The sequence below is a fragment of the Cylas formicarius genome, unplaced genomic scaffold (genome assembly GCF_029955315.1).
Source record: "Cylas formicarius isolate icCylForm1 unplaced genomic scaffold, icCylForm1.1 PGA_scaffold_1__22_contigs__length_36826433, whole genome shotgun sequence".
Taxonomy (NCBI): domain Eukaryota; kingdom Metazoa; phylum Arthropoda; class Insecta; order Coleoptera; family Brentidae; genus Cylas; species Cylas formicarius.
The window spans coordinates 22,238,305-22,382,483 of record NW_026844264.1 but is presented as its reverse complement, the minus strand read 5'-3'; the positions used below and the strand labels follow the sequence as shown (position 1 = coordinate 22,382,483).

Here is a 144,179-nt window from a genome sequence, read left to right as displayed (position 1 = left end):
CTCTGGATTACCATAAAGTTGGGAAAATTCTGTTAAACATATAGAAAAAGCAGAACAATCGTATATCCATATTGCAAATAATATTGAACAAATAATAATTAGAACAGGCGATGATAGCGGTAGTGATACTGATTTATTATGATATTAATTTTAAGTAATTTAAGTAGGCGATAAAAATAATTTGCAATTTAATTTTAGATTTAAAAATAAATACATACATAAATAAATATTGTTTAGTGTCGTTCCTAACAAAACCCCAAATAATTAAATTCTAAGAAAACTACGGACGTGTTCGGCCATATTTCATTCTTACAGCTTGCACGGGTCTTTTCTTAATTCGTATCAGTTAGTCACTTTCTTATATCTATGAACAGACTTTACCCAAAATTTTTGAATATTTGAATCGAAGCCATCAAAGCATGGACGAAATGACTGACTTCTCCATAATGGAACAAACATCAAACTTTAAACTTTAAAAGTCTCCAAACAGCATAACCGAAAGGGTCGGGGAGTCTAAAATACATATTTCCGAAGAAATCCGAGACAAGGAAAACATACTTATGTGTGTGTACGGTAATGGGAAAGAAACCCTCGACAGCTTAACGTACACGTTACACCCACACTTTGGCGCAACTTTTTGGGTCATTTCGCACCCTAATGAAGCGCGCGCCCGGTTTTGAGTTACTTTGTCAACACGACATTTGTTTTAGGCGCCTATTAGTCTCTGCAGGTTTCCCTCTTTGTCACCCACTTGACACTTATCGACTCGGTGAATGATGGTATCGCTACATGACAGTTATTTGCTGCACTTTGTACCGGAACCACTTTACCGGACTCGACACGTGAAGTTCGCGATAGATGACCGACGTCGATGCCGAAAGCTGCACGGAATTTGTTTGATTTGGGATAATACAGAGTGAATCGAAAATATGGCTTAACGCGTGCAAAAATATTGGGTCTTTTACTATTTACAATACTTCTTGATTCCTCTTGTTGTTGAATCGAACTTGCTGACATTTCACCAATCATCCTATTGAATTCTTCAGAGCTTAATTGATGGCAACTGATGATGAGTTTATTTGTCTCAGTTTTATGGCTCTTTCATGTTCTTTGAGCCTAGTTGATATTTTTCCTCCGGTCTCTCCAATGGTAAGTGGTAAATTTGGTTTTGACGCTACATTTATTGAGAAATTTTGATATGTAATCAGTGATGTTTTGCATGTAACGAAGTGTGGGGTTCCTTTCGCACTCATTGTCTTTGGAAGGTTGTGGTGAAGTGTATTTTGTGATAGAACGCTTAATATCCTTAAAGTGGAAATTATTAGAGAGAAGAACAGATGCCAGGTGTTTTAATTCTGGGTTCAGTGACTCGGCCTGAGATAATTTTGATAGTTGATCTTTGGGCCGGATGGTGATGCGACAATCCATTATGGTATCGGTCTGTACACGTAGGTTTTCTGTAGGCAAACAGAATGACTCAATGATTTCCTATTCATAAGAATAACTAAGAATGGGAGATTATTATTAATTTCTAATTCAATACGCGATGACTGGTGATAATCGAGAACCTATAGCTTTTCCCGACGTGTGTTCAAAAATTTGACAGTTATATTCCAAATAAGCATTTTACAGTTGAGATCAGAAAGTTTGGTTCCAGATTCTCGGATTTTAATATATATGAAATGATGTTGAGAGTTTTAGTCATAGGGAATTTAGTAAAGTTGGATTCTACGTATAAACTAATCAGAATATCCTGTGGATCGAATGTAAAACTTTTTAATTGTTCAGTTACATGAAAGGAATTAAGTACGAAACCATCTGTTTTCTCTGTAAATGGTTTTAATATAGAACTGCATATTTTGCTGGGGGATATGTTGGATAACCAATGGTGCTGACAATAGGTTAAAGGGGTATACCTGGTTTTTGAGTCCGTGGAGACGATGAATTTTAGAGTCTTTTTCACAGAGTCTGATAGAGAAGAAGTCTTATCTGTAAAAATATCTTGAATCTTTTCCTGACTGATATTCACTTGTGTTCATGACCACCTTTCCTTTTAGGATTACGATGTTGGGATTAGATTGTAGAGATTTTAGAGCAACGCGTTCAGGCTTTACAATATTAGATTTAGGAGATTTTGATTTTTGAAGTTTTTTTATCTTATTACCTCCTATATCGAGAATAATCAGGAGGTAATATGGAGAATACTTTTAAAAGCGTCCTGATTGGGTCTTCGATTCAGTGCCGAAATCGTTTCGCATTTATCGACTTAAAGAGCAACGTACTTAAATCAGCAACTCGAGGAAACCTATGAGAGATGCTTTTCTTTCAATACTTGGAGCAAATGGATAGATAAATCCGTTTCGATTTTGGCCCTGCTAATTTTGCGTTTTTCGAATCAGATTTAAGGCACATTACGTGTTCGACGAGTTTGTTTTGTTTAATTACTTCTCACGTGACCGCACTTAACGAATTGGAATCCCACAGACTTATATTATTTTAAGTAAAAACAATGAACGCAGCAAGCTGTAAAAGCTTGATAAACTCCATAATTCTGGTTAGTAGTCATAATGAGATTTTTAATTGCAATTTTGATTCGTGGTATTTGTTCTATTAAATAAAGCTAAAAAATGAATGAAACGGAGATGGTTTTATAGTAAAAACATACGGAAATGTACAGGAAACCCGTCTTTAATTCGTCTTCTCCAGTTGACAAATTAGGTGCGTTTTTCTGTATATCTTAGGAGTAGGACTGCATTCTAATTTCAGTACTGAAAAGGAAGCCACAAAATACAAACTGAATTAAAAAAAAAAATCATTTCAAAGAAGCCAATAAATAAAAAATTGCATAATACAAATACTTACAAAAATACATATAAATTTATCTATATTAACGCGAAAAAAGCATATCAGTAGACCAAAAAGTCTAACCCACATGGAAACTCAATAAAAAATGCTTTCGTGACCAAAGCGTTGTGAATAGAAGTGATACTTGTGTGATTAGATCCTCATCTAAAGAACTCACCAGCGGTGTCGCACAGGGAAGCACACTGGGACCTTTATTATTTATAATATTTATTAATGTTATATCTGATTGTTTACGAGACAATTATGTTTCCTTATATGCAGATGATACTTCTGTGGCAGTGTCATCCAGGAGTCTAGAAGATCTCACGTTCTTGGCTACTAGGGCAGTAAGTGGTATGACCTGATATTGTGAGCGTAATGCCATTTGTTTGAACGGGACAAAGACTGAGATGATGTTGCTTTCGCTTATTGATTTGAACAAGAGCTTATTGGTTAGAATGCAGGATAAATCGATTAACCAGACTAACGTTGTTAAGTATTTGGGTTTGTTCATAGACAGTAAGACTACGTATTAAATAAAATGGCCATGAATACTATTGTTATTCGGCGACTGCGGTCGAGTGTGGATCTTCAGCTTTTGCTTTTGTATTATTTCGGATATGTTCCACCTTGCTTATCTTACGCTATTATGTGCTGGGGAAACTCTTCCAGAGCTAGTGAATTTTTTGTCCAACAAAAACGTATTGTTCGAACAATGTTGGGGAAGTCTCGTCACTCTTGTAGAACCCTGTTCCCAAAATTAAATATTTTAACGTTTCCCTCTCTCTTTATATTAAATGGCATAATTTGCATAAAGAGTAATCTATCTATCTAATTATTGCATGACCAGAATTGATGGAGATTACAATTTTAGAGCTAATCTTAATTTGCAGGTGCCAAGTCATAAGTCAGCCAAAGTAGCTAACAGCCCTATGATTTTACCAATAAAACTATGTAATAAGTTGCGTTTGTCCGTCAGACAGATATTGCCAGTTCATTTATTTAAGCAAAAATTAAAGCTCATTTTGAATAAGAACGTTTTTTATTCTATCTAAGAATACTTCGATTGTAGTAATGCCGATCTCTCAGTGTGATAGACTTGGTGTGTTTGTATCTGTTTTTAAAGTCTGTATTTTAGTGTTCTAATGCTGTTTTTTACTTGTTGACATCATCCGATACTTTTGATAAAAGTCAATGGAAATAAACATTATTATTATTATTAAAGTTTAGGGTAATTTTGATGCCAATTTGGCTACTCCAGTGGCCTACTTTTGACATTTTGAGATATTTATTAGTAAACCTAAGCAGTGAAATTTTTTTTTTTGAATTTTATTGTGCATGTAGTAACATAAATAATTATTAGTGTGCCCAGAATTTTTCAATTTGAGGAGCTAACGGAAATTTGACCTTTTTCGGTGAATGTATTCGTAATGTTTTGCAAAAACAAACACGTTACTAAAGTGTCGTTCATAAAAGAGCATAATATACTATTTGTTAACAAATTGTTTTTATATCTATTTTTGTGCTCACTTGAATTTCTGTCTGGGTGCACATTAAAAATCAATTATTGCAGTTTGGTGGCACTGGAAGAGAGCTTTGTTAATATTAATATCAATGCACGACGAGCGACACTATTTTTGAAAAATGTCGTGCATTTCTTATTAGTGTTTTGTTTGTTCTAAGTTATTTTGTTACCTTGCACGTAGGTAATGAATATTTCTTGTCGTATGATTACTGCAATATTTTTGCCAAAAATTCATTACAGTTTTACCATTCATATTAGAAATAAAATGTTATCTTTGGTAACAAATTTTAATTTTAATTTAATTTTAATTTTTAATTTGATCACGGTTGTTCAGACACGAGTGGAGCGAGTGTTTAATAAAGGAGTTGAATAACTATACTACCAATATTTTTTGAATAAATTTTTAAAAAGAGCACGAATACATTTCCTGAATGACTCATGATGTGACCGTGACAACTGATAAAGGTTAAAAAACATCATTGTATAAAATCTTCCGACAACAACTAATCGCTCTTAAACCAGGAAAAGTCCGAAGTGGCTCGCGACCATGGTTAACAAAACGGTTTTCCAGTGAGACTTTGCGCACTCTTGACCAGTGCATGATGAGTGCATAACATTAAAGTAGTAATCACGTTATGATTACTATTCGTTTCGCATGTGCCAAAACTATTTTTCACTTGATTAAATAATTGATATATATTTTATACCCCCAATGGTATGAGAAAATTATTTAACATACCCAACAAAATTTTAATGCCGCCCCGGAAACAAGTGATATTTATTCATGATTTCGTTGGATAATCCTCAACGGACCGTTGACAATTTGGGGTAACACACAGAATCAAATAAATTAGGGACCGACTTAGGGAAAGTCAAATTCAATCATCTTGAAAATATGTAAGATACACAAAAGGGAAAATCTTTTTATCAAATTATGTAGGAAATATCGACTTGTTTTCTGATCAGAAATCTTTTAATTGAGTTTATTTATTATAATTGATGTTGTTTAAAAATGCGAATCTCCAATCTATTAATTTAATTTTTATTTTATTAATTTAGGAAGGTAATTTCCCTAACTGACGACATCAAGTTTTTGCAAAGATGAGGAATAATAAAAATTACAAACCTGTAGATGCCAGGGATCTATTTTTCCCACTTTTATACGTTTAGTGTATTTTTTATTGTAAAAGCAAAATGTTCACTAAGATTGAAAAGAAGAGCATAGCCTCAAGTGAGCCCAAAATTGTTGCTGCCGAATCATTCATGAGAAACTAATGTGAACTAATGATCCGGCTTATCATATTCACTCGAATAAACGGGATAAAGACATTTATCTAGAAAGAACTAATTGTGTGGGAGTAACGCTTGGGAAAAGATGCCAATTAGTGTCCAAAACATGAAAGTCTAGTAATATGGTAGGGGAAACAAATTTTTAAACGTATTTAGAGGGGAACGGTAATATGACACCTCGTTCAGATCAACTTATTCTAATTTGGTGTATCTTTGGTCAATTTTGTTTTTTATCATTGAGATCTGATTAGTAAAAAAAAACAAAAATCGGATTCATGTAAATGGCTGTAGTATTATAAAAGCAACCTCAAAATACTCATCCGTTTGCGGGTGAAAAGCCTTTTTGATTTTTTTGCACTGATGTGGATTTCCAAGAACTGCTTTTTACATTTAATTATTACTACATTTATGCGTACATAAGTTTTGTGCTAACAACTGAATGTTTCTGAACAACAAAAATAGTGTATTATACTATAAGTTTATAATAAGGTCTTACATATATTTATAAAAGCTGGGTCATAGTTTAAAAAACCAAAATGGGGTTTCAGGAAAAAATTGTGACAACCAGTAGGACAAATATCAAGCAGAATCGTTTAACCTATTAACTCTTGCACCATTGCAGATGCAGTCTATTGTGCAAAATTGATTCTTTTCTTTTTTTATTCTTTAGGCAATCACGTTTATAATTCATGTAATCGATTCAGTGAAAATTTTGGATATGATATCCATTAACGTTTATGAAAATGCAAAATAATTCTTATTGCTAGTGCAAAATGCAAAAACCCTAAATCATAAACGCACACACATCCGCGGAACAAAAAATCTGGCATTGGTTAACGGTAATCTGTAAACATGAGTGACGTGGGCGCAGGGGTTTGAAGAGAATAATAAATGATAGTTTGATGTGCTAAATGACGCAAGGGTGAGACAATGACGGTATCTCGGAAGAATGATGACGAATATTCAGTATAAACGCACAACGCCGTTTGGAGACGAATCATTTTTTAAAGGCTGTACGCCGACCATCAATTTTCACTCACAGTTTAATTATTTGCTTATTTGATGGACACCAAGCACACGAAATTTTTGAACCATATAATCTAAAGATTTGTGCGTTGCAATAATGCTACAAGTTAAACTCTTCGTTTTGTCTTGAATCATGCACAAGTACACTCATTGAGAAAAAAAACAGCAATAATAATAATAATGCTCTTTATTTCCAATAATCAACAAGTCAATGATAAACAAAAACAAATCCATTTAGAAAAAGTCGAGGTTCAATTCAGTGTATCACTGACCTGTTTTTTCAACTAACCTGAAAACTAAATGCCTAAGAAATTCACAGGGCAGATGTGACAATTAATTAATTAATCTTTCAGGGAGGAAGAATGACCGTTAGACGATATCGTTTATTTGAAAGATTTTTATCTATATTAAATAGCGAACACTCTTTTTCAAAAAGATACAGAAAATGTAGCCTATTACTTTTTGATAAAGATATTATATTTAATTTACTTGGTAATTCATTAAGATATTTGTTTATTATAACAAAATGACGGTTTGTGAAGCTCAATCTTGTGAAATGGTGGAGTGAAGGTCCCCTTATACCTAATATTGATAGTGTGCACATCACTTTTAAATTTTAATTTTTCGTATAAGTAAGGAGGAGATTTATTCACCAAAATCTAAAAAAACAAGCAGACAGAGGGCATATATCTTTAATTTTGCATGTTCAGCTATCCCAACATTTGGAAAGTTTGACTTATACGCTCAAATTTTCTTACACCGAATGTCAGCCGGAAACAGCACTTTTGTAATTTATGAATACTAAAAATATCAGATAACATCACACATATCTCTTTGTTTTTGCAGCTTCTGCGTTTCTTCTTCAAAATAAATATTTTAATACAAATATCTCTTTATGCACCTCCAAGACCATCCCACCAACATAATATTTCTTATGATATTTACATAATTTACATAATGTTTACATTTTTTTTTTAATATTCGGTTTTATGATTTAATTGTTGATATTAAAATAATTATTTTTTTCTACTCCCGTCTGTAAAATTCCTAATTACTTTTACACAGATCCGAGCCACTTCGGACATTTCCGGGATTTTACCGCACGGGTTTGGGAGCAATCGGATGTTTTCGCAGATATTTCCCACGTCTTGAATTTTGACATTTCTCAATTCTGACAATCATGTCAGTGAATGTATTCGTGTTGTTTTGCAAAAATGTAAACAAAAACTAACGGTCGTATGCAGCACGTTTGGTAAACTTTTTAAGTCACTCGTTTATTAAACACTCGCTCCGCTGCATTCCGCTCGTGAGTCAGATGCCGTTTACCACACTTGATGCATAATATTATGGGCGGTGGTCAATAATTAGCTTGTCCGGTGTGAGAGATTTTTAAATATTTTGGTCAGACAGTTTAAACCATTTAAAACAAAAATACGAAAAGCAAAATCCTAAAATTTTTACCCCCTTTCAATATCAGTCCGATAGACACAACGTTATTTTGAACCGTTCCTTTTTTTGGCTGTAAAATATTTTATAAACATGCAAAAGTTTGTAATTTTATAAAGAGCTTATCAGGACCGCAATAAAAGGAATTTACCCATTACGTTATGTTAAATAACATTAACTTTAACTTATTTTTTGTAAAGAAATTTTAGCGCTTAAATGATATTTGCGGCTCGCAACGACCTGCCGCAAAAATGCAAAAATTATGAAAAATTGGATCCTCAGTAAATTTGCTGTTCTAAGTACTATTCTAGTATTTCTTATCCGATCCGTTATTAAAACAAAAAACATTTTAAAAAACAAACACCAGCAAAAAGTGGCTTGAAAAAAACATTATTTTATAGATCATATTTGACTCATACAATACATTGGGCTAAAGTCTGTTCATAGATATAAGAAAGTGACTAACTGAAGCGAACTAAGGAAAGACCCGGGCAAGCTGTAAGAATGAAATATGGCCGAACAGGTCCGTCCTTTGCTTAGAATTTAATTATTTTGGGTTTTTTTAGGAAAGATACTAAACAATAGTTATTTATTGATGTTTGATTTTTATTACCTACTTAAATTACTTAAAATTATTCACATAATATAATCAGTATCACTGTCGCTGTCATCGCCTGTTCTAATTATTATTTGTTCTATATTATTTGCATTATGGATATACGAATGTTCTGTTTTTTCTATATGTTTAACAGAATTTGCCCAACTTTTCGGAGGGATGTTAAAAACTTCGGTTTCTATAAGTTTGAGGACATTGGAGTTAACACAGGGAAAAACATTGTTACGACGAATGGCAGATTTCAGTTGGTGCCAAACATGTTCAATGGGATTAAATATACAGTGGTAAGGTGGAAGCCTTAAAACTGTATGCCCTGGATTTTTTTCATAATTATCACAGACGTATTCCTTTTGTAGGTTCAAGCTTTGTAGAACCCCAATTAATGCCTTTATTATACATGTAGTTTTGGATTGTTGCTTTTGTGTCACATGAGGAAGGGGTTTTAGTCATCAACACAGTCTACTGTGATAACTTGCATTGTCCATTACAATGACGCTATTTGGAGGAATGTTTGGAACTAGTTTGTTTTTAAAATCTAAAACTCATGTGTTGAATATACTTTCATAAGGTAGTTCTGCCACATTTAACACCGATTTCATCTTTTTCAAGCCTCCTAATTAAGATATCTAATGTAGGCACGCTTTGTTTCTCGTATAACTGGTAAATTTTACGCCGTATTATATCTTGATCACTTTCATCTACACTCGAGAAAATGTCAGCATCGCTTCTTTTTTTCCTCGCTGAAATGGGATTATTCACAATTGTCCATACAGCTGATGTTGGAATTTTCGTTAATGTGGCCGTTTCTCCTAAATATGCTTGCTTCCTGGCACCACGTTCAATGAGAGTCAAATAAACATTGTTTATAACTTCCTTAGTCTCAATAGAATAGTGTTTTCTACATTTGGGGGGAGCATCTCCTGAGATACACTAGACTCACACATATTTTGCATAATTCGCACACAATTGAACACACGCTGTATTACACACATTACATTAAGAATTATTACTAATAAAGTTCAACTAAGTAGTACACCAAACCAAAGAATATTAAACACAGGTAGGTATAAAATTATGTTCTATTACGGACCACAAGTTTACCGGAATTCAAATTGCGAAATTTTAGGTAATAATCTTGTTGCATTGTATGTTAATGACCACCCTTGGATAATCCGATTCAAAAGCAATTAGTCACTTTTTTATATCTGAACAGACCATACCACTTTTAACAAGATTTGAAGCGAACTATCACCACCGAAGCGAATTCGGTGCCCAAGCAGCCAACAAAACGCGATGAATACAGAAGCGCGGGCACATCTCACCGTTAAATTGGTTTTTTAAAACTTTAAACTAAATACACAGAGTGTTCGAGGAGCGAGGAAAATAATTCGTGCCCCGTATACTTTTTCTGTAGACAAATAACGCCAACAAGTCATCTCGTGGCAAGAAGGCCGATGCATTATTAAGAAGTGTTTAATAGGCATTTACGCCCCTTTGTGCGATGCGTCTCTATCAAAGCGACTTCGCTGACTCATTTTCTTCTCCGTATGTCAACCAGGAATGCGGCCCAATCAACGTCTACGGAAGAATGTTCAAAGAACGAGTCGCTGATGGGCCATCAGGGATGAAAAATTGTTATTATTAATCGCGCCGAAGCGAAGGTGAGCCGTCCGTCGCACCGGACAACTTAGATTTGCGTCGTAATCATCATCGCCTTAATTACACGGTCGCGCGTTTTTAATTGCATTTAATTGGGACACGTGAAACGTCACGCAATACAAAAAAAAACTGTTAATGAAATCTAATTGAAACCAAAATTCACCACGTCTCCTTTGGGGCGCTTTAAAATATAAACAAAAATATTGTAATGTTAATACCGCCACACCAAGACAATCATAAAGATTATGATATGGAATCATTTCTAATTACAGCAAGTTTTATAAAATATGGCACCTGGGCCAATTAAAGCCACATTCAGCTTTAGCTGGTTGTATTCTATAGTAACTGTATAAAAAGCTTTAATAATTTATATATATATATATATATATATATATATATATATATATATATATATATATATATATATATATATATATATATATATATATATATATATATATATATATATATATATATATATATATATATATATATAATATTTTTGCTCCGTGTTCTAAAGGAAGTCATGTCATACGTTTTTCTTCATTACGTTAAGATTTTGTACCGTTGACTGCTTATAATAATTATTACGTCAATTATTAATTTTGAACTTTTAATACTTTTTGCAAAACTTCTGGATTCCTCCTGCGTCAGTTTTTGCTGAGTCGAACTTGCTAACGCCAGTCGCCAGTCATCAAATAAACTCGTCAACAGTTGCTCAACACAATAACGAAACCGGACATAAAATTTTATTCGATAAAACCAAAATTGTCCGGTCTTTGCCTGTCACCAATATAAGAAACAGTGTTTATGCCAATCATTTAGTTCCGCGCCCCTCAAAACAATATATAAGCAGGTACACAGTAAAAAGGGAACCAGTTTCAATCAAACTTTGAAGGAGCCAACAGGATGATGGGCGAAACGTTAGCAAGTTCGGCTTAACAAAAACCGACACAGGAGGTACGACCGTTAGTTTTTTGGTACATTTTCCCAAAACAACATGAATACATTCACTGATATGACCGTTAGAATTGACAAACGTCAAAATTCAAGGAGTGGGAAATATCTCCGAAAACATCCGATTGCTCCCAAACCCGTGCGGTAAAATCCCGGAAATGTCCGAAGTGGCTCGGATCTGTGGGAAACGAAACTGATGTGGTAAAATGACGCTTCCCGGATGCTAGATCGGTGTGTAATTAGGCGCTTTACGGACGGGAGTAGAAAAAAGTATTACAGTAGCCTGTGGAAGTTTTTTTGAAGTTTAATGCTTTACATGCTCTCGAGAGAATACGATCGTCGTTACGTAAATCAATTTCAAACTACAAATGATGGGTCAGTGTTATCATAGTTAGCATTTGACATACAATACTACACCGGCATTGTCAGCTTTAAAAACTTTGCTTTCCAGAAAAATTTCTCTTTATTGAAATATAATTAAAAGTCCTACTAATGTTTAGTTATTAGACCATAAAATTTAAATTGTAAATATATGATATGGAGTGTGTAGCAGATTCTTATTGAATAATTTAAGAAAGTGTAAAGTTCTAATTTCATTTCTTCCTAGTTAATCATTATTTATCTCCAAAAGGTTTATTTGTCATTGATTTGAACAATATTAGCCATTCTTTTTGTATTGTACTAAAAATTTCAAAAATTGTATTGACCATTGTGGCAAGTAAATTAAGAAAAAAATTAAAAATATTATGTGGAATCCGTATGGGTTGTATTGCTCAAGTAGCTTATGTCTATATAAAAATCAAAATAAATTATAACTAAAAGTTCAGATTTTCAAGAAATGATATATTTTTAGATGACAATTGTTTCGACAACATCGTGCCTTTATCAAATTTAATATTTACAAAGTACCTGCCAATATACATACCGAAAAATGACCATTAAACCTTAATTAATGTTGTTGTGAGAATTTAAGTTCGATAAAGGAGATGTATGTAAATCTAATTGACTGTTAAGCAATACATTGGAATGTCTCATTTTGTTAATCTCTATGGCTTCCATTAAATTTAATTTTCTATTTTTTGTGGCTGTATGTAAAATATCAACATTGTCGTCAAAAATGTGTTTTTCTGTGTCTAACTGTGTAGCATAATTAGAATCTAGACTATTGTTTTTAAACGCTCTTTTATTGTTGTATTGTTTTTTAAAAATTTTCCTATTGTGTTGTTAGTTCTGAAAGCTATTTTTATACCACATTTTGACAGATGTTTTGAAACTTTTTCACTAAATTCTCCTATGTATGTAATTGTTTTAAATTGTTCGTGTTCTGTATTAGGTTTCGGATAAATAGAGTTTACTGGATTTTGTCTGGATTTTTCTTGTTTTTTGTTTATAATTTTATGTATAATGGACGGATTGTAGACGTTGTTCAGTGCAATTTGTTTAATGATATTAAGTGCTTTGTTGTAATTTTCTGTTGACAGTGGCGTATTAAGAAGTTTGTGTATAAAAGAGTGAAATGCAGCCATTTTGGGTGTATAAGGGTGATTTGAGCTGTTATGTATGACTGTGTCCGTGAGTGAAGGTTTATGATAAATTGATAAATCTAATTTGTTTTGCGCTTTCCTAATAGTTAAGTTAAAAAATTAATAGAGTTATCCTGTTCTATCTCGATAGAGAATATTATAAGATTATGTAATGAGTTAATGTAATTTAAAAGAGAATTCATTTGTCTGTCCGTTCCAACAAAGCAAGCAAAGACATCATCCAAGTATCTATACAAAACAATCTATACGAAACAATTGTCATGTAAAAATAAATATTTTCGTGAAAATCTGAACTTTTAATTCTCATTTATTTTGATAAACCGATTTTCACCAAGTAAAAGCCACTTCAGTTCAATTTATGTTTATATAGTATTATATAGTAGTAGTTATGTTCTTAAAAATGACTAATGCAACTATTTATTAACCGACACGAAAATAAGAAATGATGATTCTGTCTTGTCCATTGAGATTTATAAAAACTACCCTCCGTAGTTGCTAATTTTTGCGCATTCGCCTTTTATCAACAATTTCCTGTGGTAAGCACAATTATAAGCTTTGGGAAACAAATACACTTTTTCCAGCTCTAATTTACCAATTTTAATGAATAAATTATTTAATTGTGAACTCAACTGACCGACGTATTTTAACATACTTTCAAAATGCAAAAGAAAGTTTAAGGTAGATTGGCACAGATAGTGAAATTATTTAGAACCACTATTGAGAGACTAACGATACGTCCATGTATATTCGAAAACACTATATAAAAAGTAGCGGAATTCTTTTAGCGATTGTAATTTTTTTACATTATCTCAGTACTTTATTTTTTGCCCGATCGTGACTACCTAGATGCAATGTTAAAAGTGAGTCGAAAAAAAAAACCAAAATTATCTTAGAAATAGTATTAGTATTGAAAAGAATAAAGCAAATATTTCGCGTTAGTTCAAGAACCACAAATTGTGTAAAACATAAAATGGTTATCCATATTATTTACACATCTACACAAAAACAAATTACTAGTTTATTGATACCTCCGGTGTATGAAAATCTGGAATGTGGGTCTACACCATCCATAATACTTAATCACCGTTTTAAATTTAAAATGTGTTATGAAAACGTTATTGGCAAATACCCAGGCAAACCAGTCAGCAGTTTTCTGCCAGGAGAATCAAACTTCTGTTAAAAAAGTTATGATTACTTAAACGCAGCGCAGAAAACCGCAAGCTGTTGATCCTACCCTCCACCACGTTTAACTTACTTTTAAATCCAATTTAAAGGCGCGTACACACACATGTTATACAATTCCACCAAATGAAGCGCCTAGACTTTTTTACGAAATCATTCGATTGGACACCGTGAATGGCGTATCGACTTTGGCGGCTCATGTATACCTGCCGCAAATAATAGTTTTTGAACATCTCCCGATGAATGAAGGAACGCCAGTGTAAAATCACTGTACACGTTCTTTATGATAATGGAACCCCAACATTTCATTATATAGTGGATAATGTTGGCTTTATTGTCCACGGATTGTACACTTGATCCAAAGACGTGAATAATAAAGTTAAACAGGTAAAACTATTATCACATTGTGCCGATATATAAAAGCAAGGTGCTGTTTATATTCAGTTTTATTACAATACCACGGATTTATATATATTAGTGTGAAAATTACGTCTTTGTGTCATTGTTACAGTTGAACAGCATTTAACGTTTTTGAATGGCGCCACGCGCCTTTTATCCATGGATTTGTATTTTGAGTACAACAAATATTTAAATGTGTATAGTCTGTCTCAATATTCATCGTGTTGGCTTTCGATGGACCCTCCGCAATAAAACTTTAATGATGTTACTGGGTAAAGCCATTTTTAACAAAAAATTTGTTCTTACTTGAGTGAGACGGCAGGAGTTGGCCGTCTATTTCTTTCTTTCTGATATAATTTTTGAGTGTTGACCATTTGTGGCAGTGTTGAATAATCGTTTTTACTGTGCATTTCGAAAAAGTTATTTTTCGAGAATATAGCAAAATGGGGTGTGAAAAATGTGTATGAAAGTTAGAGGACTTATTAAAGAAGATTGCTTTCGAAAAATCGTCACCGGGCGGCGCAAGTTCGTAGCGCGTAGCGCGTAGCGCGAAGCAGCTTTTTATTATAAAAGGAAATAACTTCGCTGTTTCGTGTGGTAAAAGGACGCATGGTGTTTCTATCGTGCTCCTGCGGATCGCTATGGGACTTTAGCAAAATCGATGTAATTTAATTGTGTAAACGACACACCCTGTGTATGACACAACCATTGTTCGAAGTAGAGGTTATAGCCCTGGATTTTCAACGCGTCCTGGTTGAAGAATTTTTTGAAAATAGTAAATGGTTTTCCAGAAAATAACTATTTTCTGAAACCATGCAGTGCGCCGTAATAATCAATGACGTCGTCGCGTCTTGACAGGCCCCGAAATAACGATTTCAATTTGGATTTTTTCGAATATCCCGAGCAGCGTATGTGACGAAAACCGCAAATACAAAAATTGTAGCACTAGATGCGGAATGTGACACCGTTTGAACCAATTTTCTACGATGTTTGATTTGCGGCTAATAATTTACTCTTTAAAAGAACAAATAAATAAATATTATTGCACTGGATCTTCTGTGTCTGCCGGTTAAAGAATTTTGCCAATCGGATTGACGATTATGAAGGAATACATATTTTTCTGGAAGCTAAAATTACCAAAAAAAAAAAAATTTCAAACATTTTTAAAAAATACTTAGTAAAATTTGATTGCGCCCAATTTCTAGAGTTTAAATGTGGACTCGGACTTTTATTTCTCTGCTAAATTTGAAGTTGATATCGGCAAGTATAGGACAGTTAACACATTTCTCATTTAGCACGGAATAACGGGAACACCCTGTACAATAGCGCAAAATCAAAATACAAAAGTTTTTGCTGTCTATGCAGACTATATCGCAATATAAATGAAAGTGAGATCTGAATCATAGTCTTTCAGTTATAATCAATTTTCAATAATAGAGGGACCCATTTTTCAGTTTTTTTGCATTTGTGGCGCACCCTGCATATTTTTGCAAAATTGTCATGAATAAAAGTTTATGGAGCCGTACCTTCTGCTTCTTCTGGTTGAAGAAGCTGTATATATGTGCCAAATATGAAGTCGATTGCTTCAAATGTCGGACACTTATCGTGTTTCATAGGAAGGTCCAAAAAACAGTCGAAAATCGCGAAAAAAAGATGGATACTAGCGTCGGATCAGGGGCCACAAGCTTATGTGCCTCGTGAAGTGTTAAAAAGGAGGCAAATTTCCATTTTGTAGCTCCAACGGTTCGAAAGTAATCCAGGAAAAACCAAAAGACGAGAACGGAAAACGGAGAACGGACAGACAAAAAAAATTTTTTTTTTTCGACGGTTATCATTTCTGTACCAACGGCGATTCCATAGGACCGTTACCGCGATATAAAATTTTTATACGAGTCCAGATACTTTCGAAAAATTGAATTTCATCGATTTTCGAAAGTAACAAGAAATTTTTAAAGAAACCTGTCTACTTTCAAAAACGCCGTCGGTAAGGGATATTAATAATGGTGGAGAATTGAAGAAAAGGAATGAATGTATTGATTTTCAAACTCACCTTATAGACAATAGTGATAAGGACCTAATAAGAAGGAAAATAGATTTTTTTGATCAAAGCGAAGTCGTTCCTACCTTGGATAAACTGAAAAAGAAGCTGGAAGAAGGTGAAATGAATATAAATATAAGCCGTGTCACCCTCAATAGAGTTGTTTGTAAGATGGGATTTAAGTACCACAAAATAAACAAAAGGAAAGTAGTAACGGAATCACACAGATTGGAGATGTAATTGCCTCCAAGAAATTAAAAGATACAGATTAGATAACAGTTGTGTGTTTAGTAGAATTGGATATACCATCACCCTATTACCATCAAATCTCGTACTCGAAAATTCTTTCTGCCCATTAAAAATGCAATTAAAATGACCTTGGTCTATGCGAAATATTAATTATCATCTGAAATTTTAGTCCATGTTAAACATCTACTTTAATGATTTTAATGGCTCTGTGGGTTGCGAACATTTTAAGTAAGTTTGATAGTTAACAACAAAATTTCTATTAATGTAAAATAATTTAAAATGAATAATTTCTTTAGTAATAAACTTATGTAAATAAATAAATAAATATATAAATAAATGAAAAACTTTCATCTAAAATACCCATTTATGTACTGGTCAAGCGAGCGCAGTGTCACTTTACGACGTCAGCTCATTATACACTTTAGCGAGCCACTTCGGTTGTTTTCGCCAATAGTATTTTGACTTTTATCAGTCCCGGTGGCCATATCACGTGTCAAGTTATGCTCGGGCGTTTATCACATTTCTTGTATAAAATACCATTTTTATGACTGTTATGGAGTGTCTAGAAACACATTTCAATCTCCTGATCTGAGAATGACAAATTGAACATGGTTTTTGAAATGTAAATTTATTTATATTTATAATAAAATAGAAATTGGGCAAATTTTGAGATTAGCGTGTAAAAATTTTCGCACACTTTTATGGAAGATTAAAGTAATCAAAATTACATCTTTATTTGTATTTTCTACAGACGTAGAAAAAGTGTGGTGTGCAACATATTTGCAATTGTTTTTTTTGCACACTTTGATCTAACTAAAATTTTTACACACCATTTCAAAGTCCTGACGAATATAAAATGAGTCTTCGTATACCGAAATCTATGTCCAATTTTTTTTAGTTGTATTATGGTCCTCCGAAAACAGTCCAAAATTTTACCTTGAAGCTACAGTTAAAAATTTTCTTGAACCAGCTCGGCGGTAAAACGTATCCGCTATTTAAGGAATTCGTTCCTAAAAGGTAGCAATTTTAAGCTCTTACAATAATACATATGGTTTACTGAGAAAAGCAGTTTTATGAACGTTCTCCCACGCTCCGTTTATTTTGCTTTTACACCTTGTTCAGGTACCTACCGGGTTTCGAGAACGCGCGGGGAAACAGAAAGACCCTTTAGGGCTTAACATATACTTACTCCGAAAAAGAGGGATCGTGAACATCTTGTTTCTTACCTGAGCAAATACAAAATGCAAAACCTAACTCTCTTATATGGTACGATAATCAGTAGTTAGTAAAAACAAGTCTTACATCCCCTTCACGAAACGACCCGGAGGGTTATCGCTTTCCGCTCAGGATCATTTTTTGAATATATTATTCGAGTAAAACTCGGGGCTCTTTAGATGTTTGTTAATGTTTTGGAGCAGAAATTTTATTTGTTTCGGATTTTGTGGGCCTCGTCTAAAAATTAAATTAAGCTGCAAAAAACGTGGGTGGTTTTTTCTTTACATACATGTCGTATCTTCTTACATATTTTTTTATTTATTGTAGGCTACTTGTGGATAGAATGTTGATTCGGTTTCAAATCAATGAAAATGTATGGACCGTATTATTGATGACGTATGGATAACACAGAAAAATTCACTTTATACAAAGCCTGAATGTATTTAAAAGTAATTTAAGCAAATATATTAAAATAATATTAATGTTTAGGTTCAAGGTAGTCGGGTTCATTTACTCAAGAAAATGATTATTATGCTATGTGGAAGTAACTAGGTATAAAATAAAACAATTATTTTATGCTCTTAATTCCAAATTCATATAACTGAGACGAAAGTCTTGGTGGTTAATTTTGGATAGTTCGATTGATAAACAATAAGAAAATGTCCTGTCCGCTCTAAAGATTCGACAAGTTGAGTTTTGATTAATTTATCATGTTGGATGGATCGATAACAGGATTCTTTACGGTTCAAGTTGAACCCCAACTGTTTAATAATACTTTAACATAAATCACCTTTTACTAATAGGTTTACTTTAATTTTCTAAGAAACAAAATTCGTTTTTTAGTTTCTTAATAATTAGTTCAATGTCGGATTGCCGAAAGCGGGTTTCAATTTAGCGTGATATTCAAAACTTAGAATGGTACTGCAATTATCAATTATGTTATACAGGGTGTTTTCTAATTGGATGTCAATAATTACGGGAGCGATTTTTTGGGGTTCATTTTAAATAAATTTAATATCTTGATTTTTTTCAATTTGATGTACTGTTTTCGTTTAAAAAATTAAAAACCTGTTCTCTGTATGGTCGTAACAATTTCGTTAATATGATAGCATGCAGAGAAATTAGGTTTCGTTTTTAAGTGAAAACCGTGTGATGCTAAAAAAAATTGAGAGGTCAAATCTGTTCATAAATCAAAGAAAGCGCCATTGTGTTTTTAAGGAAATCAGTGTGGTACCTATGAAAAAATAATCTTTGGATTAATTAGGTCGCCATTGCAGTGAATCGAAAACATTCTTTTGTGAAAAATAAAATATCTCTCCAAAATAAAATATCTAGTTTTTAGTTACCAACTAGTGTCCTTCAGAAAAAAAAGATATTAGAAGACTTTTCTTTTTACTTTTACGATTTTAATGAAATAACATAGCAAGGTAAATAATAAACGATTCTTATATTTAAAAAACGCTACCTTCTATTAATAATTTTTAACAAAATTGTCTGTTAATGGATTAATAACAACCTTTTTGAAAAAAATTAAAACATAAAAGTTGTTGCATCAGCTCTTTTTCTCATATTGCAGCCCATTCTTTGAAGTACACAATTAAAAAATACCCTGTATTAATAATAATGACATTTGCCTTTATGTATGAGCAGATTTGATCTCTTTTTTTTTTTTAGTCCGTCGCACAGTTTTCACATAAAAATAATTTCTCTGCATGCTCTCATATTAACGATATCGTCATGACCATGCAGGGAAGAGGTTTTTATTAAAAAAAAAAGTGGTACACTAAATAGGTATTACATGTGATATATGTGTGCCAAATCTCATTAAAATATAAAGTGGTATTACAGATATTAAAACAATATGTTTTAGTTTTAAGAACTTTAAAACCATGTATCTCAAAAGTTAAGACGTTTAGGATATATGTTCATGTGAAGTTTTCTTTTTAAAATGGATCCAAAAATCGTCCCATTAATTTTCGAAATTCATTTAGAAAACACCCTGTATATAAGCTTTCCCATGGTGTCTGTTGACTACTACCACTACCGTCTGATTAGCGTCTGTAGTCTTTGATGATGTGGGCTGTCAATATCTTAAAACGCACAGCTCCTTATTGAGATTATCATATCGTATTGTATTCTACTGGGGTCAAGTTAACACTTAATAACATAGACATAGTAATTTATGACAAAGCATAGTCCGCGATGACATAAACCCTTAAATAAATAAAAATAAAAGCATTAAAAACCTCTACAAAAATTTCTGAATTATAGGTTGTTAGGACACAATTTAGGGAAATGAAATCTTGCATGCATTTATACATTTATATAATGTCTCTTTCTCTATGACTTCCGCTTGTGACTTCAAGAACAGAGTAACAGCTGACAGAGTAATAACTGAATAACGAAGCTATTAATTTTTAGGTTTTTAGTTTCAGTTTGACTAACTCTGTCTAATGAAAAACCACCTAAAAATGTTATAATATGAACATTTTGTTTCGTGCAGATCTCAACAACTTTTACTTTTTTAGATTGAATTTAGTCTATGCCATTATTGGCACCTGAACCTAAGTTTTTCTATGATCTTTTGATGATCTGTAATTCAGATAAACTTAGTTTATTTTAAAAGTTGATGTTAAAAATGCTAAAATTATATGTCGATGATTTCGAAATTCCGCGCCGTTCAGTTTTTTGAGAAGAGGACAAATAATTTGACTGTCTTTTACATGTAGCGAATGTAGCAGCATGGAAATAATAACTACATTGCTACACCTTTTACTCAAAATTGTGAAAACCACTGAACATTTAAACTTGTAGCTTTTAATTCACACTTAAGTTTTGAGGCCTTATATTACATATTTTTAAATTGTCCTTTAGACTTGGTAATGGCAAGAAGGCAATGTCCTTCTGAGTAATTCCTTGTCCTGCCTTAGTCCTGGCATGTTTCCCTACCATTGCCGGGATTCCTTTTCCATTTCTTGATGGCTGATTTTGCAATGGGTTTAGCCACCCCACAAAATGATTCTGGGTCAATTCACCTTGAAGGAATTTCGCGGCTCCTTTGTCGACGTTTATATTTTTAGCAGTCTAATCAGCTAAATAAAAGCGAAACTATTGTACAGCGTCAACATTATGTGCTTTTGGGTAAAGTTAAATCGTTTCTGATAAAATTTATTTCCTTATAAGGAAATGATTGCCACCCTGTACAAAATAAATTCGATTTTAATTCTGTTTAAAGGTCACTTTTTATAGTATGAAACAGAAAATGGCTGAAAACAACATTTAAATGCTTAGTCTGCTGCAGTATAGCTTATCGCCGGAAACGCGGCAACCGGCGCGCAAACAGAACGTTTCAGGAATTCCCGCTTCATTTTCCACTGGCGGATATTTTTAAAAAACGAAAGACCCGCACGTAGAATTCGTTGGTCGAACGGCGTGGCTTTTTTTTCACAAATAGTTAGAGGGTGCTTGTTTTTACGTTTCGCTTTCGTACCTCCAATTCGCAAACCAACTTATAAGAGCGGTAGCTCGTAATCTCTGCGTTTATTTTTGTGTGAAATTGAAGCTCGGCTAATAATCCGTGCACGGAGGACCCTCGCCGACTAACCACGGGGGAGGGGGCGGTCCAAAACCTTACCTGAGGGGCGTTTTCCGGTGGCCCGGTTCACACGGGTCTTTCTGAGGAGAGTTGAGGAGTTTCAACCTTCGTCCGTACTGTCAAGAACGCGGGGGATATAATCACATTTTTTTATGTCGGTACGTATTAATTTCATACACTTTTATTTTGGCATTTTAAATATTCGTCGACCCACGATCGCCGATCGCCATCTACCAATGAACATTTTTTTAAAATGCTATTCGTTATTTGTGTACGCTTTATACATCCGAACAATGGCGAAGAGTTATAATGTACATATCGCAGGCATAAAGCAGCAGAAAAGAAGGAAATCATGGATATATAAATTCGTTTGTAGAGCGCCTAGGCTGATAACGCTTATAACTAATGGGGAACCGCTGACTAGGAAACTACCATCGATAGACCCACAATTTTTATTGTTGCGTCGGAGCTTCACTCAGGTACAGCATTCCAGCATCTACTAGATTACGTACCACTGATGAAGGTTAATAAACTTGAAAACCGTTTGGCACTGGCATTAACACTTGTTTTGTTGTTCTAAATGGGACAGATTCAATTTAATGCAAAATGTGGGCAATTAATGATAATAAAAACATTTATTGATGCACTATTTCTAAACAAATTATCGTCTAAAATATAACAAACACTTCTTTATTAAGATTTTTTAAACGTTTTAGTATATTTTTTAATAGTAATTTGTACTCTATTGTGGCAGGGGATAGGCTCTTCTTCCGTTATAATTCTGCACTGAAGATGGCAAAACCTACTCGCCTTTTGAATTTGAAGGGTACATTTTTTGACGTAAATAAAACAAACAATAGATCTGAAGGTACAGGATTCGAATCTCTTGTGGTTTTAAGAGTAAAACCCCAACATGGCATTAAGAAGTTAGATGGAATATTTGCCACACCGGCAAAGAATCCCGTTATTCCTATTTACAATTCTTCTGAATTCCTTCTGCCTCGGTTTTTGTTATATTGAACTTCCTGACGTTTCGCCAATCATCCTGTTGGTTTCTTCAGAGCATAACTGAAATTGATCCGCATTCTACTCTGTACCTGCGGAGCTAAAGATGGGACACGAACGTTGCCTTGAATGACAAAATGGCAAATTCTTGAAGAACCCAGAAGATGTTTTATCAAAACCTATCCCGCAGTGACGTTCCTGCAGCTAGAAGTAATTCCTATTGTCGAGTTCAGAAGAAGAAGATATAAATATCGGACTGGTTGGTTTGAGACATATATATTTTGTTGTACCTGTCTGTTTAAATAAAAATTTCAGAAGAATTTTGTTTGATTTTGTTGTTATTTTAACTGGTTAAGCTTAAAATCGATTTGCTCTGTACCCTTCACATATTATAGATTTGAGAAATTATAAAAATTGAATTCTAATTGTAGCGCTACAGACTTCTCGTGGACCTCGCCGCAAATCCCTAAGCCATATAGCTTGCTAACGTTTCAGTCAAGCTCTGAAGAACTCAACTGGATGATTGACGAAACGTTAGCAAGTTCGACTCAACAAAAACCGATGCAGGAGGAATCCAGAAGTTTTATAAGAAGTATTACAGTAACCTGTGGAAGTTTCTTTGAAAAACCAAAAAGCTACTTTGGCAAAATTTCTTCCGACGAAGATATTTGTAGAAAGTCTTTTTGTCAATTTATCAACTTGTTCTTTTTATGACAAAGTTTAATCTAATTTGACATCTAGAAATGCTATTCAAAGTGCACAGAAAATGCCACATGCTACTGCTATACCATTTACAAATCTTCTGCGTTGATTGTTTATGAATAGTTTCGAGAATCATCGTGTTGACTTCTTCGGAGCTTCACTCAAGCCTAATTTATTGCAATTTTCATACAATAGTTGTTGCAGATAGTTTATTAGGATAATAAATATAAAAAAATTATACATGATTATTATTATAGCATGGTCATTAAGAAATTAAGTAATCTAAGATCAGGTAAATAAAAACTTATATAGAAGTTGGAATAATAGGAAAATAGATAAAATGTAATAAATATTATTGTTTAAAAAAATCTACTATTAACAATTCAAGTTCATTTGTACATTTCAGTCATGGGTCGGAGTAGTCAGCTGTAGCAGGTAGCTATAGCTGTTGAAGTTCAGAGAAATAATATGTACATTGTTTTATAACATTCTTTCTTCTATTTCTATTATATGTTTTTAGTACCTCCGGTCTTGTTACAAACAATACGTACCAATTTTATGTGGTTTAATTGACACTAATATGATGGAATTCGAAGTACCGGTTTGAAGCTATTTCGTCGATAACAAATCTTATGCAAAGAGGTTTATTCAAATTTGCAATCTCCAGTAGCTACTTTTTACTTTCTGAAATTGCTTTTTATTTAAAGTAAGTCAACGGATGTCATTTTGTTTCCTATTTCTTTGAATGGCTATAAAATAGGGAGAAGTAGTCTTCAGCTTTCATGTCTTTATAGCAATCTTCAGTCCCTTTTGATTGAACTGCTAGTAACCCACCACTGATAAATCAATTTTTGCTACCAATGTGAGTAATTATCAATCTTTTAAATTTTCCCGAAGGTGCTTTTATTTCCACGTTTTACCCAAGTATCATTCAGATAATAAATATTCCTGTTTTCCATTCGGAACTTAGCATTTAGATTCTCTCAATATCTTCGTCGCAAGCAGATAATTTCATTTCTATTAAAATTGAATTTCCGTTTCGAGTTTTTTCGTAGTTAAAATTCATTTCCTTCAAAATTTTCCACAATTTGATGGCGAGCTATGAATTCAGGTCAACCACCTGTGCATCGACTTACCACTCTCGGGACCCTTGATAATCATTATAGGTACAATATTACGCCTATGGCGCCAAGTTTTGCAGTTCAATAATAATTTACAACTCTCACATTAAGAAACAGAGCATAAGCGCCGTGTCACAACCGTAACATTTTCCATTTCGCTTCTTTCCTTATCTCGGATCCACTTTGTCGCTCTTTAGGTTATGAGTTCGAAAATATTTTTTATTATCTGTATGAAAAGTTCTGAAACAATAAGGTACGAGGTATTGGCTTTATTAGGACAAACAAAACAAACAAAATAAATATTTAGGATAAAATGTTTTTGCTATATGAGAAAATTGATTCTTTCGATAAGTATCGCATTAAAATAAAGCCACGAGAAAGTATTGCTTAAAGGCTCGGTGAGCGGATATCTCTCCGATCTTGTCGTGACCCTGACTTCACTTCTGACAACTTATTTTCCTTAGATATATCTATGCTGATGATGTACGCCAGACTATATGTTTTTTAATTTGTTTATTTCATTTATGCTAATAAACCGAGACGAAGAGGTGTTATTTATACATCTCCGCGACGGTGTTGCCTTCCAGATCGCTATGATTAAATGTGGTGACTATTAGATTTTACGGTTGAGCTCGAAATTGTTACCAAAATAGTTGGTGTCACCAATTGGTTATCGATGTTAATGAATAGTTCATAGGCGATTTAATAAGCCATTCGCTACAGCATGGTAAATAATTTTAATTCTTTAACTGATTTGTGAATGTGAAAAAAACTGTTAAAGAATATTTAAATTTTTGTGAAAAAAACTACCTTTACAAAAATATATGAAATGAAAATTTTTAACTTTGGCCAGGTTTGTGTGCGGCCATCTTAGTCCGCCTTCCATTGCGACCAATCGACCTATTGCTGTTCTATCAAGTCGAACCCCATATGAAGTTGGTTTTTGTGGGACGATATGTCCCTAGTTATGAGCATCCATATGATACGCCATTTCTGCATCTTTCAACCAGATTTTGCACTCGTTGTCGCCTGATAGGTGGAATTTGTATATTTGGTGTTCTAGCTTCGTCTACCTTCCGTGCATTGCGTTTTTTGTCATTTACAAAGCCTCTTGGAATGTACTGCCTGGCTATCCATAAGCATATTGTGAGTTGTGTGAGTTGACTTTCCACAATCATTTTTGCACGGAACTCAATGGCATGTACTTTTGTTTGGAATATGCTGGGATATGTACTTAAATAAAACTAACAGTTTAATGGTTATCAATAGAAAAATCGTTTTTTTTTTAATATGGGGCACTCTTTTGAATCATTCAAAACAAACTAAGAATACCTTTCCAGAGGCATCCTTGATATTGAAATTAAAGCTTAGATTCCATTCTATTCAAAAACTAACGAAAATTGCACAGAAAATTTTATTTAAAAAATCGGCAAGGTTAAGCCATAAAATCCCACGTCCAGATAACGTCACATCCGGAGACCGCCGATCAAATGGCGGAAATAGTCTTGGAGCTTTACTGACGTGATAAAAAATACAATAAAGTTCGTCACAATGCACCTTCTAGGCACCTATCGGTTTTTTATGACCCGTGAATTTTTAGAGCCCAATATTTCGTACAAATCTGTGGCGTTTTATATGTCGTCACTTCAGTTGAAAGGAAAAGCGAAATAAAACAGGGTCATTCGCGCTATTAAAAACTTAAAAAGTTTCTACTAAGGAAAGATATATCAGATATACTTTTAATCACGACACTTCTATAAGAATGTTGTACACCCTGCATTATTGAAATATAATGCAGAAAACGAAACTTTTTTATTGCACCTTAAACCAGTGTAATTTTGTCAAAGATTTTCCCTAGTTTACAGAATAACGTTACAGAATACGGTAGACTTTATAAAATTCTCTTCTGTAACTTTTGCAGCAAGAGTTTTTGTATCGGAAAACTATTACGATATTTTGTTGTTTAATATTTATTATTATTTTATTGTTATTTACATGAATGAACAAGTGTACATTATTACTTTTGCCACGATCCTTTTATTTAAGGTTCGTTCTAGATTTATCCCAAATCAACCTCAAGTGCTTTGCTTCATCTTGAAATCAGAACTAAATATTGGCATTAAATGTCTTTCTTATGAAGATTTTGGGAAAGGATGGGACATCTACTGAAACTGATGATCAGCATAGTGCTCATTAAATTCAATTTTGTGCTGGGCCATGGTAAGTAGTGGAGCAATCTATCATACGACAAAATGATGATGTTTTTTAGAATGCTTTAAAAGAATCTCAACAATTATTATAATAACTTTTATCTCAACTGACCATTGCCGGTTTTAATTAAGACTCAAATAAGACTAAGAATATTTTCCTGAAATTCTCAAATAAAGGGACTGCTCATTGCCATTCAAACCAGATGAAAATTGCCCGTATTTAGCGAAAATTGATTTTGAACAATTCACCATCGCCTTTTTTTTTTAATATTAATGTTACACTGCTCTATATTAATTTTTGTGTTAATTTAAATCATGTTTGTATATTCGTTTTCAGTTTTTCTTTTGTTATTGTTTTTTATAGAATCGAACAAAATGTTTGCGTATATTTTTCAAAACCCATCAATTTAATTCATTTGAAATCACACTCACAACGAGAAAAAAAAAGTGAGTTTAATAAATTTCCATTCCCAGTTTGATATCTGTAAAAATACAATAGAATTATTTAGAGGGTATGCATATAGAATTTCAAATTTTGGTTAATCTCGATGTTGATGTTATCGCATTAAACGCGCTGTGTGGCAAAACATTCATGGTGGCTGTTTTCGTAGACACATGATCACCTATTTGTTAGATGATGAATTTGGGGGTTAGGAATAATTTCTATTTATTTCATTTGTGCAGAAGAACGACCGTTTTATAAATTCATTTACTCAAATTCAGTAAGTATTTTCAAACAAAAGATATTTTGAGTGTATCTCCAATGACAGTGAAGTTTTTTCATTGATAATTTAGATTTGGGAGGTTTATTCTTAAGAACTATAAACCCAAACTCCGGTACCTACCTACCTACCACACGTGAATCTAAAAGTGGCATCAAATGCTAAAGTGTACTCTTATGTTCGCCGGTTTGTTAATTGCAAGAGAGTTAAGATTATTAGAAAACGTACCCTTGTGATATCGGATAGATTTTTGTGTAAAATGCGCCAGTGCGTTCGCCGAAAAGGGAACACGATTTTACGCAAGGATAAGAAAATATAAAGCGGCCCATCCTGTTGTGAATAAATATACCTGAGCGAAATGTGAACTTTTGCTAGTCAATCCTTAAAACGTCCAAAAATGTTGAAGCTGTTACAGTAACAAATAATTATTATTTTTTTCATTGGGTATTAAACCCATCAAAATTAGCTTTGATAATTCTTTTTTTCAGAAAGAAACCAATTTTTCTCGTGAAATACGTTGCTACAATCAATTGAGCAAATTTTAGAAAAACTGCAGAGTATATTTTGTACTTCATTACTTCATTCGATCCATTAATATTTCTCGGCAATATGGCCAAAAATACCGTCCTTCATCTTAAACATCCCACAACTAAATGCCTATAACATTAGTCATTCAGCAAAAAATTAAAAAAGGTGTTCAGATAAGGATGACTGACGAGAGTTATCTCAGAAAATAAGTAGTAGATAGATGGACCTAATAAAAGAAATTGATAAAACGGCCAAAGGAAAGTAATAGAAACAATTTCAATAATAACAATTTAAGACATTGCCTCATTAAGATGTAGTTTCAAGAACGAAAAAACAAAGCCAACCATTTTTTCATTAATAAGAGTGGACGAAGTTAAGTTTTCAACAACAGCCACATGCAAAAATGGGTTTATGAAATTAAAAAAATAATGATTTTTTTTTTTTATATTTTTAACAGTTTTGTTTAGCGTTACTGTTTATGAGGTGTTATAACGGTAGTGAGTTTAGTGGCTATAAAGTGTGAGTTTCATTTTGACATTCAGAGGCATTCAGTAAAGAAGGCAACAAAAGGTGCTTAGATTAAATAATTAAAAAAATAAACTACATAAAAATGCTGCAAATATTCGTCCCATTTCATAAACTCCCTTTTGTACGCCGCTGGTCGTAATGATTGCAACCAAGTTTAGACGGTATATGCTATTATCTGGTTATAATTCTTAAAAAATGCTGCCTTAATAAATAATAATCGATTCACACCCAATATAAAGAAAAGTTTTTTTTTTAAATCAACATACACACATAGACCTGTTAAAATTGGGCAACTTATTGGACGTCCCATATTATTTGCGTTCGGTTTACTTTTTTTTTCAAGTTTACTGTACCCCTCCTTATTGTGTTTGATGAACATCAAATTAGCATATTCCCTTGAAACCTGCATTTATTTAATTTTTTAAAAAAAATCAAAGGTTTCTCGTTTCAACTAAGAATGTCTTGAAATGAATTCAACTAAACAATAGGAAAGAACAAAAAAAAATGATCATTGCAGCCTGCAAAAAAGACGACCTATCGCAAATTTAAAGATTACAATATAATTAATAATATTATTATTAATAAAGTAGATCGAGCAATGTGAATAAATGTAATGTCCAAAAGAGTCTCCGTATATTTGTCATTCCTAAAAAAGCTAAACGCTAATAGTTCCGACCAATTCCGAAAACTAAAACCTAAAACCTAAAAACCTAAAACTTTTCTTCAAGATAATCTGCACAAGAATATACAACAGATGTGAGAGAGACATAAGCCCCACAGAGTTCAGTTTCAGGCAGGGTTTTTGTACAAGAGAAGCACTTTATAGCTTAACTGTCCCACTTCAGAAATGCAAAAACCAGCAAAAAGATGTCTTCCAGAATTAATAAGATTGGTCCAAGAACGTTCGATAGATGAGAATGATCTTAAAATCATAAAGAACCTCTATATGAATCAAATAGCATCCGCGAGAGTAGGACAGGAATTTACACCATAATTCCCAATCGAAAAAGGTATACGACACGGCTGTGTTCTGTCCCCTCTCCTTTTTAATCTTTACTCTGAAACGATTTTCGATAGAGAGATAAGATAAAGAGACATTGAAGATGGAATCAAAGTCAACGGACAGACTCTTAATAACCTTCGCTATACTGATGATATAGTCATAATAGCCGACAGCCAAGAAACGCTACAACAACTAATAGATAGAATAAACACTGAAGGAGAACGACTGGGACTGAAGATCAATATAGGCAAGACGAAAGTAATGGTAGTTAGCAGAACACGAAACATGCAATTAAAGGTAAGAGTAAAAAACAACATCCAAAAGGTCACCAAGTTCAGATATCTCGGTAGTTGGATAACCGAAGATCTAGGTCCAGATCACACAACAAATGTTGAAGTATTAAATCGAATGGGCAGGAAGGAGAATTGTTGCCAATAACGAAAAGAAGAAAAACTGCCTATCTAGGTCATATATTTCGAAATTCTAAGTACCCGTTCTTAAAACTTATAATGGAAGGAAAACGAGGCATCGGAAGCAAAAAACACTCATGGCTAAAATACATAATGGATTGGACAAATCTCGATGCGCACGCACTTTTCAGAGCCACACAAGATCGAGAGGAGTGTGCCAAAATTGTCGCCAACATCCACTAATTGGATAAGGTACCTAAAGAAGATTCTGTCTAGGAGGCGTCCCTGTTCTAACGGCCAGAGTACTGCATTCAGACCTTCCGATCCATTATGCCCTCACATCTTCGTTCCGTCGTCTAGAACACCCCCGTACTCTCGAGGAAATACATTACCTCTTCCATGGGAGTTTGGATAGTTCTTCGGACTCAACGAAAAGAGGTTCTAGGGCTCTTAATCGGCTGCCCTCTAGTAGTGTGCAGGTTGTTAAGAGATGAATTAGTGTTTCCAGTTCGGGTAAATTCTTCAGTGCGAACTGCATCCCGAGCCATCTATTCAGTTTACTCTTCAAAACACTGTCTGCTATTCCAACGTTGCCCTCAATACAGCTGAATTATATTTTGCGGGTTTGGTCGATATTGCTCCGCAGTCAAGTAAAGTTCACCGAACGCTATATCGTATTTACAACATTTTATGGCCTTGAATTTGGAATGAGTTTAAGACCCGCATGTTGTAAAATATTTTCCTAGGAAAGCAATACAAACTCTTATGTAGATGATTGATTTGTAATGGATGTTTTCCCAGTTTGCTTGGTTGGTTGATTTGTGGGGGTTGGCAAAATCGTTAAAATTAATGTCCGAGATGACTGGAACACCGTATGGGGCTCCCCAAAAAGTTTCCCAATGTTGTTTTAACAATTAAAACTTTACATGACTGTAGCCAAGAGACTTTGCATGCGTTCGTACGAAAAATTGGTTTTTATTAGAAAACCATCAATAGGAGACAAGTTTTGACGTGTTAAAAACGTCCCCATCATATATTTAGTGAGACCTGGTTTTATTGCCACAATACCGTCAAGAAAGGAAATCCTTAAGATGGAAACGTTTGATAAGAAGTATTGTAGGTTTGTTCATCATTAGTCTAAGGTTATGAGTAGAGAGGTACAGCGCACCTCGTACAACAACTTCGTCGGCCCTTGGTAAGTGGTCAATAATAATTAGACTTTCGTTTTTTTTAAGAAAACCTAATGCCTGTGGTCAATCGTCATGATCTGCTTTTTAACCTTTCGTCAAAAACTAGTATCGGACTCCAGGAACCACCGCCAAGCGATATTCTTTTGATTTCGATTCACTTCTGTTAAATTAAGAAATAATGTAAACATGGCCTTCTATAATTGCATCCAGAAATAACAAACAAAGAAATACTGTGCTGGCGAAAACTAAACTAAAGAATATGATATTTTATCTACAGTATAATGTGGAAGTTGGCCATCACTGCAATTTTAATCCGATAGTACTGGGGCAATAGAATTAATTAGATGGAAAAAATGTATAGAACATGTTATCGAAGAGGAAAATGTTAACAAAAGTCGACTAGTGTGAGAAATAATTATTAATATGGGGGACCAGTCCGGTGACGATAGTGATTATTTTGATGTAGAATAACTTTTTTTTAATAAATATTCTAACATTGTTTAATAGCTAAATTTACTTCTTCATTTATATTTATAATCAACATTTTAAAGTAAGAATGGATTTTTCACTGCATGGACTAATAATAATCGAGGAATTTCACAGATGAAACTCTACACAAATCCATCAGCTTTCAGCATTTGTATGCACGAAGCACCGAAGTACGGTTTGGGAACGTCATTGTGGAATTGCGAATCGATTAATTGAGGGTTACAAGGAGAAGCCCAAGCGAGATAGCCTTGCGGTTAGACCTTCACAAAAATTTACCAAAGTTAAGTACCGGATTATATCATAAAAACGGTATATCGTTTGGAGAACTCTCGCTCACCCTCACGGAGAAAAGGGACTGTACAGCCGATCGACTATCGCTGCAAATATAGATATGCTTGTCCGAGTAGCCTCTGTTGAGGCTCTCGTGAGCACACAACAGTATCGCGTAAAGAGGCAGAGATATATATGGTCTAGAAGAGCTGCCATATATATCATGCGTGTATGAAATAAGTTCGTGGGCACCTTCGTAAAGTTGCAAAAAGCAATATTTTTGCAGTCGATGTTAGCAAACATCTCTGGCTATATACGTCGATGACGATGAGGGCAGGGAGGTTGACTTTATGTAAAATTCACACCAGCAAGTGTCTACGCATTTTACGAATGACCTGTCTGGTATCTTTTTATAATGACAGCTGGGGCCAATTACGGAATTCATCGTATATTTTCATAAATCGTAAAATTTTGCCAAGTTTCCGTCAAACGTGAGAACTTGACTTTATATTTTAGAGCGTCGTAGTATACAACACATATCTACAAAATAATTTTCCAGGTGAATAGCTTATTCGGTGTGTGGCTCATAGAGCAGCGTGTAGTAGCAGCGGCGGTCGCAATATTCGAAACTCGCAACGTCGCTTACCTCCGGCGGACAGTTTAAGCTTCCGGAACGTGAGCGCGTTTATCGGAATCGCGGACACCGGATGTGGCGCCCAGAGCAACGCCCGGAACAAGACGACACACGTCATTTCCGACGTGTCAGACTTAGAATGCGAACCACCACCGCCACAGCGTCCATTAAACGTTTTCAAATAAATCGCTTTCTAATGTTGAAATTCGATTTTCAAGTCTGGCTGGACAGGCGAACACCCTACCAAAATTATCGTTACTCCATAACACGTCCGTTTGTTGATAAATATTTATATACATTAATAACAACCAGAAGAGGGTCAATAGAGATTTTTTTGAGAAAAAGTAGCGCCAGATTTATATTCAATGGAATAAAATATGAAATACTACCTTCAGGGGCGGTGGTATGTACCTTCTATTAGATACGTTATTCCTATAAAATGTCCGTTGTAAGGGAAAGTTGAGCCTTTATAAACCCATCCTAGCTCAAAAAAGGACATTTGCCACATTTTTCTTTTTTCTTTATTTAACGAATAAAACTTATTGATTAAATTGATATTGGTGTTTGTAGTTCTTTGTTTAATTTCTTTATAATTATTTAGATGTTTCCTTTTTTATATCATGGTTTTGAATTTCGATTTTACAACACATTTATTAAGGGTATAGCTCTAAGAGCTAGGTCTTGAAATAACCGTCATTGTGACTCTTCAATTACAAGCAGAACCCAAATTTGTGTTTCTTTCTCTGATTATGAGAAATTCTTTTGGCAGGCTATCTTGGCATGTCAGTCTCATCTTTCACAATACACAATGTGTGTACAACTGGATAATGAATAATCAACAGATTCTGGAATATTTGGTACTTTTTTGTACCCATGTGGTTTTCAACGGTTTTCTTGCTATAAGTCTCTTTTCTATTGTCAATTCTGTCCTGTATAATTTGTATATTACTTATATTGCAAGAAATACACCTACGTGTATTATGCTTTCTCACCAGTTTTTGACTTTAGCATTTCGTTTTCCCTCATTCTTGGTGTCTACAGCACATTTAGTATGTGCGTCTAAATCAATTATAGTTATTTGTACCATGAATAGGTGTCCTGACCAATATAGATCATACAGTAATTGAGAACAGACGAGACATCCATTCGCAATTTGGGTGCTAGACTTAAATCATTGTTGCAAAACCACGAATACAGATTTTAGAAATGCATATTCCCCATCTCTAATTTCATACGACATTGAAATGGGTCTACTAACTTTTCCGCCCTTTGCATTGTTTGATCATTTATTCATACTTGGGCATTATATTGATTGAAAATTAATTCATTCTCTTCATCCATACTTAAGTTAAATATATGGTAATATAAGAAACACGCGATACCAGCAGTATTACTTGTCAAAATATAGCTTCAGTTTGTGTGATATGTTTCGCCTAAAGGGCACGACTCATAAAAATGCCAAATAGAGACCTTAAATCTTATTATTCATATAGAAAACCACAACCACACACATGAACAACTATGCATAGTTGATGCCATTTTATGAAAAATTAGATTAAATATATTACCTATGTTTTTGCAGTTAACCAACAACTAACCATATCACCAAAAGAGGTTCATAAATTCTACATATCACTAGAGAGTCAATGATGAATGAATATTATTGGATGATCTCGGCGTCAATTGCATAGTATGGAGTCTTAAAATGTGCTAGATTTCGGTTATAGGTTGTAAGATACATTATAACTAATTTCATAATTTTATATACATTTTTCTACTCCCGTCTGTAAAATACCTAATTACCCACCGATCTAGCATGCGGGAAGCGTAACTTGAACACGTCAGTTTTGTTTCCCATGAATCCGAGCCACTTCGGACATTCTGGGATTTTACCGTACACATTTGGGAGCAATCGGATGTTTTCGGAGATATTTTCCACGTATTCAATTTTGAAGGTCATGTCAGTGAATGTATTCGTTTTTGCGAAAAAGTACCCAAAAACTAGGTCGTAGAAAAAGTATAGTATGCAACACGTTAGGTAAACTTTTTAACTCACTCGTTTATTAAAAACTCGCTCCGCTCGTGTCAAATAAACTCATGAGTCAAATGCCGTTTACCGCACTTGTTGTATAATATACTATTTCCTCACTTGCTAAGAAGGTGTAAGGTCATTGATCAATTTATTTTTGTTGTCTTCATGCAATATAAACTTTTGACATTTGGAATAATTACATAAAAAAAATCCAAAAAGAATTTTCACAAAGGGATTGATTGAACCTTCTACTTGGTCCATCCTACTCTTCTATTAAAGGGAGGATCTTAAAAAGAACATTTCAACGCGAAATAGTATAGCGGACGGAATCTCTTTTATAACTCTTTGTCTTACCTTACATATGTTTCGGATGCGCGCAATATTTCTTGAACTCAGGAATATGGAAAAATATGGAAAATGAGGTTTCATCAAAAATATGAGTGATTACTAAATGACAATCAGTACCAAGAATTCTTCGACGCATAACATGAACTTCTTAGCCGTGATTATGAAAACACATGAAATGGGTGCACACAGGCATGAGTCCGTTAAACGTTGCCAATATACAGTGACTCACAGTTTAATATAACAAAAACTAAATGGTCTGCATGTCTTCTTTATGTATTTGGCAGAAAGCAACTATTGAAATTAAATTAGTAAAGAGCCTTCTAAAAAAGTGTGAATTACTTTTTGTCTTAAATATGCCTTACTTAGTTATCAATAAAGAATTCATTAAATTATATGCAATATGAACGTCACAGCTTAAATGATGCAATAATAATAACCGATGTCAAAACTTATCAGTTTTCAGTTTGTAATTTACCAAGACTTTTATCTATTACTGCAATTATTTTTTGTTTAGTTTGATATTTTAAAACATATTTTCGTTCAGTAAAATGATTTTTTTTTAATGGGTCGCCGAACTACAATTTCTGAGAGAAATTTAATCAGCCAAAATGGTAAATGGTAAATAAATGTCCGCCAACTACTCAGCATATCATTGAGCGTTACTGTAATGAAAATAGGGCCGACAATAAGTCAAGGTTAGCTCCAAATAAGATCTTCAATGAACGTGAGGAAAGATGGATTGTAAGAGAGCTATCGAATTATACAAAAAAGAGTGTTGAAAAGATGTGTGTCGAGGTGGAAAGATAGTTTGGAAAAAGGTGTAACCCCGAAACAGTTCGACGAATCCTGCGAAAAAATTATTTACTGACTAGACGCGAGAGATTGGCATTCACTAGAGAGCAAGCATATCGATAACGATTTGAACTTCTGGAATGCGAGTAATATTTGCCCATGAGACCAAAATGAACTTATTTATATCAGTATGGACAAAAACCCAAGGAAGAATTAAAATTGAAAATTTTAAAGGCTACGATAAAGGACGGTGGAGGTGGAATGATGTTATGGGGCTGTATGTCATCTGCAGCAGTAGGTAATATGCATTTCATTGAAGCAAATATGATCCAATATGTGTATTTGGATGCATTAAGACAACATCTGGTTGCTAGTGCCCAAAAATGAAATATGGGTAACAATTATCGATTCTATCATGAAAATGATCCAAAGCACACCTCATTTCGGGTCCTCAGTTGGTTGCTTTATAAGTGCCTGATCACCAGACTTAAATGTAATTGAAATTTTATGGTTGACATTAAAAAAAAAGACAAAGTGCCCCAATCTCTAACAAGAATGAATTAAAAGTAAAAATTACTTAAGTATGGAACATAATTTACATGGAGTATACTAGAAAATTAGTTGAATCAGTACCCAGAAGACTACAAGCCGTTGTTGATAATGAAGCAGGCTTTTCTCTATTGACTTGGTCATATTTTGTTTTGCAATATTTAAGGTTTTACGTTAATATTTATTGTTAACTAATTAAGGCATATTTAAGACAAAAAGCAATTCACACTTTTTTAGAGGGCTCTTTACTAACTTAATTTCAATAAGTTTTTCTTTCCAAATAAATACGGAGTCATTCAGACTAGTTGGTTTTTGTTATAGCGAGTCATTTAAGCTGTGAGTTACTGTACGTTAATATATCGTGGAGCATAGTTTAAACGTCCATTTTGTCATAGCCGAACCCCAGTCAATGGCGACAATCGACAATTACGTAATACTGTAATGCCCAGTTTTCGCAAAAATGTCGCCGCAGCTTGTATTGGCCCTGTGTGGAACGTTCGACGCATAACACCATAAATCCCCAGTAAAAAGCTCATACGCGCCGCACACACACCCTTTTCCTCTCCGTCTTCATCAACTGCTGCGGATCTGCCAAAGCGACCGCCTGTCAATCACTGTTGGTCCCCCGCTGTCTGCTCCCGCCGACCTGCTTCTGCCCCTCGAGCGCACACCTGGCCTTACCGACCCGATAACAGTGGACCGAATCCCGAGCCGGCTCGGATTTGCTTCGTTTTGACAGGGTCTCGACGGTACCGAAATAAGGTACCAACCCAAGATGATTTATCTCCATTGTTAATGAATCATTTCCCTCTTTATTGCTTTCAATGGATTTACGAAATTAAAAATTCCCAAGAATGCTTCGGCGTCCGCAAGCGTTTTACGTTTTTTGTTAATGGAAGATTGTCAATTTCGCTTTTCTCTGGCCGATTAGGTTTTAATAAATTGGAGAAGTTTCATCGTATTTGGCATTACTACTAGGTTAGTGGACTTCGGTTGTATCTACAAGCTACATCTTCCAAACAACACCTAAACAAATGCAATTTTTTGTGATGACCAGTTTTAAATTTATAAAAGCAATAAAACTTTTTATCAGAAAGATTAACGTGCATTTTAGATCTAAGTTTTTGGTAATTTTGATGGAAGTTGTGGTCATTGTAGGTATGGTCTGTTCATAGATATATAAGTGACCAATTGCTTTTGAATGGGATTATCCAAGGTTGGTCATTAACATACAATGCAACAAGATACAGGTAAAATTGTGGTCCGTAGTAGAAAATAATTTTATACCTACCTGTGTTTAATATTGTTTGGTTTGGTATACTACTTAGTTAAAGTGTATTAGTAATCGTTTTTATTTCGTGTGTAATACAGAGTGTGTTGAATCGTGTGCGAATTATGCAAAATATGTATCTCAGGAGGTGCTCCCGCCCAAATGTAGAAAACACTATTCTATTGAGACTAAGGAAATTATAAACAATGTTTATTTGACTCTCTTTGAACGTGGTGCCAGCAAGCAAGCATCTTTAGAAGAAACGGCCACGTTGATGAAAATTCCAACATCAACTGTATGGAAAATTGTGAATAATCCCATTTCAGCGAGGAAAAAAAGAAGCGATGCTGACATTTTCTCGAATGTAGATGAAAGTGATCAAGATATAATACGGCGTAAAATTTACCAGTTATACGAGGAACAAAGCGTGCCTACATTAGATATTTTAATTAGGAGGCTTTAAAGAGATGAAACCGGTGTTAAATATGGCAGAACTACCTTATGGAAGTGTATTCAACACATGGGTTTTAGATTTATAATAATTGGCAAAAGGCAAGTTTTAATGAAATCTTTTAGAATTCGGAAATGGCGATTGGAATATCTATCTAGAAAAAATTAGGATTTACAGAGAACAGCAAAGCCCAATTATTTACTTGGATGAAACCTGGTTCGACACTTATGATCCCCGGAAAAAGGTTGGGTTGACTCAACTGATAAGTGTAAAACAAACGCGCTATCAAAAAGAGGTAAAAGAATAACTATTTTGCATGCTGGCTCTAAAGATGGTTGGATTCCAAATTGACTTTCTCTGTTTGCGAAAAATATTAAATATTCTTCTCTGGATTACCATGAAGTTGGGCAAATTTTGTTAAACATATAGAAAAAGCAGAGCAATCGTATATCCATATTACAAATAATATAGAACAAATAATAATTAGAACAGGCTATGATAGCAATAGTGATACTGATATATTATGTGAATAATTTTAAGTAATTTAAGTAGGTAATAAAAATAATTTGTAATTTTATTTTAGATTTAAACATAAATACATACATAATTAAATAAATATTGTTTAGTTTCTTCCCAAACAAAACCCCAAATAAATAAATTCTAAGCAAGGTACGAACCTGTTCGGCCATATTTCATTCTTACAGCTTGCCCGGGTCTTTCCTTAATTCGTATCAGTTAGTCACTTTCTTATATCTATGAACAGACTTTACCCAAATTTACAAGAAATTTAGGAATAATGGTTATATTAAATGATGAGAGAGATTCCCGAAATCTAGTATACAGGAAAACCCATTATCACAAAACACAGACTGTCGCAATTTCTTTGATAGAAAATAATTGACATTAACTAGATATATTCCACCCATTTGACGGATGATAATTTATTGTCTCCAATGGTTTGGGCCTTCAAAACTGACATTATTTTTCTGGGTATATTTTTAGCAGATCAACTCACTCAGGTAAACAGGTAAATCATATGAGGAAAACTATAAAAGACGTTGTTGAAAAATTGATTCGGAATATTTTTCATATCATTGCTAAATTTTTCTAATCTGATCAAAAAATTCAAATTCGTATTCGAAAAGGGAATATCTTAAAAAGTGAATACGTCCTAAATCACTTTTTTTTAAGGGAAACCCATTTATTTAATATCACACTAATTTAAGACACAGTTGTTGATGAGATTTTGGGTCAAAAAGATTGAAAATTTGTGAAACTTTTAAAAATTGGCCATTTGGTGATGTTTCAAACTTAAAACATAATGATTATTTCAGACCGTTTAGTTATGTTGACTGAAACCACTTTTATCCCCTCCATCTTTTACGGTAAAGATTTCTCGTGTTACGAAAAGGAGGGTCTCTCCATTGTACAAACCAAAAGGGGAGATGCTGAAATTTGGTAGGATATTGGTATTCAGGACTATTGCGTTTTGCATTCCGTTAGTTGTCGCTAGTTCGGCATTATTTATAGTCGATTTAGTTTTCAACTCGATAGTACCGATCAATTCATTTTGTTTTTACAAGACAGGACGTACAAATTGCGAAATACAACTCGACTTTAACGAGAAAAACAATTTTTTTATTGCGTCCTAGCAGGGTATAGAGAGCAATACAATTTAAAATCGATGAAAATCAGGGAAAAAAATCTTTACAACTTCTTTGAGTGAAGGGTTGGGTCAGACTAAACAAATAAAAACATAAGCCAAGAAAATGAACAATAGCGACTTTTTTCTACTACTGACGTCATCAAATTATTATTGTAACATAAAATATATGTTGGGGTTTCCGCAACACTATGCCAACATGTCGCGTCATATTTTGACACCATTTTGCTTTCGATAATATTTATTCTTATGTAATTTTTATTGAAAAAACTAAACGTTAAGGCCTTCTAACTTCTGTGTTTGTGGGTTTGCGCGATTTACGAGTAGTTAAACAACAACCACAAAAATTTCTCGGAGCACAAGCCTCAACTCCGTCTTGTTCTAACTTTCGCGACAATTTGTTTCGGTTACTTAACGTACCCAGGATTATGAATAAATTTGTAGCCTGCTTAATTCGCTCATCACAAAACATATATTGCCAAACTTTAAACATCCAACAAACCTTAAACCCTGAATACGGAATTAGCCATAATTAATTTTGGTACGGTCCTGATGCTTACTCTCGGTTTCGCTGCTGCTTCGACACCCCAGCAATCCCCTTTTAGTGGGGTGATTTTTATTCACATTTCTGTTTATTATTTCAGATGATTAATTTCAATTTATTTATTTTTAAATTTTCTTCGGTAACCGCTGCGTAAATCTTAGCTGTTAACTGGAATGTGTCCGAAAGGAACATTTCCTTGTTTAATAATTTGAAATTTATAATCATTATAGAATTATGAAATAATGATTATAAATGAAATAATAATAATAAATCTGTAGTGTTTAAAAATAAATATTTCATATAATATAAAATCACCAAACCATAATTTTTTTTTTCTGTTCAACTCTTTTTTTTCAATCGTGTCAAACTCAATTTTTTAAAATATATATTTATTAATATATCTGGTTTATTTAAAGATGTCTTTTTTCAATTTGGTTTGATACATCTGGCGAAATTTACACACCATATGGAAACATGGTTTCTGTATTACTTTTAACAGAAAACTCAAACTATTTTTTCTCACGAAACTTCTATAGACTTGAAGTTAGTAGTTCGGATGATGCGTTGCTTAACTTTTTTGTCTCGTGTAGAGTTTTTATTTGAAACTTCTATTACCAGATATTTTTACTTATTTGATCTTGTGTTACGATTGTTTAACAATTATGTGATTAATTGAAGGAAACAAACACAAATTTATATATTTGACAATTTTTGTTCACATACTACTAATACCTGCATAATAATATTTCAAATAATAACATGAGTTACAATTGATAAAATTATTGGAGAAAATAAAGTTAATAAACATGCATTTTAAAAATTTAATTTTGACACCCTGCATATTGAAGAGAAAGCATTCAAATGAAAAGAATAGATAGTTAACAGATGGACTTACTTTTTGTAACACCCTTGTATATTAATATATTCGATTGATTCATTCTTCTTAAACCTCCTTGAAAACTATTTCTCGTGATCTCTAGACTATATATATATATATATATATATATATATATATATATATATATATATATATATATATATATATATATATATATATATATATATATATATATATATATATATATATATATATATATATATATATATATATATATATATATATTCTCACGTATTGATTCACGGATGGAAAAATGTGATGACACTATACTCCGGGATATCATCCCTTCGCTCGTTGAACTCCGACTGGAATCCTGCATCCGACTGGAATCCTGCAAATCCTGCATCCGACTGGAATCCTGCAGACGTTTCGCCAAAATCTCACTTGGCATCTTCAATGCTCGCGCTCCGAAAACACTTCGAACACATATATATATGTATATATATATATATATATATATATATATATATATATATATATATATATATATATATATATATATATATATATATATATATATATATATATATATATATATATACAGGGTTTTTCACTTAAAACTCCGCACGCCAATAAGTCCAAAACGAAAAGAAATATTTAATTTATGTAAAAAGTAGTCAAAGTGTGGGGTCAAGTAGATATTTCCTAAAGTTTAAAAAATTCGAGGCCTGCAAAGAGCTGGGCGTCGCGACGCGTCGAAAAATTATTCGATTGCAGAGACTTTGGAAATACGCGCATACAAAAGTACATATTATTTAAAAACTTTTTTGTTATTTACTCAAACTTATTTACTTTATCCGTTTCTAAGTTATACCGATTTAAAGTAAACATTTCTTGATTAATAAAAAATGTGATTAACGCTTATTTTTACAAGTATCCCATGAATGTTAGTTACTATGGCAACCATTGTTATCGCAGTTGTTTTAAGTGCAATTACAAACGTAAGTTGTTATTGCTGTATCAAAAAATTGTCACATTTTGTCACAAGAAATATCCAAATTTGTTCGGTTTAAAAAAAACTAAGAATTATTATGTGAAAATGGTGCAATTTAGCAATGAGGGAAAAATAGACATGTTACTGGTGTTTGTAGAGAAGCAAAAAGAGTTTACGCACGGCGTTATCCGCATAGAAGAGTCCCCGATGCAAAAACCTTTTCAAGTTTATGTAAAAACTTAAGAGAATATGGCAGCTTCATAAAACCTAAAAGAGATAGGAACAGGACGGCTACAAATGATGAAAATACTGCTGCTGTAATTCAGCAGGTTGATAATAACCCCAAGATATCCCTATCAGAGATAAAAGAAAATACCGGTGTTATCATAAGTTCTTCGTGGAGAATTCTACATAGAAACTCTTTTCACCCGTACAAAAGTAAACTAGTTCATAAACTAAAACCAGGCGATTATGCTAGAAGAATGTATTTCTTAGCGACATTGTCCGATTTGTTTAGCCAAGATGCAAATTTTCTCTCGAAAATTTTATGGAGCGACGAAAGTCGATTTCAAAATAATGGAATCGTTAATAGACACAACTGTCGTTTTTGGTCCGAAAACCATCCTCGTTGGATTACAGAAAGAGGTAACCAACGAATTTTTAGTATCAATGTTTGGTGCGGCATATTAAATGGATTCCTTATTGGACCTTACTTTTACGAAGGAACTTTAAATGCAGATCGCTATTTAAGATTTCTTCAAACTACACTTCCGGAACTATTAGAAGAAGTGCCTCTTGACACTAGAATGAATATGTGGCTACAGCAGGATGGAGCGCCTGCACATAATGCCCAAATAGTAACGAGGTATTTGAACCGAGAATATCCCAATAGATGATTTGGTACTAATGGACCGGTAAGGTGGCCGGCGAGGTCCCCGGACATTACACCACCAGATTATTTTCTTTGGGGCTACATAAAAAACGTTATCTATGAAGAACCTATCGAAGATATGGCTGATCTCATTAACAAAATTAGTGCAGCGTGTGCCGCTATCACAAGGACTCTCCTACAAGTGACCCAAGCTCATCTGTTAAAAGTTTTTGATAGTTGTGTTCGATTAGAGCATAATTTTGAACAAAATTTTTGAAATGTCTTATTATGTAGTTAATTGCAATAATAATTTTGGTTATTAAATTGTAGGTATTTTACTGCTTTTTAATTTATTTATCATGTTTTCAGAACTAAATCGATAAAAAATAATAAATAAAATCATACTAAAATAGTTGAAATCTATTGTTTGTAATTGCACTTAAAACAACTGCGATAACAATGGTTGCCATAGTAACTAACATTCATGGCATACTTGTAAAAATAAGCGTTAATCACATTTTTTATTAATCAAGAAATGTTTACTTTAAATCGGTATAACTTAGAAACGGGTAAAGTAAATAAGTTTGAGTAAATAACAAAAAAGTTTTTAAATAATATGTACTTTTGTATGCACGTATTTCCAAAGTCTCTGCAATCGAATAATTTTTCGACGCGTCGCGACGCCCAGCTCTTTGCAGGCGTCGAATTTTTTAAACTTTAGGAAATGTCTACTTGACCCCACAATTTGACTACTTTTTACATAAATTAAATATTTCTTTTCGTTTTGGAGTTATTGGCGTGCGGAGTTTTAAGTGAAAAACCCTGTATATATATATATATGAATGATTTAATTATGATGTTTTCTTTCTGTCTTTTGGTAGCTTTGTCAAAAATAATTTTCAATTTATTTCAAGTTCATCATATGTACTAGCTACAAGAGATTTTCATGATAAACATAAACAAAAAAAAATGAGAAAATTTAATACAGATATTTTTATATTTGCATTTAAATGGACTCCACTCATGATATTATTTCGTTATGTCTTAATGAGATCAATAACAAATTTCGTTGTGCTAATTCCTCCATGTTCCATTAAACAAATGCGTTTTATCTAGTCCAGCTCTGGTCGTGTTGAGCTCTGTAGCTAGTCTGGAACGGCGTACGATGATGGATGTGGAGGATTACGGGATGAGGGAGATGGACCAAGACTAGATCTAACTGTCAGCGGATGATGTATGACTGCGGTTTACATTGCAAATTTCGACTGTTGTCGGCTACCGACTACGGTAGCGGTGTACCACAGGATCTAATCGCTCGATGCCGACATGCCAACGGCCGTGAACTAATGGCTGACATTATTTAATTTAGAATAAATGCCTGTCGCATGGACGTTATAATTAAATCGTTTTCGAAATGTAGACGCCAGCGAATTTGGTCAACAATTGAAGAGCCGTTCAAAACCCAAAATACTTAATAGCGAAGAAATATTATTATTGGTTCAAATGCACTAAACCCGTTTTCAATGTTCATGAAGTCAGCGTTCATATCGGGGAAATGTCAGCTAGCAAGCGCACAAGCAGCCATTTTCGTATGTGTAATATTAGTGACTGCTTATAGCATACGGTAATTATTATTTTTCGAAAATAAAATCTTTACTGCAATTTCCCTTTCATGGAATTTAGGAATATCAGTGTAAATTCATAGAATAATTCCGAGGATCTCGTGTTGTCCAAAACTTTGCTGTTTCTCTCCCATGTTATAAACTAACAGTAAAACAAGTTATGTCCGAAATTACCAAGAATTCATAAGTGCTTGACAGTCTAAATAAGTGAGCCATTTTTGCTTACGACTCGCTGGCTTAAATTGTATTAAAGTTTAAATATTTTTTTGTTTATATTAGTAAAAACACTAATTAACTAACCAAGAATTTCATTATCAAAACACTGAATTATTTTATTTTTTATCTTCCAAAAAAATAAACAATGCACTCATCTAGACTCCTATCATAGTTTTTACTTTCATTCCAGATGCGTTTTATTAATTTTCTCTTCACGAAAAAATTAAATATTTTTTAAAAATCATTAATAAAAAAGCAATGAATGGAAACCTAGTGGATAAATAGAAATTACTCAAGATTTTTTTGTTTTACACTATAAATGTACATATTCAGTTGATATAAGACCTTCTTTTCATTTTGTTTGAGAAATATCTAAATTATAGAAAGATTGCCATTAAACTACGAGATGCAAACCGCAGATGAATTCTGGTGTACAGTATGGAGGAATTCCTAAGAGCTCCGTTAAGAATTTCAAGGAACTATAGAGGAATTCCCAAGAAAAGTAATTCAAGGAATTGACAGGACTTCTAAAGTTCTGAAGTTCATAGTGTTGCGGTTACTGACTAATAGAGGTTCTTCTAAATACAGTCAACACATGACGTGCTTCTTAGGTAGCAATATCCTGTCAGGATTTATACCAAAGTTCTCAGGAGCGTAGGAGTAGGCTCTCCACTTTTGGTCCTGCGTGGCGTTGGAAGTGAAATTAGAACCCTCGATTGTTTCAGTCCAGCCAATACAGAACGATTTATTTAACTCGCTCATTAGTATACTGCAGTGGTCGCCAACCTCTTCAATGTGTTGAGCTACTTTGTTAATTTTGTAATAAACAGTGGAATTGTTAATGTTTAATATCATGACAATTAGATTTTTTTGTGGAATTTCTAAGCTTTTCTGATTTTTGCAGTTTGTATTTTTAATGTTAAACTCGTTGTGAGAGCTACCAGAATTGCCTCTGTGAGCTACGGGTAGCTCGCGATCGGCAGGTTGGCGACCGCTGGTATATACTGTCTGTCTGTCTGTCTCTTATTACAACAGATGGTTTCAACATGAGAACATTGAAACCAGATTATTTCAATGCTATTAATACCTACACGGGCACGGAGATTGAGATAACTTCCCGCCAGTCAAGCAGTTCCGATGTTACTTTCAGGAAATCCAGGGTTAGGAAATCGCATTTACCAAATTTTGTTGCGTTAAAAACATTGGGGCAATTTACATTATTTCGTGACGGGATTTCTACATTTGAAATATTACTTTTTACTTACTTAATTTAGACGTTAAGTTTTTCATTTTTTTTAATGCGAGCTTAACAGTTTTGGTTAATTTTTAATATGCATATTGGTTTTGATTAAAAAGAATGATTATTTTCTTTTGATTTGCAATATTGTATAACGCCAGGGATGAGTTCCCGCACTATCAGTTTCTAGGTAAAGTTGTTAACCACTGGGAACAAAACATTTTCATTGTTTTGTTAATATTATGTTTAATTTGCTCATACAAATATATGAGACCCATATTACGGTTTACAAATCGCACCACAAAGAAATATTGATTTTTTACAATATTACAATAAATTGTCCTTATTATTATTATTGTATTACAATATTATTGCAATATTAAAATATTTCAATTTCAAAGCACAAGTTACAATATCTATTTGGCCTAGACACATAGATTTAGATAAACAAATAATTATTAATTGATCAAATTAATTAATTTTAATTAATTATAAATTTAAAAAATTTAATTAAACTAAAAAAACCAATCATACCAGGCAGACATGGAAAAGTTATCCAAAATATAGTTTTTCGCTTCTCCCGAAAATACATTAATTTTTAAGTATACAAAGAAAGCAGATTATAAAATTTTGATTTTAAATAAATTATTGCTTGCTGATTAATAGCTTGATTTCTTTTTTGAATATTATAGTGCTTGTCTGGAAGATTGTCAAATAAAATTTGGGATTTGTAAACATAATTTTAACTATATTACTCTTAACGACTGAAGATCTGTTCATACCACCCACATCCCATAGAATCCCATAGTATAGAAGCGGTTCAAATAATGCTTTATAAATTAGTGTAATAGTTATTCGAAAGTTACATTAACAATGGAGGCAATATACCATGAACATATCTAAATAAATTTAAAGTTTAAAGTTGAGATTTTCCAAGATTATATTATTATTATTATTATAACAATGGTCAATTTTCTATTTTAAAAATCAATTTTCCGGATATTTATACTTTTATGATTTTTATCAATCAAGATGTGTTACTTAAACTATAAATGTAATTTTGCAATATCGCTATTTAAACGTGTTCAACTTTATTGTTTAATTTCATGCATGTAGTACGTATCTTCTGTTGTTGACATAGCTTAAAACAGCTTGGTATTGTATTTTAGGATAAACACTAACCAACCTTCTTAAATAGTCGATTTCACAAAAAAAAAACATAAAATAATATTGCGCAAAAATTGATGGTATAATTATAAATTATATAATTATAAATTATAAATGGATTCTATGGTCGGAAATAACTTGAAATCACTATAGCCACACTTACTGCTTTTTAACTTATGAGCTCCAGGATCAATTTAATAATGTAAATTAAATTAAAATTTTGTTAATTTGCAGATCAAATTTACTATAAAGAACTGATTCGCTTGCCTACCTTTGTAAGTTTAATATAATTTTTCAAAATAAATAGTTTAAATTAGTGAAAACGCCTGGTAGATATGTAATGAAAATAATTGCAAAAGGTATCCTAAATTTTATATTTTGTTAACCAGGGGGATCGTTAAAAAACCGGGCAAAATCGCGTAAAACGTCAAAAGAATTTAATACCTAGAAGCCGGGACGTTTTGGCATCGGCCGGCCGGTCGTATGAGAAACTCTTGTGACAAGGGTAACTACATTGGATTTGTGCATGAGAGGGACTTATACAAAGCAGCTGCGGGGGGCAAAGCTCCTAGTTTTTACTCACGGCCGAATGAATGGCGGATTCTAACCTATTTTCGAACCATTGTGGTCGATGGAATAAGATATTCCTACGCGGAATAATATTTCACCTCGTAACACCACGCCCAACATTTTATGTTGTCATTCAGTTCTTTTATTCTAGTTTAAATTTCATTGACGTTTCGTTTTTGTACGGACCACGCCGTACTTACGACGATGGAAATAAAAAAAAACACCTTTAAGGGAATTATTTTCCATGTTCGAAGTTTAGAGCTCCCTCGAGAGTTAACAGTGAGGTGCAAATTGGTTTTGATGTCACACGCTCCGACATTGATTACAAAAAAACATGAAAAAATTTTCAACTTTGCTTTTGTATGACCAGAATAAGCTTTGTTACGAATTGCTAGTTAGTACAACTCGCATCTTACACAAGTTACCGTAAAGGTTAATGAAGATTACCATTATCATCAATATCATTATTATTTAGGGTCATGTTATTTAAAGCTGGGTTTGTATCGCTCATTTGTAACTCTAATCATAAGCGTATTGACAACTTTCGATTCAACATTGGACAATGGCAGTCAAGCAAGTTCATAATCGAAAGCATAACTTTTAGAAATAGGGACAGAAAGTTTATCCATGAAAGTAGAATTGTCGGAGTTTCTAGGTTTCCGAAATTATCCATAAAATGACTTTCACGTTTGCGAACGGTTGAGTAGGTTTTAATTCTTGTTTTTGTATTTTATACAAACCCGCTTTAAGGGGTAAAACTAACCAAATTACATTCATTTTTTATAGAACTTGATGGTTCCATAAAAAGACAATCACATTCGTTTGACATCATTCTTGGTTAACATACAGCGTGTTTCTGAAGTACATGGCTAAACGTCAGGAGATGATTTTGAGTGAATTTAAGTAAAAAGTGTTGGATTTTTTTTTAATCCTAAAGAAGATTTTTGGAAAAACATCTAAAATTTGAGAAAACTTATTAATTCCAGTAGGCTTCCAACTCGTAAACTCCACAAAATATAAAAACGCGTCATCTAAATCTCACCATTTTAATTGTTGATGTAACAGAAGTTTTACGTCATCAATAACTTATAAAAAATAAATGTTTCATAAATTTTATTCATATGTGACCCCATCACATAGTCGAAACTTATATATTATTGTAATATTACTGATTTTTTATACTATGGAAAATTTTCTTTTGTATTGTGTTCCATATTATGCTTTTGTTTTACCTGCTCTGATAAGTTCACGGAACAAAATTATTGTAGGTTTAATATTATGATGGAAAGGTTGTATATTTCGCTAAAAATATTGACTCCGAAATCAAGAATGTATTTGTGTATTGTATCAGGAGCATAATTATAATCTAAGTATTTTACAATTTAGAATTTCTAACAAAAGTTAGTTTAAGATGCAAAATCGTTAAAGAAAAAATGTTTAGTTGTGAAGTAGTTGTGGCAGTGAACTCAATATTGTAACCTATAATATTTAATATGAGTATCGCTATACTAAAATAGTTTAACACTTTAAGTTGCTGCAGCTGTGTCTGGACTAATCCAAAGAAAATTTCGTATTAACATTTGAAAGGTATAACGACGGGACGCTAATTTTGCAACTCTCTCGGGCGAAAGATCGATCTGTTCTCTCGGAAACTTTATTAGAATAATTATGAGAAAATTAATTTGAATTTGAAAGCTACTTAGTTATTAAAGAAGTTTGAGTTACTTGAAAACTCAGCCAAGAATTCCCGCCCAACTTCTAATCGCAAGGGGGTTGTATTAAAGCGAAAGTAAAATGCTAAAAACGGAGAAAAGCGATTTCTTTACTAATATAACTTTATGATGCCGACGAAAGTAGTTGCGGTGGAGGCGGAAATTAAAACAGTACTTTGTAGTAGGATGTGCTTGAAAATTATGCTTCTGCGCTGAAATAATGAGTGCTTATGGCCAATCGTTTAACCCTTAAATAAGTCACCTTAACAAAAACTATAACATAATTTTATTCACATATTCCGAATTATATGCAGAAACAATATCAGAAATTTCTTATTGATACTTCTTTTCTGTTTTTTCTTTTTTTTTTCATAGTGCTTATCTTATTTGTGTTCAAATAATGTGCATATATCTATAACACCCGGAGTGCAAATAATCTCGTGCTTCCGAGATACAGGTTGCAGAAATCAGAACAAAACTCTCCTTATATAAAACTTTATAACGCATTGCCATAATCTTTTAAACTTTTAAACCAACAACTTTTAAATACAAAATCAAAAGTTTTCTTCTAACTGAAGGCTATTATAGCGTTGGTGAATTTTTTGAAGAAAACATCGGTAATGACGTGTTGCGGGGCGTTGTGCATTGATTGTATTTTAATCATTGTTGTGTGCTATATAAATATAAATTTATTTTTTATTTGTTGTTCTGTTAGGTTTTATTGTGAAGTTATGTACATTGTATATCTAGATTTAGTGTATTATGACGTTATATACAATTTTATGTTAGCATATACTTACATATATTCAATTGAAAAATTTTTAATCTAAAATCTATCTAAATCTATCTATCTATCTATATTGACCGTTTTCTGTTATTGCTATATGTTTATGTATAATGTTCATTACGGACCAATTACTCATGCGCCTTTCAAATTTGGAATTTGGAATTAAGAAAAAGATTAGCCAAAAATCAACTTGTTTAGGTACGCTCTATAGTGCAAGTGGTGTTCTAGCTAAAGAAAGACAATAATAATAGCTATTTTAGTTATACTATATATTTTTTTATTATGTCTTTAAAATTAATAGTATGTAAACTCCCACAAAATATCCTTAAATTTCCTTACGCGTGTACATTTTCTTCTCATTTTATATTAATTTCCCAATAAAAACTTAACGGGATTTTGCGCAAAAAGAAAACAAAAATAAATGAAGAGTTCGATTATTAAACAATTAATACAAAGAAATTTCAAACGATCACAAACTCACAAACAAAGGGCGGTTAAAACTCCGCAGTTTTGCAGTTATTCAAAAAAGCATAAAATATGATTATTCACCTTATGTGGTATATGTGCCGCTTTCTAGGAAATACCCGAGTCAGAGTGGATTTTAACACCTTGAATTTGTCACGGTTTGATATTCCAAGTCAGAACCATAAATAATGGTTACTTTGCCTTTGAAATCGCACTGCGGCTGTTAATTTTTCTCGATGAAAAATCGTTTTTGTGCGGGAACTATCAATATCGCCCCGATCCGACGACGATGAAATATTATTTAGTGATTTTAATGGGTCTCTTGATTAATTAAAAAATCGGGAAAACGAGGATTTTGTCGAACAACTGTAGGATCGATGAAACATAATTGCAAACCCATGACTCCTCTTAACGGCTAAAACATAGCAGATGTTTAAAACTTCGACATAAAAAATAATCTGTTGGACCCACACCCAGACTTTGCTCACACAGAAAATTCCTTAAACATCTAATTTTTCCGGTATCATTATTATTGATTTATTTAGTTGCTAGCAAATAAGAAAATCTATCAAAACACCATTATATCCCTGGGCAGGTCTCTGCCGACCTCAAAATATCGCTCGTGCTCTCTATTTCTCATGACATCAGTGTCATATTGATATGACCTATTGAATGTTGATGTGACATGTTTCTACTATTTTCTAGCTAAAGGGCCTTTACCTAGGCGAGCATAATGACACTTTTTTTATTCTATAATAATTTAGGCGTTGTTGGTTTTTTTTTATGCGTACAAAAATTAACTCACACACACAATTTTAGTCCTTTTTAAAATTTAAACCCGCCAGGAGAGCTGTCTTCAATCAGTTCGACATCTGTATTAAATTTGACATACAAGGTCTGCAAATATTCCATATAATTTGTAACAAAAAGATTTTAATCACATTTAGTCAAATTTTGCGTTCACTGAGTATGTAAATGAAGTCTGCTATTTTTTCATATCGCTCCTGCCTTCTCGGTCGTCTATAAATTATGTCCAAAAGTGTTGGTCATTGATGTTACGATATACGTTTGCAACTGAACCCTGTTTTTCACAAATAGAAGCTGAATTTGGCCGACCACGCACGTAACGTTTAGTTAGAATAAATATTTAAAATTGATTGGAAGAAATGGAAGTCATTTTCTACCAAAATTTCAAAAATATTGTTAACAGTTAAATTGAGCCTTCATACATTGAAATCTTGTTACCATAATCTTTTATTTTTCTTTATTCCTTTAAAATAGTGCACAATTTCCATTTTGGTTAGTTTTCGTCCAGTTTAATTAAAGGCTGACAAATTTTTGATATATTTTCATGTTTTCTTACAATAACAAGTTTACCATAATATAAATTGGATTTTAGCCAACTATTTTGAAAATAATATATATATATATATATATATATATATATATATATATATATATATATATATATATATTCTCACGTATTGATTCACGGATGGAAAAATGTGATGACACTATATTCCGGGATATCATCCGTTCGCTCGTTGAACTCCGACTGGAATCCTGCATCCGACTGGAATCCTGCAAATCTTGCATCCGACTGGAATCCTGCAGACGTTTCGCCAAAATCTCACTTGGCATCTTCAATGCTCGCGCTCCGAAAACACTTCGAACACTGTTTGCCCAATTTATGCTGATTTATGATAATCCTAATCATAAACAAGTCCATATCAATATAAAATAAAATTCAAATTATTTTAAAAACAGAGACTTCTTTTTCTCATAAAAGCCAAACATGGTTTAATTTCCAGGGTCTTTTTATAGAAATTTCTATTTCAAAAACTTTTTGGAAAACCAACACTTTTAAACAACAATTTTAAAAAATTCTTATAATATTCCAAAAGTAAACTACAATATTGAAATATGACATATAAAGTCCTTGGTACAAAATAGTTATAATGAAACACTTTTTTATTATTGAAAAGTTTCTAAATTTTCTTAGAACGATTTCACACAGCGTCCTAAAAATGTATAAAATTAGAGTTTTAAAAAACGAATTAATTACTGACAGTTAAAGCAGTGGTGGCTCCACCATTTCCCTGCTTACGAGTTTTTACCAAACTCACTCTTACCCGTCCCTTCCAGCAAATTTCTAAACTTTGCTAATAATTTTAAGACGCTGAGTACCGAAGTTATGGTAATGTCGACTTTCCGCAAAATGTCGTGTCGCTTTATTTAACAGCCTGCAATATATTTATGCTCCGGCACGAAAATGAAAGTGCGGCATATAACTGGTTGTTTACTAAAAGTTGCAAGCAAAAGTAATTCTGACTGCACACGAATTGAAAATTAATTAAATTATGACGTAAAAGATGTGGACATCGGAGTCTTTCGAGTTTCAGTCATGGGCCTTTTGCTTAATTTTATTTTTCCAATATTAATTTTGAAATATATTTCCGCACATCTCGCATTTTCTTATTGATATATTGATTTTTTGGCTGAATTGTTACAACTTACTAGATTAGATGATGGAGCATTTTGCTCCCAACTTAGATCCAATTGTTTATTAGTCGCAACAAACTTTCTAGCTCATTATACGTTATTCTTTTATATCTTATTTGAAAAATGAAAATAAATACAGAACAGCTAATTCGACAGAAGATTAGATTGCAGATCAAATTCGTAATAATCAGCGTGCCCTAAGGAGATTCAATATCTATTTTGATCATATCTAATTCAACTTAATTGCTAATAATTAGATACCTAGATATTCTGCCTGTCAGTGTTAAAAAATGGGAAATTAATTAGAACGACAAACAATAATCACCATATTAGAAATTAAAATATTTAATAGATAAATTAAAACTATTAAGCAGCAAAATGAGTTTCTTTTTCACTGAATCTCACACAAGAAAAATTGCCCCGAGCAATGATACTTCTACCAAACTGCAGAAAATATTAAGATTAACACGTTATATGGCCAATAATTATACTTTGCCATTCCTGATTGATAAATTTTTACTTATCTAGGTAGGTTATGAAGGTTTTAATAACCGATGATTCTCCTCAAAAAGCTAATACTTTGTGACATCATCCGTGGGTTTTATTCTTGACTCCTTGATTCCATTTTTCCTCTTTCCCACAGAAGGAGAATGTTATTAACTCAGCCTAAAGAGATGCAAGTTTAGCTACCTAATCCGCAATTTTCAGTGCTTCCCTATTAGATCGCATATTCCTCATATTACCGTATCCGTATCCACAAAATTAGTTTTCTTTTGTGATACTCATAACCATTAGACGCCTGTCCGCATAATAATTGATATTAATTGGCTAGGTTTTTCTGCGTAATGTATTATAAAAAGACTCAATCGAACAACATGCTAACTGTCATTACTGCATTTCTTTTTCTTCTAGGAACGAAAATGTTTCTACCTGCTAAGTTACTGCATTTTTTTTTCGCGAAATTTTTAGCAAAACAACTACAGCATCAAGGAAAAGTCAAACTTGATACCACTAGTTTGATGTCGCCAAATGGAGTTCGCGCAAGTCAAAATCTCTTCCCTATTTTTTCCTTTTACAATTGAATTTTCTGCATTCTTTTGGCGATTGTCACAAACAATCAGAAAGTTTTCGATAATTTCAATTTAGATCAGCCTTTGGATGAATTAGGTTTTGTTGTTTTTTATCCTTGTCAAAGCATTCTTCAAACATGAATCTGCAGAATGCCTTATGTTATCATCATCATATAGAAGCTATAGCGGTTAGAAATATCACAGATCCCGCGGAAACGCTCTCAAGAAGTGTTTTACCACTATGAATTGGACATCACCGAACATGTTTCCAAGATGGACATCAGGAAATGAAACACTTAGACAAAATATATTCATCATGCCTTCGGCACCTTACCGTACATTTGACTAACGGTCATGACACTTGGCAAGGAAAGAACAGAACGGGATCATTAATATGATCTTGTCAGGTGTAATGATGAGTCCCGCTATTCTTTGGAGACTGATGATGGAAGTAGAATGCAGAAGTGAAAGTATTACAATACTGGATTGACGGAGACTGCTGCGCTTATGGACCTTCAAACACTACAAAACTCATTTTCCTTTAAGATTCCATAATTTTGATTTACAATTTTCACAGTTTTCATTAATGTGGGAAGCCTGATTTGCGGTATGTTTGTTTATGCTGTTTATGTCGGTTCGAGCAAAAAACGCGATGTCAATATTACATTTCGAATTTTTTAAAACCTAATTGAAAGTGGTAGTTCAGCATCGCGGATCGAGCGACAATTTAAAACACAGATTCCAGATATGAGAGAGTAGGTAGGTATAAGACGACTCATTGAAAATGTATTAAAATCAAACACGGGCCCGGGGCTCGACCCTGCCTGCTTCGACACAGCTCATGCATTCTTAATGTGCGCCTCGACAATGGACGCATGCACAATTTGCCGTGTTGACACAGTTTTACGCTGGGACATGTTTGCATGTCGGCCCTGCTGTGATTATGTCTGCAAATTTGCAAACAAGAATTGGTAATGACTGTGTGTGCACGGCCTGTGCTAATACCGGTACACTGTGTGTAGCACTTTCGTAAATAAATGTTATTAAACAGAAAGCAATTTTACATATATCGCCGCCGTTCCAATCCTGAAAAGTTAATCTGGTGTAAAAAAATTGCTGGAGTTCCCCGAAATGCATCAAAGCATAACATTTTGAAGTGACAGTGGACAATCAACACAGACGTGAAGCGACGATTACTGCAAACAGGATGACTAGCTGAAATCAAAGGCATAGTGAAGTTCCAAACACAACCACGGCTGCCTGTTTAGCTAGTTTTGATTAGTTAACCAATTTTAAAGAGAACAAATACTAAATGTCATTATTTCAAGGTCTTGCTTAAGCTTATAGGCGCTATGGAAGAAAGTAGCAGAAAATGCTGAGAAGGCATATTCAATACCGCATGCGCGAGTTATTTCAAAACTCAACCAACGAACAACTGTTGCACTTACACTTCTGCGTCGGGTATTGACCCTGTCAGAGAAATATAGAAGAAGTGTACCCATACAAATTCCACAGATTGCTGAAGTTGGTGGTGTTAAAAATTTCAGATTATTCCAAGCAACAAACTTACGAAATTATCATCTAAAAACAAACTTTTGAATTGTGTAGTTTTGTATTCATAAAAACACTAACTTCTATCTCTGATTTATCACGCACATTGGGGATTGAATATTTTCCCACCAATGTGTAGTTCTTAACGAAGGCTCATACAATAACTTCTTAGTGGTTTTATAACAATTTTCTACTTCCTACATTTCTTTTTCTTCTTCTTGTGCCTGGGCAAGTCCCCCGTTGGCAATTACACTGGCGAGCTAGATTTTGTCTTCAGCGATTGTGAACTGTGCATTCCCGTCCATTCAGATATGTTCTTCAACCAAGAGTGACAGTTTACGACTCTTACAGTTTTCAAGAGGTCACGAACGGCGTTTGCTATATTCAAAGCGACCTTATTTGTTTGCATAGCTACCCATGATATTCCGAGCATTCGTCTAAGCAACCACATGTTAAACGCCTCCAGACGATTGATCGTGGCAGCCTTGAGGGTCCAGATCTCAAGGCTATACAGTAACTCTGACCATATACAGCATTTTACCATTCTTAGATGAAGTTTTAGATTAATATTGTCACTACAAAATAGTAATTTCATGTTTTCAAATGTTCTTCAATCTTACATTTTATTTCCTTATCTGGGTCAAGTTGTAGTTTAAATAAAGGCTTAAGTTACTATCTGCAATTTTGATGACGTTTTAGTAAAAATTGGTATTGGAAAATTTTTGGTCCTTCATCAACACTCTTTGGTTTTTCTGGTCTGTTATCCTTAAAAAGTTCAGTGATCCTACATTTCTCTGACCTTCCTCTCCAATTCGTTTACTTTTTTACATCCATCTCTGTTTAGGCTCAAGGATGTCCAAACCCATGTCCAATTTTCAAGCGATCAAGCACCTTAATCAAACCTACTAATCCATCGTGGCGAACCAATTCGGATATTTCCACTTTAGTCATGGATAATATTTAGAGTTTTGAAAATTTAAGTAAGAAAAGGGCTAATACTATATAAATTGAGTCGCCGTCTGGATAAGTACTTCTTTTGCCACAAAATTTAATATTATTTTAGCATATAAGTATAAAATAATTTTTTATAATTTATCTGTTTTATTCAATTTGAAAAAAATAATTCATTTCCGTGGGTGCGTGGGTGTATATTATGCAACAAGTGCGGAAAACGGTATTTGACACGAGCGGAGCGAGTGTTTAATAAACAAGTGACTTTAAAAGTTTACTGATCATGTTGCATACTATACTATTTCTACGATCGTTAGTTTTTGGATACATTTTCGCCAAACAACACGAATACATTCACTGACATGAGTGTCAGAATTGACAAACGTCAAAATTGAAAGCGTGGGAAATATCTCCGAAATCATCCGATTGCTCCCAAACCCGTGGTGTAAAATCCCGGAAATGTGCGAAGTGGCTTGGACCTGTAGGAAATAAAACTGATGTGGTAAAGTGATGCTTCCCGCACGCTAGATTAGGTAATTAGGTATTTTACAGACGGGAGTAGAAAAATATATTTTTGGAAGACTACACTAAATTTATGTTATTGACTTTTTTAAAGGTACTTTCAACTTTTGAAATCCAAAAACTGAGGCTTTAGGGGATGCTGCTTTAGTTAATTTAGTTTATTTTGATTCTTCCCTTATTTACATCACATTAAGTGAGAGGTTAGGTTTTCGTATAAGTTGTTAGAGATCACCAGATATGTCTTGTAAATGTTATAATGCAGAGTTTAATTTTTTACTACAACAATTGCAAACTATCCTCGGCCACAATCTAACAGTACGCAAAATCTGCAAACATAACGAAAAGGGACTGGATAAAAGCGTTTTAATTGTTTCTATCAATTAAATCAAGGCCTAGGTAGCAACGTAGACTTCAGTGCAAAGGAAAACTCTAGGAGAGCATGATGTCGATTTGAAGGTTGAAAAATTTGCCATTGCGAGCATTACCCACATGTGTATAATGCTGGTTTACCTACATACTTGACCTTAATTGTATTACCTGGGCGAATTTGGTTCTGCCGTTCCTAGAACACCCTCTTCTAAATTTATTGCGCCCAGGAATCCGTTCCATTCATTTTTATTAGTTTATAGAACACGTTACGACCAAAGACGGGAGGGCATCATACCCAAAAAGCCATAAATTTCCCATCCTTTGTCCAGTCGCCAAACAGTCTGCTGCGGAGCGTTACCTACCTACCATTACAGATCTATCATCGGCCATTAGGCCGGACGAACGAAAAGTTAAAACGAATTTTAATTTTTAACATCCATCCATCTTAATATGTGGAATGTGCATGTTCGAGCACGCACACACACACACGTTGGATACCGAGAGTTACACGTCTTTTATGTATGGGTATGCTTCGCAAGTATTGTATTTGAATAAAGTAAATTTTGTTTAAAAATGGTGGAGAAGTCAACTTTATATTAGGTAACGATAAATTATATTACACTGCTTGGTAAGAAATTGTGTTTAATTAGTTAGCGAGTAAGTTTTTCTATTGAATTTAAAGCACAAAGTAAACCCAAACTCAATGTTTGTGTTAAGTTAAATGGCGGAAATTTTTTTATGTTAAATGTTTAACTTGTATGCAAAAATTAAATCATATGTCAGACTATTGATGGTCCATGGCAGGTTGGCGTTTTTGGAATACGCAAGATTACTTTGTTATCCCAAATAGCAATCCCTGCATTTTATTATATTTCTACTTTACATTTACTTTCTTCTTCTGATTCTTTTTTTAATCCTTTCTTATATCTACCTAGAGAGGTTGTTATCTCAAATAACCCTGCATTCTATTACCTTCTGCCTTCTTCCGATTATTTTTTATTAAACCTTTGCTGTCTACTATGGTGCAGTTTTCTAAATTTTAATTATTTTCTTTTTATTTCTCCAAAACTCTTCACCACTAAGAATTTAATCTATCTACTATTTGAACTTACCGAAAGCTAAAATAAATTTGTTCTCCCAGTATCTTAAAACTAAGCATTTTCTGACCTACTTTTATTTTGAGTTTTTTTCTGTTAGTTGACGAATTTCCAGCCGCGTTTTTGAAACACCCCGTATAGTGTGCCTCAAATAAGGCGTTACGAAAATTAGTTATGAAAACCGACATTTAAATATTGCAAACTATTCCGTACTCTGTATGAAAACATAACGGGGTTGTTTTAAATATTATTTAAATCTCGATTTTTTTTGTTTGCCAAAGCACTATGTCAACCCTGAATGCGGACGAGCACCGCATAAAATTTAGGCGAAAGCAACATTGTCCGAGATTTCTGTTGTCGATTTTCCAATCGCTATCAATATATAAGATTCACTAAATGGGCATACTTATGATAAAAATAAGGTGAAAATTATGATAGTAAAGTTCTCCGAACGATGTTACGATGTAAATATATATATATATATATATATATATATATATATATATATATATATATATATATATATATATATATATATATATATATAATTCCAATTCAACAAGCGAATGGATGATATGATGTTGAAAAAATATTCCGGGATATCATCCGTTCGCTTGTTGAATTGGAATTATTTCTATTCCGTCTTGTGTTTGTTATTACTAATTACCAACTTAACAACAGAAAGAAAAACGCTGAAAGATCGTGGGGTCCCAAAAAGTCTACTTGATAATCACCATGTCGGATTAGTGAGACGGTTGATATATGATGCGCATCAGAAGAATATTATTTGAACAATTAAAACTTTACATGAAGAGTTGCGCAGTGTGACTGTCGCCAAGAGACTTTGCGTGCATTTATATGAAGAATTGGTTTTTATTACAAAACCATCAATAAAAGACAAATTTTGATGGAATCAAGAAGAATTTCGGAGTGGAGGACAAGATATTTGAGAGAAATCCAAGAAATTCGTGCTAAAAACGTAGCCAACATATGTTTAGATGAGACCTGGTTTGATAGCCACGATACCGTCAAGAAAGGATAGACTGATGGTAACAGCAGGAAATGTTCGTTGGATTTGCTAGTTTCGCGGGGCAAACGAATTATCATACTACATGCGGGCTCTGAAGCTGGTTGGGTAAATAACGCTTTGTTGCCTTCTGGAAAAGATGTCAAAGAAGCATGACAGCACGCCAGCTACCATTCTGTAAAAAATACCGAATTCATCATCGAGTAAAGAAGTCTTACAAATTTTTTTGCTTGAAAATGATATGTATTTTGAAAATTACGAAACAAAGAAACAGTAATTGGAAGTTCTTAAGACAGGAACATTTGATAATGTGGATAAGTTGGAGCGGGGATTGAAAGTTATCCGTCTTCCAGCATATCACTGTAATTATATGCGATGGAACTGATATGGGGACAGCTGAAATCCAGTTTAACAAGAAACAACACCTCGCCGAAATTTAGTTATGGGGCAATAGAATTAATTAGAAGTGAAGTAGGAAAAATATTTGTTTCTAGTTAAAAAAAATGTGTAGATCATGTTATCGAAGAAGAAAATGTCCACTAGTGCTAATTCTTAAAGTGGGGGACGAGTCCAGTGACGATAGTTATTATTTTGATGTGGAATAACTTTTTTTTTATAAATATTCTAACATTGTTTTATGGCCAAATTTACTCCTTCATCTATATTTATAATAAACAGTTTAAAGTGAGAATGTATTTTTCACTGCATTGACTAATAATAATTAAGGAATCTCACCGATGAAACTTTACACAAATACACTTCTGGAACGTCATTGTAGAACTGCTATTTATTGAGCGTTACAAAGAGAAATCCAAGCGAGGTACGCTTGCGACACAGTTAAATACCGAATTATGTCGTAAAAACGGTTTATCGTTCGGTTCTATCGGCCAAATTGAGTGTAGTAGTGTAGGTATAGAAACCTGTATTGATGGTGTTCTGTTCTGTGCGAAAACATACCTAACGATAGGCATGCCCTACCAGAGAATAATGCATGTTTACATATTTTTAGGTATGTTCTAGCAGAGGGATATTAACCCAGCGTATCAGATGCTGATAAATTATTGAGATTCACAATTTTTCTTGTTCTTTTTTGTTGTTGTCTACTAACGAATAAGGTGCATATCAAACTTTGGAATCCGCGATATCTTTGTTTCCCAAAAGAAATTTATCTATCTACCTACACATATTAAAATTAATTTACTTTTATTCAGGCCTATTGAATCACAGTGTATGAATTGCGACGCTACCCGCAATCAACTGTCTGTGTGACTTTATTAATGTCCCTCGGAAATCGTATTAAGCCGAGTTAACTGAAAACCGCAACTAAATGACACTACAGCTCGTGTAATGTTAGCGAATTTTCTTGCTCAAACGGCCGTGAAGCGTGCGCGAGCCGTCGTTCACGTGAGCGCACCCATTTGACAGCTCGACAAATAATAAGTAGGCGTATCCACCGCAATAAAAGTTTCGCAGTGCTTAAGAAATTACTCTTTTGTAGTTAAATATACAAGGCGTCATGCAGTTGACAATTTCTCGACGTGCACATGAAAATGAGGTCAGCTCTAGTCAAAATTTAGGCAATGTTTTTAGCATCAGAGCGGAGAACCTGTGGAGCCATCAATCACACATTATAAATTAACGAGAAAGAGTAACTGTATCTATAATTTATCTATTTGCCTAAATTTTATGGCCTTGAGGAGTGCGTTCTGTGCGATTTTGTCGATTGTTATCAACAATTATTGCTCACTTACTTTTTTTAGTTTAGATTTCTCAAATCTGTTGTCTAATTCACGTCACACATCACTCAATGAATGTATTCTTGCTGTCTCACAAAAATTTACTCAAAGCTATAGATCGGGGAAACATTAAGTAAGTTTTCGGTCATTCCTGTATTAAGCACTCGCTCCGCTGTATTCCGCTCATGAATAAAACTATGTTTATCAAACTTGTTGGGTTATATTTTATACATATTTTAGGCTGGGACAATCATCGTTGGACAGTTTTGAACTGCCTATGAAGTTTAGAAAAGTACCGTTAATTTAGGAATGAATTGTGTTTTTGGCTGATCGAATATGTTTTTGTACAAGTGGTAGGTACGAGTTGTGGTTAAAAAGTAAGGTAACTTTTGTAATTGACAAGCTACGTACCTTCGATCTTCCATATTTTTTTTGTTATGCTGGTGCACATGTCCCTAACATATGTTCACAGTTTTAGCCAGTTTGGACCTTTACTTTTTCTTGTGAGACAGTAGAGTTATACGTGATTTGTGTGCTCAGCGATTTTCTGCTATAAAAAAAAATGGAACTTAGCATTTGTATACAATTTTGTGTAAACAATGGAATACAGTGTTTTAAAACATTTGAACTGTTGACAACAGCATATGGTAAATCTGCTTTGAGCAAAAAAAAATAAGTGACACAAGCTGTTCCAAGATGGCCGAGAAGACGCCGATGACGAACTTCGCTCCGGACGCCCCAGCAAGTCAATAACTGATGAAAGCGTTGCAGTAATGATACATATGGCGTTGAAAAATCATGGAATCACTATTCAACAAGTGGCTGAAGACGTCGGCATCTCTCTTAGCTAGTGCCATGCAGTTTTTTCCGAAGTTTTGTTCATGAAACGCGTGGCAGCAAAATTTGTTCCAAATCTGCTTAAATTTGCTGCTTAAATAGCACCGTTGAAGGAGCGTCGCTCAAGAGTTATTAAACGAGGTCAATGATGGATGATCCTGATATGCTCAAAAAGATCAAAACAGGCGACGAATTATGGATATATGGTTATGACGTCGAAACCAAAGCTCTGTTGTCACAATGAAAGAACCCAGAATCGATAAGACCGAAAAAAGCACGTCAAGTGTTAAGTGATTATGGTTGCGTAGTACATCAAGAATTCTTAACACCAGGTTGTATATTCAATACAACCTTGAAGTTATGCGCCGTTCGATAGAAACAAAACGAAGAAAACATCCGGCTAACTAAACCTCGTTGCTAAATTTTCGGCAAAAAATATAACCACAATCATGCCTCAGCTACCATATTCATCGGATATGACCCCCTGCGACTTTTTCCTGGAAGGAGGTATAGAACGATTGAGTAGATAAAGAAGAAATCGCTGGAATAACTCAAGGCTATACCAGAAAGTGCTTACCAGAAGTGCTTCGAGGATTGAAAAAAACGTTTTCACAAGTGTATTATTATATCTGTGAGGGATTAGTTTGAAGTGGAGAACATTAATTTTCCTAAATAAATAAATACTTTTTGATAAGACTTAAAAGCCACCTTACTTTTTGAACACACCTCGAGAATCTGGTTTTAACATTATATTTCTTAAGAACTTTTGATATGTGGTCAGTGATGTTTTGAAAGAAGGAAAGAAGATAGTGGCAAGTGTGATGTTGCTTTCAGACTCACTTTCTTTGCAAGATTGTGGTGAAGAATATTTTGTGATGGAACGCTTAATATATCTAATGTAGAAATTATTAGAGAGAAAAGCAGGGTTGAGATAGTTTTGCAGTTCTGCAAACAAGAAAGATATAGCATATATCGGTCAGTGTGCGTAGGTGCTCTGTAATCAGAATGACTCATGATCTGAGTCTCAATTGAATATGAATATTTAAAAATGGGATTTTTTTATTAGTAGTTAATTCAATTGTAAAACGTATGTTAGGGTGTTTAGTCAAAATGGCTAAGAAAATCTAAGATGAATTCTTGAAAATGAGGCTACATAACAACGGTATTATCAACATAGCGTTCCCACAATTCTGGTTTTAGATTGAAGATGTCAAGAGCGTTCTTCTCAAAACTTTCCATAAATATATTTGAGATGAAAGATGATAATGGAGGGCTCATAGCTGTCCCCGATATTTGCTCATAAATTTTATGATAAGGTTTGGTTGCAGATTTCCGGATTTATATATATCTGAAATAATGTTGAATGTTTCAGGACTTTAGTAAAGAGGGAGGTCGAAAGTAACTAGAATATCGTTTGGATCTAATATAAAATAATAAGTTTCAGTTAAGCTCTGATGAAGCCAACATGACGATTGGCGAAATGTCATCGCATTCTATTTGTTAACAACCGACGCACAAGATATGTAAATAGTAAAACTACAAATTCATTTAAAAACAAATTTATTTCATAAGTACAATTATTAATGGAAGTTTTCGTGAAAAAATGTCAGTGTAAAATGCATTTAATAATATTTAAATATGTCCTTAAAATCATCAGCAAATCCCAACATGAAGGCACATGGGGTACACCGGTTGCAACGTCGATGTCGCTTGATATTAGATTGGTGATTTTAACTTTTTGTCTTCGCATAGGTCGAGAGCTCGTATGCAGTTTAAAATATGACTTGCAAACCCCAACATATTTAACTTATTCATATGTAATTTATAGTAGACCTTATCAAAGACCGTCGAAAAGTCTATATAAATACTATCGACCTGAACATTATTCTCATAAGCATTAACAGAGTTTCCTGATAGGTAGGCAAACTTTTATGGGACAACATATAAACAAAGAATAACTTTATACTAATTTTTTGTCAGTTCGGTCACCCAATAAAAGAATAAAACACAATAAACGAATATTTCAAGAAATCTCAGTACCTAAAGACAGATTAGGCAAAAAATGCATTCCTTTTGGAAAGAAAGAGGTCATTTGAAAAATTATATTTACAATTTTGACAGCGTTGAATACAAACGTGATATCTAAGTTCATTTTTGATTTTTTTTAGAGATTAATCTCAGTACTCATTCGAACTCTTATTATTATAAAAAAAAATTGCTTAACACGTGATTTAAAAATCAAAGTGGCAATTACGCCCCTGTTGCCTGTTTCAGAAACTCGAAGATAATTTTCAGAATTGTCTCTTGGTCGATTTACTTCAACAACTTTTAATGAAATTTCTAGGATTATTCCGTTCCCCACTACACCTCGATCTTCCAGCCGTGGGATATTTCATAGCCAACGCAAAAAAACCTATTTTAATTTATAAACAGTTTATAATGATAGGAGTGTTTTGAATTTAATTTATCACCGAGAAGCTACTCAAGTCAGACATAAACTTAAAATGTAACATAAAATGCAAACTACCAAGTTCAAAAAAGTCAAGTTAAGCAATAATATATTAATCTGAAAGAATATTGAAATTCAAAATATCAATTTCACATGTGTAGAGGTTGACTTTAAAAAACAAGAAAAACAAAGCAATATCATAAACACTGAAGGATATAGTTTTGTGCGAAAATGTTCGATCTCAAAAATTGTTATAATGACTTTTACTTTAATTTATTTACATCGTGTGATTTTTTATCTATAGGTATTACTATTAAACTATTCATTGACGTTAATAATAAAATTTTGAAAATACCATTTGAATATATTCATTACCTACCTACCTAAACACTAGGTATATGAATCCATTGAATATAAGAGGTTTCCAAAATCCAATTTGAGACATATTTTGGACATTTATTTTAACATTAACATGTATAAAATTTAATTTAAAAAGTGGTATGTTATTAATAAAGGACTGTTTTATGAGTAATGGAGTAGTTCGGCATACCGATTTAGTATACTAAGTGAAGTCAGTCACAAAAAAGGATAAGAAAAAAAACAACTTTGGAACATTAACAAAATTTAACAACTACCGCCGAACTTTGTTACAGGAAAGTTAATGAAATTTGTCAAAGTCAATGAAATTTGCATATGTTGCATATGTCTGTTATAAACATTATGATGTTATTAGTTGCATCGCTAAAAGGTGCCAAAAATTCAAATGGAGTGATGTTGTTGTTTAACGAGTAAACGAGTCGCTGTAAAAATGTGTAAAGATAAAAAATAATTTTTAAGAAATTTGCAAACAAACAACCCGATATAAAATAATAATTTTTTTCGCAACCCGTGAATTTCTGGTTGCGGTTCCCTATTAAATTGCTTTATCGTAAAGTATTAGAATTAACTTATCGCGTACAGGTCGTTCATGGAACGATGGCACTTAAATGAGCAATTAATCGAACCATGGTGTATCTATTTTCATTGGGTTTCAAGTAATAAGCAAAAAACCGAAATATTGCAAATAGAGCGAATTACAGTAATCACTGGGTAGCAGGCTCTGGTCGGCCATGGTGACCTTTTTTGTAAACAAATTTGTCTTTGACAAATCTTCCGTTATTAGTCTGTTCAAATGAGTAATTGTCACCATGAAACTGGAAGCCAACAAAATTTTAATATTGGTAGAAACTGTAATACACAAAACAGTATTTAATTACATACAGCTAGATATTGACCTCCATTTGCTCTAAGACATCCATGGATTGACTTCATAACATTGGAAACTGTGTCCTTTGAAATTCTTCAAATCTTCTATTGTTCCAACTGGAGTTTTATAAACTCTTTCTTTAACAGCACCCCAAAGGTAAGCTGGTGTAATATCTAGCGAACGCAGTGGCCAATTCCATATACCTAGACGCTTTACGCATCGTTTTCAATCATTATTGTAAGTTCTTGACTTGCCCTATTTGTGCAATGATCCGGAGCTCAATCAAGATGGCACCAACATCTGCGATGTAACGCTAAAAGCAAATTGTCTAAAAAATCTGTAACTACAGTTCTTAAAATATCCAGGTACTTTTCGTTGAAATTCTCGTTGTAGATACAAAAATCTATTTTATTGTCCATCATCAAACAAACCACGTTGACACTAAATGTATGTTGGAATTGCCTTTCTCGTACAAATTTTGGATTTTCTGATCACCAAAAATGATTATTCCTTCAGTGAAAATTTTGGCTCGTCGGTCCCAAGTATTCTTTTCACAAAATCTATATCTTCTTGTATTCTAACCATATTATGTTTCTTCAGCATCTGTTGAAGATATGCTAAATAATCTTTAACGCTCCGAATACACGCATTTTTAAATGCATAAAAATATGCTAAAACATTGATTTCACTTGCTTCCGAGTTTGTAATAGGTTTTGGAAGTTCCCTTCCTGGTAGGTTTTGAAAATTTGTTCAATCTTTTTAAACTTTTTATACATAGGTGGCATATGCGGATATTGTTCATTAAATCTTCTTGAAACAATTCTTTGACACTCACCATAAATGTAAAACAAATTCAAAATATCTGCGTTTGCATCATTGTGCCATCTTGCTTACTCAATGAAACGCAACTTTTAACTATCAAATCAGTGAAAATAAACATACCATAATTTGGTACTTTTAGATGACAAATTAACTTCTCATTTACGTGCCAATGTAAAATATGGGGTGTTCCATTTTAAAATTCATGCGTAACATGAATTTTTATATCTTGCCAATGGGACTTTATCTTATGAACGCTCTGTACGCAATAATTTAATTCTCGTACTATATTATGATAAAGCAGTTTAACAGCGGACCGCAATCGAAAACTCAAATGTTTAGCTGTACGGGTTGCAAAAAAAATCCTTAAAAAGTATTTTTTATATCCGAAAATGTTCAAGATAGTTATAGTATATGTTACATAAAAAATTTCCAGAATATTTCGCAGAATCTAAAAATGTAATAATATACAAGGGTGTTACATTTAAAAAACGAAAGTTGATATACGGTACTACTATATCTGGCCACATCGCAGGACCAGAAATATTTTACATAAGTAGCTCATATTCGCTTACATAAGTAGCCTACATTTAGGGTTTTTACCGTAAGACATTCTCCATAAACGTTTAATAGGATAATCACCGTGAATAACCCTGTATATTGTTACCTCCAATATGATGACGATTTTGCTACTTACAATGGGAATTTATTGATGACGTTCATGTAAATTGGTGTTCTAAATTCCTGAAGTAATGAATATTTGATCCGCATCTTAATTCCTATTTGGTAAAATTCTTAATTCCAGTGACGTCCCCGACTAAACCTAGTTTAAGTACTGCCTATACTGATAACACAGGAACTTATGAAGCAACTATGAAAAAAATTTGAGAAGGTCCATTAGACATACGCATGCGCGGTATTTAAAGTTTTGTTTTTAACCGATGCTCTGACCGCTGCGCCGCATGCTCCATTTTTCAGGGGAGTATTTTCTCAGAATAAGTTTAGATCCCATTAAATCTTCACTCAGAAAGGAGTTATGTGTGTGGAAATCATATTATAATTATAATTTTTGCGCCAGAAACCAGTCTGACCAAATGCATTAAATTTGACCGGGGATCAGTTTCCAATCAAGGAGTTCCGGATCCGAATTATTGATTGATAATTAGCGCGACAGTAAACACCTATGCGATAATTTTAAGAGCAGCCCGAAAAGCTCGCAAACCATTTTTGTTAATGCCATCGGCACGACTGTTTACCAAACAATCCCATTGTGACGCTATCGATTTGTCAATGGCTCGTCACCTATATTACCCAACGTAACTGTAAGCCCACATATTTTTTTTATTCGCCTCGCCGTTGCCTAATTTATTTGCCTACAGCTCGCTGAGAATATTTCGCTGTACCAACCGGCGGTATCTCATTAATTAGAGATTTTTGAGCACGAAATGATGCGCTTATATTAATTAATTATTATTGCTTCGTACGACGACGTGCCGTAAAAATACCCGCTAGGTGTAATTAGTAATCGGCCAAGTAATTAGTAAACTGGAAGACGCGCGCACTCGAATCGGTGGGGAAGGTCGAGGCGGCGCTAGCCAGCGAGTCTGCGCCCTATTGGTCGACCGGAAACATGGCAGGCGTTGCTGTCAATCAACGCGTATGGTGGGGGCTCTGGGAAGAATAGACGGGGACGGTTCCCTCGGTGCCACAACACAGTGTAACACCGGACATCGCGAAGGTGCGAGTGAATATAGTGTGTTGAGGTGTACAAAGTGAATCCATCAAGCTGTACGCGCCGTCGGAAGAGATGTTGACCATGGAGACGGACCTTAAAGGAGGCAGTTTACATGCCACGATGCCGCCTCACCACGGTTTGCAAAGTTACGGGTCGTTGAGTGCCCTGGGTCAAAGTCCCATGCATCAATTGGCGCAGCATCCACACCAAATCCATCATCAGCCGCAGGGTCCCCAACTGCATCATCAGCACCAGCAGCAGAACCACCAACAGCCCACGACGCCCCATATTCAGTCGAACAATAATAACAACACGTCGAAGGCTCAGAATATGGAAAGGGTGAAGCGGCCGATGAACGCTTTCATGGTGTGGTCGCGCGGGCAGCGGCGGAAAATGGCGCAGGAGAATCCGAAAATGCACAATTCGGAGATCTCGAAGCGGTTAGGTGCCGAGTGGAAACTGTTGAGTGAAACCGAAAAGAGGCCTTTTATCGACGAGGCGAAACGGTTACGGGCCGTGCACATGAAAGAACATCCCGATTACAAGTACAGGCCGAGGCGTAAAACAAAAACGCTGCTGAAAAAAGACAAATACCCATTGGGCGCGTCGAGTCTCTTACCGTCCGGTGATACCAGCAGGACGGCCGCGTCGGCCGTTCAACAAGTGAGCGCGAGAGATATGTACCAGATGCCCAACGGATACATGCCCAACGGTTACATGATGCACGATCCTAGCGCTTATCAGCAACAATACGGTGGCGCCAACTACGCAAGGTACGACATGAGCCAGATGCAGCATCAGGCGTACATGAACGGCAGCTATGGGGCCTACGGCACCACCACAGTACCTCAGGGTTCGCCGTACGGGATGCAACAGGCTAGTTCGTCGCACAGCCCATCCGGTTCTAGTATAAAGTCCGAACCGGTATCACCAAGCTCCGGCTTGCACACGCCTACGCCCGGCGGTATTAAACGGGAATACGTAACCGGGCAACAACAGCAGCAGCAAGGGGACCTTCGGCAAATGATAAGCATGTACCTGCCGACCGACGGTTCGCAACATATACAACACCACCAGTACAGTTCATCTCCTGATCCAATGGGACCGGGACCCCTCGCGCCGTTGGCTCACATGTGAGAGCCGCTGTTCGCGGCACCCGAACTGGACGTGTCGCCAATTTGAAGTGTGATGTAAATACCCCGTATGAACTTGTATATAGTTTCGTTTTTATCATCAGTATTCGGTTCCTTAAACCGTTGCAGTATTCAACAAAATAATGATGACGATGGTGGACAAGACCTCGCCTTCTTTCATTCACGTAAGTGTTGTGGCTCAGGCTTACCGACCTTAACCCGTATATCCGCATTATTAGTTTTTTTTAAGTTTCGCCTCTTCAATACGAGGCCTCTAATTTACCACCAAGCACACTCTACATGAATGGAAAATGGTTTAGGTCTATAAATGTAAATAGTTTTTGTATGAAAATGTTGTCGTAAATTTTATGTTGGGAGTACGTTTTATATATCGGGAAATGATCTTCAAAATTTTTTGTTTTGTGCAATCGGGATCGATATATAGATATTACCGGGTACTTTCCACTCCTGATATCAACAAGACGACCGGTTACAAATTTCTTTGTAAATAGAATCTGCGAGTACAACTTTCCATTATTTGTTTTCGCGGCAAAAATCGACATGCATTCCAGTGAATTTTTTACGTGTGTACATTTTGCACAAAATATTTATTCATAGTTGTATAGTGTTTATTGAGTTATATTTATCGTTTATAATACGCGCGGAGAAAGACCTTACCAATAAACATTAATATGGCAAAAGTTGACCTCCAGCCCGTTGGAACCTTCCCGTCTGCAATATTTTTTCTTCAAAAAATTTGCGTGTTAATGTTGCAACCGTTTTCCAAATTTGGCTATTTGAATTCCGAAGAAATCGTTGGCGAATAAAGTTTTGCGTCAGAGGTTGTCAATAAACTGGCTGTGTCGAACACTGCCGTTGCTTATATTTCTGCGTTAAAAATATTTTGCGTTATGTCAAGGTCCTATAAGTTTAAAATATTCAAAATTTAGTCGTCAACAAAGTTCGGCGTTAGGTAAATCATGTTTTGAATGGGAGCTTTTACGCTTCAATCTATTGGAAAAGTGAATTATGACAATAGACATTACATATTATATTACCTATTTCCAATTAATTTTTCAAAAGTTTGATTAGTATAACTGTTGTATTTGTTTCCTTATAAATCGGAAAATAATGCCTTTCTTGTGACTCGATGCTAGTGGGTACTAGTATCCAATTAGGGATTTTCATTAAAACTAATAATATTATTATTATCATTTACAATTAGCTTGGTAATGCTCATCGGGAAAAGAGAAAACCGATCGAGCCTATATCCGAGTCTGAATTTTCCAACGAGGCTGGATTAGTCGTTTATTTTTCAAAATTTGATACGGCGATTGATTGATAGTCGGTGTTTTCTCTACAAATAGTTGAATATTTACCAATTTACATAAAATACAATCACACACACTTAAGGGCGTTTGTAAATACAAACACCGACGCTCAGGTTTTCGACAAACAAACTCCCGTGCTCTCTCGCCGCTTTGGCAACTCCGTTGTTAATTGTTTTGGGTTGTCCTAAGCTATATTCACACTTGGGGAGAGTTGTTGTTTTTGAAATTCGATCGCTGTGATACGCGGGCCCTGTAACCATGTCACTGCTACTGTATATAAATTATATCATGATGATAATTTTAAGTTTTATTTTCGAATGTACAGTGTGTTACAGTTATTAGTCGATGGAACGAAAATGTGAATATATAAATCTGACAGTTTACACGTGTGTTTTATTTGTTTGATATTTTCAATATTCATTGATATAAGCGAAACGGAAGAAGTATCTGCAGCGACAGATATGGAGATTAGAGCCAACGCGATTTGCCTATATGTAACTAATAATTGGAAGGAATTTTTACTGACATAGATTTTCTTCGTGTGTATTATATGTGGATCTTAATCATAAATTAGGTAGTCATTGCCATTAAAAACATACGAACATCTGAACAACTGGAACAATTTCCGAAAATTTTTAATCAAGACGTTTTTTACTTTTTTTTTACCAGATATCACCATATAGTAAGTATATGTTGTTCATCATTTTTGTTATGTACCTTTTCTAAATCGTCCCAATAACATGACAGTTTTTTGCTTTTATTATTATTTAATATTTTCGCCATTAAAAATTTTAAATATTTTTCAAAAACTTTTTTGGTCAAGCGTAGCTAGGTGTAGAAAGTTAAATTTTAGAATTTTTATAAAAAAAAAGAATTCCTTTATAAAAATCATAGGACGATATTATTTGATAATTTTTGTTAGATTTAGAAATTTCTTTTTTATATCGAATCTATATAATTTACTTACACTGACATACCTATTACCGAGCTCACCACCCTATTTATGTCTATAAAAGCAGAATTCACGAAGATCGTTCCATATATTGTTTAATTCGAACTTTGAACTGAAATACTAACTTTTTTATATTTAAAAAAAAAATCTGCAAATAATATCTCAAACTAATAACATGGCGAATTTTACCTTTTCATTAAAAAAAAACTACCTTAACAATTTCTGATTGTTTTGGTTGGTTAGTAGTTTTACACTTTTTATTTGGATAATTGTTATTTCTTCATTAAAGGACTTAAGTAAATATAATAAATAGTAGCTGTTCAAAATATCCTTAACCTCTGGGCATAATCAGATTATTTTAAATACATACACTTCAATCCGTCGGAAAGTTTCCAACTTTTAAATTTGTACTTACCGTAGCTGTCAATAGCCTGCCTTGTTTCATATTCCAATCCAAACATCTAAATACTTTGGTAGAGTGAAACAGCTTATAAATGTTCGAAAAAGTTTAAAATTGCGTTTTGTCGGAAATATCTGAGCGACTATCCAAAAAAGTTGATCCGGAATCTTTCATACGTTCAAAACCGAGATAGTACCTATAATAATTTATTATGAACCAGCGCAAATATAATAATAATACTGCAACTGCAACATGGCTTGTAAGCATTTGCCATTTTTTTTTTTGCAAATTTTTCACGTTTATATTGTTTCAACCACTAAAGTTCAATTGCTTCCGGTAAGCCAATGGGTAAACGCAAAACCAGAATCCAATATTGCTGAGTCTGATCTAAATGAATGAATGGTTGTGCCCACGTAAATAGACTTACCTACCCTGTGTGTATAGAAACACTAAATCATCACCTAATTGGTTATATCGTTTGTCACCCTTTGTGATCTTGTAACATTGTTCCTAAATCATAGGATTTACCGGAGAAAGAAACCGTTTGAGCACAAAAGTCGCTGGAAGCAATCAGACTTAATAATCTGAATTTATTTTCAATTGTATAGGCGTTTTGTGTGGAAGCGTATACAGCGTCGGCGAATACACTTTATTCGCCATTAAAATTCTTACCGTATGCCTATCAGCGATGGTAGCTGACAAGCTTTTTATAAAAATATCGGGAAAGGTTTTTTAAATTTAGTGCGATGTCTGTTCACGTTGAAAGCAATTCATTTATTAACAAAATCTAAATAGATCTTGACGGGGTTATACTTGAATTGTTTCTTTTTGGAAGTTAAAAATAATGAGAAGACATATATAATTTGAAGTTAGTTACTAATCATCCAGATATTTAATTAGATCTACTTGCAAAGACCCAAAATCAAATCTAATTAATTTCTTCCCTTACCTTATATGTTGTTTATTTCCTAGCAAAGTTAATTAAAAGTTATCTTAGTCATATCATAAACCGATCAGTGACAATATCTTTCACCTGCCTTTGCAATTAAAATAACGTCTAGTTTAATTACAAATTTAGCACATCTTTACCTGTTACTTGTCGGTTTCACTGGCTATATGGTCACCAATTGAACGCTTCTAGGATCTAGCTATTTCCTAAATATATTTGACCTACCGACTTACCGTTTTGTATTTGTAGAAATTTTACTTTAAATATCTATGATTTAAAATTTTAAATGGATATTGATTTACACTCTCCATCACTATTAATAATTGAAATTTGTTGAAAATGATTTGACATTTATGGTGGTTAGTATGTGTTTTTTCAAGTGATGATATTTTCTGTCCAACGAGATGCGTTAATCTTGCCAATAGTTATGTTTGCTTATTAAAGCAATATTGGACGATTTCCTTAAAAAAAAAGCTTCCGTTACTCAAGAAAAACACCATTAAAATCGCAAGTTACGAGAGTTTAATGCCGGTTAAAAGCGAAATCAGGAAAATACACAAACACATTAAGGCAATAGCGTGAACTGAAGAAGATATTAAATTTTCAGCCTGATGAGACGATGAGAGTAAATGGGCCGTACGCAGATTGCCTAAATTCGCCTTCCTACAACCTAATGAAAAAATAATGGTTTAAAGCCCAAACACACGGAACATTCCCTTTTATAAGCTTACGCCGGGATTGGTTAGAAGGGTGCATATTAAAATCGCTAAAGCTGTTGCAGGCGACTTCGTTCTTTTGATACATAGGAATTGTTTTTATTTTAGGATTCGGTAGCTATTTCGTTGTTAGTAGCTTAAAAACAAAAGAAAACTTCAACATAACAGTTCAAGTAATTAGTAATAAGTTACACAAAAAACACATAATTTTCATAGGTAAGGAATACATTTTTTTCTCTAAAATTCGGTAGCAAATAAGGAAAACAAATGAAAAGGTAGCCCAAATTCATCCTAAGTTTTAATTTATTATTTTTTATAGCATAGTAGTTAAGCAGCGCTTGATCCACTTTGTGGATCAGGATGGTGCAATTACATATCATTATTCTCTCATAATTCTCCTGATTAGATATATTGACTGCACTTCATTGGGATACAGTTTGTAGCAGGTGAAAAACGTACAAGGTACAAAACATAAACATAATCACAATCGGAATAACATGTAGATTGTATATTAATGTGAAATATAATAAGACAGACTTCAACAAAAAAAACTACCACACTTTTAGAGTGCTTGAACTTATCAAAATCACAGTTGTAAACTTTTTTCGGTTAACATTAACAATAGTTTTTTCTAGACTTATCTAGTCTATGTTTAGTAGCTCCTATCAGTTGATCTTGTATCATAGCTTTAATTACTGGAATGTTAAAAATTATCTTTATTCTTATGAATTCTTAAAGTTAAGATTTGTAGTTCCACAATAAATGCTTTGCAGTGATGAGGACAACCAGCGCCTTCTATGGCAAGAATGCACCGTTTCTGAAACCTGAAAAGCCTCAATGAACTCCCCGAGTTGCCCGACAAAATAAAAAAGTGTATATAAAAGAGGGAATAATAAACATTTAGAATGCTATGGTGATCTAAAAACTAGTTTTTCCTTATAATGACAAATATATATGACGATAATTTACTTCTTAAAAATTCAGTACCGTCAATAGTAATATTGTCTGAGAATTTGTTTCTTTGCGATTGCTCCTGCATATCCGATACCTTGAAGGTACATGTTGTTTTTAGTCACATGATTAACGTTATGGCGGCAAATTAAAAAAATACGACCTCGGTTAGATGAATAATTGTCGAAGAGTTATTTGAAAGAAGTGTAGAGTATATATGGTATTTTACGGTTATAGACGAAATTTAGGATGAAAATAACAAAAGCGCCAGTACATATCCCTCACGGGGTATGTACGTTCTAGTTTTAGATTATATAGATGATATTACTAAATTAAGCTGGCAAAATTTTAAATCAAAATCTACTTGAAAGTTATTTAGTCTTCTCAATGTCTTTTTCCGCTGGTTTTCGTCAGTAATTGCAAAATCTTCATGTTTTTGTAGCGCCAGCATAATGTATAAATAGAAAGAAAGAATAACCGGAAACTTAATTTAAAATTGATTGTTCATCCCGCTGCAATATTTTTTGTTTAAAATTATTTCCTCACCGTTTCTTACATCAGTCGTATTCAATCTTCGAAGGTTTCCTATTTGCTGCGGTATTTGGTAGTCTCCTTAAGAAGCCGCAGATTTTATGGGTTTGATTGGCCGGCGAATCAGAACACTCAAATTTCTTTAAAAAAGTTTGTAAACGATTGCTGACCTTGAACCCCTTGAAAATTTTGTTTTTTGACCTTTTTTTCCCATTCAACGTTATTATTGTAGGGTCATATTATTGTGAATATAAATCTAGTCCCCCACTGGAGCGGTAAACGTGGAATAAAGAAAAGAACGCCATACTTGACTAAACATTTTTCTAAATTTGGTGAGTATAAAGTGTCTCTTTTATCATGTATGTATGTCAGTTTTCAGATTTGATAATACGCTTAGGTGGTCTTTATAAGTTGTTAAGGTTGACTTCTCATTTTTAGGTTTAACTACGGTAAAAATTGATGGGCCGCAGGTACGATACGGATCTTTTGCGCATGCGTCTCCCCCAACTGTCTGACTTGGTACATTAATCTCTTAAATCCGAACATAATTGGCAACGCCGAGATAAGTAATTACTATTGTCGCAGAACAGTCTGTGCCCTGTGCCATAGTTGTTTTCATTGTGTAATTTGTGCTTTCAATACATTGTTCTTTTATGAAATTACAGCAAATGTTGCAAATGTTGCAATATTAGAGAAACAGTGATTCATATATATTTTGCATTTAACAAACGGGAAAATAGACACAGAAATTACTAAGCAGAATTCCCTAAACTTTTTGGTACACTTAAATGCTTGCGAAGAATGTTTGTATAATATGTTTTAGTGTACAAGTATTACAGGAAATGTAAGAAAACAAGCTACAAATTGAACTTTTACTAGAACAATCCAAACGAGCGGCCATTGGTTGAAAATGGGCACGTTGAATGGACCTACTCAAATATTTTAGTTGCTTCATGAGGTCTGTACCTCTATTTGTCCTAGTAAATATATGGGATGATGATGAGTATTTATTTTATGTATTCTCAACTAATTAATTGAATTTTTCGAACTCGCTACACAGAACGTATGTAGGTGTCAACTTGCTTAGGTATTTTAAATGGACCACTCAATATATTTTTGAATCTTTTTCATTTCCTCCTGAAAATCTACATAACGCATGTATGGTTGTAGCAGACATGATCTTTATAATAGTCTATCTGTGATTTTTGGTGTTGTTAAATTAGTCGTATCGAAACTTTCGTTAAAAATTATGACAATGTCTTCTGTTTCGAAGATTTTTAATTTGACATAATTAGAAAGGAATATTATTAAAAAAATTGTCATTAGAAATTACATAATTTTAAAGTAAATAATATGCATTTTATAAATATTCCAAAATGTCAAAAGTCAAAGTTGCAAACAATATAGGCTTCAAATTTTTTAATGGTATTTAATTTTAAGTGTTTAAGTTTAACAAGTTATTTATATGAAAACTTGAAATTTTAAATGCAACCTTTTGATAACTGATTCTGAGAAGAACAACTTTTTGCTTCAAATAAAATTCTGCCTGGAAATGTTTATATTATGTGCAAATACTTATTCAAATCATAACATTCCACGACGTTAATTAATGTTAAGTATAGAACTCAGTATTAAAGCCATATATTATACAGGGTGTTTGAAAAAACCTGACGTGCCAAGGCGGTCCGAAAATGTTTAATTTTAATAATAAGGTACGGGGTGTTCAATATAACAAAAAACGGATTTTGTAACAGTGTGAAAACACTAACGGCAGGCTACATTTTCCTTAATGTTAAATTTTTGGAACTAAGATTTTTTTATTGCATATCAAATGTTAATTAAAACATTTTCTCAATTTTCATAATTATTATTCATGGAAAACAAGGCAAGATACGACAACTGAAGAGTGAAAAAGTTCTACCTTTAGTGGCTCATTTAACATAAAAACTAACAACGGTTGCGCGGGACGGCACTAGACAACACAGTTTTAATCTAGTTAAAACAAAATCAGTCCCTTTTCATCATAAATGAGTAAAAAATATTTAACACATTGTAAAAAAGTCTTTTTGTATGTTGCAAAGTTGGAAGTAGCAGACCTACGTTTATATGAATAATATTTAAATTTGTCGGACATTATAGACGAAACTAAATACTTGCGTTTTAATCCCAAGTATCTTTCATTTTACATTTTTTCTAATTACGTATAGTTTTGCCGTAATTGGTCGAACTATTTACAGATGTAGGCCACGCTGTTTATATAGTGACTCAACAGGGGATGTTTGTGAGTCAATCCTCTTTCTAATCGCGTAGCTGGGAGGTAAATTTAAAAACAACAACAAAATGCTTTCTTGACTACCGAGTTTCCAAGCCTAACATTAAGCTTTTATCGTTTATCGGGAAATCGAAAGTTTATTAGTTTATCCCCATCGTAAAACTTATGGCGAATCGTAAACAAATCAACCCGTTGGTAATAATTTGGGTCTGGAGGAATAACAATAAAAGTACATGGTCACCAAGTCTATGACAAAACTCATCGCGACGGGGCGCTGCAATAAATCAAGATTACGATGCTTAAATTTGACTAAATTCTGAAACCGTAGCCGTTTTATGAACCAAGAAGGCGACAAGCTCGACTTCTAATATTCGGGTCAGGACATCAGACCGTCATAATATCAGTGTTTTTAAAGTTGTCGGCGGCATCGCTGCTACTCGCCTCGACGGGATTAAATTATTTTATGTATGTAAATTCATGTTATGACTGAAGCTAACAGTTTAATTATGTGAAAATTAGTAATGCCTTTGAGCTTTATTAATTCTGAGTACTATACCTACAGTTTACTGAGTGTTCGCCTTTGTAAGTTTGCATGCGCCTTTATTTTTGTTTGTATATATGGATGTGTGAAATACATAATGAAATGGCTATTTTTGTCAAAATACGGTGACAGCCGTGTAGTTTTTACAACCTCTTAAAACTCAATAAAACCAAATTTGAAGAATATCAAGTCGATAACTCAATTATTTTGTTGGCAGCGGAATACAACAAATGTGTGAGGAAGAATTTTCGATGGCAACAACAGTTTCAGAGTAAACGGAAATAGGTATAGAATTAAAGTTTGGCAAATTAATATATTCATTAACAATTAATGCGTAATAGAGCCCATTAGGAGCTTCAGTCCATTTCACTCGTAAATTATTGCTTTTATGAGCGGACTTGTCATCGAAGCAATTCGCTAGTGATTATAAAGTTAGTTACAACGTGTCTACAATACCTAATTTCGAAGATACTAAAAGAGTCCCTAAAATACTTTTTTTATATCTCAATGAGTTTTAGACCAGATACCGCTTTGACAACATTTGAACTCGCAGATTAGCAGCGCTGAATTTTGAGCAAAAATAATATTTTTAAACAATTTGCCTGAAAAAGGCGAACGAACTATCTCAGGGAATAATAGAATGATTCGTTCAGAAACAACTATAAACTAAAATTTTCAACTTAAAATTTGTACTATTTACTCAAAGTATTTAGGTCTAAATTTCATTTTGGCACTCCAAACCGTTTCAGAAATAACAAATAAAAATTTTGTTTGCCCCTTTTGAAACATATTTTTAAAGTAAAGCCTCGACGGGATTAAATTATTTTCGTGAAGCCTTCCTATTTAGTATAACACAAAGCAGTAAGTTTTTGACACAAAGTTGCCAAAACTAGTATATGCAAAATCTAAAAAAAAAAAAAACAAATGGTTTTAATATGATACCATCTGAAAAGAATTATATGCTATCTAAATTATTTAATTCTAATTCTAGATAGGCGATTCTCTATACAAGTTCAACTCTGCAACATAGCTAATGTGCTAACAGTAAATTAAAATGCGAAAATTTAAACAGTTTGTGCACAGGTAAAAGTAGTCCTGTATGTGTAAAATTTTCGTTGTGTAGGAAGATTCTTCTTAGGTGCTTCCATCTCCAATGTTAGACTTTCATAATTTTTTTTTGACTTTTCAAAGAAACTTCCACAGGCTACTGCGACGGTTATTGATTAATTGAACTTGCTAACATTTCGCCAATCATCTTGTTGGTTTCTTCAAAGCTTAACTGTCTTACTGAATTACACATTATTACATCACTACATCATTATTACTGGAGCTGAACGAAGATATCGTTAGATATTTTTTAGTGATGTATTTGGGTAGGAATTTTGAATAACAAAATTGTTTGACCAAATTCTTATTTACAACATTTTCAATATCTTCAAAATAACGTAATTCTTACTGTCGAAGTTCGTTTTTCCAAATCCAAATCAGCCTGATGCGCCAGATAGAGATATTTGGATTCAACAGGATGGTGCTTCGCCCCATTTTGCTCGATTGGTAGAAGGGGATCAATAGAATGGTTAGCATGAGCTGCAGACATTACCCCACTAGATTGCTTCCTCTGGGGATATTGAAAATCAAAAATGTCTAAGGCAAAACGACAAAATTTAGATGATTTCAAATTTAGAATTAGATGCGAAATAGGTCAAATTATTGAAAATCTCTTCAGTAAGGTTTTGGAGGCTTTTTTAAATCGATTAGCTTGTTGGCAAGAAGTTCAACACTTGATAAAATAATTTCTTTGACATGCCCTGTTTCTAAAAAGTTTCTTTCTCTCAATTTTATTCATTGTGCTAAACAAATTACAAACTTCTTGACTTGTCGTTTTCATATCTAAAAAAAATTAAAATTCCAGTTTATTTGGATGCACCACATTTACTTTCTGTACTAACAGCCACTTTACTGGTACTAACTACTTACCTGTTCATTTCAAAATAAAATTTCTATTTTTTATCATTTTGGTCACAAAAATTAAGAGATAGGTATGGCGTATGCTATATGAATTATGAATAAAATTTATGCAGAAATGGATTTCAAAAAACTTAGTATGCATATCTTGACCCACCATATTTTGTATTTACTGCCAATAAAGTGCAACAAAAAATTATGATGGACGTGTGCGAGTTTTTTTCTTTTTATCCAATACATGATTCTTAAATGAATTTGAACTCTGTTTGAACTCCTATACTGAACAATACCTATAACTACAAACTTACCACGCTTTTGAATTGGAATTACACGATATGAGACAAAAGAAAGAAAAAAATTAGATCTAGCTCGGATTAAAGGTAATTGGGACCTGCGAGTCCAAGTAATGTCCCCACAGTTTGGACTACAAGGTAGAGATTCGGCAGACATACCTATACACCGTGTAAAATGTGATTTACGACCACTAAAATGAACTATAAAATATATTCTCTTTTTAACTCGATTTTGCGTTTGATTCCATCGTAAATTTTGGTAGCCGTTAAAATTTTAATATACATGCTTTATTAGTAATATTTCGAGAAACCCTTGCCATAAATCAGATTTAAAATGTTCAGTGTGGCCCCTACTTATCATAAACGAATTAAGAAAATTAAAAGGGGACAGCACGAAATAAATCCTTTTCGAGGTATTGACCTGTTGCTTTCAATTATTGTCACCGTCGAAGTTGCTGAGCATTGTTAATGGTTCATTTAAAACGAAGAAAAACAAAAAATTGATGTTATATTTCGATATCCTCCCTATCACTTTGCCATTCGCAATAGGATCATGATGTATGTTCGATAGATTTATCACTGTAAAACACTATACTTGCGTTTTAAAAAAAATTAAAGTTTGTCAAAATTTTAAAAAATTAAAATCTAAATTGGACCTAGATTTGAAGGGAGTAACTAGTAGTTTAGACTTCTGAGGATAACGGAAGAAGGTTGGAGTTTGGAGCTTTCGGGGATAACAGAGGAAGATTGGAGGTGAGAAGGTGTGTTTCACAAGAAAGGCAAAACCTGCCTAAATAACCTGGTATTAAATACCAGAGCTATTTCTATTACCTTATACTTTATTTTTGTAGACTTTGGTATTAGTATTGAAATTAAGTACAATAAAAAGTGATATCAAACAATGGCACGAAATGCATTATAGTGAACTTCAATTCAATTTTTCAAAGAAACTTCCACAGCCTACTGTAATACTAATTACAAAATTTGTGGATTCCTCTTGCGACGGTTTTTATTGAGTCAAACTTGCTAATGTTTCGCCAATCATCCTATTGGCTTCTTCAGAGCTTAACTAAAACTGGCTCGCATTTTATTCTGTACCTGCTTATATATTGTTTGAGATGGGCGGAGCTAAATGAGGGGCATAAACACGTCTCGTCTATTGTTAGGTTGTTTATAGATTTCTATAGACTCTCGGTTTTTTGTTGGCAGAATTGATTATATGCAAGAATTTTACTTTTATCGAATAAAACTCGGCAACTGCTGATGAGTTTGTTTGCCATAGTCTTAAAACTCTTTAATGTTCTTTGAGAGTAGGTGATATTTGTCGTCGGGTATCTCCGATGTATTCTTTGCAGCATATGCAGGGAATGCTATAAACTTTTTTGTCTTGGACGGATCGAAGTTGAGAGATTTTTGGATAAGTGGTAAATCTGATTTTGACGTTATATTTCTTTAGAACCTTTGATATATGTCAGCGAGGTTTTGAATGTAAGGAAGGACAACATTGGCAAGTGTGGGATTGCTTTCGGCCTCATTGGTATTGGAAAATTGTGTTGAAGTGTATTTTGTGATGGAACGCTTAATAGGGTTTTAGTTATTTGAGATGCTAGGAGTTTACAACATTCCATGCATATGCTGCAAACCATACAAAGAGCTTTAAGACTAAGACAAATAAACTCATCAGAACACAATCACGAAACCAGACATAAAATTTGTTCAATAAAACTAAAATTCTTGCGTGTAATCAAATCTTCTTCCAACGAAAAATCCGAGACTCTATAGAAATCAATAAGCAACCTAACAATCTTAACCGCGACTGGGGCCTTTACCAATATAGGAATCAGTCATCCGAGACGATGTTTAGCTTCCATCAAACAATATATAAGCAGGTACAGAGTGAAATGCGAGGCAGTTTCAGTCAAGCTCTGAAGAAGCCAAAAGGATGATTGGCGAAACTTTAGCAAGTTCATAAACTTTATTTATTAATTTATTATTTATTATTATTATTTATTGATATTGTTTTGCAACAAAGCAGATTTATTACGAAATTTGTGGTTCGATTGAAAGACTCTGCAAATGCTGGAACCTGATACACCCTTTGGTCTTTTAACAAATTCGAACGAACATCGTTCTTTGCATTTGAATCCATCAATTAGCTCTTTGGCTTCTTCGCCAAACTGATGAGCTCCAGAAAGGTCGAAAGCTACCGTTATTCAATGGGAAATCACAAAACAACACTAGGCTGTGGTGAATCCTTAGTTAGAACCCAGTTTCACTAGTGCAAAGTCAAATTCAAAAACCAAAATGAAACGTTGTCATGACTAGAAAACCAGACAAGTACGTTTTCGGATGGCTTGTTTCAATTAATCTCCTCAATGAGGAAGAGAAACCTGAAGCAAGGTATAAAGTTCCAAGTTAAAATCATGAAAGACCAAAGGTTGTACCAGGTTGTAGCATTTGCAGGGTCTTTCATCAGAGAAATCTGAACTCGAAACAAGCCATCCGAAAATGTACTTGACAGGAATGAAACTGGGTTCTAACTAATGATTCACCACAACCTAGTGTTATTTTGTGATTTCCTATTTCGTAACGGCAGCTTTCGACCTTTCTCGGTCCCATCAGTTTGGCGAAGAAGCTAAAGAGCTATTTGATTTTGTTAAAGTCGATTTACTTATATTAGCAGTAAAAGTTTGCATAATGCCACAAGCAAACAAGTAACAGTTTTATCTGTATACTAGTACTGATAAGCAAGGTAAAAGAATTCGCAGGTAAAAAGCGTAACAAAAGCGCAAATATTTAAAAGACAATTTACGTGACCAGCACGTAGCGGCCGTAATTAATAGAGGGTCGTCCGCAGGAGAAGCTGCGGTGGTTCACGCAAAGCCTTCATTAGCAGGGAACTTCATCGTCGTATTATTCAGGGGGAACTCAGTTCGACATAAAACGTGAAAATATTTTTTTAAGACAAAACACCTAAGTTCTACAGAGAATTTTTTGCTTTCAAGGAACTATAATTCCAAATATTTTTGCATTTTCTGGGTACTGAAGGTTTTGTTATTTTAACACTATTAAACATCTAATAATGGCCGAACTTAGTTGTACGCAAAATCTAAAAAAGAAATAGCGATGTTCAATGAATATTGGCGTATGTTTTAGCTGCAATAAAGTGAAATTAAATAAATACATTAAAAAATACAAATCCCAATTACATAAGTACCTTTTTTCTGCTTTAGTTCATATATTTATAAAATTTCTGTCGACATCCAAATAAAATTCAACTGGAATTAACATGATTAGTTGAAATTACTTACAAGGAAAGAAGATAAATTAAAATTCCGTTATTTCAGAAAAAATACGAATCCGACCTGATTTATAACATCTGATTCACTGCAATGTTATCAACACACTGATGATGAAATAGAATATTGTGCAAAAACTTTGATAAATGTCACTTTAGTCACAAGTTTGTTTTGATACGTGTGAAGTTCAGTTGAGCAAATGTTTAATAAACGAGTGACTGAGTTTATCAACGTGATGATATACTATACTTTTTCTACGACCATCAATTTTTGGGTATATTTTGGAAAACAACACGAATACATTCACTGAGTACCTTGTTAAAATCTACCGAAAATATCCGATCGCTCCAAACCCCGTTTCCAATACTTTTCAAATGGTTCGCGACGGCGTATAATAAAGGTGGCGTCACACACTCTTGGTCAAGGCATAATTGGGTATTTTAGAGTAAGGAATAGATCAAACACTTAGTAATCATGGAAATTTGGTCACGTAGATTACGGTCTTAAAATTCATGAAATGTCGCAAAGTTACGGCTTGGGTCAAAAAGTAGCAACAATTTTCTTTTTGAATATAAGGTGTTCTTCCAATTTCGACTCCACTAGGTAGGTATAATTATTTCTAGCAGTTTTCAAGATGTTATTGAATATGGAGGTATAAAAATAATCAATCAATAACTTAATAAATTAATAATTGACAGGTTATTCAACACAATCGAGATCATTGAATCATTGAGAAAGAAGATATACCTCACATCTCCCTCAATAGAGACACTGTCAGTTCCGGATGACCATTATAAATAAGGTAAGTTTGGCTTTGATAAGTTGATAAGTTGAAGTTAATTGAAATTCCGATATGGCTTCTTGTCTATTCTCGTAAATATTTGTAAGATTTACATACTTTATGCTTAGGTATATAATCAGCCTTATCCAAATAGGCGCTTGTTTGGAGTTGTGAGATTTCCATTTTGAAGATCTCGTATTTTGTCTACAATACTCCTTTCCTTCTAAAAATGTGAATTATGAATACATGAATATATTTCCTGGTCGATGATGGTGTATCTGCTAGTTTTTACAACAAATACGTTGGTGGTCTGTGTTTTGCTCATGTGATTAATAAAAAGAAGAAACCAAATGAAGCATTTAAATTTCAGATCACGTTTACAATGATGCAGAATATGGTTATTAATAATACAAATTATTGAAAAACGAAATACGATTTTTTTCAAAGAAACTTCCACAGGCTACTGTAATACTATTTACAAAACTTATGGATTCCTCCTACGTTGTTGCTGAGTCGAACTTGCTAACATTCGCCAATCATCCTGTTGGCTTCTTCAGAGAACTGAAACTGACAGTGTCAGTTAAGGAATGCATAAGTTTTGTAAATAACGAACTAAGAAGTGAACATGATTATTCAGAAATTATTTATTTAGGTACCCCGTACTTCATATGCTAAAAAAAGATACTCGTGTGAGTAGAGCACGGTCAGTGCAAGATTAATATTATGTGTTTGAAAGTTGCAATAACTTCTAATGAAGACCACGCGTTAGCACGTTAACACTTTTGACAACAGTGCGAGAAGGATATTTTTTTTATACCAATTCCAATCATATATTTAATGGGCTCACCACTATTACTGAATTCTCTGATTTCTTAGCCCTACATGCGACCGTACTACACACACGTTTATACTTGCCTTTGAGTACGTCATGCCATCCGTACAAATAAATATGTTTTTGATTCTTCTTGAACGCCTGAATAGTTTTAACTGACAGATTGACCAGAATATGTAGATGTAGGGTAATCGGCGTTCAAGCTAACTGGAGGGCGGCCTCTTCCACAATGTTCAGATCGTGTACAACTGGATTTAAGTTAGTAAATGATAGATGTTTGATTAGCCGCGTCTTTTTAAAATCCTTATGGACATAAGTTCATGATTAGTTTTGGAACTGGTCAATTGACCACTTCTAAATTGACCGGGGTAAATTGACCACTTTTTAATTGACTAGTCAAAAAATGTTTTAAGTAACATCTTGCAATTGTAGAGTGTTATCTATCATTATTTAATAATAATATGTACTTTATATAAATTGTGATGTCCAATTTACCTATAACCCTCTTCAAGGAATATGCGAATACAATACTTAGCGATTGGAGGAATCCCAATAATAAGATCTACTCCATTTGGCTCCTAGAATGACATGACGGCGACTTAACGCACAATATAAATAAATATAGATAAATAAATATAAATTTCATGGAGTTTTTAAAATTATTTCGGTCAGGTGACCGGTTCATTGGCTCTAAAAAGATGACCGGTCAATTCCACAACCCTATTCATAATATTGCAAATTTTAAAAAAAGTTTTAAAGATATAAATCTCATTACGAGTATAGTTGTATTCTTATAGGGTTGAATTATTGGAACTTTTATTGAGTTTAGTTTTAAATATACTAACTTGTTCGTCTCTCACGGACCTACTTTCTGGTCTGAGCAAAATAGTATTGACAAAATAAAGGAGCTTCATTATTTTCTCGTCGACTTTTTGAGTTGCGGTACAGAAAGGCGGTAAGAGATTCGATGACATATTTGGTTTAGTTTAAGATTTACCGAGATATAACGGAATGCCTTTCGACAGGCAACAGACGAGCAGCACACCGGCAATTTTCTAATTAAGTATGGATGTTTACAATGTTATCTCTCGCTATTAGTCATAAAGTAGCGTAACCAGCGTTCTTATTTATTGCAGCGTTCCTGCATGGCAAAACTTAGTTGACGCATAAATCAGCTTGCAGTCCCCGGCTAGGGTGTTGTTAATAATGGCCATAACATGGCGATAATTAATTTGGCAAAGTACGCGTCCCGGTAAAAATAATATCTTATACGCTGTGTGATATAACGAGCTAAAATACTAGTAGCCGGTGTCACAGCACGAATTACATAAATCACACGTGGATTCCAATCGCATACGTGCATGGGCTATTACCAGATACCATCCGGCAGAGGGGCTCAGGGGCGTAGGGCGCTAATTCAAAGAATTCACATTATTAAACTTGTTACATTTTTAAATAGAATAACTTGATATTGATATTCATACTGGCATAATTGGAGAAATTATTTTTAGCTAAACATAGAGGTAGAAATGTAGCAGGCTGGAGAACATTGATCAGTTGCGAGTATCTAATAAAACAAACTTAAGTTTTCAAGTGAGGAATTTTTCTTGTTCCGTAAATGTTGTCTATCATTTTATAGCTGCACGAATTCGACGAGCGAAGTGTACATTGGGATCCGCAGATCCTTATCTAAATATTTCCTTTCTGCTATCAATCGAAATTCCAACGGATGATTTTGGCGCTATTGGTTAACAATACCAACTCAAAAAATATACGAAGATTGTCTATTTACAATGTGCAAACTAAGCACCGCCTTCACCTAACAACCAATTTTTCAATGGAATAGGCTATGTGAACTCCTCTTCACTAGACGTAAGTATTTAACTGTGTTTCATGCAGTAGGTAGGTAAGCACCAATTTTGAATTAATTAATTAATAAATTGTACTAATTATGGTATGGTATGGACAGAGTCTCAACTTGCAGAAAAACGGTCACTGCAATTATAGTTATCTGCTTTTGATTATGCGGCAAAGCGTAAAACATTTATTCCTTTAACTTTTTTTATATGACCGTTTAAAAAATAAGCCTTGGAATTGTATCAAAACGTTAAATTTTTACCTGAAATATAACCATCATATGTAAAATATAAATAAAATATTTAAAGTTCATTCATATCAGCTTGATCTCAAAATTGATATACAATATCATCCATATTGTTCGCTACATATGGATCTTTTTTGTATTCTTAGGGGATGGGAATGCTATTTATCGCGCTTTATATTTGGTTTCTCTAAAATTGCGCAAGATAAGCTAGGATAAAAAGTAAGCCAATCCCGTGCAAGGTTACGTCACGCAGGATATAAACATATATTGGTATGTAACATAAACTATCGCGATGGCGTGTAATTACATTTTAAACCGAAAACCAACGCCGACGAGTTCCGGTTTCTTAATTTTGCACGTAATCGCTCAACGAAAATATTTTAAAAGTGAAATGCACAATTTACGTTTAAAATCCATTTTTGCAACAATGCAAGCAAGGTGCGATTAATTGTTCCGTAAACATCATTATTGTTTATTGTTTCAGTACGTATTTACGATGAAGAAATTTAATAATATTTGCTTACATTATTTGAAAATGTACAACTGTTTCTATTATTGGAACCAAAATCCTAAAAAACAATAACGAGCTTTTTGTTCTGGTTTTGCTAAAGTGCAAAAACCTACCGAATATTTTGTTTGTTATTAAAAAAAAATGGGGGACTGAATCGGAAGATACTATAACTAGTCGCACATCGAAGTTGCAAACGTGGTCAATCATTTTAGGTTTTTGTTTTTATCTTAGTCGTTGGAATTTTATTTTGCAAATAATAAAATTCTAATCCTTGTAGATAATGTAATATAACTCAGAAGTCAGAAAAATTTCTGGTTTATAAACAGATGTTGCAATATTTTATTTTCCAAAAATAATATTTTAATTCCATTTTGTATGCAGTGTGTTTGTTATTTTTGGGATCAAACTTCAGAAGGTGATTCTCTGATTGATTCTAAGGCAAAAAGTGACTATATACATAGGTCTGAAACCTTTTAAAACCATTTTATTTTACGGTATTATTGCGCGTCATTTTCGAGATGAAAAATATAAACCTGACAGCAAATCCCCTTTTTAAAACCACTTCATACAATTAATAACAACAATTTACACAAGATACCAAAAAAATAAGATACAATAAATTTGTACTTTAGTTGCTTTATTTAAAATTATTAAAAACAATTAAAGTGGAATTAACAGGATGATCTAATTGCGACCAAACCTGACTTTTTACTTAGGTTTTATATGTACTTTGTGTCTTAAAATCACACAAGGGCTGCCTCTCTTAAAGTTTGACAGCGTATCTATCCTATCATCGTACCTAATTAATTCAAGAGATTGTAGAAGTCATAAACAATTTATAACAAATGGGCTTATATGAATGTCTTATGCAATGCAGTGAGCACACCAGTAAGCTGTCATTATCGGGAAAAACAGACCGAGAAGTGTCTTGCTTGCTCAAATTAAACTGTCAAGGAGTTTCTACTATCGCATTTCGTGTTACATGTGGGCCCTAGTTCTCATGTGCTATAAAATGCCTGTTTTGTAATCACTTTTATCAATAAATTTTTATTATGTTTCATAGTTCTGGTTGTAATTAGTTAGTTAGTTTTTATTGTTCGATTGTATCATTTTCACATTTAACAGCCTAACTGTTATTGAAGTTGTGCGTCACAACTTTATCTAGATAACATTAAATTACTGTTTTTTTAAGTTGTTAAGATTTTAAGTCTACATATAACGTTTCGTTTTGTTGCACCTTTAATGTTTGGAGCTCAAATTGTTAGTTAAACTTTTGATTGCAAATTACAATAATAAATTTACTTGCAAAATAAACTATTTAAACAGTAGTGGAAAATATATTTTTGGTATCCTAAATCTCATTTTGGTACATTGGTTTTATCCACAATTTCAACCACATTTACAATTTTATACGCTGTTTTGAGTGGGGAGAGCTTGTTTCCCGTCGATTTGTTGTCGCAGACTACATTTATTTACTTTATTTTTTATATTTATATTTATTTATTTATTTATTTATTACTTTTAAAAGCTGTAAAATTAACGTGTTTTGTTCTTGCTATAATGACGTATAACAAAAGTTAACAAAATGAGGTCTGAAATATTAAAAAAACATTTTTCAAAAATTACTAACATAACTATGAAACGTCGAATATTTTGAATGTATATAATATATAATATATAATATAACCTGTTTGACCTGGTCCAGGCGAGATCACCTTTTCCGTTATTTTTTTTTAAATGTTATTTACAAACACGTGGTGGAATTCAAGCGGTCTGGAAATTCAGTGGAGCGCGTCGCTCGTGCGAAATCAGAGTCGTGGTCAGTCGGGTTGGCCGGCAGGCAAGCGTAATTCCCGGCTCAGCCACAGCGGCGCCACTCACCTGCCCGGAAACGGAAACGCGCTATGGGAATCTCGGTCGATTCGCGTGAACTTACTTCAAATTTCCGTCAATCACTGTTAATCGGATAGATGTCCATTCGCTGATTTTTACAAACTCTAAACGTTGATGTTTTAGAATTGTGAAAAGATATTAAAAATAGCAAATTAATTTTAAATGGACACAATAACAGACTAATTACTTTTTAAGATTCATTAAATTTTTGCTCAATTACTTTCTAGATACCAGAAAGCGATTCAACAACAAAAATAGTTTCTATAAAAAAGGAATATTACAAAACACAAAAAATGAATTATGTTGAAATTGGCAGTGAAATTTCATCAAATACCAAATACCTTTAAGAATTCAATGTGTGATTTGTGGATTGCGAAATTTAATCACATTAGTCGTTGTAAAATATAGATAATATTTAACTTACAATTGCGACTACGACATTTCTAATACTATATAGAAGTTTTTTCAAAAGTTAAAGCTGAAAAAGAAAGAATCCTTCTACAATACAGAAATCGAGCGGAAACTCAACTTGTTGGATGAAAATCATCAATCTTTGAATATTATACGGACATACGGAAACTAAAAAATTGAAAAAAAGGGATGCGGAAACTCAACTCGTTGGATGAAAATCCTCAATCCAATGATGAAGCTTTGAATATATTCAGATTTTGTTATTATATGGATATTTTTTATCATGCTATATTTATTATATCAACATGTACTGAACGTAAAAAATACGTTTTTTAAGTAAATCAACCAAGAGAAAATCCTGGATATTAGTTTTTCATGAAAAAATAAGTGATAACACTAAATATTTGAAAAGGGTAGATAATAATGCTAAAATGAAGTAATAGTTTCAGCAAATGGGTAATTTTGTGCTTGTCGAGGTTATTGTAAATAAAATAATAATAAACCAATAAAAAACGTTTCAATGGGTATTGTAGTTGGTATATTAAATACGAATAACTAAACAGTAATCAAAACCCGTAAAATGGAAGTTTTATTTTTTTTCTCATTCATGTTTTAGGTTATGATAAAGATGCTAATTTCACTAGCGGGTTGGGCTCTAATTAAACTATGTAAGGTCGTAGAAAAAATCATACCATATATTTTTTTTCACACAATCAAAGCAAATGATAAATAGATGTAAATTTTTAGTAAATTGTTTTTATTTAATTTTCTTTATACACCTTTTTCAAAATAAAAATTGTTCCAAGTACAAACACGAAATAACCTTTGACCAAACGCTAGATAGCAATTGTGGCAGAAAGATCGAATTATGTTTTAAAACTCGAGGAAATTATCGAAAAATTCATTAAATTTGAATGTCCTAAGTTCTAAAACGTTGTACAATTGTAAGTACGAGATGTCCAACAGAGAAGAGCTAAAACATTTATCAAAAAGGAAGTACAATGTATGTATAGATGTGAGAGTGGAGAATTTACAATAATATCTCAAATTTGACAAACCGCCTGAATATTTTACGCCCAATAAATTGGAACGCAAAAATCATATAGCATAGTTCCCTCTTACGGACGTGTGGTCCGCAGTTACGCAGGATTGACTTTTTATTACACGAAAATTCCTATAATATTATCGATCGTCATTTTTACACGTTCGTTCGGATTCGTATGGGCTAAATTCTACGAGGTGATAGTGTTGTCGACCGCAGACACGACTGAATAATTTCAATTTGAAGTTTATTGTCGCATTCGGGCATAGGGCGATACAGTTCGTGAAACTTTGATTAAAGTTCTAAAATGTATTGAAGAAAGCTAGGTAAAATTTTGAAAATTGCAGCCAAAAGAAGTTGGTCTACTTCAAAAAACCTGTTCTAATTGAATCTTATGATAAGCTCACTAAAAAAAAGTTTATTTAACAACAAGGTAACAAGATCTTAATTAGTTCTTAATATGTAATGTAGTTTGTTTACAGTACCTACCTATTCATTATTTACAGTTTCAGAACAGATTATATCGCCATATACAACCAGAAAGCGGTGAAAATTTTGCTTCTAATAATAAACAATAATAACTGGCCACAAAAAATGAAATTTCCCTAAATTTTGTTGCGATTTTTTTCTTTATATATATATATATATATATATATATATATATATATATATATATATATATATATATATATATATATATATATATATATATATATATATATATATATATATATATATATATATATATATATATATATATATATATATATATATATATATATATATATATATATATATATATATATATATATATATATATATATATATATATATATATATATATATATCGCACTATATATACATGAAACATTTCCCTCAAATTTATATACTACATTGGTGCATTGATAGTATATTTTTTCTGAATAAAAATGCGGTTTATATGTCCTGTACATTTTTTACTTTTTAATAAAATTTAAAAAACGGTCTAAAATCTCATTTCGATACTCGGATAACATGCGGTTTCAATTTCATACAGGCTTTAGATAATAATTTTGATATTGTCCCAATGTTTATTCACACACTGTACCAAACCAAAATTAACCAACGATCATCTGCTACCTTGTATATGTCAAAAATCCCAAATTTGGAAGGTGCGTTATAGCAAAATCTATTCATATCTGTTATAACATATGTTATATGTTACAGATTAATCTAAGAATGAAAGGACAATAGAATGACCAAAAAGAAATTGATAGGGCGGGAACGTAAATTATGCAGTGATGTGGAAGCTAAGAGAGTAAGTTATTGTGTATTGTGTTATGTTTATTGTCATATGGCAATTTTATTATTACATATAATTATGTGACTTTAATTTTATACAGATTAAGTTTATTTTAGTTTTATCACAACAATGTGACCAATATAGACATTTGGGTGATCTTCCCTTTGTTAAACTTTTTCTGGACTAAAATATTTCAGCTTCTTGTAAGATTTTTAAATCATGTAGCAATCTCATGTTGGTCAAGTCAAGTCGATTTTAGCAGGTACGACTCAGTTTTGGTTGTATTGAGGTTTGGCAACATTCCATGTTGCGTAAATAGTAATTCAAAAATCGTATCATAAAATCTATGTATGTAACCTGCAAGAGATTTTAAAACGAGGAAATTAAATTTTGACTCTGACCGAATATAATTGAATTAATTGGGAGGAATTCAAACCATTAGTGGCCTCTCTGGGACAACCTGTCACCCTCGTCACATTAATGACGCGGGGATTTTTTTTAAATTATTTCAAATTTATTGAATCTTTGTTGAATTAACCAGATTTGCTGAAATTCATTTTCATTACTAGCTGTTATAAGCGAAGTAACCGACAAAACCGTCTTAGCTAGATGAATTATGAATATATATGTATACATATCGATACATACATACATACATATATACATATATACAAAAAAAAACTTTCGCTAATTTAGAAATTAATGAAAAGTAATGTTTGTAAAGTACCATTTGTTTATTAATCAAGCTTCTAGAATCAAATAGATTATGCTTCTAATTTCTGCTAAGGAACAATTCCAAACATTGCCCTGTTGCCAAGTTATCACTTGCTTTTTAACAAAAAAGCGTTATTGAAAAAATGTTATAAGATCGATAACATATTACTCAAATACCCACCGACGAACAAAATAGTAATTAACTACTACTACTACTACTAATTAAAAACCATTTGATTATCATGATATAATAAAATATTTGAAAATGGGTTTCTTAATTTTTTATTATTACATCTCTCTTTGTCTAATGTATACATTAGTAACACGAGGCAAGAATAGCAGTCCTGATTGTAACAATGAACTATTAAGTTTAATAATCTGACATATAGAAATAAAGTCTACCTTTAAAGTCATCTAGTTTCATAGTATATTTAGGCGACATACCACCCATGAGGAACTACGATGGTTTACTCCGTTGGCCAATTGTAAACATCAACGAGATTGGAAATTAACTTAACTATTAGAGGAAGGGATATTCTATTCCGCATTCTCGTTATTTCCTCCACCAATTACAAACTTTCCAACGTCGAAAGCGTCTGGGAGATAACTGATTATTCGCGTATAATTACCAGAATACAAAATTTTCCTCTAACCATAAAAAAAATCTCGTCCCTTTTCTTTGCGACCCTCGTAAAATTTGATCTCGTTTCTCGTATCAAAACCGAACGCATGAATGCATGAGAATTCATCTAAAAATGATTTCGCTCCCCCCTCGCCGGAAACTAAAAGTCGTTTCGTGCGACACACGAATGAAGTTTACCCTTGATAATTATACATTCTGGACGGACCGCTGAATGTAAATCAATTTTGTCCGAAATACTTTCACATAGGCGAGCGCGTGGTTTTTTTTTTCTCATTGCACTGATATATTTAAAAACAGGTGTACCAGTGGCCGTCTACATGGCTATTCCCACGGTAAAATCACGTCCGAGCTTATAGGGTTAGCCTCCCCTTTCGATTGCGTTGCATGTACGATGTGACGCGTCGTACAGAAACATGTAATCATAGGTTAAAACCGGTACACCCGAGTAAAAAGATCGAATTTACTCGGAAAACGCGTCTATGAAATATTCAAAATCCAAGCGGACGTTTAAGAAAAATTACCGACACTTAAATCCGTATGGTCATTTCAAGCTATATAAATCGATGAATATGGACGGCATACGGTAACTAACAACGACGTTGTACGAAATAAACCCAGAGGTATGGGTCGAAAGTTTTGTAGACCATTTCCACTAATAAGTTCTTGAAATCTGCAAATTGTATATAGTTACTTGACTTTAAAGCCACTCTGGAACTCAGAGTTCAGATTGTCAGAATAATTTCATTTCAAATGAAATAAAATTTTGCTCTGTTATCCTCTACTTTTTATTTTTTTATAAATGACATTGGTACTGCTGTTATGCCATCTCGTTTTTCGAACTTTATTTATTTATTTCACTTCCTACCTCAGCAGCCGTATTATCATTGCAAAGAGATCTAAACAATGTAAATCTGTGATCGGAGAAAAATGCGACTGTAGCGATTGTAACGATATATGCGCACTAGTAATTTGGTCCCACTGGAGCCTGTCCCTATAATCAACGACTTGGGTGTAGTACTTGATGTACAACTTACGTTTAGGGATCAAATAATTATCGTTAGAAATGGATTGAGAAACTTAGGATTTGTTACTAGAAATAGTTATGATCTATCTCCAGATTGTTTTTTTTTTGTGCTATTACGGATTTTAAAAAAATATTGGCAACGAATTCTTATTTAGGAGTACTTAGAATACATACAAAATTATTTTCGCCCAGCTTAGTTCTGTATCGTTGGAAAATCTTCGATTACTGTTTGCTTTGGATTTTTTTTTTGGATAGATCTCTCAAAAACGCACTAAAACCTTTAGTTCTTATTACATCAACCTGAAGTTATGGTTAAGTGGGACTCATTTTTGATGTCAAATATCGAGAAAGGCTATTAGGGACTTCTTTATAAATAACATAAATAATATAATAGAGTGTCAACTAATTCTTATTCAGGACTACCGAAAACCTAACTATACTAATTTCCATGAAGTTGGAATACTCCTGTAGAATGTTTATTTATGGCTCAATTTTGATAATTCTTTTTTTTTGGATAGATTTCACTGAATGACACTAACGATTTTTCTAAAATTAAATATGATTAGAGAAGATTAGATATGAAATAAACAGACTATATATTTTTTAATTAAAAAGGATTTTTAATTGTCATCTAATAATGAAAATAACAGAAATATCAAAATTGATTGACGTCGGGACACTGTTTCCGTTGCAAAACCAAGTTTGCCCTGGAGAAGCGAATATTCGACTGTCAAATTAATTTTGTTTGCATTATACCTTTTACTTTAAGATAATACTAAAAAATAAATGTCCCTTAAAAAGTCTTTTTGTCACTATTTTTAAAATTTATATAATTAAAATTTGTAAGATGGTAACATCACATACAAAATAATCGTTATTTACAAGGTTAACAATATTTATTTTTTTAAAACATTAAAACCTTTGGTCATTGGTCACTCACTTTTAGGTAGTCCTGAATACGAATCTGTTGTCATTTTCAATTTGAAAAGTGCTTCTCGATTTTCCGCTTAAAAAAACTGTCTCAGCTGTCAAAAAAAATTTTACGATGTAAGCGGGGTGCAAACGATATTTCAAACACCCCGCATTAAAACTTTATAAAAATTGGTATAGTTGAATAAGAATTCGTTGCCAATTTATTTTTTTTAATCATTAATAGTATTTCTCTCTTTCCTCTCTTTTGTTAAATAGTCCCAGTTGGCCATGACTTTAAGTTGAAGCAATAAGCAAAACAAGGTTTTAGTACATTTTTCAGAGACCTGCACAATAACAAAAAAAATTAAAAAAATTAAAAAAAAAATTACAAAATCGAACCATAAACAAAGATCTTACAAAGGTGTACAGTTTTTAAGTGGGACAAACTGTATGATTCTCTGGTGCGCTTTGTAATGGAATACGCTTTAGTGATCTGATATCCCATCTATCACTGCCTTGTTGATGAAATTGATACACTTCAAAAAATATTTTTGCATTTAAAACAACTATAAATATTTATAATGCAGATGCCTACAGATTTAATTACATTTCAGTAGCTGAAATATTTGGGGTGGTGTTACTGGAGACATGGTTACTTTTTGAAGTACATAAATGAGTTTCAAGTTTCAATACTGCAAAAAGTCAACTTTAATACTGTTAGAAGAATTGGGCATTTTTCTTTGTTTTCCATAGTCCTTGGAAGAGTACGATCAGATTGTTTAGTACACGTGATATCGACTGACTTGTTGTCACTTTCAGTAGTTTTAAAAACGTTTAACGATTTTTTTCACTTTTTCACTTTTTCCTAACTTTTTTCTTTAGTTTATTTTTAGATTTATTCTGTCCTCATAATTCAATGTTAATATATAATTTCAATTTGTAATCGAATTAACCGTTAAATAAATAAAATCTCCGACAATTTCATTGCCTCTTCAATATTAACTATTATTGTTAGGGGACCTACAGATAAAATTTTTAGAACAACAGCAAACAGCAATGAGCAAAATAATAGAATAATAAAGCATTGTAGAATCGTAATGATTAACATTTATTATTGCAATCTATATACCTATATAGTGATAACTTAATGTTATGCCGAAACTCGTAGAACTCACTCTGAGAATTCCTGTTTAGTAAAATTTCCATCATAGTTCAACACATAATTGGATCAAATTGGGTGTTCCGAATCTATTGTCATTGCTGGGCAGAGTAACGTAGCGCTTCTGTGAGCTACTGCAACTGCAACTATGGAGATCCTACTGAATATTCCATCAATAAATATTTAGATGGGACCAAGTAAAGCAATATCCGTCGCATATAGATTACTCCAAGGCCAGTCACCAATAATTGGGGGACATATCAACAACCATGCTCTAGAGAGAGATAAAGGCAGACATAGTCCTAGGGTTGTCTATGAAAAACACTACACCCAAATACTGCCTTCTGAAACACTACAAGACTCAAATCCTAACCAAAGAAGACTGACATGAAGGCCACAAAGTTAACGAAAGCGTCGATGAACTAGTCCGAGGAGGCTCGTCAAGTCGCGTGATTGTACCAGAACCCATTTCTGGGCTGAGTATATGATGACCAAATTTACACCAGACCTGCTAAGCTACAAAGTAAAGGTCGTAAGAATGATAGGTCTATTGATAGGCCACGGCTGAGTTAAGAAGCACCTAAGCCTAATAAGAGTGGGCAATCAAATGGGTAATCAAACCAAATGTAACGAGCTACACCAAGGAAGAACCACTATCGAAGCTGTCGAGTTTAATTAGAGAAGCAAACGTAGATGGAGCTGTATAGCTAGAGAGAGAGTCACAATAGATCCTCTTGCTCGCATTGGCGGACAGGCCAATTGCTAACTCTCCCAAATCCTAATCTTCATTTTAACTTTACAGCACTGGAGTTAACACAAAATACTTGAACAATGGAATTTTTAATAGACAGTATGTTAGTTTAGTTGTGCAGAAAAATCTTGAAGAATGTTTTCTTAACTGAATATATTCATAATCATTTTTTCATGTAACCCCGGTTGAAAGATTCTAAAAATTAACGCTTAATGCATTGGATAATTCTATCTAGCTTGTAAATCAAATTTTCGATTACGCAAAGTTCGGATACTTTTACGGACACGGCATTTTATCGGCATGGCGGTGCGCCTAGTCACGCACGACAGAAATTAGCACCGCCAAATGGACTGGCGGCGGGCAAGATTTCCAGCATGTGTTTTCACACGTTAAATAATGAATAATGCGTGGCCGTTATCGTACCCCGAATCGTTGATATTCAGTCAAGTCATAACCAAGGGATGTATTTATATAATTAAAGAATGTCACTTGTATTGGTCGGTATGAGCGAGCTTTTATTTTTTATTATTAAAAGACGTAAATATATGAAACTCCCAGAATATTTTTAACAAGTGCTGCTTGGCTTGAAGTTTGGAAATTAAAATAAAGTGAAGAACACCATTGGACAACACGTATTATTAGTGTTTATAACAACAACAGGGTAGTTCTGCCAAACCATTAGTTATACGCAGATTTGATTTCAAAATATATTCCGATATTTTTAAATTTTGTGATAGTATTAAACCAACCAAATTTTATTGTCCGTTAATTTATAAGCTTTTCAAAATTTTAATTTTTTATTTAGAACTCTGCAGTAACAGAAACAAAAAATTGCCATTGTTATGTTATTAGCTAATATAGAGTTCGTAATTAATGTAAAATTGATGCGACTTAAGCGGTTAGGACATTTTCGTACAGAAGAAGCGTGCGTGCGCAAATTTAATGGGATCTGGACGAATTTTGAGGAAATGCCACATCCAACCTAAAAACTTTCAAATTGACGAACAGTTCGCGGTCATTTTAATTGCTGAACGCTCAATGTCTTATTGGCTGAAACCACTGAGATTTGACAGATTTTATTCTTCTCAACATTTTCTGATGTTTGCTTCAAAAATGCATGTAGATTAGGTCTCCATCTATCTCGTAGCCATGGGACTGAGACTTCTAATCCGTTGAGGTTGTTATTAACACGCCATTTATTTCGGTGAACCTAAGGCATAGATAATTAAAACTACAGTCAATAATGGATTAGTAATAAGAATGATAGTTGTGTTACCTTTGTCTAGGGCCCTTATTTGACTTATATATATATATATATATATGTATATATATATATATATATATATATATATATATATATATATATATATATATATATATATATATATATATATATATATATATATATATATATATATATATATATATATATATATATATATATATATATAATATATATATATATATATATATATATAATGTGATGACACTATATTCCGGGATATCATCCGTTCGCTCGTTGAACTCCGACTGGAATCCTGCATCCGACTGGAATCCTGCAAATCCTGCATCCGACTGGAATCCTGCAGACGTTTCGCCAAAATCTCACTTGGCATCTTCAATGCTCGCATTCGAAATGTTTTCGGAGCGCGAGCATTGAAGATGCCAAGTGAGATTTTGGCGAAACGTCTGCAGGATTTGCAGGATTCCAGTCGGAGTTCAACGAGCGAACGGATGATATCCCGGAATATAGTGTCATCACATTTTTCCATCCGTGAATCAATACGTGAGAATATATATATATATATATATATATATATATATATATATATATATATATATATATATATATATATATATATATATATATATATATATATATATATATATATATATATGTATATATATATATATATATATATATATATATATATATATATATATGTATATATATATATATATATATATATATATATATATATATATATATATATATATATATATATATATATATATATATATATATATATATATATATAACAATACTAACTAATTAACTAATTAGCTCTAGGAAACGATAAAATAGAAAAAGTTTTCAAAGAGCGGAGAAAGTAACGCTGCAAATTTGTAAACTACGACATTAAAATCTACATGTAGCGCCAACATTTTATGTTTATATGTGTATTATTTATTTATAATTTACAATTTTTTAATTAATAGCTTTAAAAATTGCTGCATCAAACGACAATTTTATGACAATTACCCTTCCGAAATGAAAACTTTACTCTCCAAGAATGGCTCATTTTTTTGTAGCAGTCACTTAAGGAAGGCAATTTTTTACCATTAAAATCTTATATTTATCATTATCAGAAGTAGTTTCATTAACGAGACGATAAATTAAAAGTTACACGTAGTTTCTAGATACCTACAGGGTGATACACGTTTCTGAACGGTAAAATCAATGAAACCCTCTCGAACTTTTTGCATGGCACTTCCAGTAAACAGTTATTTACATTTTCCGTTTAATTTGAAAACGTTTTGAAATTTTGAATATTTTTCGTAATCTATTCTTAGCGATTTCAAGATAAAACTAAAAAATAATTTACTAACAATATTCAAATACGAAAAGGTTTTCAACAGTTCTGTGTTTATATAAAATTTTAATATTAACACTTTGTTTCTTTAAGCTCTGAAAGCACTAGTAAAACAAACTCACATTATGTATATAAAGTACCCAACTCAAAAAGTGTAATAGTTTCAACAGGAAAATAAATAAGAACTAAAAGTTCAGATTTTCACGAAATTATATACTTTGACATGACAATTGTTTCGACAACACCGTGTCTTTAATTAATGTCTGTGTTGTCGAAACAATTGTCATGTAAAAATATATAATTTCGCGAAAATCTGAACTTTTAGTTCTTATTTATTTTGATAAATGGATTTTCATCAAGTTCAAGGTTTCAAAAGGCTAACCGAAAGAAAAATTCAAGGCCTTCACATGTGCGGTAACGCACGAAACAAAACGGTTCCAGCAAAGTTCGTCCTATGGTTGGAGCGGTTGAAATGTGATTGTATACCATGTGTATCGTATGTTGGTACAGGTTTTTTTTTATGTTGCAGATAATTAAGCAACTGAATTTAATTAATTAATCAGTTTTTCCAATGGAAACCTATATTTTTCAAATCCATTCAAAACCCAGGAGATCGAGTGGACATTTTTTCGATACGTCGCGTCGCATTACGGTTTGGTGAAAGCTGGAGCGAAAAATCGATAAAATTATCTCTCGTCTAGCGCGTTACTGTTTTATAGTTTTGTATAAAATGTAAAATCCGTTAATTAAAATTTGTTTTAGCCCGAATCGCGAAGAGTGTCGCGAACATTTACGTGCAAAATAAGTTCTCTGATACGCTATTAAGGGTCTGGATGCTGGGAAAACAAATTAACTCTCTAAAAGGTGACAGGTTGGAAATTGCATCTCGGCGTGATAAAGGCAAGGCACAAAGAACAGGTGGTGCCGGGTTGATATATCTCGAACGGCGTTATCAGCAAGTCATTAGATGGGACTTCCGAACCTCCTATTTCATGGTTAGTTACATGACCATGCGTGTCGCATTGTTGGAATCGCTAGAGATGATCGAGGAGGAATTCGCGTTCCGTGGAAAATGCTCACGACAAAAGGACTTTATAAGACACGCGGTCGGCGCCATTTTCCCGAGCCTCTAATTAAATTAATAAGCGAATATTAATTGATTTAGGAATTTGGTATTTGCGGCGATTCGATTTAATTACGCATCGTAAAATTGTTATTCTATTATAATAAATGTGTCCTGTGTTCTGTTGGCACTAAAAATGTTTAATATTTGTACATGGGGAAATAACCATTGTGACGATTTAAAATAAAAGGAAGCTAAAGTACACATTCAGAAACAAAAACAAAAATTTCCTTAAATATTACAGATTAAAAAAGCAAAACTAATTTTTGTGTATACCATAAAAAATAGAACAAAAAATGGATACCGGCTAGAAGTTTCAGACATCAAAAGCAAATAATAGATAGCGAATTGTGGAGAGATGGAGAACATCCTGGTTTAAGGCATTGGTTTAAATAAGTATGGCGTATATAAAGTTGTTAGAGAAGTAATAAACAAAGGCGGCATAGCCATTAGGGTATCCTCCAGTTTATAATAAAAAAAATAGGATGCTCTACCATAACTCGAAAAAAAAGCTTTATAAACATTTTTTTAAAGATTTTTTTAATGACAGAGACAGAGTGCCAAACTTCTGGAAAAAATCAAAAATGCTATATTATAATATGGAACAACTAACTCTCAATTTCCGGTATAATCCCACAATTTCTAAAACAATTTTAAAATATGCATTTGGTTAATTCTTAGAAACTAATGTTAAAAGTTCTTCTTTTTTTGTTTTTTTTTTATGGATTTTTTATGGACACGGTGGGATATTTTGTGTATAGTGAAAGAATGGAACAATAGGAATGGGTCAACTTTGAACTTTCTAGTAATTACTAAGGACAAGAGAGTTCTTATAGCACGTGAGCAGAAATTACTGATCGCACAGTCGCATCAGTTTCTCCTATCAACACTCTTTTGAATCAGAAGATCTTTTGCTTTTGCTGGGATGACAGATTATAAATGACGCACCCACCAAAATGAGATCAAAAGCTGATAGGTATTATATTCTTGCCTTATTTTACACGGGGTATTTATAATTCAATGTTGTCTTTCAAAATATGGTTTTTCGTTTATTATGATTATTGATGGCCATTGGGATATTTGAATCAAACTTTTTAGAAATTTTATCGAATGACAAAATTATGAAATCTTTGAATCTTTTGAAACATGAATTATCAAAATAAAAGTCCATTTAAATTTACAGTACAGAAAAATCCATAATTCGGACATAATCATCCATATCCAAACTTAAAATACGTCACTCAGTGATGTATTCGGGATGTTTTCCAAAAGTGTATTCAAAAACTAATGGTCGTAGAGAAAGTATAGTCCATGCAAATTGTTGACGAACTTTTTCAAAACAAACGAGTGACTCAAGTAGGGTTTATCAAATTTGCTGTATAAGCTACTATTAGCGAATCGGTCTAAATCAGACTTTAATACTATCTCTACTAAAAATACCGGTATAAATTGATTTTGTTTAACCGAAATCAAGTTCGACTTTTATTAGATTGATTCTAGGGTTCAGGCAATGGTGAGGATTAAAGTTTGTAGAGCTCGGATTAAGGCGACAATATTTTTAAAAAAGTAAAGGTAAGATTAATAAGCATCGTTACAATAAAAATCCGTTTTTTAATGAATACGCTGAATTAAGAAAAAATCATAGCCTAATTACACAAAACCGAATATATCTATCTAACTTGCGTTCAGACAAAATCAAGCACTTATTTTTAAAGGTGCAATTAGTATTTTTAGTGAAAGTAAATAACCGACAAAATAAGTGATATACCAACTTAAAACCTAACCAAACTAATTCCAGTCTAAGTACTACATATATTTCATTATTGAAAATTTTGCTTCTAACGTCCTAAGAGCCAAACATTTTTCGTGTTTTTCAAAAAATAATTTGTTTGGTTTTAAGTGAAAGCTCTTTATTGGTTTTAAATAAAAAAAGTTTTGATCTGTGCTGATTTAACAACGAATATCCGCGCTACCATTAAAAAAAAACTGGCCGAACCAGGGTGCGACGTGGCCAACATTAAAACTAAAAAACATCCGTACTTCGCACGATCCTATCGCAGGGACACGCAACGTAAATGCGTCATTCGACGGACGGTAGTCAAAAAAAAAACTCGTTTGGAAAATATATACGTGATTTATCGTATCGCCTCTTTGAATAGAGGACGTAAGACTGAGATTTACCTGGACGCAGCATCTCTGCAGCTGTGTGTCCAGGTGCGCGCTCCCTTCGCACCCCAAAACGCGGGACAATAGAGAGGAACGGGATATTGATACTGGAAGGTCAGGGGCGGATTTTCGGAGTTAAATTTTTGCAATTTGTTTGCAGATACAGTCGGCAAATATTTGTCTACGGAACTGATGTTAGCGCACGTTGATGTTCAGCATCGATACACTTCAGTCGGGTTTCGTCCATTGTTTTCAGTTAAATCATGAGTTTATTTAAAGAAATTAAATATCTCACAAATATCTACCAATAAATGCCAGCATTAGTGCTTTAAAAAAAAGAACAATTAAATTATTGTTAAACATATGAATAATTTCTTAATGAATGTTTATCTAATTGGAACGAGAGTTGATTACATGGTCGCCTTACACCAGTGGGTTTTAGATTTTTATAGAAGAACGATAAGATTTTTGAGGCTGTAGCAGGGTTTTTTAAGTGAGAGAACAAATAAACATTAATAGCAATAAGCATTTTGGAGGCTTTGAACTTTTAAAAGGCGCAAAAAAAAGAACCAAATAGATATACGCCACTTTGTATGCAAGGCGACGATATGTATATGGCTTTCAGATTTACTTGTAGTTTGTGATTTGAACCTTTTCTTTGATCTTTCTTGAAAGTGTTTTTTTAATTAACTTTACAGCCTACTGCTGTAACAACGCCACTGTGCAGTTGGCACTAGCATCCTCGATTAATACTTAACTTAATTATTGTAAAAGTGGGGCGATTGTTAAAAAGTTATTAAATGAGTTTGAATTCATTGCACTTAACAAAAATAGGTTGTTAGTGGTTGATTCCTCTTCATTAACTCTTCGGAAAAGTTTTCATTTCCGAGCGGTGAAAAATTATTTACCTACCGGCTTAAAACAGCAGAGTAGAAAATTAAAGTAACAATTTATTTCAATTAGTTTACATTTTATATATTAACAACAAGTTCTTGGGTACAATCACATTCCCTGAGTTACGTGTGGTTAACGAAGATGACATTTTTAAGTGACACTTTGCACTCTTGACTGAAACAATATCATCGAAATTTTCCTAAATACGTGTTTTACTACGAAATGCACTCAAAAGAAATAAAACCAGATATTTTTGTAATGTTGTTATAGTTAAGGTGCAAGTAGTATTTTCTCGATAGATTGAAAGTGACGTCAGGATATTTCTATTTCGAGTTTGCAGTTATTCAAAGTATTTAAATTTAAAAAACTGCTATCACTGACGTCAATTTAAATTTATTGTAAAGTCTCTCTCTAAAAGTTCACAATCGCCCATTTTTTTAGAAAATATTTATTTGAATAAAAAGTTATTATTAATAGTTATTAATATTTAAAAGCTAAGCAGTAGTTGCATTAAAATTTTTGGTGAAACTATAATGTAAATCGTATGCAATGACAAGACGTCAATTAGCTTGATATCAAAATTCATTCTCATTTTATATATTTATTTAAATTGCATGTATATCTACAAAAAAAAAACGATGATTTATACCATATTAAGAACATAGATGTGTAATGCTTATAGATGTGAGATACTCAATTAATTTGTGGTGTATCTTATTTGATTCCATTAACAAATTTAATAGTTTAAGGATGAAACTTTTTGAATAAACAAAAAAAAAGTTTTGGTTATGTGGTTTTTATTCCAGTACTTTTGTAATACAAGTATAATAGAGTCTAGGTGTAATTAAATTAAATACGAACATAGTAATTTTTATAATATCTAAACATCCTAAAGCCAAACCAAAATATTCGAGTTCGGTTCTGGTAGTTATACGCAGCAGTAGAAGGCGTCCCCGATTTTAACATTGCGGGGAACGTCATGCTATAGCAAACCGCCATGTCTAATATTTAGTATTACAATCAATGAATCGAATTTTATGATTGCGCATAACACGGTGCCATTCGAACTAATACAATTCATTTACTTGCTAAAAACTATAAGATGAAACGTCTCAAATTTACCAAAGAAAAGTATAAATTTTAGATTGCGTAATAAAATTTTCATCAGAAATTCATATCTCAATACGAAAACGAATTAATTAAAGCTCACCGTATGTATAATACCAAATAACAAAAAGAATGAACTTCTGCATCTTGGGAAATTGCCTTGCAGCAAAGCCCACCCCCTACAGGAAGAAGAACTTCCACATTTACCATTTATAAGTCATAAGCGTAAACGGTGGTAATAATATCGGCAATGTATCTGGGCAAGCAATGGGAACGAAGACAACCTCATAGAACAACTTCGTTCAAATTGGTTCGTCTAAGAAATTTGTCAAAAAAACAAAAGCATGAATTGAAAAAAAATACTAAAAAAATATGTATATTTTATATTGCTTAAATTTCATAATTACAACCTTTTTTACCGTAATTTTTTACGTGATTCTATAACTAACCTACTCTGTTATGAATGTTATGCATTGCTTTGGCTCACAATAGAATATTATGCAATAGGTATAACGAGTGTATGGAGAACTTTATCACCGTGTTGCCAATTGTACTTTTTCTATGACGTGGGGCAAAATACCATCGGTGTTTGAAAAACCCGTAACTAAAGTTGTAACGGTGTTAAATGTAATGAGTGAAGAGTAGAACAAAATAATTTTTTCACAAGGAATTGGACTACGATAAAGATCTGACCCATGATCAAGATTCCAGCTGAGATTGATATCTTTAAAGACACTGATCGAAACTCTATACACACATTACTGTCCCACGCTTCATTAAACACACACCACGTATCCACTAATTATCAATATTTTATATCGATTATGCACCGAACGTGGAATTATATAGCTACAATTATGACCTGCGGGAACATTATTTTCGTACAAATCATTGTTGTTTGAATTTAGTAGCAGTTACAAACGCACATCCAGCTATAAATCACTTTTGCTGAATGATCATTATGGATTTTTTAAACGTGCCTGTTTACTGTATTATTTAGAAAGCCAATTCACGATAAATACTCATTAGAAATAATAGCATTGTGTGGATTTATTTTTCCTATAATTGGTAAGCAGAAAAGAGAAAAAACTGCTGATAAAATATTACCTGACACCAGGAACGACTACCTAAATAGGGAGCTAAACTTTTTGCTGAATTGATTGATGCATTCAGATTATTTTGCATTGTATTTTCTTTTAAGATTGTTTAGTGTTTAAGTAATTTGGATTGGATGAAGAATCTGAAATTCAAGGACTGGAATGTTGAAAAACATACTGACAATGCTAGCAGTGGGATATTTAAATTTATTTGACAAAAACAGTGTCTATCTGCAAAATTCCTCCAGTTAGGCACCAATATGGGATGTAAGTATTTTGAGAGAGTACTTTCAACATCCACTTTATATGTTGTTGAATAGAAAGAAATAAATACAAAACAATCAAACGATTAGTATGTAGTTTGCTCCGTAAAATAATGTAAATCAACCATCAAGGAGTTGTATATATAACGAAACAGACATAGACATAATAGCAAAAAACTATATAGATATCATAAAAATAAATTTAATACAAAGTACGAATTACTAAATAAAACAAAAAAATATCCAACAAATCCTGTCTACGCTCATCAATACAGATTGTATAGCAACAACCTCAATAAAGTTCTTGACAGTGCGTATACTATATATCACAAACTGTGGAAAAACTTAAAAAACAAAAGTGGAACAGAAAAGGAAAAATTTTCAGAAATTGAAAGTAATGATAGGACAATTACAAACGAACAAGACATAGCAGAATTTTTTAACAAATATTTTAGAACTGTTGGAAAAACTATGAGACAAAAAATTACCGTCGATGAAACAATCACATTTCCTATGCCAACAAATGAACACTTACTCTGTTTAACCGCCACAAATATCGAAGAAGTCACTCAAATTTTAACAGCTCTGAAAAGTGGCAAAACTCCTGGCGATGACCAAATCAAAAGCGAAACTTTTAAAAAATACAAAGAATTTCTAACTCACCTCTAGTCTACCTTATAAATAAATTTTTTGAAACGGGAAAGTTTCCAAAAATTCTTAAAAAGGCCATTATCAAACCCATATACAAATCCGGAAATAAAAAATTAGTCTCCAAAGTCAATTTTAAACAGTACTAGTAAAATTATAGAAAAAATAAATAAAAATAGATTAATGAAATTTTTAAAAAAATTCAATATTTTGTGTGAAAATCAATTTGGATTTCAAGATTTACTTTCAACAGAGGATGCCTTAATCAAACTTATAACAAGTATAAGCAAATCAGTAGACGATGGAGAAAAAGTACTGTGCGTTTTTGTTGATTTGGCTGAGGCGTTTGATACGGTTGATCATCACAAATTAATTGAAATCTTGGAGATGGCCGGTGTCAGTAGTGTTGCCCTAATTTTTTAAAAAAGTTACCTTTCTGAAAGAACACGGAAAGTTGAAGTAGGAATTGTAGTTAGTGAAGAAGCAAATGTAGAGTTTGGTGTTCCCCAAGGGACAGTTTTGGGCCCGGTATTGTTTATACTTTATATTAATAATTTATTTAACATAAAATATCTTGGAGCACTAATATGCTTTTCGGAGGATTCTGCCACAATCTACAGAGCTAATCCTCGCAAGCGCTTAAAAACAAAGCCGAACATGACCTACAGCATATATTTAAATGGTTGAGTAACCATCTCTTAACCGTTAATTACGAAAAGACTAATTTTATGCCTTTTGGATGTTATTCTGACTCTCTTCCAGACTTCCAAGAACTGAATATCAAAATAGATGCGAATCATTCTGTTTCCATAAAATAAAAAACCACAGTCAAATATTTAGGGATTATACTTGATCCGTATTTAAAGTGGGATGAACACGAAAATATACAAGTAACCGCTTAAGATCTTTAATCATTTAAAAAATTGAAAACATGTTTTGAAATGTCGTACTTCAGAACGTTTTATTTCGCACTTTTTCAGTCACATTTAACTTATGGAATAATAGTTTGGGGGGGGAGTACTGGATGCTCATCTTAGAACGCTAGAAATCACTCAAATGTGAATATTAAAAATACTTTATGGCAAGAATAAAATATATCCAAGTAATAAGTTATAACGAGAGAGTGACATTTTAGATATTCGTCAACTTTTTGTGCAATGTATAGCAATGCGACAATATAAGAAAAAAGACACGTTACAAACCATAAAGCATAATCATAACACCAGGCACAAAGTATTAACAGGTTATTTTCCTCAAATCAACACCTCACTAGGACAAAGATTCTTTTTGTACTTAAGCCCAAATATGAGCTACCGATTGAAATCAAAAATATAAATTCTTTAACTTTACTAAACTAACTAAACAAATGGCTGCTAAGTCAAGAGAGATCGAGAATTCATTCACTGCTAATGAAAAAATATATTTTCGAATGTGTCAAACTATCCCCAAAAATGATAAAAACACTTTACAACATAACATTACAACATAATTTACATATACATTAAACTACGTCTTCTTTTTCATTTTCATTTTAGTTTTTCGTTCAATTTGTTACCGTTCGATTTTTCATTACCCTTTTGACTTTTCCAATTTGTATTAATTTCTCCATATTTAATTACATGTATAATTTAGGTAGGTATTCGTTATCTTTCATTAACACAATCTTAAGAAAGAGTTCTGGACCAGTTCAACTTTTTGCACATAGATGATGAGATGAGATAAGACAGTTGCTATAAAGACGTCTCCATTCGGGAACATGTAGTACAAGAGCCTCATACAGCATCGGCTTAATTTTCCGGAAATTGCCGGTTTTTATGTTTGTGATTAAAAGCATAATGCTTTCTGATACAGCAATAAATATGTGCATTAAACTGCAAAGAACTAAATATATATGAATATGAATTGAAAAACATATGTTTATAAATAATATAACATTAATATTCTTTATCCCCTTTTTGACTTCTATCCCAATCTATAAGAAACAATATGCGCGCATTTCGTTATTTGCTAGATGTCAGAAGCCTCACGGCAAAGAAGAGCAGTAGATTTAGTTCATCAAAAGGATTATGTCAACAAAGATGAATAGGAGATTATTCTTTAGACTAGAGAAGACTAACATAATATGAAAGCTAAGATCCATGCTGCCTTAGTGATGGATATTGCAAGCTAGAGCCTGTCTGGAAATATAAGTAAGTTAAAAAGTAAAAAATTGAATTGGAACTCAGTGTTTTTTCTCATAATCGTGGCGTCTATTGCTGTACTCGCCGGCGGCAACATATGGATGGAAACGAAAAACCATTAAGTATGTTCAAACCTACCTGGACAAAAACAGGTAAAATTTCAAACTGCGGAATGCATTCAACTGGACACCAATCATTTGCCAATTGTCAGATTTAAGTTACAGCTTAAATGCCCTTATTCTTGGAAAAAATAAAATACACTCTAAAAAGTTACAGGCTAACGCACGTGTTTCTTGTTAAAAGACCATGAACGCCGATAAGTCTAGCGTCTCACATTTCTGCATTGCGATGAAATGAAAGAACTATTTTATAAATGTTATTTTATTTTATTAATATTATTAAATTTAAATGCAAAAGAGACAATTAACAAAACGCAATTTATATGAATAAAATCTTTATATCATCTTCTTAAATATGCGAACTGTATTAGTCTATACTACTCTATGAGGCTGTATTGGATAAGACCAGTGCCGAAAAGACCATTTCGACCGTGTTAAGTATTGAGATACACATTTAGTTTTATTGTAGTAGAGGATTGTTAATATTTCCTAGAATTTACTTATTTTGAAGGAATGTGGTGCTTTTCCTAGTTTCAAAAATAATTAGTACTTTGTTAAGTTTTACCTAAATACACTGTTATCATTATTACCGTTCCATTTATTTTATTTTAGCGGTACTCCTTGTGGACAGTTAATCCAATAAAGGAACAACAACGCGTGAATTAATTAGGACTAGAAAGTAAATGTTTACCAACATGTTAGGGCTTGAGAGAATCGATCGTATTTTTGGCAATTATAGATTTTTAGTTACGGCGCACAATGGATTCTCGAATCATAATTTTGGCCAAAACTGATTTAAAATAAACTATTTATAATATCCTTTCAGTTAACATTTTTCTAAAGGAAACAGGCCTAGAAAAATAAATGCATATACAAAAGTTGCACTGTGTGCTGTCAGTCAGAAGTTTGATGTTAAGGTCTTTGAGACTTGAAAAAAATTGTTTGAATTGTTTTGTAGAAAGTAATTACAGTACCTTCAGTTTGTGTACTATACGGATTAATTAGAGAAAGAAAGTAAAATTTGAAAATGTTTTTTTTTTGTTAAAATTTAATTTGGTATTTGGCTGCAGAGCTAATTTGCTGCTTACATGCGCAAGATGTCATTCTCCGTTTTTCTAGTTTATTCGGTTTTAGATATAGTAGTGTCTGTAGAAAAAAAATATTTCAAAAACTATTGCATTTTTAGATATACAGGATGTTTGCAAATTAAAAAGAGATGTTTGACCTCTTGTTTGAATAAAATCGGGATTAAAGCTGTTCATGATACTTGAAATAGATAGCTTAATAAGAAAAGTAATTAAAAAAAATCTTACAATTTTCATTTGCTAACTGAATTCTTTTGTTACAGAGTAATCCAGAGCAAGTGAACACATGAATCTTGAAAGAAAGATGTGTTTAATTTCCGGATTGATAAAAACGGTAATCATAAAGATAAAAATCTGCAAGTATGTCGCGACATCTTAATTATCTTAAAAATGATGAATATCAATTTAAATATGATGAATATCAAAAGCCCCCAGTTTTAAGAGAACTGCTTAAACCTCTCCTACTAGAGCCCCAAAAATAATAAGCATTTGGATAATTGAGACTAAGAGAAGAGAAGGAGAAGAAAGAAACTTGTGTTGATGTTTATCTTTCATAGAAAAAAATTTTGCAAGCAAAATTATGCTGTTATCTATCTCCTAATAACATTTTGGTAACAGAGTTATTTGCAAGAATTAAATTACAAGGGCGTTTGGGCCATACTGTTTTCCAAATTATTTTATCACAATCAGAAGTTTCCGAAAATACATCTGGACCTCTTTACTTAATTTTAATCACAAAATCGAAACTGAAAAATTGAAACTGAAAATGGTTCGGATTCAAATATTTTTTTAACTTCACTTGTACCTTTGCAATTATTTTCTTACTCAAAAATCGATCCGACTAAAAAAATAATTTATTGCCAGAACCCTAGACCATCATCGACGAGGTATTCTAGACCACTTCTTACAGAGATGAATCAGGGCGGTGAACTTGTATCCATGCAATACCAAATGAAAATGACAATGATTGTTATCAAGTGTTATGAACATCTTCAAGCCAAGCCTGCAGCATCTGTGAAGGAATACCTAAAATAGTGAACACTATACAAAATGTAAAAAGTAGACCAATTAACAACGAGGCTCTTAATTATGGATTATCGACTCTCCGTGCGTGGATACGCTTCATGGAATATTTTTTACATGTAGCTTACAGACTAGCTACCAAAAAATGGCAGGCTGGATCGCAAGAGGGAAAGGAGAGGGTAAAAGAGAAAAAGAAAAATATTCAGCTTAAATTTAGAATCGAAAGGGGTTTAATTATCGATAAAGTAAAAGCATGTGGAAGTGGAACAAGTAATGTTGGCAATACCAGTAGAAGATTATTTGCCGATCCATTAGCCACCTCCATGATTTTAGAACTAGATGAAGAATGCATCAGATATTGCTCTTGTATATTACAAGTCATGTCATCAGGTTTTGCGATAAACGAAAGTAAATTTCAGGAATATGCGGAAGAAACTGCTAATATGTTAGTAAATAAATATTCATTTTACTATATGCCAAGCAGCGCGCATAAAGTCTTAATTCATAGTGCATGAATAATTTCGGCGGCAGTACTTCCTATAGGGATATAATCAGAAGAAGCTCAGGAATCACGTAACAAAGATCTTCAGCACTACAGAGAGCATTTTTCCAGAAAAAGGTCCAGAATTGATACCAACCAAGATCTCTTAAATAGATTCCTAATCTCTTCTGATCCATTTATATCTGGATTAAGAAGTATACTCAAGAAAAATAAACATTTTTTTTCTGAAGCTTTGCATCTGCTTTACATCATTGGCAAAAAGTGAATCATCAGATTCCGAACAGGAATAGTATTGCTAATAATTATCTTACTTACTTAATAAGCTCAACTAAATTTTTTTTGTTAATCATAATTTTACAGGCTTAATAGAGTGCCCTATTTTCCGCTGTAAAAAATTAAATCAAACAAAAGAATATTTTGGCGTTGCAATTGAAAATCCTCCATCTATAGTTTTTATTGCCACTAAGAAATTAGTTTAAAATATGAGTATTCGAAAAAAGTCTGTAAAAGAGTGAATCTATAAAAAAATAACTAAATTAACTTCCTTTTCTGTCCCAAATCATAGAATTGCGACAACCTAAGATTTCAGCTTGGATTTATAAATCAGCGCAAGAGGGGGGGAATCTCATTTAGTTAATTTTCTATGGTCTTACACCTTTTTCGCAAATTCAAAGGCCACACAAATGTTTTAATGCTTATACATGCAAATAAGAAATAAGCCTTCCAGTCTTTTCCTCTACCCTGTATAATTTTTTGATGGTGTTTGATTTCATACCAAATAGCGTTTCTGTCTTATACTAGTGCATTTAATAAAATTCTAAAGTTTATTTTAAACAAACAATATTTTTTATCTTTTTAACCAAAATGGTTATTCCGGAGTCCACTGTGCAACGTGTTCCGTCACAATTTTATTTTTAACATAATTCGGCTGTGATTTCACCAAGGTCATCGACTTTAATGACACGACAGCCAGCGATGGTCGGTCTACATCGAACGTGACATTCGCAGCAGTTTAGGATAGTTGACGGCCTTTAATTGACTGCTCATCATTTCCTGGTGGAAGTGGCTACATGCGCTCCCTCAATTTCCGGTCAGCCCTTCCCCAATTATACACGTAATCGCAGGAAATTATCAAATGTGCAGCAGCAGAACGCGTTCCCCGCCTTATCTACCTGATCTCCGCGTTATACGCAGCTAAAAATCACTAAATCATAGAACGTGGTCTGGACTTGATGATGCAGAAACTTTAAAGCGGCTGCTGCATCCCTATCTGTCGTGTGACGATTTCCCTAGTGCTATGCGTTACCAAATGACATATGTGGAAACAAAAATGTAAATGGAACTTTATACTTTTTAAGTTGTAAAAAATATTGTCGTCAATTATAAATACGAATTTAATAACCACCTGATAAACTCTACGTAAATGATAATTTTTTAAATTTGGAGAGCACATTTACCCCATGCAAGTTGAAAACTATTGTCTACACTTACTTGTAGTAGCCTCTTCTTCAAAACCGTGGTAAAAATGACTATGACACTAACCTTAACAAAATATATCCTTAATGATATGGTGTTGGATAAATTGCACTTGGCCATAAACATTGGAAAAAAGGAAAGAATTGAAAAAAAATATATTAAAAAGACTTTGGTAATTGTTTTTTTTTAATCCTCGACATTAAAATTTAGGCAGGCTACCTGTATTATACGCATTATACAGGGAGTGACTTGTGAGTTTTTGCGAGACAACATGTCCATTTATGCAGATCTTCTGTTCAACCTAACTAACCCACATGCTGTTGTTCTTTAGCTATTTTTCCATCTGGCATATAACATTCTTCAAAATTATACTAGAAAAATCAGAGCTAGATATCTATCAACAAATCTGTTGAAACATTTCTTCAAACAATTGTTTGAAACGCAGTTATGTAAAAAATATTTCGTCATTTTTAATGGACATAAAAATATTGGTACCCGTGCTAAAACTTAAATATTGCTCATAAAATTATTGTGATACTAAAGTTGAGCATTCGATTTACATTCCAATTTTTCAGTTTTAAAGTCAAATTTGTTAATAAAGACTGGCCAGGCAATACATCTTTTGAAGGACCTAATCGAGAACTTTGTAATCCTAAAATTTTCTTTCGACATTTTAATTTTTATGGAAATGACGCTGCTTTTCAAAATGGAAACTGCTTCACGAAAATGTTATTAGTTTTCGTAAGAAACTTCTTATTCCAATTATTACATGTTTTATATCGCTCTTAACACACTTGTAGCAGACAACAGAGAACAATATTTTTTTTAATTTCTCTTCTGTAATTGTTTAAACAAAAATTTCCCTAAAAAAATATCGGATAATGGGAGAGCCCAGACTTTCAAGATTTTTAGATTGCAGGAATGAAGCCATTTAAACACCAATGTCGACACTTAACTCAGTCATTTGTTGAAAATTTAATGGGATTTTAAGCTATGGAATTTTCTAATTGTCAGAGGACATGTTGATTTTTGAACACCGCAAGAGATTATTGGTTGAAAGCAAGATTTGAAACTGCAGAGTCTAATTGGTTAGAACCAAGTTTCGAAGTTCATGCGCATATTAAATGCTCCTCAACATTTTCTTATGTTATTGTATATATATATATATATATATATATATATATATATATATATATATATATATATATATATATATATATATATATATATATATGATGACACTATATTCCGGGATATTATCTGTTCGCTCGTTGAACTCCGACTGGAATCCTGCAGAAGTTTTGCCAAAATCTCACTTGGCATCTTCAATGCTCGCGCTCCGAAAACACTTCGAACACTTCGGAGCGCGAGCATTGAAGATGCCAAGTGAGATTTTGGCGAAACGTCTGCAGGATTCCAGTCGGAGTTCAACGAGCGAACGGATGATATCCCGGAATATAGTGTCATCACATTTTTCCATCCGTGAATCAATACTTGAGAATATATATAAATATATATATATATATATATATATATATATATATATATATATATATATATATATATATATATATATATATATATATATATATATATATATATATATATATATATATATATATATATATATATATATATATATATATATAGTGAAATTTTTAAAAAATGAGTGCTTCTTACTCTCTGCCGGACATCCATATATCTCTACTGGTGCCGTAAATAGCAATTGAGATATTTATATGTAATCGAAATTTTTAAAATTTGGATAAATATGTTTGTTGTCTTGAAATTTTGATTAATGTCACTTCTGCGAAATGACATTTACAAATCACGTATTTTATGTCCGTATGTCCGTTTTTATATTTTATCGAGTAATATAATACTAAAAAAAAACAAAAAAACTGAATCAAGCATTAAAGATCTCTTCGATAAGCTCGTCTGCCTTTCGGGCAGGTTTAAATTAAAAACTAAATGTATATATAAAAATGCAGTATGGTAACTAATAAAAACGTAATACTGGAAGCGGAGATTAAATTTCAATTCCACTGTATCAGATCTTTGCATGAATTATAATATTTTAACCCGCCTGTTTGATTGGATTTAAAGAAACACCTCTACCAGACTAACACTTGGGCACGTTGTGTTTATTGTTGGTCGTCGGATGAGATATTTGTCTTTGTTTATGATATTTGAAATTTGACTAGTAACGCTAACTAATATTCAATAAACTTAAATTAACAAAACCGTTGCAGTCATATTTGAAAGTTGCTTTGTTGAAAATAAACTGAAATGTAATAAAGAAAACCCGAAAAATTTTATCAATATTAATTAAAAATTAATCAAAAATTAATTGTCATAGGAAAAGTACGGCACACGTTTATAAATTTCTTCAGTGACTCGTTTATTAAGCAAACTCTCCACTACTCACTTAAAGCAGGTTTATCAAACTTGCTGGGTAATATAATTTTATAATTTGTATTTTTAAGTTAATAGAACGGGGTACATGATGGACACTAATTATCGAAAATAAACTTTTGTAACTGCCGGAAAAAGATCAGTAGCGAATTTCACTTGTGATATTATCGATTTGATTCCAATAAAAGTTTGTTATAAATGTATATGTGTATTGTCACCGGCAATCCGAATGCGCTGAGCCCGGCCCTGGCCTTAGCATATCTGCATTCCAGAAATTCGGGCGTACCTAGAAATCGGAGCGAAGTCACAGACACTTTCTCTCGGGAAGCCGGCTCGAATGTTCTACCTCTGTCACTTGCAAGCTCGGCGTTCTATAAAAGCGGAGCCCCCGCTTGCTAGGAGGTTAATCGGAAAGAAAAGGAAAAAAATGAAGACATAGTGTGTAAATAGTTAGTGACCTTGCTATTTTTGACGAAATAAGTTAAAGTTCCGTTAAGTTTTACGAGGAGTGACTTGCTAATTTTAAGCATCGCGTTTAAGGAACCCGATAAATTTTTGATCAATATACCAATCGTAAAAATCATAATAATTCTTGCTGGTTAACACATGGACCATGAAACGGAATGCAGTTTGTGTGTTTTCTCTCGAAATTCATTCATTATATATATATATATATATATATATATATATATATATATATATATATATATATATATATATATATATATATATATATATATATATATATATGATGACACTATATTCCGGGATATCATCCGTTCGCTCGTTGAACTCCGACTGGAATCCTGCATCCGACTGGAATCCTGCAGACGTTTCGCCAAAATCTCACTTAGCATCTTCAATGCTCGCGCTCCGAAAACACTTCGAACACTGTTTCGAACACACAATATTTTTTTTAATTTCTCTTCTGTAATTGTTTAAACAAAAATTTCCCTAAAAAAATATCGGATAATGGGAGAGCCCAGACTTTCAAGATTTTTAGATTGCAGGAATGAAGCCATTTAAACACCAATGTCGACACTTAACTCAGTCATTTGTTGAAAATTTAATGGGATTTTAAGCTATGGAATTTTCTAATTGTCAGAGGACATGTTGATTTTTGAACACCGCAAGAGATTATTGGTTGAAAGCAAGATTTGAAACTGCAGAGTCTAATTGGTTAGAACCAAGTTTCGAAGTTCATGCGCATATTAAATGCTCCTCAACATTTTCTTATGTTATTGTATATATATATATATATATATATATATATATATATATATATATATATATATATATATATATATATATATATATATATATATATATATATATATATATATATGATGACACTATATTCCGGGATATTATCTGTTCGCTCGTTGAACTCCGACTGGAATCCTGCAGAAGTTTTGCCAAAATCTCACTTGGCATCTTCAATGCTCGCGCTCCGAAAACACTTCGAACACTTCGGAGCGCGAGCATTGAAGATGCCAAGTGAGATTTTGGCGAAACGTCTGCAGGATTCCAGTCGGAGTTCAACGAGCGAACGGATGATATCCCGGAATATAGTGTCATCACATTTTTCCATCCGTGAATCAATACTTGAGAATATATATAAATATATATATATATATATATATATATATATATATATATATATATATATATATATATATATATATATATATATATATATATATATATATATATATAATGAAATTTTTAAAAAATGAGTGCTTCTTACTCTCTGCCGGACATCCATATATCTCTACTGGTGCCGTAAATAGCAATTGAGATATTTATATGTAATCGAAATTTTTAAAATTTGGATAAATATGTTTGTTGTCTTGAAATTTTGATTAATGTCACTTCTGCGAAATGACATTTACAAATCACGTATTTTATGTCCGTATGTCCGTTTTTATATTTTATCGAGTAATATAATACTAAAAAAAAACAAAAAAACTGAATCAAGCATTAAAGATCTCTTCGATAAGCTCGTCTGCCTTTCGGGCAGGTTTAAATTAAAAACTAAATGTATATATAAAAATGCAGTATGGTAACTAATAAAAACGTAATACTGGAAGCGGAGATTAAATTTCAATTCCACTGTATCAGATCTTTGCATGAATTATAATATTTTAACCCGCCTGTTTGATTGGATTTAAAGAAACACCTCTACCAGACTAACACTTGGGCACGTTGTGTTTATTGTTGGTCGTCGGATGAGATATTTGTCTTTGTTTATGATATTTGAAATTTGACTAGTAACGCTAACTAATATTCAATAAACTTAAATTAACAAAACCGTTGCAGTCATATTTGAAAGTTGCTTTGTTGAAAATAAACTGAAATGTAATAAAGAAAACCCGAAAAATTTTATCAATATTAATTAAAAATTAATCAAAAATTAATTGTCATAGGAAAAGTACGGCACACGTTTATAAATTTCTTCAGTGACTCGTTTATTAAGCAAACTCTCCACTACTCACTTAAAGCAGGTTTATCAAACTTGCTGGGTAATATAATTTTATAATTTGTATTTTTAAGTTAATAGAACGGGGTACATGATGGACACTAATTATCGAAAATAAACTTTTGTAACTGCCGGAAAAAGATCAGTAGCGAATTTCACTTGTGATATTATCGATTTGATTCCAATAAAAGTTTGTTATAAATGTATATGTGTATTGTCACCGGCAATCCGAATGCGCTGAGCCCGGCCCTGGCCTTAGCATATCTGCATTCCAGAAATTCGGGCGTACCTAGAAATCGGAGCGAAGTCACAGACACTTTCTCTCGGGAAGCCGGCTCGAATGTTCTACCTCTGTCACTTGCAAGCTCGGCGTTCTATAAAAGCGGAGCCCCCGCTTGCTAGGAGGTTAATCGGAAAGAAAAGGAAAAAAATGAAGACATAGTGTGTAAATAGTTAGTGACCTTGCTATTTTTGACGAAATAAGTTAAAGTTCCGTTAAGTTTTACGAGGAGTGACTTGCTAATTTTAAGCATCGCGTTTAAGGAACCCGATAAATTTTTGATCAATATACCAATCGTAAAAATCATAATAATTCTTGCTGGTTAACACATGGACCATGAAACGGAATGCAGTTTGTGTGTTTTCTCTCGAAATTCATTCATTATATATATATATATATATATATATATATATATATATATATATATATATATATATATATATATATATATATATATATATATATATATATATATATATATATATATATATATATATATATATATATATATATATATATATATATATATATATATGATGACACTATATTCCGGGATATCATCCGTTCGCTCGTTGAACTCCGACTGGAATCCTGCATCCGACTGGAATCCTGCAGACGTTTCGCCAAAATCTCACTTAGCATCTTCAATGCTCGCGCTCCGAAAACACTTCGAACACTGTTTCGAACACACAGTGTTCGAAGTGTTTTCGGAGCGCGAGCATTGAAGATGCCAAGTGAGATTTTGGCGAAACGTCTGCAGGATTCCAGTCGGAGTTCAACGAGCGAACGGATGATATCCCGGAATATAGTGTCATCACATTTTTCCATCCGTGAATCAATATGCGAGAATATATATATATATATATATATATATATATATATATATATATATATACAGTGTGTCCAAGATAAGGATGCACAGCATGGGGATCTCGGAAACTATAAGAGATACAGTGTCGGTTAAATTAGACAAAAGTTGCGCATTTTGATACCGAACAAGATCCCGTTTTACAAATTTGAAAATTCCAAGCCGTTCCGGAAATATCCGAGAAAAACCGAAATATTGCGATTTCGTTTTTATTATTTTTTAAAGCTATTTGAAAAGATATGAAAAAACGGAAAACACTTTTCCATTGGCACTTTTTAATCTCTCCAAATTGACGTTAACAAATTTTCATTACAGCGTTTCGATTCCATGGAACCACCATCAACTTTGAATTTTCTTATGGGACGGAAAAAAAGTACACACAGTATTAGGTTATGCTTTTCATTGCGAATTCAACGATGTACGATACAATATGGTTACTTATGTTTTTATCCAGAAAAATGGATTTTTAATACATTTCAGCATTTAAATGGAGTAGGCCATGACAAAATGACATCCAGTCAATTTCAATGATACATTAATGTTATTTGTCTTTGTTATCAGTCGATCATAAGTTTATTCCTTTAGTTATTGTTTTTGTATTTTTATTGTTGTTGTCTTTTTCTAATTTATTTTGTTCCACAATGGAGGGAGGTAATTTTACCAACGAAGAAAAATGTGATATGCTGTCTTGCTACATCTGATGCCAAAGAAATTGTGTGGAAGCCGAGCGTATGTATTCTAACAAATACCCAGAGCGGAGACAACCTGACAAGAGTATTTTTCGGCGTTTGTTATTTAATCTGAAAGAATATGGATCATTTAAGAAGCCTGCATTATCCCGACAAAAACCTTCCAATGAAGAAAACCAATACATTGTTCTACAATCTGTTATCGAAAATCCACAAACTTCTACCAGAGAAATTGAAGACCAGAATGGGGTAGCTAAATCTACAGCTCAGTTTATTTTAAGGAAAAATGAATTTAAGCCTTACAAATTCAGAATATGTCAAGGATTAAAACCGGGTGACGACGAACGACGTAGACATTTTTGTGAGTGGTATACCAGGATGTGTGATGAGAGTTTTAATTTTCCATATAAAGTGATTTCGTCTGATGAAAGTATGGTGACCAATAACGGTATTTATAACAGGCGCAATACACACTATTGGTCGCAACAAAATCCACGTGTTAATAGACTATCCAGACATCAAGTTCGCTTTGGGTTTAATATTTGGTGTGGGATTTTTGGTAGCAAGATTATAGGCCCTATTTTCTATAATAATTCCTTAACTTCCGAGCGGTACCTTGACATCTTGAGGCACGATTTAGAAGATGCCTTAGATGATTTACCGCTAGACGCTGTGCAAGGCTGCTGGTTCCAACAAGATGGTGCCCCAGCCCATAACTCCAGAGAAGTTCGCCAATATTTAACTGAACGGTTTGATGGAAAATACATTGGGACTTACAGTGAAACACCTTGGCCTCCAAGGTCCCCGGACTTAACTCCCTTGGACTTTTTCTTATGGGGCTACATAAAAAATGAGGTATTCAAAGAATGTTTTGACAACGAGGAACAATTACGTCAATCAGTACGAGCAGCGTTTAATAAAATTACTCCTGAAATGTTAAGTCGTGTTTTGGAGTCTACCGTGAGACGGGCGTACTTATGCCTAGAAAATGGAGGTCATTTATTCGAACATTTGTTATAGAATTTGTTTTTCATTAACTTGTTGGATTTAGTTGTTATGTTAAATGAACAGTTAGAGTTAGTAAATAAATAAACACATTAACTCGAACTTGTCAACCATTTTCTTTTGCCTTTCATCGTTCGGATCTCATGGCCTACTACAATAAAATACTAGAAATGTATTAAAAAGCCATTTTTCTGGATAAAAACATAAGTAACCGTATTGTATCGTACATCGTTGAATTCGCAATGAAAAGCACAACCTAATACTGTGTGTACTTTTTTTCCGTCCTATAAGAAAAATCAAAGTTGATGGTGGTTCCATGGAATCGAAACGCTGTAATGAAAATTTGTTAACGTCAATTTGGAGAGATTAAAAAGTGCCAATGGAAAAGTGTTTTCCGTTTTTTCATATCTTTTCAAATAGCTTTAAAAAATAATAAAAACGAAATCGCAATATTTCGGTTTTTCTCGGATATTTCCGGAACGGCTTGGAATTTTCAAATTTGTAAAACGGGATCTTGTTCGGTATCAAAATGCGCAACTTTTGTCTAATTTAACCGACACTGTATCTCTTATAGTTTCCGAGATCCCCATGCTGTGCATCCTTATCTTGGACACACTGTATATATATATATATATATATATATATATATATATATATATATATATATATATATATATATATATATATATATATATATGTATGGAGAATAGTTTTGAGTATTTTTAATGGTGGAAATTGAAAACAATCAAATCGCTGCCTCTTGCGAATTAACAAATCAATGTGTGGAGAAAAGCGGAAGCTCTGACAACGAATGTATGATTAAACGACGGAGTATATATTGTGGTGCCGATGCCCGATGGTGAAATCTGACGGCGAAAAGACGAACTGGTCACAATTTTCCACTATATGTTTCTCTAATTAAGTTTAAATTAAAATTCCTACGTCATTTTTACACAAATTAAAACGTTTTTCAAAACAACGTCTTTCGTATTGGCGCGAATATTAAAAATCGTAATTATCAGCCTTAACAACCCACTTGTATTGTTAAATGAATAAACCGCAGGGGATTTTAATATTTGGGGCTTTAGAAGTGGACCGAATATATTCATACAGATTACCACCCCCTCGTGACGTTTTTTAACAGGGGTGTTTCCGAAACCACCCCCTTCATTTAGCGCCGGCTAAGTCTAAATAGCCCCGGTATAATCTGAAACCGCCATATGGCGTAGACTCCAAATCGGTGACTTTTCAATTGCATCGCCCGTAATTAAACCGCTGTTTTTATTAAAAAAAGGTCGCGTATATGATAATTGCTTTATTATAGCGACGTGCATTGTTATCGCGTCTCTTTGTTAATGAATATGTGAACTCGCATTTTTTCACGTCTGTACAGTGGCAATCGTTTTGGCTATAGCTAAACCAATCGAAATTGGAAATTTTTGGAATAAACGCGCTTGTTTTCGAGGTACCTGTAATTAAAGTCCTCATTTAGTTGATCTCATTTGTACACCAAAAATATAGGATTTGATATTCGCATTTCACGCAGATATTGACGATTTGACAAATATATCTATAATCATGCAGCAAAAATGAAAATGCACATAACATTACCTCATAAATACAGAATTTTTGCTTTAATAAAAGTTCGAAAAGGGTAGTTAGTACCCTATAATATTTCCATAAATGTGCCAAGTGATTAATAACAATTTTCCTGTTTAAAAAGTACAAGCGTAATAAAGGCATACGTTTCATAATTAACCAAAGTTGGGTAGGTCAAATTAGTAGGTGTTAATGCCAATGAATTATCAGTTACAGAGATATTTAAAAGTTTGTAAAATTTGTAGATAAGCCTTTTTGCGTTAACAACCAGGATATTTACATCATGCTTTTTTGTCAACTATAAAACCTAAGTAAATAACGTTATTTATTTCATTACTTGGTGATTGCAAATAACTAAAATCAAGTCTATTGACCTCGGTAAGAAACAATGCTACATAGTTTGATGTGCTAATATTCTAAATAAGGTAACCAATCTTTTACCATTTCGACCATTCGACCACCCCGTTCTACTTTAGATATGAGTTTCTGCAAAGTCACTAAAAGTCAAAACTGTTTCATCATCATATGGTATAATTGGGCATGCTACTTTATCTTCTAGCAATGAATGTTCTAGCAAGTATGTCATTAAGAGAAAAGTACTATAGGTTACCTGTGTGTGGACCTAACACCGCGCCACGTCGTTTGGCTTATAGACTTCTGCACTGTGTTGAACGCTCTCACAAGATCCAACGCAAAATTTATGTGAGAAACTAACAATAAGAATTGCTTCAAAAAAAAATTAGTATAATCGAAATTGAAGTTTTTCTAACAGTACCTTTTAATGAACTTGATTTTTTATTCGATTTAAATTATCTGAACAAACAAACAAATGAAGTTATTCATTTTTATAAAAATGTTGTACAATTAGATAGCAGAAAAGTTATTATTTATGCTTCACATGATCAAAAACTTACATATTTCTATCAATTTATAATTTGTTTAGTGGAGCACCATTACTACACGTTTTTTCAAAGAATATAATATGAGTTTTTTTGGTTATATAGCACTCACACATGCTTGATATGTAGTACTCTAAAATTACATAATTAAAAGCAGTCAGCATTTCCTGTGGCGTGGCAGCATGTGTATTTGAATAGGTTTGGCGAATACTGTTAGCATTGTCAACTTGTTTTTTGGTTTCAGATTGATGGTGACCCACGATTCATTTCCAGCAGCCACTCTTGTGAAAAAAGCGTTTCCTTCTGCATACCCAATGAAAAGATTTTCACACACATCAATGCGTCGTTTTAGTGCTGTGGTCAATAACGGAAATTTGATCTTCCATAGTGCATTGCTTAAGTGGAGTTGAGTTGACAGACAGCAAACTGGAATCCTTCCTGCGATATATCATTAACAGAGCCGTTTAATATTTGTATTAAATTTTAAACAATGGAGCGTTTTAAACAAAGTTCATATTTTCTACAGGACATCCCAAAAGGTTGAGGTAACTCATTACAACAAATTTTGTTTTACACTAAGAAAAGGGATAATTATTTGCGAAAAATAACATTATCGAGATGTCTTCCTTCGCATCACTGCACCTCCTCCAGACAGAAGCAGAAATGCGAATGTATAGGCTTCGTTTAAGGTAACTCTATAGAAAAAATCCATATGAATTAAATCACTTCTGGGCGGCCCATTTAGCCATTAATCTTCCCTGAAAAATAGTTCTTATTTATTTTATCGAAAGCTTTAGAGTATGTGAGGTGATGCCATCTCGTTGAAAGCACTTGTTCTCATTGAAACCAGCAAAATTATTGACCTCTGATCTCAAAAAACTGTTCAACATATTGTATCGAAAAGCAGTAACCGCAAGTGCAGCACCGCATTTTTGAAAAATTAAGGTCCGATAAATCAGGAGGTACTCATTCCTCCAATACCGTCACTTTGGGAGAGAGAAGTTGATGTTTCTCTTGGAGACTTTCATAACTTCAGTAACGATAGTTCTGCTTATTTATAAAGGCGTCTAAGTGAAAGTAAGGCGCTGAATAAGATGTCGAAACTTTTCAAAGTGTTAAGTACTTCACTACTACTACTTAAATTTTCTAGAGATGTAACAATTGAATTTTATATTGGTGAAATGTTAAACATTTGGTCAATATGCTGTGAACAGTCGTTTTTGATGAATCCAAACGCCACCAGTTACGACGCATTATTACATTACGAATTCCTAGTCTTCGAGCGATCTGTACGGTTCGTTTGTTACCGAAGGTTTGAGTTCTGTTTCCAATGATTTTATATTGGCATGAATTGACAATTGCAGCGATCCTGCCTTTCAGAATTGTTCCAAACAAATAAACCATTCCCATAGTAATTTTCTTTGGATTTTCAAAGATTGACTTTTCGTCTGAAATCACTGCAGCCTACTTACCAATTTTCAAGTATAAGATTCTCTAAATAACCCAGTTTGCATTCCAATCCAATCCGCATTTTGGTTTAATATTAAAGTCACCTCTACGTCCCAAAGCTGCAACTCTTTTTTAAATCACCCATCGATCAATGAACTCAGCTTCCCAATGAAACTTGTGTGTCTTTTGGCAGGTATTTGAGGACTTCATCAACTTTTTCATTCGTTCTTTTTAACACCCGTATTAATCTCCCATAATGCTTTTGCTAAACAAGTTCCATCAGTACTTATTACTATTATAATTTTACGAAATTAAATGTTTGCTGGGAAATCCACACTGGACATTTTCGTGACGACTTCGTTTGAACCCGGCAAATTGTCACATTCGTTAGAGAAATCATTTCCGAAATTCGCTTTATATAAGAGGCGATTTAAATAAATCTGCGTGAAGTGATGAGATACTTAAATGTAATCTTCAAAGCGTTGCCATTGTCGTTCTTATTGCTCTTCGTATCTCCTGGCGCACATTGCCTTCCCTTTTGGGAAAGTAAATTGTTTTCAGTTGAGGGAATGTGACGGCGTAATAACGTTTTAATTTTTTTTTTTGGGCTCATTGGGTGAGTTTTAGCAAGCTACGTTTAGGAATTCCGGTTTAAAGTCACGTGTCAGATTTGTTTTGATTTGAATATCTCACACCCCGTACGTCTAAATGGAGGAGATAAACCCACTGGAATCAGAGACCAGATTTCGGTTATTTTGTTCAATTTTCTGTTTTCTTATTAAATCTGGAATAAACATTTTACATACGTTTGCTGTTTCGTTAAAAATCGAAGTAATATTTTTTGTTGGGTCACCTTTGCATCCTTTTTTTTCCGGATTCTATTAGCACTATTGCGGCAATGGATGTCACTGTTTCGATGATGCGCATTATTCAATATTGAATAATTATAAACTGGTTTATATTATCTGATGGTACGCGTTCCTAACTTTATATTACTTGTTGTTTCAAACGCTACATTTAGTCTATTTTACGGCACAGGTTCAATATTTTGCATTGCGTAACACAGTCCACATTAATATAGAGATAATGTGTTTGTAATTAGAATCAGTAATCAAGAACTAATTTGAAAACCTTGAAAGATATGGTTTTTATGTATTGTCCCTGCAAATTTTTGGTAATTGACCAAAAGGCATCAAGACTGGAAGGAAGTAGAAAAATGTTGTAGGTGATTAAAAAAGACTGCAGAAAAAATGGCCACTCCGGTTTGAAATTCAAAGTTAAAGTGTCAATATTAGTCAACGAAATAAGGTGGACTTTCACACTTTTTAGTTAGAAAATTGCGGATTTGATTAATAGAATCTAATTTTTGAATCAGATGTAATAAACCGTTTCTATATTTGTATTTTCTTCCTGCGTTCGGTAATTTGATCAGAGGCGCGCGACTGTGCGTTCTGGGTGTACACTTGAATATACGTATATAATGCAAATGTTTATAATATTTATGTAGCAATATACAGTTTAGTGCTAATAGTGTATTAATTTAAAAATTTGCTAAAAATATTATCCAAAAACAAAGTTCATTTTTTTACCAAGAAAACGATTTTATGCTTATCATCGATCACATCGCCAATCACAAATTAACCAAAATTATTTAATTAGGTACTACACCACGACTGGTTTTACATTAAGCGAGAGGTATGTAAGAAACATTACAACAAATATCTTGAAACTACCTAACTCAACTGTCCTTCAATCATTGAAAAGTACATTATATAATATTAGTAAATACTCTATTGTCAATTATTTACGAATTGAATATTAGAAAAAAGATTGCACATGAGGTGACAAAGTAAGGAATGTAGACCGACTTGTAATTAATGGAGTCTCTTACCTTCTCAGAATTCCTTAACCTAATAATCTAATTACCGACAACCTGGTCATCCTACGTGTTTTTCTCGTAATAAACCATTATGTTAATGCCTTTATCGGTATGTATAAAAGCACACTATTGTTTCAATCAGTTCCAATTTGATTTAGTTAATACGGCGGGCATGGCGAGTAAGCGAAAAATTTAATCTCTAGATGATAAAGTTATGAAAGCTATTTTTAAACCACATTTTGACAAATGTTTTGAAATTTTTTCACTAGGTTCTCCAACATTTGTCAAAATGTGGTTTAAAAATAGCTTTCAGAACTAACAACACAATAGGAAATTTCTTAAAAAACAATAAAACGAAATACCCAAAATCTTAAAAATCAGGTGTCTACAGATTGAAATGCGGATCTTGTCCTAAAATTTATATTGGACACATAGGTAGATCCTTCAAAAAACGCATTAACGAACATAAAAGAGCGTTTAAAAACAATAGTCTAGTTTATAATTATGCCACACACTTAAACATAGAAAAACACATTTTTGACGACAAATTTGATATTTTGCATACAGCCACAAAAATTAAATTTATTGGAAGCCATGGAGATGAACAAAATGAGACATTCAAATGTATTGCTTATCAATCAATAATATTTAAATAAAATACCTCTCCTTTGTTGAACTTAAATTCTCATGACAACATTAATTAAGGTTTTATGGTATTTTTTTACATGTTTTTTTAGTACAGAATATGCTAAATATCAAGTTTTAAAAAGTAATAAAAAATAAGTAGTGTCAATTAGTGGACAACGCTTGGTTGAACAAATTTACAATACTTGACCAACATTTATCATATATTGGAAGAATGCACGATTCTACCGGGCTAGTTCTAACTAAGATGCGAAATTGTGAAAATACGTTAAGTTATTAAATAATTGCACCTTATTCTGCTTTTATTGTAAATTAAAAATTATAGTAAGGCAAATATATAAAATTAAACAGAAAACGACTCAAGATTCGTACTAAACAACTGTGCAATAAAATTGAAGGCAAACAATTCATGTTTTTCTCACCTGGAAACAGGAAATGCCGCAACGGTGGCAAAACGTCAAACGTAAGGAGCCACTTCACACTCCCTTTGCAATGAGGTGATATTTCATCGGGCGATACGGTTGAAATCCGACATCTCTTCGCCGTCTAAGTTTTACCCGTCTCGTCAAAATAATCGATAAATAGAAAGCAGGGTGCACAATACGACAATTTGCCTCGTACGAAACGACAGCACCGAGACAAAAATACGCCATGAAAATTGGGTTAAAGTTCATTTAATATTAGCATAGAGTATTAGACTAGATTTTCTTGATCAATTTGAATATTCCGTAACTTAATAAATATTTTATTTATTTCATTAAATTAGAGAATTAGAAGAAAGGGAAGAAATATTACCTCAATGGACATAACAATTATTTTTGAGCTCACCATTTGACCCCAAGCAATTGCTAGAAATTCTCACATTAAGCTGTAACTTTAATAACATCATTAGAACACCTGAAAAATTTAGCAAAATTGTTTTCTGTAAGTAGCATTACAATTAGCGGAAGACGTATTTTCGTTGCTGTGATGTTGTTTGTCTTTAACTTGTCTGGCCCCATACAATATATCATCATTGGTGGGTTTGCTTCGCACGGTTGACTGCAAAAAGCAAAAATATTCTCAAATTGATAGTGTAAAAGTCACTGCGCCGAGACTTATTGATTATCTAGGCTTTAAAGGGCTCATATCATTAAAATCGTATTTGACAAATATGCTCGCAAATCTGTGCACGAGAAGAATAAGAACTTAACAATGAATCGGGCGATAAAATCACTTCACCTAAATTACACGCGGAAGGTACCAATTAAAGTTAAGCCTAATTATCACCAAATTACAGTTAGCTCGGGTCCGGGCAATGCGACATCGCGTCGTTCTGATAAGATTTTGGGGAGTGGGCGAAAGAAATTATTTCTTTTGTCGCCGATTTTATCGAAGACGTAATTATCGCCAACCCGGTTTCTTATTTCGCGCGATGTTCGTGCAAATTTTGTGTCTAATAAGGACTTATTACAACTCCAACTTTCTTCCGATTTTCTGTTTAACAGTATTCGTAAATTTCTTTACTTACCAGAACACCACATACCCGATAGTGCCACATAAACACGAAAATTCCACAAAACAATGATTCTCCATTGCCATTGTTTTGTTAATAATAATGTCGTGACCCACTTGACAATGAGAGGCTGTGTACTTTGCAGACGAGAGTTTTTTAATAGCTTCGATAGTGGCTCATCTCTAATTTGGTAAGTTTAGTAGTTCAAACTAGTACAAGGAAATGCCCTCTACATAAGCCGTCACATTCATTGTTTTCTTCCACTGCCAGTTGTTTGGATGCCTTTTTAACATGTGACCTACCATTATTTTCAAGGACTCCCTTTATTGGTTTAGTAGGTCTGCTGTGGGTATCGGTACTTTCGTTACCTTGGTAGCCTTCGTTTTATTCTGATTTGATATTGGTAATGTCATGTAACATTCCAAAACAAACCTGGCCTGCATAGCTTTTATTTGTGCTACCTTCATTCACGAAACTTTTTCCTCTTCTTTTTTTTGCTCATTTTTTTTAATGCGACCATCTCTGCTTAGAACATTGTGCCGTAGCTTGCCTATTGGAATAGACAATTTGTGTATTTGCCTTGGATTTTTAATATTTCTTTGGTTTTTTGAGAAGTCGTTATACCAGATTATTTTTTAACTTATTGATGGGCAATTTTTCGAGTATTCTCTGGTTGAGCTTTAAGTTCTGCAATGTTTGCCCAAGCAGTATTTGAGCGTAGTTCTGTCCATGGCCAGAGTAGGACTTCGCCTGCATTTTCATCTTTGTAAAGCTATAGTACTTTTTGCACAATTACTAACTATTGGTAACTGGCATTGTGCAAAGCTAAATGCTGTCTTTCAGTGGAATTCTTGAATACTTATAGGTGAGAGAAAAACAACCACCAACAATAAATTCAAAACGTTTTTACTTTACTATTACGTTTTTTTATATGGAAAAAAGGTAAAAATCAAATGCCACAAGAGAAAAGATTAAAATGATATGATGATGATGATAAAACATGATTCGTATTTTTTTTAAACAAATTGGAAACACAAACAACAAAATTTGGTTCATTACACACTGACCATTTAAATTTATAACATTGATAGTATTGTGTCACTTTTGATGATCACGTCACCCGTCACTCAATGAACGTGTCCGTTCTGAAGTTTTCCAAAAATTTACCTATATAGGCATTACTGTTCAAGATGGCGACTGATTTAACAGCTGTCAAGTGATTTATTCTCAGTTTGGTTTGGCAATTCATCATGAATAAACTCACGCCTGAACAACGCTTGCAAATAGTACAATTTTATTTCGAAAATAATGGTTCTGTACTGAATACGTATCGCGCACTACGTCCATTTTATCGTCGACAAAATCGTCCATCACAGCAGTTAATTCGATTAACCAAGGAACGTTTTCGCACCACGTTTACTCTTATTGATAACTCACATCCCCAGAGACGCCGTACGTTGCGTACAGAAGAAGCTATTGCTGCTGTAGAGCGTAGTATTGAGGAAGACCCGAATGAGTCCATCCGCCATCGAGCACAGGAATTGGATCTGAAGCCAAACGATCATCAAGTAAGGCGTAGATTCGTCGAATGGGCCCAAAACGAGATTGCCGTTGTTCCCGATTTTCATAAGCGAATTTTGTTTAGCGATGAAGCACACTTCTGATTGAATGGCTACGTCAACAAACAAAACTGTCACATTTGGAGCGAAGCTAATCCTCAAGTGTATGTCCAAACACCGTTACATCCAGAAAAATTGACTGTTTGGTGCGCTTTATGGGCTGGTGGGATCATTGGTCCGTACTTCTTCAAAAACGATGATGGCCAGAACGTTACAGTCAATGGTGATCGGTATAGAGCTATAATTACTAACTCTTTCATTCCTGAATTGAATAACCATGATGTCCAGGAGAAGTGGTTTCAACAAGACGGCGCAATATGTCACACAGCTCATGCCACAATCGAAAACCATCATGCCAGTCATCGAAAATTGGACGTCCAGATTGGACTACATCCGCGCCAGTCGTGGCGGTCATATGCCAGAAATCATGTTAATTCATGTCAATCGAATAATCCATCGTTGTTTTATTGCAACTTAAAGTTCTATACATCGAAAAAAACACCCCTTAATTATATATTGATTTACTCTCTTTTTAAAACTAAAAAAAACTTTCAGGGGTTCTTTTTTAAACGTTGATGTTTTTTCGCAATTTCACAAATAAAGTGCAATACTTTGATAAAAAAATTCTCAATAAAACAGTAGATCAAATGCTTAACATCATTTTATTATAAAAATACGTATAAAAATATAAGTGGTAACTGAAAAAAAACCCAAACTGGAACTTAATAAAACACTAAAAAATGTACCTTTTTCTACTCCCTTCTGTAAAATAGCTAATTATACACCGATCTAGCGTGCGGAAAGCGTCACATGACCACGTGAGTTTCTTGTCCCACGGATCCCGGATTGCCGCTCGGGTTTGGAGGCAATAGGATGTTTTCGTATATTTTACCGCACTGCTTAAATTTTGACGTTTGTCAATTCTAACGGTCTTGTCAGTGAATGGATTCATGTTGTTTTGCAAAAATGTACACAAAAAATAACGGTTGTAGAAAAAGTATAGTACTCAACATGTTTGGTAAACTTTTTAAGTCACTCATTTATTAAACACGCACTCCGCTCGCTCCAATGTCTAGTGAATCAAATGCTGTTTATCACACTTGTTGCATAATATACTGTTATAAACTTTTGCACGTAAATAAGAGTTTTTGATAAATGTTGAAGTAGGTATCTTGTTTCTAAAATAAAAGAAACCACTATCAGATTAGTAGTCTTTTTACACGTAAACAGTAAAAAACAACGGACCTATTTTCGGTAGGGAGCTACTTATGAGAAACAAGAATTATCATGGCACATAAACAAAGGCTAAGCTATTCTACAGTAAAAGCAACAACCAACTGACCTGACTGACTGACATTACAGTCTTTGGCATCTTTCAGGCTATTACAAAAGTGACTGTGGATTTTTTTTAATTATCTCGCTAAGCACGGTCTACATTTACATTTTCAAAAAATATTTTTTTTTCTTTGCGTAATGCTTAAGCTTCTGTAGTCAGTTTCACTAAAAGATGTTTTATAGAAAAATGTGTTAGGAGCATCTTTTTCTACTTTGAAAACACACGCGTCATTTATTTTGATAATATCGCCTGAACTGTCCCAATGAAAGGTAATAATATTATGCAACAAGTGCGGTAAACGGCATTTGACTCACGAGTTTATTTGACACGAGCGGAGCACAGCGGAGCGAGTCTTTAATAAACGCGTGAGTTAAAAAGTTTACCAAACGTGTTGCATACTATACTTTTTCTACGACCGTTAGTTTTTGATTACATTTTCGCAAAACACGAATACATTCACTGACATGACCGTCAGAATTGACAAACGTCAAAATTCTAAGCGTGGGAAATCCGTGCGGTAACATCCTGGAAACGCCCGAAGTGGGTCCAATTCGTGGGAAACGAAACTGACGTATTAAAGTGACGCTTTCCGCACGCTAGATCAGTGGGTAATTAGGTAATAGGTAAGAAGTTTGAGTTACTTTTTTTTTAAATCAAGAAAGTCGTCGTAACTCATTTCTACGACTTTATAAGGAGTTCCCGTCTTCTTCGCGCTTTTTACCAACATTACGGATTCTGCAGCGATTACATATCACGGTTGGTTTTGAGAGTAGGATCGTTAAAAAACGCGGAAAATTCAATAGTGACACTAACTCTCTCTAGCGGAACTGAAGCAAGATAACTATGTGCCGGTATTGTTCGTTATTAAAATACAAATGTGCGAGTGTATATGTGTGCGAACTGTATATATGAGCATGAGATTGTTTAAAAGGGCTGCATAAATCTTAATTTCTATTCTTATTACTATTCAAGTGCGTTTTTAAATTAAGTTTACATTACGCCATTAAGAACAATAGTATCAAAACAAGAAAGGTTTCTGGTCCACAGATCGATACAAAATTAATTGCATAATTACTTAGGGATCCATTTCGCGGACAAATGGATTTACAAAGCGTCCGCAATGCCCCGCCGTAGCCGAGCAAAGGGGACGTCATCGCGGTTCTACGGCCGGATTAAGGATTCTGGATGACTGTCGTCCAGCGAGCAATCACGGTCTGTATCTATTTGTCAAAGCGACCCGGTGCGGTATCTTTTTATGTTTCCGGTCCGACAGAACTTCCGGCTGGCTACCGGTCAATATATCTACGTGCAGTTGCAGATTAACTTCCGTTTCCGACACAGGGATTTTATTTTCTAATGGCCTACCGATTTTTTTCCCGTCCAAGATGTGGTGCTTGGTCGCCTTGTTTAATATGTTAATTTACCACTTAATGGTGGAGCACAGCTTAAATGTTGGTTGAGATCGCAGAAATTTTGTATGTGTGTGAGTCTCCAAAAGTTTCAGTAAAATGGAAAATGGTAGATGCAAGTAGCATTTTCCTGACTGTCGACCACATCTTTAGGTGGTATTATGTTAATGTTAATGAAACTTATAAAGCGAAACAACCATAACATTATTTACTTACTGCTATTTTTAGTTCATGAGTTTGTTTTGTGGATTTATTCGTTCACAATTCGCGTTATGGATTCATCCAAGTCTGGATCATTGAAGGAAAAGTGTGCTATATTTATGGATATAATTCAAGGAAAAGTTGATAATGCTTCCAAATAAAGTGTAATTGAAGCATTGGTGCTAGAGGAAACAATATACATAAGAAAAGTTTTACTTGGAATTGTTTTGAAGACACAATGCAAAGAATTATCTATTACTGCAGTAGATCTGTAGATACTGTATTCCACAAAATATTTCCATATCATAATATAAATAAAATCATATGGATTTAAAGGTCAAGCATTGCTCCTGTGAAAATGTTCAAACGCAGGAAGTACACAATATTAAATATTTGCGACAGTGAGCGTGTTACTAGGTTTTGAAATCGAAGTAGTTCAACGACTCAAGGTTACGGTTTTGGTCGGCAGTAGAATTCTATAAACTGCTGACCTGCAGACGTTGTTACGATGTTAGAACGTAGTATTTTGATAAACTGACTGCTCGTACTAGGGATAATCAGGTAAATTTTTGGATGCTCAACCGTGGCAACTGCTATTAGATATATGTTTTTTTTTACGATTGTTGTGATTACATGTAATCAGTTAACAATTTTTTTGAGATTGTGGTATTAATTAATTAATTAATTATTATTAATTCGTAATTGTTATGTCAAAAAAACCAAAACCATAGAATCGAGTTATAGAAAGGATTCATTTCCGTGGTCGCTTACTCCATAGAAGAGAATAGATATACATGATGCGTTTATAGTACACGTGTGCAATTGTTGAAAGATGTTAACCAACAGAAAACGATTACCACAACTGCAAAAAATAACTTGGAACTATAGAAAATATACACAATACGCTTAACAATTTAAACAATAACTATGGTCATTTAACATCATTGCCAATTCTCTTATAGAGAAAATTGGGTTTTTTAGTAGTGCAGATTCATTTGTGTTCTTATTCGTGGGTTACTATTCCCATGAAAATTAATTAAACCTATTAATATTTTTACAGTAGGCCGTACCTAATGGGATTTCAATGATAATATATCATTTTATACTTCCCATAAATTTAACTCTGCACTCTCGAATTTAATATAGTATATTTTTTGACCCTTAACATTTTAACTTTTTTAATTATGTGTGTATTTAAAATTTGTATTGGTACGTCAGTTTGTGTTTTGAATTGCTGTATATATTTTCAATTGACTCAACACGAATTTCGCGTTATATTTCATTATTTAGTTTTTTTTTAATATTATTCCATGAACATATTCTAATTGTAAATTTCAACCAGAGCATTTTCTACTTATTTTCTTTATGCAATTTTCACCTTATCTTCTTTTAAAAAATCCAGAGCTACCTAATTGTTAACGACAATTAAAATATCCTAGAAGCAAGCGGCTTTGGACCACTCAATATCGTAAAGCGATATAGAATTAACGTTGCGTTCCCTTATCTCGAGCTGTCATACAAAAGTACGGCGACTCACAGATCCGAAATCAGATAAGTGCAGCAATAACACGATGAGATAACAGAATTCGCTTGTCGGAAAGATGTGATCAAGGTGGCGATTGACCCGGCCGTTACTGACCCCTGACCATCAGTACCCTTGTCATCTGATAAAGATGTCATCATTATGGCGAATCACATTCGTGTTCCTGCGTCGGTTTGAAAGTTATCGGTCTCAAAACGTGCGATTTCACCGATTAGTCAAATTGTTTCTAACGCGCTTTATTTACTTTTTTGGATAGCCTTATACAAGAACCTAGAACTAATTATTAATTTTTATAGCGATTTCTTTATTTAAATTTGTCATGTGATCGTGAATATTACCTTATTGCTCGTTTCCTGACAGTAGATAGAGAGCAAGTATAGACTTAATAGTACTTCCAGTTGAAAGGTATGTGAAAGGTACTTCAGAAAAGATCAAACCAATTGCCAAAAAATGTAACATCAAAAAATATTTCAAGTTCGTAGTGACTTTAAAAGTACGGGGAAAAGAATGGGTCCATCTATCAATTTCCTTGTGAATATGGCGAGTCGCGTAATGGAGAGACCAAACACACACAGAAAGAAGAATCATAGAGGTCTTACATAGCAGCACATATTTGATCACAGCAACATACCATAAATGATCAGGGGACCGCGCTGTAAGAGGTAGGGTTGTGTAATTGAACTGAGGTGGCTTTTACTTCATGAAAATCCATTTATCAAAATATATAAGATCTAAAAGTTCAGATTTTCACGAAATTATATATTTTTACATGACAATTGTCTCGACAACACCGTGTCTTAATCAAATCATTTGATAACGAAAAATCTGAACCTTTAGTTCTTATTTATTTTGATTTTAGGGTTGTGTAATTGACCGGTCATTTTTTTTTGTGTGAACTGACCAGTCAATTGACCGAAGTAATTTTAAAATTGCAGTTTTTATTTATATTTAAACTAACCAAATAGACTAGATATTTTTATTGGGATTCCCGGAATCACTAAGTATCGTGTTAGAGCAATATTTGAATCACAAACGCATAATAATTTATAATAAAATTATTTAAAAAAAATTATTATTAAATAATGATAGGTAACACTCAACAATTACAAGATGTTATTTAAAACCTTTTTTGATTATTCAATTAAAAAGTGGGAACTGGTGAATTGACCGGTCGGTTAATTGACCAGTTCCAATACTAGGAAGAAGCGCAAATTTAAAGAAGCGGACATAATAGCATATATTAACAACATTTTCAGCAACCATAGCGGATTGTGAAATGCTAGAAATACGTTATAGAATCTAAAAAAAAACGTCCCAGAGACATGCTGTGGAATTACGAAGTTTGGCTTTCAAAGAGACAAATTAGATGTGAGTTTTTTCTTTTTATTATCGCTGGTTCATATGAGCAGCCAAAAAAAATTTGATTTCCGCACTATAACTTACTCTCCGTCCAAAAGCAAATGACATTCGACAATTTTTTCACAAACGATATAGTAAAATCGATGTCCGGTGCAACTGGTATGGGATCTTTTATTTATTAATTTACACGAAGGTTGCGATATTCGAGACGCAATATACGAAAATTTCAAGGAGCGTCAACGTTAATGTGAATGGCTGTAAATGGTGCGCTAATGAAAGACCCAATCGTTTCTTCGAAATAATTCGGGCTGACGGCTGAGATAAGTTTATCAAAATTAATCAAGAGAAACGAAAGAACAGTGTGATTTATAAACGTCAAATCAGAGGTCATGTAGAGGTGCTAATGACTGTAGACCGGGCATCTGCACTTTAAAAACATTTTCGAAGATAATTGAGAGATTAATTATTTGAATAAATTACCGAACAATATTGATTATGATGATCCTTGTTTTTTAGTCGGTGTCGGTTGATGGTCCATGGGAATTACTAGAAATCTTATTAAATAAAATTTATATTTTGGATGGATAATCAACTCTTAAAGATTATTCATAAAGCGTTGAACAATATGTAGAAGTAGCTTCTCAAACTTGAGGATCAATTCTTGAAAACAATGGAATTGAAAATGAATACTCTATGGTTAACGTTAAATCTTAAATATCAGTATCGATACTTAGGTTGGTTTCTGAAGTAGTCGGAGAAATTTAATAAATGTTTGGTCAAACAGATCAAAGGTATTTTTGCCAAAAATACCGTACTGCTTAATATTCGACGGCACCAGCAAAATCTTGGACGATATCAATAATAACAGGGTTGCAATATTGAAACGAGAAAGAAATGCCCGAAAAATGCCAACAGAACCTTTAAAGAGAGAGGTAATTAAACTAAAATCAATTAGTTTCTAATAAGCTGTAACTTGGGGTTTCGTTAGGAAAGATACTAAATAACATTTATTTATAAATAAAATTACAAATTGTTTTTATTACCTACTTAAATTACTTCAAATTATTCACATAATATATCACTATCACTGTCGCTATCATCGCCTGTTCTAATTATTATTTAACTTTGTGGAGGGATGTTAAAAACTTCGCTTTCTATAAGTTTGAGGACATTGGAGTTAACCCAAACATGTTCAATGGGATTAAATATACAGTGGTAAGGTGGAAGTCTTAAAACTGTATGCCCTAGATTTTTAGCTAATTGTCACAGACGTATTCCTTTTGTAGGTTCAAGTTTTGTAGAACCTCAATTAATTGGTTTTTTTATAATCTTCGTGAAAATAAATGTCGTTATTATACATGTAGTTTTGGATTGTTGCTTTTGTGTCAAATGAGGAAGGGGTTTTAGTCAACTGTCTACTGTGATAACTTGCATTGTTTATTACAATGACGCTATTAGGAGGAATGTTTGGAACTAGTTTGTTTTTAAACCAACTTTCAAATAAATCAGAGGTGGTGTCTTCATGGTAATCCAGGAGAAGAATTTTTAATATTTTTCGCAGACAGAGAAAGTCCATTTGGAAGAAACCATCTTTAGAGCCAGCATGCAAAATAGTTATTCCTTTACCTCTTTTTGATGGCGCGTTTGTTTTACACTTATCAGTTGAGTCAACCCAACCCTTTTCCGGGGTATCGTAAGTGTCGAACCAGGTTTCATCCAAGCAAATATTTGGCCTTTGTTGTTCTCTGTAAATCCTAATTTTTTCTAGATATTCCAGTCGCCATTTCCGAATTCTAAAAGATTCCATTAAAACTTGCCTTTGGTCAATTTTTTTAAATGTAAAACCCATGTGTTGAATACACTTCCATAAGGTAGTTCTGCCACATTTAACACCGGTTTCATCATTTTCAAGCCTCCTAATTAAGATATCTAATGTAGCCACGCTTTGTTCCTCGTCTAACTGGTAAATTTAACGCCGTATTATATTTTGATCACTTTCATCTACATTCGAGAAAATGTCAGCATCGGTTCTTTTTTTCCTCGCTGAAATGGAATTATTCACAATTTTCCATACAGTTGATGTTGGAATTTTCAATGGGGCCGTTTCTTTTAGAGATGCTTGCTTGCTGGCACCACGTTCAATGAGAGTCAAATAAACATTGTTTATAACTTCCTTAGTTTCAATAGAATAGTGTTTTCTACATTTGGGCGGGAGCATCTACTGAGATACACTAGACTCGCACATATTTTGCATAATTCGCACACGATTCAACACACGATGTATTACACACGAAATGAGAATGATTACTAATAAACTTGAACTAAGTAGTATAACAAACCAAAGAATATTAAACACAGGTAGGTATAAAATTATTTTCTATTAAGGACCACAATTTTACCTTAATTTAAATTCCGAAACTTTAGGTAATAATCTTGTTGCATTGTATGCTAATGACTACCCTTGGATAATCCCATTCAAAAGCAATTGGTCACTTCCTTATATCTGTAAACAGACCATATCACTACTCACGCTTCTTTCGGTGACGCCAAAAATGTAAATGCGAATTATTCCTTTGGTGTAGTCGTAAATAAGTAACTGTGGGGATTAGTGTAGCTTCTGCTTCAATTTTGAAATATAAAACTCATTTACACGATCAATACCGCACTATTGAAAAATATTTGGTAATAACATAATAATAAACAAAATCAAAAACAATAGCCACTTAAATAAACTTGATAAAATTTGTATTTACCATAACAAAATAAATTGAGGCTAGTAAGCCAATCCGCAGCTAACATTACAGTAATCAACTTTTTAGAATGGTCCCAATTATAGCTACTAAAAATTCACCCTCCGCACAAACTAGAACATAAGTTCCGCTAAAAAATGAGCTCACTTATCTCTTAAGTGGCGCCCGGGTTGCATAAAATTTCACATCGGGCAAGGGTAACATGTTTATTGTAGTAAATATTACCAGAGACGCACCCGAAATTTATGGCAGCCCTTTTAAATTTAGAGCTGGAATTTGTTTCGTTTGCAGCTTCGTAAAGAAGAATATTTTATTCGGAGATGATGTAGAAAACATAGTTGTGTGAGGTAACAATTTTTTTGATATGGCTTTTTGTCCTCAAATACCTTTGCTAACAGATTTTAAAAGCGTAATTCCATTATCAATGTTAATTAGAAAAGTTGATATAAATATGTATAGTCAAAAATGACTGGTTTTCAGTTGTTCAGGTGTTTAGTTTCACTTTTTCTATTTCTTACATTATTTTGTCAATATTATTGAACATTTGCAGCATTATTTGTAGCAATAGTATATTACAATTATTGACTGCAGGGACTTCCTCATCTTAGGATTATTGCGAAAAAAATTGAGAAATTGGCAAAAAGACATTTTAAGAAACATGTTTAAATAAATTTTTTGATATGCCAAAATAAAAAAGGTTACAGAAAAATTTTCTTTTTGCCTTTTGGTTTCGAATTTGTAATGAAAAATCTTCTATATTATAGTTTGGAATATTCGGTATATTTGATTACTAATGTATAAGAGTTCAGGATTCTAAGAAGAACTGATATTCTGATTAACAATGTTAATGAAAATAATTTCATACAAAATTCATGTTTAATTCGTTTGGCGTATATCCTATTACAGCATCTCAAAAACAGAATCAATAACAAGAAAAACGCATAACGTAATTTTCTTAGTGGTGTTTTGGAAGTGCGCAGTTCCTCAGTGCTCTCTGCTGTTAAAAATGCAGCAAGATGTTAATATGAAAAGCGATCAAGAATAAATGTTAATCAGTACCAGTAAAAAATAGAACAAAAGAACAATGAAACTAAAATTTTAATTAAACTATTTTTATTAAACTATATGTAGGTATAATAAATTTTTCTAACATCTGCACATACAACGGATGAACTCACACATTGTATATAGAAAATTATATGTGGAATAAGATAAATCCAAAATTTATTGGAATTGAAAAAGGTCGGCTTTTTACTACATTAAAATTTCCTGCATCAAATTTCTCTTCACACTCCTTCAAAATAGTTAAAACATACCATTAAACATTTATCCTATCATAATTATCCAAAACTAGCAGAAGAAAGTCAAAATAAATTTTCAGTTTTCTTGGTTCTAATATTGCAACAGGACTTCATTCAGATAACTGGTACCAAACCGAAACTAACCACAACTAACTGCTTCCATTATTAAGTGTCTTGTCCAGAATAATAATAATAACAATTTTTGTTCTTTAAACACATGTACCCGTAGATTGCAGCTAGAGTGGTTTAATAGATAGATAGATAGGTAGATATTTTTATTATAAAGAGATACATACACTCTCTCCAGACAAACTTGCGCTAGTGGGATGTTGATGCATGTCAGCTTAGGCAGCAACAGACTCTAAATTGGCAGATAATTAAATATCAACTTCAGTAAGTATTATGATATATCTGATGTTGATATCCGAACTTGTCCTTTGTTGAAAATGCAAGAATAGGACAAATTCTGGTCAAATAAAAGTAGACACCGTTTTTTAAAACCTCTCTTCAATGTATAATTTGGGTATTAATAATTGATAGTTATACCAAATCAAGCAATCGAACAATTGGTTCAATTTTTCCACCCTGATATGATGGAGCATATTGTTATTAGTAAAAACCAGATTATACCAATGAATTGATATAATCGAAATAACAACAACAAATTTTGTTGTTTCTTTTTCTAAGCAAGCCGACAAGAACATATTTCCACACTATCTATAACTACAGTTTAACAGTTTCCCTTTACATTCTAGATCACCGGTAATTATTGAACCCCCAAATGTAATATTTACCATGGTCATTAATCGAATAACGCGCGTGCATTTCAAAGGAATATTAGGGTAGAAAAGATACGTCGATAATTTTTGTATTTCCACTTGCCATTACCGATATACCACATGACTCGCTTATCAGTCATTATCAACATTCAGCGGAACAAATTACGTCGCGATAAAGCTTTTTGTCATGACATAATCGCTAACGCTTAATGTTTTTTCGTTTTTGGACAAAGTCAATAATTATTGGTAGACACTGGCATTTAAGGTACAATCGACAAAATATACTCGTTCCTATAATGACCATGTAACAACGTAAATATTAGGCAGAAGAAGTTCATGACTTAAACCGTCCAATTATAAACATCAGTGATGCCTTTAGCCAGCTAAAAATTTTTTAAGAAGCACTAAAATAAGAAACATACTGTATCTTCCATGTTTTTGTAAATTCACTTTAGTTAATAGTTCTTTATTTACTATGTTTCATTCAAATCCAATATAATTGTTAGCAAGCGTTCCGATAATATCTTGTTTTTTCCAGGGAAAAGTTTGAGTTTTTTCTGTGCCTGGATGATACTTGGCCTGAAACACAACCACTACTGAGTCAGTGGCAAAATATTTTACTATTTCTCAAAATCAATCATCGAAAATGTCGGCTGTTCCTGTGATAATATTATGCACGTCTCAATAAGATAAAAATATTCTTTTTCTACTCCCGTCTGTAAAACACCTAATTACCCACCGACCTAGCGTGCGGGAAGCGTCACTTTACACGTCAGTTTCGTTTCCAATGAATTCGAGCCACTTCGGACATTTCCGGGATTTTACCGCACGGATTTGGGAGCAATCGGATGTTTTCGGAGATATTTCCCACGCTTTGAATTTTGAAGGTCATGTCAGTGAATGTATTCGTGTTTTGCGAAAATGTATAATGTAAATGTATAAAACCATAATATGCAACACGTTCGATAAACTTTTTTTCTCACTCGTTTATTAAAAACTCGCTCCGCTCGTGTCAAATAAACTCCTGAGTCAAATGCCGTATACCGCACTTGTTGCATAATATACTATTTGCTCGATACTTTTTATCGCTTTGTAAAAAAATATTTGGCGGTTATTGCTTTTCCCAGGCGATAGACATTTCCTTCAAGGAATACTGTCTCCCTGTCCAAAGTACATCAAAATGAGGAATGACTTAACCTGCTTCTTTTCTTCCCTGAAATAACTAATATACACTCATTACAACATCTTTTATTGCAATGGTTGAAATTGTGTACACTATTTTGGTTGATTTAAATGAGTTAATGAAATTGTAAGGTTAACGAATACGCTCTTATTTAATTATCTTGGGATATCGGCTTTGAACACCACTGTTTCAAATATTTTCAGAAGTCTTTCGACTTGTTGGAAGCATGATAAATTAATGAACATTATGTGATCATGTTGCAAAATTTCGGAGACATTATGAGAAGCCAATAAAAAGGCTCCTATTTTGCATCGAAGGCAGCCTTACTGATAAGGCCCTTAAGGAGATGTACCTACCTGCAGTAAAATGATTGCTGGCACTTTGCCGATCTCTTAAACCTCAACGGTGTCGGTGGAGCTGATCTTTGTAGAGCAAATTTTTTTCTATTTGCTGACTTTTTTGCATTTGGATTTGGGCTCCAGAATTAAAAAGTTGTTCCAGTTTTTATTTGCGTTGTTCTCTTTTGATTTCTTTAGCGACGTAAGTACCACGGATAAAGTTTCGGGAGTAGATTGCGCGCAGCATGGTCCGCGTTTTCTTTTTTCGCGGCGTGCCATAATTCAAAGTATACATATCCCGGCGTAGTGAAATGTAAAAAGCAGAAACAAATTAATGACGAAATGATAACGCGGCCACGGTACATTAGCACAACCGTTCGTAATAATTATTTCTTGGTGTGCATTTTTGTAGCAAGTGAAATTACAAACAGCGGGGGGGCCACGCAGCCGAGATCCCAGATTAGATTTTACGGTGATTATTGGCCGCCGATTCTTTTGTGACTGCAAATCCCGAGAGTGCGGGGACAGTTTCTCGTTCTAATCGCCTGCCTCTC

At 33.2% G+C, this 144,179-nt stretch overlaps 1 protein-coding gene across 1 annotated transcript; it reads left to right on the top strand.

Annotated features, from left to right (window-relative positions):
- The first annotated feature begins 68,430 nt into the window (after nucleotides 1-68,430).
- Nucleotides 68,431-126,473, top strand: LOC132697240 (transcription factor Sox-2). Its single transcript, XM_060662578.1, has 2 exons — nucleotides 68,431-69,754; nucleotides 124,584-126,473. The coding sequence occupies exon 1, from the start codon at nucleotides 68,509-68,511 to the stop codon at nucleotides 69,571-69,573; it is 1,065 nt and encodes a 354-aa protein (XP_060518561.1). The 5' UTR covers nucleotides 68,431-68,508; the 3' UTR covers nucleotides 69,574-69,754; nucleotides 124,584-126,473.
- Nucleotides 126,474-144,179: the final 17,706 nt, after the last annotated feature.

Excerpts from the sequence above, each read along its gene's own strand:
- LOC132697240 (XM_060662578.1), top strand. The coding sequence starts at position 68,509 with ATGTTGACCATGGAGACGGACCTTAAAGGAGGCAGTTTACATGCCACG.